This window comes from Chlorocebus sabaeus, chromosome X, assembly GCF_047675955.1.
Source record: "Chlorocebus sabaeus isolate Y175 chromosome X, mChlSab1.0.hap1, whole genome shotgun sequence".
Classification (NCBI taxonomy): domain Eukaryota; kingdom Metazoa; phylum Chordata; class Mammalia; order Primates; family Cercopithecidae; genus Chlorocebus; species Chlorocebus sabaeus.
Genome location: NC_132933.1, coordinates 128,892,463 through 129,027,531, shown reverse-complemented (window position 1 = coordinate 129,027,531; position 135,069 = coordinate 128,892,463). Strand labels below are relative to the sequence as shown.

The following is a 135,069-nucleotide window of genomic DNA, read 5'->3' as shown; positions in this document are numbered from 1 at the left end:
CTCAACATACATCTCCTACGTGTTCTGTTTCTCTAGTTGAACCCTGATTGATATGCTCCGCCCTCCCCCAATCCTTGGAGTCTTAAGCAACTATGAATCTACTTTCTGTCTCTTTGTACTTGTCTATTCCGGACATTCCAAATAAATAGAATCATATACTATGGGTTCTTTTGTGATGGGCTTCTTTCATTTTAGCATAATGTTTTCAAGTGTCATTGATGTGGCATGCATCAGTACTTTTTTTGAGACAGGGTGTTGCTCCGTCACCCAAGCTGGAGGGCAATCATAGCTCACTGTAACCTTGAACTCCTAGGTTCAAGTGATCCTACTGTTTCAACTTCCTGACTGGCTAGGACTGCAGGCATTTGTTACCACATCCAGTTAATCGTAATTTTGTACGGATTAGGTCTCACTATGTTGCCCAGGCTGGTTTTGAACTCCTGGCCTCAAGCGATCCTCCCATCTCAACTCCCAAAGTGTTGGGTACAGGCGTGAGACACCACACTTGACCAGTACTTCATTCTTTTTATGGCTGAATAATATTCCATTGTATGGAAATACATTTTGTTTATACATTTATCAGTTGATGGACATTTGTTTCTGTTGTGACTATGATAAATAATGCTGCTATGGCCGTCTGTGTACAAGCTTTTGTGTGGACATGTGTTTTCATTTCTCTTGGGTATATACTGCAGTATAGAAGAAATGCTGGGTCACATGTTTAGCATTTTGCGGAATTGCCAGACTGTTTTCTCCACACCCTTGTCAACACTTGTTCTTATCTTTTTTATCCTAGTGGGTATGAAATGGCACCTTGTGGTTTTCATGCGCATTTCCCTGATGACTAATGATGCTGAACAGCTTTTCATTGGTTTATTGGCCATTTGTATATCTTTTTTTTTTTTTTTTAGATGGAGTCTTGCTCTGTCGCCCAAGCTGGAGTGCAGTGGCATGATCTCGGCTCACTGCAAGCTCCGCCTCCCGGGTTCACGCCATTCTTCTACCTCAGCCTCCGGAGTAGCTGGGACTACAGGCGCCCGCCACCATGCCCGGCTAATTTTTTGTATTTTTAGTAGAGACAGGTTTCACCGTGTTAGCCAGGATGGTCTCGATCTCCTGACCTCGTGATCCGTCTGCCTTGGCCTCCCAAAGTGCTGGGATTACAGGCGTGAGCCACCACGCTTGGCTGTATATCTTCTTTTTAAAAATGTCTGTTCAGGCTGGGCGGAGTGGCTCACGTCTGTAATCCCAGCACTTTGGGAGGCCGAGATGGATGGATTGCCTGAGCTCAGGAGTTCGCAACCAGCCTGGGCAACATGGTGAAACCCCGTCTCTACTAAAATACCAAAAATTAGCCAGGCATGGCAGCGTGGGCTTGTAGTCCCAGCTACTCAGGAGGCTGAGGCAGAACTGCTTAAACCCGGGAGGCAGAGGGTGCAGTGAGCTGAGATCGTGCCACTGCACTCCAGCCTGGCGACAGAGCAAGATTCTATCTCAAAAAAAAAAAAAGTCTGTTCAAATCCTCTGCTGAGTTTTATTTTTTGAGAGAGAGTCTCACTCTGTTGCCCAGGCTGGAGTACAGTGGCATAATCCCGGCTCACTGCAACCTCCGCCTCCTGGGTTCAAGTTATTCTCCTGCTTCAGCCTCCCGAGTACAGGCGTATGTCACCACACCCGGCTATTTTTTTTTTTTTTTTTTTGAGACAGAGTTTCACTCTGTTGCCCAGGCTGGAGTACAGTGGCACGATCTCAGCTCACTAAAACCTTCACCTCCCAGGGATTCTCCTGCCTCAGCCTCCCCAGTAACTTGAATTACCGGTGCCTGCAACCACACTTGGCTAATTTTTACACTTTTTGTAGAACAGGGTTTCACCATGTTGGTCAGGCTGGTCTTGAACTCCTGACCTCAAATGATCCACCTGCCTTGGCCTCCCAAAGTGCTGGGATTATAGGCATGAACCACCACACCTGGCCAATTTTTGTATTTTTAGTAGAGACGGGGTTTCACCATGTTGGCCAGGCTGGTCTTGAACTCGTGACCTCAGATGATCCACCCGCCTCGGCCTCCCAAAGTGCTGGGATTACAGCTTGAGCCACTGCGCCTGGCCCTCTGCTCCGTTTTAATTGGGTTGTTTTCTTACTGTTGAGTTGTAAAAGTTATTTAAATATTCTGTATGTGCGAGCCTCTTATCAGATATATGTATAAATATTTTCCTATATTCCATAGGGTTTTTCTTTATTACTTTAATAGAAATTAGGTCTTGCTATGTTGCCCAGGTGGTTCTCAAACTCCTGGGCTCAAGAAATCCTCCCACCTCGGCCTCCCAAAGTGCTGGGATTACAGGTGTGAGCCACTGCATTCAGCTTTTTTTTTAAAGACAGAGTTTCATTGTCACCCAGACTCATGGCCCACTGCAGCCTCAACCTCCTGGGCTCAAGCAATCCTCCATCAGCCTCCTGAGTAGCTGGGACTACAGGCATGTGCTACCACGCCTGGCTAATTTTGATATTTTTTTGGTAGAGACAGGGTCTTGCTAAGTTGCCCAGGGTGATTTCAAACTCCTGGGCTCAAGTGATCCACCTGCCTTGGCCTCCCAAAGTGCTGGAATTACAGGCACGAGCCACCATACCCAAGTGTCTTTTTATTTTCTTGATGGTATCATTTATAGCACAAAAGTTTCTAAATTTTGAGGTAGTTCAATTTATCTGTTTTGTCACCCATGCTTTTGGTGTTGATCTAAAAAACCACTGCCTAACCCAAGGTCACAATTTACTCCTTTTCCAAGATTTATTCCTGTGCTGTCTTCTGAAAGTCTAACAGATTTAGTTATGACATTTAGGTGTATGATCCCACACAGACTTCTAAAAGTCTTACCTATTTGGTAGTGCTTTCCCAGGGAAATATTTATGGCACCACTAAGAAACAAACAATTAAACTATTGTGTTTAAAACAAAATGTGCAATGTGTGCTCTTTAGCATTCTGATCTAGGCTGAGAACAATATTTGAAATGAGCCAGTGCTCTCTCTGTAGGACAAATAAATGCTTTCATAAAGACGTCACTTTTGAATGGAGTGCAGTTTATGACCTATTTACTTATGAACCAGCCCAAACCGCTTGCCTCCATAGCGTGAGGAAAGGAAGAAAGACTCTACTGTGAGAATCAGGAAAAAAACCCAATCACTAATTTGGTCTAAACAAGGGAGCTTAGAGTTTTCTGTGGCTTTCAAAAACTACTTTCTCTTTGCTTGAAGAAGATGAATAAAAACAGTTTTTTTAATGTCTTGTGACCTGGAAATATTTAATGTAAATATAATAGTCCTTTTATGTATGTTTTTCTTCTAAAGCTGATGGCAAGATGGCATGACATAAAACAAACACCATCTTAACATGCTGTTTTGGGGGGTGGGTCCTCAAGATTTGCTTAAAATGACTCAAAGGACTCAGCATACAAGTTCTCATGCCTTAGGTTTATCCTAACAAAGGATTCATGACAGGACCAGCAAGGGAAAAAGACACAGCAGAGTCTGGAGAAATCCACACACAGGCTTCCCATGCTTTCTCCCTCCCAACCCGGGAGGGCACACGTTGAGCACGCTCCCTTCTCCAGTAGCAAAACTGAGGCCACACGTGTGCAATGCTTCTGCCCAGGGAAGCCTGTTAGAGATTCACCACCAAAGCCTTTTTTTGTTTTGTTTTTAGACAGAATCTCGCTCTGTCACCCAGGCTGAAGTGCAGTGGCATGATCACGGCTCACTGCAGCCTCAAACTCCTGGGCTCAAGCGATTCTCCTGCCTTGGCCTCCTGAGTAGCTGATACTGCAGGCGTGCGCCACCACCGCCGGCTAATTTTTGTGTTTTTAGTAGAAATGGGGGTTTCACCATGTTGGTCAGGCTGGTCTCGAACTCCTGGCCTCAAGTGATCCGCCCGCCTCGGCCTCCCAAAGTGCTGGGACTACAGGCATGAGCCACCGTGCCCGGCTGGCACCAAAGGGTTTTACTGGAGGCTGGTCATGTAGGCATCTTCTGCCTAGCAATGACCAAAATTCACCAGATTCACAGAAGAAAGTTATGGCATTTGCCATAACTTACATCGTTTGCACAATCTCTGTGACCTGATACAACAGGGCTTGGTGCCCTAGACTTAACGAGCGTAGGGAACTTTTGGGAAGCCCAGTTTCCAAAAGGACAACCCTGCGAGCAGGCCTTTTTGAAGCCAGCAGACTCGGGCTTGCTATGGTAACTCTCTTCTATGTAGAGGTCACATCATTCATGCAAGCTTGAATTTTATGTTTACTTAAAGAAACACTCAAACTTGATGTTTATTAATATTCTGAATTTGTAATTATTTCAGTCAGCTGAAGTTTATTCCTATGTATGAATTTTAAAAAGTAAGTAAGTATATTACTATAGTAAATATTATCTAATGGCATGTTTAAGCTGCTAAGGAGCTAATTAAAGGACAGTGACATAACTTATGAAAATGATTTTTTTTTTTGAGATGGTTTCGCTCTTGTTGCCCAGGCTGGAGTGCAATGGCGCGATCTCGGCTCACTGCAACCTCCCCTCCCGGGTTCAAGTGATTCTCCTGCCGCAGACTCCCAAGTAGCTGGGATTATAAGCATGTGCCACCACACCCAGCTAATTTTGTATTTTTAGTAGAGATGGGGTTTCACCATGTTGGTCAGGCTGGTCTCAAACTCCTGACCTCAGGTGATCCACCTGTCTCAGCCTCCCAAAGCGCTGGAATTACAGGTGTGAGCCACTGCGCCTGGCCTATGAAAATGATAGATTCTATATTAAACACATCTATTAGTTAAAGCAGGACACACAGGATCTCAACTGGCACTACTCTTAGCCAGATGTTCAAATTCCTATTCATGGCTAGGCATGGTGGCTCACACCTGTAATCCCAGCACTTTGGGAGGCTGAGGCGGGCAGATCAACTGAGGTCGGGAGTTCAAGACTGGCCTGGCCAACTTAGTGAAACCCTGTCTCTACTAAAAATACAAAAAATTAGCTGGGTGATGGTACATGCCTGTAATCCCAGCTACTCAGGAGGCTGAGGCAGGAGAACTGCTTGAACCTGGGAGGCGGAGGTTGCAGTGAGCCGAGATTGCGCCACTGCACTCCAGCCTAGGTGACAGAGCGAGACTCCATCTCAAAAAAAAAAAAAAAAATTAAAATTCCTATTTATATGTGAAAGTAATAAGACATTAACTATTTTCCATATACAATAGCATTAATGAGCTAGAGGGATACATCAAGGGTTGCTCAAAAGCCCAACCCTGGGCTAACACTTGCTAAACTTGCTAGGGACAGAAGGTGTTCCAAGCGAAAAACAGTGATCACACAAGGAGAGCATGAGCTAAATTCTAACCCAGTAAAACCATCCATCCAAAGCCCGCGTTCCCTGTTTTACCGGGCTTGTCTCCTCTGATTACTTTTCTTCCTTACCTAAAAGAGTTAATGTACACAAACATTTAAAATTACTCCCTAGGCACATTCATATTTTACTTTTTTTTTTTTTTTTTTTTGAGACAGGGTCTTGCTCTGTCACCCAGGTTGGAATGCAGTGGCACAATCTTGGCTCACTGAAGCCTCAACTTCCCAGGCTGAAGTGATCCTTCCATCTCAGACTCCCTAGTAGCTGAGACAACAGGCGTGCACCACCACACCTAGTTAATTTTTTTTTCTGAGATGGAGTCTCACTCTGTTGCCCAGACTGGAGTGCAGTGGCACGATTTCAGCTCACTGCAACCTCCACCTCCCAGGTTCAAGCGATTCTTCTGCCTTAGCCTCCTGAGTAGCTGGGATCACAGGTGCGTGCCACCATGCCCAGCTAATTTTTGTATTTTTAGTACAGATGGGGTTTCACCATGTTGGTCAGGCTGGTCTCAAACTCCTGACCTTGTTATCTGCCCACCTCAGCCTCCCAAAGTGCTGGGATTACAAGCGTGAGCCATCGCAGCCGGTCATTTTTTTTTTTTTTTTTTTTTTTAAGACAAAGTCTTACTCTGTCGTCCAGGCTAGAGTGCAGTGGCGTGATCTCGGCTCACTGCAACCTCTGCCTCCCAGGTTCAAGTGATTTCTTGCCTCAGCCACCCGAATAGCTGGGATTACAGGCACCCACCACCATGCCCAGCTAATTTTTTGTATTTTTAGTAGAGACAGGGCTTCACCATGTTGGCCAGGCTGGTCTCGAACTCCTGACCTCAAGTGATTTGCCAGCCTCGGCCTCCAAAAGTGCTGGGATTACAGGCATGAGCCACTGCGCCTGGCCAATTGGCTAATTTTGAAATTTGTTTTGTAGAGTCAGGGGTCTCATTTTGTTGCCCAGGCTGGTCTCAAACTCCTAGGCTCAAGCGATCCTCCTGTCTTGGCCTCCCAAAGTATTAAGATTACAGATATGAGCCACCTCTCCTGGCAACATTCATGTTTTGGACAAACATCCTTGGGTGCTTCTTTGCACAAGACCAAAATACAAAATCAGTATCTACCACAGATTGTACGTTATGATAATGCTGCCTGTATCTACTCTGATTGTCTCATGTACTTGCTTTGTCTTTGAATCTGAATTGTAAAAGGTATTTCTCTACCTGCCCATCATAACAGAGTATCTAGACCAGGCATTCAGTGGGCGCTTAATAAATCTAAGGGGGAGAAGTCATAGAGACTGAAGGCCTTTAGAGAGTTCCTCTTTTTTATATTTGGAAGTTAGAAACAGGGACATGTACTCTGAGGGTGAGGACAAACAAATCAAATACCTATGCATATCCTATAGAGGTTTTGATTGAAACAGAATCAATGCAATTTTGAACTTTCAAGAATTCACACATTCACAATGTATATATCACTGCCTTAGGTCAGCACTGTGGGAATGCTAAGAAGGACACTTGTCCCGGCCTCAGAAAGATTATAGCCTACTACGGGAAATCAGGTATGAACAAAAAGGGGTAGAACATGCATGAAGCCATAAGAAACGTAGAATGTGATCTAGGAGTTCAGAGAGAAAAGGTTTTCATGTCTGGAAAGTCAGTTCTTCAGAAAGGTACCAGTGATGGTGAATTCAACAGAAGTACAAGTAAGTTTAAAAGGGTTTGAAAGGGTACAAGCTTTTCCTACATCTCTCATTCTGCACATAAATGAGTAACAAGAACAGAACCTGTCCCAAGGGGAAAACAGCAATCACACAAAGAAGACTGTTAGTAGTAAGTTAAGCATCTTTAGGTCAGCAGGACCACAAAGAGCCAGTAACACAACATGAGGAATGGAAAACAATACCATGTTTGTTTGGTAAGATAGAGAGGAAGTATGGAAAGGAGAGGAGGTACAAACAGGAGACAAGTGGGGTGTATGAAGTAGGGAAGGCTCCCAGGAGCACGATGCTTCCAGTTCTGAAGAGCACCTGCAAGGGGAACAATATACTAAGTGGTCTCTGCTTTTCTTCATAAAATGACACAACTTCCAATCCAGGGAAACAGGTCCACCAACAGGCTACAGCTTCCCTCTTGAGCAATGTTGGTACTGAGGGTTGTATTCCTGACAAAAGATTCAGAAAATGAATCAGAGCTTTTTTTTTCTTTTTTTGAGACAGGGTCTCATTGTCACCCAGGCTGGAGTGCAGTGGTGCAATCACAGCTCACTACAGCCTTGACCTCTGGGGCTCAAGTGATCCTCCCACTTCCGCCTTCTGAGTAGCTGGGAATACAGGAACACATCAGCACAACTGGCTAATTTTGTATTTGTTGTAGAGACAGAGTTTCACCATGTTGCCCAGGAGTTGTCTTGAACTCCTGGCTCAAGCGATCCACTCATCTCAGCCTCCCAAAGTGCTAGAATTACAGGCACGAACCACCACACCTGGCATTTTTTTCTTCCCCTTGGAGACAGGGTCTGTCGCCCAGGCTGGAGTGCAGTGGCACAATCATGGCTCACCGTAGACTCGATCTTCTGGGCTCAAGTGACCCTCCTGAGTAGCTGGTACTATAGGCACATGTCACTAAGCCCGGCTAATTTTTAATTTTTTTATAGAGATGGGGGTCTCACTGTGTTGCCCAGGCTGGTCTCAAACTGCTGGGCTCAAGCAATCTTCCCATCTTGGCCCCCCAAAGTGCTAGGATTACAGGCATGAGTCACTGCAACTGGCTGAATCAGAGCTTTGACAAAGTGCCACAGACACAAAGACACCTATAACCTTCTAAATTTTTTTTTAAATGGGGAGAAATCTATCATATGCCTTCACTACAGGAAGGGTCCCAGTGGACACACAGAATCAAAGTTTACAAAATAAATACTATATATATATATTTTTGAGACAGAGTCTCACTCTGTGGCCCAGGCTGAAGTGCAGTGGCACGATCTCAGCTCACTGCAACCTCCGCCTCCCAGGTTCAAGCAGTTCTCCTGCCTCAGCCTCCTGAGTAGCTGGGATTACAGGCATCCACCACAAATTAGCCCAGCTAATTTTTCTATTTTTTAGTAGAAATGAGTTTTCGCCATGTTGAACTCCTGACTGCGAGATCCGCCTGCCTAGGCCTCCCAAAGTGCTGGGATTACAGGCTTGAACCACCGCACCTGGCCAAATACAGCGTTTTAATACTAACTTCCTTGCCTTTTGTAGAATCCGCTTCTAAATATTTTCATTATTTTTATTTGTGTCAATGTTACATGGGTACAGAGTTTCAAACAATTCTGCTGAGTCTGTTGTGAAAAACAAGTCCCATTGTCTCCCTCTCTCCATCCTTTTTTCTTTCTTTTAGTGATAGAGTCTCCCTCTACGTTGCCCAGAACTCCTCCGCCATCCTTTTCTTACATGCGAAAGCTACATAAAAATCCCTTTCTTCCTGTCTTCCTGGGGTTTCAGGAGTGAGTTATGTATGTATTCACACATACCATTACCTGGAGGCCATTCTCTCATAATTTAGAAGGGATATGGGAGATAAATTAAATAGCTGATATTAAAAAGCTGATGCTTTTTCTGTAGTAAACAAAACATTTAAAATCACCCTCTGACCATACACAAATTGGGGGTTCCTCCTAACAAAATCCCAGTATTATGTCATCTAAGCATTTGAAGGGCTCACTCTGACTTTTGAGTGTGGAGAGCAGTCTTTGAATTCTGTATTTTTCTCCTTCTTTGCCTTTCCCTTGTTCTTCTATGTGTTCTCTACACCTATCAACAAATCAGCATTGAACAGCAAGTCTCACCAGGCATACCTGAGAGGAGAGAATTTACAGACTGATTATAGGGATACTGAGTCTTAAGACTATATATATATTTTTTTTTGAGATGGAGTCTTGCTCTGTCGCCCACGCTGGAGTGCAGTGGCACGATCTCGGCTCACTGCAACCTCCACCTCCCGGGTTCAAGAGATTCTTCTACCTCAGCCTCCCAAGTAGCTGGGAGTACAGGCACGAACTACCACGCCTAATTTTTGTATTTTTAGTAGAGATGGGGATTCACCATATTGGCCAGGCTGATTTGGAACTCCTAACCTTGTGATCCGCCTGCCTCGGCCTCCCTAAGCACTGGGATTACAGGTTTGAGCCATTGCGCCTGGCCTGAGTCTTAAGACTATTTCACAGGTTGCAGGTGGGCAGGAAAAAGAGTTACTTCCTTGGCTATTCTTCTGTCTTCTAGAGTCACAGCTAAAGTCCAGCAACAAAACTCTACAGTCAGTTAAGATAAAGACCCCTACATGTGAAATACAGATGACTTATTCTGCACTGCTAAGTGAATGAAATGTGAAACACCTGCTTATAAAAACAAACTTTTCTTCCACCCAGGCATTTCCTTGGCTATCATTTCATAAACATAATTAAGCCTGAACTTTGGTCACATCTGGAGTTTGACCTAACTGTATACCGTTAGTGTTATGTGTTGGTTAATTACAGGTTGAGCATCCCTACTACAAAAATCTGAAATCCAAAACACTCTGAAATCCAAAGATTTTTGAACACAGACATGATGCCACAAGTGGAAAATTCCGTATCTTACCTTGTGTGACAGGTAACAGTTAAAATATAGTGAAAACTGGCCGGGCACGGTGGCTCACGCCTGTAATCCCAGCACTTAGGGAGGCCGAGACGGGCGGATCACGAGGTCAGGAGATCAAGACCATCCTGGCTAACACAGTGAAACCCGTCTCTAGTAAAAATACAAAAAACTAGCCGGGCGAGGTGGTGGGCGCCTGTAGTCCCAGCTACTCGGGAGGCTGAGGCAGGAGAATGGCGTGAACCCGGGAGGCGGAGCTTGCAGTGAGCCGAGATTGTGCCACTGCACTCCAGTCTGGGTGACAGAGCGAGACTTTGTCTCAAAAAAAAAAAAAAAAAAAAAAAACAGAAAACTGACCAGGCGCGGTAGCTCACGCCTGTAATTCCAGCACTTTGGGTGGCTGAGGTGGGCCATCACTTGAGGCCAGGAGTTTGAGACCAGCCTAGTGAATATACTGAAACTTCGTCTCTACTAAAAATACAAAAAATTAGCCGGGTGTGGTGGCACATGCCTTTAATCCCAGCTACTAGGGAAGCTGAGACACGAGAATTGCTTGAACCCAGGAGGTGGAGGTTGCAGTGAGCCAAGAGCATACCACTTTACTCCAGCCTGGGCAACAGAGTGAGACTGTCTAAAAAACAAAGCAAAAACGATATATATATATATATATGTACACACACACATGCACACTCAAAACTTTAATGTACAAAAGTATTAAAAATATTTTATAAAACTACCTTCACCCTAAGTGTATAAGGTGCAAATGAAACAAATGAATTTCATGGTTTTAGACTTGAGTCCCATCCCCAAGATATCTCATTATGTATATGCAAATATTCCAAAATCTAAAAAAATTCCAAAATCCAAAATATTTCTGGTCCTAAGCATTTTGGATAAGGGATACCCAACCTGTACTGACTTGAAAGTTGAACATATCAGAAGGGAAACAAAACATCAGACAGGAGAAGGTTTACAGGGTGAAAACCAAAACCTGAAGCAAGTTTCTTTCAACCACTGGTGAATGAAAACATGATTTCCAATACTTACTTTAAATGAAAATCAAGCCATAGGAGAGTTTAGTCCTACACATGTACTACCAGTCCTCTGACAGTGGTTTCTGCATTAGACTGGGTTGGTACATTGAATTAAAAAGTGGAAACTTGGGCTGGGCACGGTGGCTCACGCCTGTAATCCCAGAACTTTGGGAGGCTGAGGTGGGTGGATCACCTGAGCTCAGGAATTCCAGACCAGCCTGGGCAACATGGCAATCCTTATCTCTACAAAAAATACAAAAACTAGCGGGGCATGGTGGCATGTGCCTGTGGTCCCAGCTACGCAGCAGGTTAAGGTGGGAGAAGCATCTGAACCCAGGGAGGTCAAGGCTGCAGTGAGCTGTGATCGTGCCACTCCACTCCAGCCTGGGCAAGAAAGTGAGACCTTGCCTCAAATAAAAAACAAAACAAAAGACTTTCCAAAAAGGTGAGTGCAAAGTGCATTCATTAAGATAAGACAAGGTGGAGGCCAGGTGCGGTGGCTCACGCCTGTAATCCCAGCACTTTGGGAGGCCGAGGTGGGAGTTCGGGACCAGCCTGGCCAAGGTGGTGAAACCCTGTCTCTACTAAAAAATACAAAAATTAGCTGGGTGTGGTAGCAGGCACCTGTAATCCCAGCTACTCAGGAGGCTGAGGCAGGAGAACTGCTTGAACCCGGGAGGCGGAGGTTGCAGTGAGCTGAGATCGTGCCACTGCACTCCAGCCTGGGCAACAGAGCGAAACTCTATTTCGAAAAAAAATAAAAAAATAAAAAAAATAAAAAATTAGCTGGGTGAGGGGGTACACACCTATAGTCCCAGCTACTCGGCAGACTAAGGCAGGAGAACTGCTTGAGCCTGGGAGGTCGAGGTTGGAGCAGCTGTGACCGTGCATGCCACTGCACTCCAGCCCAGGTGGAAAAAAAGAAAGAGATAAGAGGAGGAAAATATAACCCCTATCGATTACTTTTTCTGAATTAAAGGATCCTGAATTATATGTTTAGACTAATAAAAATCAGTAATATTCACTGCATGACCTAATTTTACCTGTCATTGATTTGCTATTTAACCTCAAGCAAGTCACATTTTTTCATTTATATATGTGAGCACAGGCATTTTGCCTACATTTTGAATTTTTTTTTTTTCTTGAGACAGGGTCTCGCTCTGTGGTCCAGGCTAGAGTGCAGTGGTGTGCTCTTGGCTCAATGCAACCTCCTCCTCCTGGGTTCAAGCTATTCTTGTGCCTCAGCCTCCTGAGTAGCTGGGATTACAGGCACCCGCTATCATGCCAAGTTTTTGTATTTTTAGTAGAGACAGGGTTTCACTATGTTGGCCAGGCTAGTCTTGAACTCCTGACTTCAAGCAACCCGCCTGCCTTGGTCTCCCAAAGTTACAGGCGTGAGCCATTGCACCTGGCCTTCTTTCTTTCTTTTTTTGAGACAGTCTCACTCTGTTGCCTAGGCTGGAGTGCGTGGATTGATCTTGGCTCACTGCAAACTCTGCCTCCTGGGTTCAGGCAATTTTTCTGCGACAGACACCCGAGTAGCTGGGACTACAGGCGTGCACCACCACGCCTGGCTAATGTTTGTATTTTTAGTAGAGACAGGGTTTCACCATGTTTTCCAGGCTGGTCTCAAACTCCCGGCCTTAAGTGCTTCACCCGCCTCGGGTGATTACAGGTGGGTGATTACAGATGCCACTGTACCTGGCCTAAAATGTTTTAAAGCAATGTTTCAATACTGAGTAAAAAACTAAAAATGGGAGGTAATATCTTAGATAGGAGGCACTCAAATTATTGATTAATGACCTGAGCATGCTGACGTGTAGGCCATTTCTTCCTAATCTTCTCTAGGTCAGGCAATTGCAAGGAAGAAACTCAAGGAATCGCTACTTTCCAAAGGTGACATGGGAGGCCAAGCCAAATGGAGAGAGCCTGGAACAATAGCATATTTATAATGAGATATAGGCATGGCTTTCATATATTTGGGTGATCGGTACAATAACACAAAAGTACTTTGGCCTAAAAGGAAATAAAAGACTTCTGGGTGACTATGGAGATCATTCTAGGGACAAATTTGCTTCAGCTCATTAATCCGGTAACAATGCTGCCACTGTTCCTGCCATTTTGGCTCTCTTCAATATATATAACACGAATATGTGCATGTCCATCTGTGTATTGCTATCTTACTGACTGCTATCAGTTCTGGAAGGTCAACGATTAGGAATTCAATTGATGATACAAGTATACAAGGAAGATTTAAGATAAGTTCCCAAATCTAATTGAAATCTGGAAATTCTAAATTCTCTTTGACATTCTGTTCCCCTGCCATCCTTACTGGCTGGCTGACAAGTCAAAAGAGGCTCCTGCAGTGGGACTACAGACTTCAATGAGCTGTGCATTCAGGCGCCACAGAGGAGGAAAATACAAGCCATACACATACAGAGAATCCAAACACACACCACATCCCCATTCATCCACTGGCAGAGGACAGAGACCTCTTCATTCTGAATCTCCCACTGGCATTCAAGAATTGCAAGTTCTGTACAAACTAGGAGGTGACAGCCACAATAAGGGGTCACTGTTACTGTTTCCTTTTATATGTCTTCTAATCATTGTCAGGGAAACTGTATTACAAGTTTTGGTCCTTGTGCTGGTTATTGAAGCATCTTTAGGACTCCAGAGCTACTCTTCTATACTATGTGTTGTGGAGCCCAGACTCTGCAGGCTGCAAGCTGATACTTCCCTAAGAAGAGTTACCTGTTGTCTCTAACTCACATACACCATCCATACCACACACACACACAAACATGCACCACACACACAAACCATGCATACACACACCATACACACAGGCACCAGATACACTTAGACCGTCACTCAATGATACCGGATTTTTTTTTAACTTGGGTTTTAATTAGGTACATAAATAGCAACATGAGAACGAGGAGTTCTAAGGCTTGTACATTATCTCTAGGTGAAGGGATTCCAGATTAGTTTGCTTGTAGGATGATATCACAGAAGATAACAGAGGTCTGGTCTAGTTTTTCCTGAAGAAGAAAGCCAATTTAATACATTCAATACTGACTTCTCTGCCATTTTTCTGTAGAAATACTGATTTATTCTATGGAGTTTCCAATGTTTACCTATAACTAAAAGAAGGAAAAGAAAAACATAAGTAAACTGTGCCAGAAAAAATTTTGCATTATGAAAATTCTTCAGATTTAAATAGAGAAACCAGGCTGGGCGCGGTGGCCCATGCCTGTAATCCCAGCACTTTGGGAAGCTGAGGCGGGTCGATCACCTGAGGTCAGAAGTTCGAGATCAGCCTGGCCAATGTGGTGAAACCCCATCTCTACTAAAAATACAAAAAAATTAGCTGGGCATGGTGGCAGGTCCTGTAATCCCAGCTACTCAGGAGGCTGAGGCAGGAGAATTGCTTGAACCCAGGAGACAGAGGCTGTAATGAGCTGAGATCATGCCATTGCACTACAGCCTGGGTGACAAGGATGAAACTCTGTCTCAAAATAAATAAATAAATAAATAAATAGAGAAACCATAGACAATATTTACATCACCATTATATAACCATAAGAAACATGAGCCAGAGAAAACTGTAATTATTCCCATTTTACAGATAGTTAAACTAAGAATCAGAAAGAAGGCCGACTGTGGTGGCTCATGTGTGTAATCCCAGCACTTTAGGAGGCCGAGGCAGGTGGATCATCTGTGGTCCAGAGTTCGAGACCAGCCTGGCTAACATGGTGAAACCCCATCTCTACTAAAAATACAAAAAATTAGCCGGGCATGGTGGTGGGCGCCTGTAATCCCAGCTACTCGGAAGGCTGAGGCAGGAGAATTGCTTGAACCCGGGAGGCAGAGGATACAGTGAACTGAGATTGAGCCATTGCACTCCAGCCTGGGCGACAGAGCAAAACTCTGTCTCAAGAAAAAAAAAAAAAAGATTTTGTGTTCCATCAATAGTACATATACTACATTCAGATCCTCAATTGGCTGTGTATCTGAGCGTAATTAACCAAATGGATGGGTGAATAAATAAAAAATAAATGTCTAAATGGCACAGTACACATCACATCTGAAGATTAAACAACTACATTTCCATCTATCTGCTGGAAAGCATGATTACATCACCCTCAGTTTGATGTGTAATTTTCCTCACATCACCCTCATCATACTTTTCTGGAATAAAATATACATATATTCAAAGACAAGTCAAAGACAAACCGAGTCTTCTCCAGATTGCTTTTTTCATAATTTTTTTTTTTTTTTTTTTTTTTTTTGAGATGGAGTCTTGTTCTACCCAAGCTAGAGTGCAGTGGTGCGATCTTGGCTCACTGTAACCTCTGCCTCCCGGGTTCAAATGATTCTCCTGCCTCAGCCTCTTGAGTAGCTGGGATTACAGGTGCCCGCCACCACGCCCAGCTAATTTTTTATATTTTTGGTAGAGACAGGGGTTTACCATGTTGGCCAGGCTGGTCTCAAACTCCTGACCTCAAGTGATCTGCCTGCCTCAGCTTCCCAAAGTGCTGGGATTACAGCCGTGAGGCACCACGTCTGGCTTTTTCATAATTTGTAATGAATATACTCAGCAATTAGAGATTTCTCTTTTTTTTTTTTTTTTTTTGAGACAGAGTTTCGCTCTTGTTGCCCAGGCTGGAGTGCAGTGGTGCGATCTCGGTTCACCGCAACCTCCACCTCCCGGGTTCAAGCGATTCTCCTGCCTCAGTCTCCTGAGTAGCTGGGATTATAGACATGTGCCACCATGTCTGGCTAATGTTTTGTATTTTTAGTAGAGATGTGGTGGGGCAGGCTGGTCTCGAACTCCTGACCTGAGGTGATCCGCCCGCCTCAGCCTCCCAAAGTGCTGGAATTACAGGTGTGAGTCACCGTGCCCGGTGAAATTAGAGATTTCTAAACATTTTAGAGGCCAGTGACTATTCACTTGATTTTTTAATATACAACCAAAAATTCTTAAACATGTAAACTACTAGCTTATTTTTTCTATCTCAGTTTATTAATCTGTTTTTGTCTTTGGTAGGAATTTGATAGATTTATTGCATTGTTAAAAACTAAAAACTGGAAACAACCTATGTTGATAAGGATTAAGTAGATCATGGTAGTCCATACTAGGAAACCATTAAGCAACTAGAGAAGGAATGGGTAGATCTATAAGTACTGACAGGGAAATATTTACACAATATGTTACATAAAACAAGTTCATTCATTCATTCAACATAGCTTAACATAGTACTGTCTATGGCATTCTTAGCAAAAAAAAAAAAAAATTGAACCTAAGTCTAATTAAGCCTTCGAATCCAACTATAAGTTTATGGGAAATATAGAGAAGAAAGGAACCAAGAGATAAACAGAATGATACTAAATGGATACATTCGGCCACAGCCAGAACATGAGAAATTCTTTTTTTCCCCTCCCAGCTCAATCCTTGTAGAACACAGGAAATTCTAAAGGACAAATAAGCCAGGTTTTTCAACAAACAAATAGCAAGGAACAGAGAGGGAGCAGAAACTTTTACAGTTCTAAGAGACCTACCAAACACAACAGGCAGATCTTATTTGGATCCTGGTTCACACGAACCAACTGTAAAAAGTTATTCATGAAACAACCAGGAAAATGTGTACATTGACTGGATATTAGATGATGTTAAGGAATTAGTGCTAATTTCTTTCTTTCTTTCTTTTTTTTTTTTTTTTTTGACGGAGTCTCTCTGTGTTGCCCAGGCTGGGAGTGTGCGGTGGCACGATCTTGGCTCACTGCGACCTCTACCTCCCAGGTTCAAGCAATTCTCCTGCCGCAGCCTCCTGAGTAGTTTGAACTACAGGTATAAGCCACCATGCTCGGCCTTAATTTCTCTTTTTTCTTTTTTTTTTTTTTTTGAGACGGAGTCTCACTCTGTCACCTAGGCTGCAGTGCAGTGGCGTGATCTTGGCTCAATGCAACCTCTGCCTTCCGGGTTCAAGCGATTCCCCTGCCTCAGCCTCCCGAGTAGCTGGGACTACAGGTGCACACCACCATGCCTGGCTAATTTTTGTATTTTTAGTAGAGACAGGGTTTCACCATATTGGCTAGGTGGTCTCAAACTCCTGACCTCATGATCCACCCGCCTCAGCTTCCCAAAGTGCTGGGACCATAGGCATGAGCCACCGCGCCTGGCCCCCGCCTAATTTCTTTATGTATGATAATAAAACTACAATTATATGCCTTCAGAAAGTTTTCTGTGCAGCTACTCAGAAGGGTGAAGTGGGAGGATCACTTAAACCCAGGAGTTGAAGTCCAGCCTGGGTAACACAGCAAGATCCCATCCCACCAGATAAATAACAGTAAAAAGAAAGTTTTCTGTGAACTTGCAGAACAATATGAGGAATATGATCCCATTTTGTCAAAAAAACAAAAACATGCATGTATGCATGAAAATATTATAAATATATAAATTTATTTAATTTATACATTTTAAATATAAATAAATACATATATATTTGTTTTTGAGACAGGGTGTCACTCTGTTGCCCAGGCTGGAGTGCAGTGGAGTGATCATGGCTCACTGCAACCTGTTTCTCCCAGGCTCAGGTGATCCTCCCACCTCAGCCTCCAAGTAACTGGGACTACAGGTGTTCGTCATCACACTCAGCTAATTTTTAAATTTTTCTGTAGAGACAGGGTTTCGCTATATTGCCCAGGCTGTTCTTGAACTGCCAGACTCATGTAATCACCTACCTCGGCCTCCCAAAGCGCTAGGAGTACAGGTATGAGCCACTGCACCTGGCCTATCTATCTATCTATCTATCTATCTATCTATCTTTAAAAGTCTGGAATGATACACCAAACTATTAACAAAAATTACCTCTGGAAACAAGAATAAAGTGGCCAGACATGGTGGCTCATACCAGTAATCCCAGCACTTTGGGAGGCCGAGGCAGGTGGATCACCTGAGGTCAGGAGTTCGAGACCAGCCTGACCAATATGGTAAAACCCTGTCTCTACTACAAATACAAAATTAGTCGGGCATGGTGGTGCATGCCTGTAATCCCAGCTACTTGGGAGGCTGAGGCAGGAGAATCACTAGAACCTGGGAGGCCTCCGAGGCTGCAGTGGGCGAGATTGCACCACTGCACTCCAGCCTGGGCAATAAGAGCGAAACTCCATCTCAAAAAAAAAAAAAAAAAAGAAAAAGAAAAGAAAAGAATAAAGGATAAGACAAGCTTTTAAAATAGTTAGCTAAAAGGCCGGGCGCGGTGGCTCAAGCCTGTAATCCCAGCACTTTGGGAGGCCGAGACGGGCGGATCACGAGGTCAGGAGATCGAGACCATCCTGGCTAACACGGTGAAACCCCGTCTCTACTAAAAATACAAAAAACTAGCCGGGCGAGGCGGCGGGCGCCTGTAGTCCCAGCTACTCGGGAGGCTGAGACAGGAGAATGGCGGGAACCCGGGAGGCGGAGCTTGCAGTGAGCTGAGATCCGGCCACTGTACTCCAGCCTGGGCGGCAGACCGAGACTCCGTCTCAAAAAAAAAAATAAAATAAAATAAAATAAAATAGTTAGCTAAAAACATTTTTTACAACCAACACGAATCACTTTTATAATTAAAAGCTACACCTCCTCCAATGAAGATCTAAAAACAATAAAGAATGAAATCAAGGTTGTGTATTACAGCAAGCTGAACTCTGGTGCAGAGTATCTTTGAAAACTGAAATGGATACTTACCCAATTTCCCTTTATTCTATGTCTTTTTCATTGTCCCTGTACAGAAATATAACCATTCTGGCTGACAAGGATTTAAAAAAATGAGAGAAATATAACCGTGTTAAAAGTCAAGTCCCTAGAGGACATGTGTCACTCTGTGGCTGCTCACCCTCTAGTCATCCTTCTAATGGCACATCCCATGCATAACTGGCAGATATGCATTCCCATGCATTCACCAGAGATACTGATTCTGGGGTGGCCTTTGCCTTTTACCAACTCCCCGGATAATAGTTTGTATCTGAGAACCTACTGATTTTGGGTTACTGTATGAACGGCTATGCAGTGAAAGAGGAACTGGATTTGTTTTCTGTGACCACTACGGAGACATATTTTTGCTTAGCAGAAGAAACAGCTTCCAAAAAATCAGAATTGTCCCAGGATGGCTGCCCCATGGGGTGAGTTTCCCATCAGTGCTGGTGTAAAAGGAGGAACATACAGGGCTCCAGGGGAGTCTGCTTGAGGCTGGGGGTTCACTTTCAAATTCTCAGTTTATGTGACTCTTTGGGTCTCCAAAAATATAAAGAAAGCTTGAAGAAAAAACCCTTCAAACTCAGGGTTTTCCTAAATTTTAAGTAGGGGCCATGATTTACAATAAATGTAACACCAATTTTCAAAAAATTTTCTGATTATAAAACACATATTCATTGCAGAAAATTTTTAAAATACAGAAAGTTATAAAGAAGAAAAAATATAAAAATCATCATACCACTGAACGATATACACTTTCTGTTGTATCTCCTGGCTTCTTCCCCTCTATAAACATATCACACTACCTTTTTTTCATTTAACAATAATTGTGCACATGTTCCCATGCAATTAAATACTGTAGAAACAGAATAATAATATTCCACTTTATGGATATACCATAATTAAGCCATTTTCCTATAGTTGAATATCTAGGTTGTTTCCAATTTCAATTATAGTCTTCTAAGTACCAGGAAATCACAAGTGCTATTATACAATTTTTCAAATATACACAAACAATATAACTACTGTTTTGAGCCTCTGTGTAACTGTCATACATTCCAGTGTACACTGAGTATTAGATAAATACAAGTGTACTTACAATAATAAAGTGTTGTTTGAAAAAAATAAACGTAAGGAATAATGACACTTTCCAATTGTTTGAAATACATTTGTAGACAAATCCCAACTGTCTGCTTCTAGCTTGTCTAAAAAACCCAGGTAACATCAGTGGAACAAACACAAATATATAAGTCACAGCATTTAAGCCCAGAAATTAAAGATGGAAGAAAATATGACCCTTATGTTTTCACATCAAGTTGAAACTGTTACAATTAAATTAAATTAATTAAACACAACTCATTTCAGCTGGCACTACAATGCTGAAAACAATCACAGAGATTTCTTGTTCTTTACCTGATTAAGATGGCAGAGCAAGGAGTTTTCTACTTAGTTCCAGGTGAATTCTTCACATTTCCTGGCTTTTAAAACAAAAGAAAGAGCTTGAATGCAGTTTGAAAAGAAATAGTGCAACTCCTTAGTGTCCTGAGTATTTGGCTGAACATGAACATTAAAAATTATTATGCGGGACAGGGTCAAACTATTTTATTGAGGACCTGGGGGGTTGTTGAAGAAAGGCTGAGGAGGACAATGAGGTCCCACATTCTCGCAGTTGCCGACCATTAAATATTATTATACTGCAAAGTGATCCATCTCTCAGTAAATTGAAGAAGTTACTAGGGCTCTCTGAGGGCCCTGCTGTAGAATGACTTGGGCAGAGAGAGCAGGAAATAAAGCGCCATTAATCCTCATTATGCAGATTCAGCCAAACAGTTGATTCTATTAAAAAAATCAATATATCTTCCTATTTTATTTCCTGAAATAAAGGTTTTACACCTACGGGAAGGCTTCCTGTAGGTATTTACTCCATGCGTTATTCACCATTATCCACCATAGGGGCCAATCCACAAAACATGTTTACTGTGAAAGAAGTTAGACCACACCCATTCTGCCTAGTGGCCATCCGGGAACATATAATTAGGTCATGTAATCCATAAGAAGCAGTGTAAGAAAAGCTTCTAGTGGGAAAAGTTCACGTGCTAAATTTTTAAGGTCTTACTTTCTTTTCTATATGTTTTTTAGACTTTAATTCTCAAAACACATTAATAGAGATCAGATGGCAGTGTGAAAAACAGGAGGCTGCAGCTGGGTGGGCTACAGTGCTATGATTCTGTTGTATAGACTTGGAGCAGTTTCTCCCGGTGCCCCTCTTTCATAGTTATTCATGGTTGAAGGAAGGGGAAAAGGTGAGAAAGCAGGAGCACGTGACTAACCCTGTCATTTCAGAGCACGGTTTCTAGGCAACCTTGGGGCTCCCTGGAGTGGCTGAGAACTGGTCTATAAGTACTGTTTTATATCCATTGTCCCAGCATAATTAATAGTGTCCCCTTTCACTCTCAAGAGTATCCTGGTTTGCCGCGTGTGTTGGCTCACGCCTGTAATCCCAGCACTTTGGGAAGCCGGGGTGGGAGGATCCATTGAGCCTAGGAGTTCAAGACCAGCTTGCGCAACATTAAAAAAAAAAAAAGTTTTAAAAAAATGAATATCCTGGTTTTGATGATAAAGTATATGGTCACCACATCCGCTTGATGATGGAGTTCTGGGAAACAAGGCCATACGAACTGCTTGGTGGACCAATGATCAACAGACAATTCTCAGCTCTACTTGACATTCTGAACAGGAATGCTACAGGACTGAGAATCTGTGCCCTTCTCCTCCAGAGCCACTCCCCACCCCACCTCCTCACATGCATGCACACAAGCGAACACACATACACATACGTGAACACACACCCACCTACACCCCAGAGGCCTTTTTGCTGTTGCTCGAAATTGCCAAACTCCCTATTGGGACAAGACCTTTGCAAAATATACCCCTTGACCAAGACCAGTCAATCCCAATTTTTGCCTAGCTAAATGTTATTCATCCTTTACATCGAGGCTTTCTTTGTACCCTGTCCTTCAATTTTGCAGAATCTTCTATTCCCTTTCACAGCACTCATGTACTTCCTGATTGTGTAATTATTTCTTTCATGTTTGAGTCTTTCATTAATCTGTAAGCTTCATGAGGGCACACTACCCCTAGGGCCTCCTAGCACATACTATTCAAATATTTGTTGCATAAACAAATCGAAAGCCGGGGCAGTGGCTCACATCTGTAATCCCAGCACTTCAGGAGGCCGAGGCAAGTGGATTACTTGAGCCCAGGACTTCAAGATCAGCCTGGGCAATGTGCTGAAATCCTGTCTCTACAAAAAAATACAAAAATTAGCCAGGTGGGATGACACATGCTTGTGGTCCCAGCTACTCAGGAGGCTGAGGTGGGAGGATCATTTAAGTCAGGGAGGTTGAGGCTGCAGCAAGCTGTAACTGCACCACTGCACTACAGCTTGGGCAACAGACTGGGACCCTGTCTCAAAACAAACAAACAAATGGAATGGGGTAAAACTTAGAGATATGATGACTGTAAAAAAGTTTGGGTTTCTATTTTCTTAACACGTTCATGAACAGGAATAACACTTTCTGTTAGCAAAATTAAAACTTTAAAAAAATCAAAACATTGATTTCTAATTAGTATGACTGCCATGTGAAGGCTGATTGCCAGCCAAACCTTTGAGGTACAGCAGCCTGCTGAAATGTCTGGGTCCCTCACCAGATTAATGAAGAACAAGAAGAGAGAAAAAAAGGCTTATGAGGGCCAGCGAGATAATCATGTCCAACAATTGGGTCTGGCATAAAAACAAGGTGGTTCTCGGCAGGGCGCAGTGACTCACACCTGTAATCCCAGCACTCTGGGAGGCCGAGGTGGGCGGATCACCTCAGGTTGGAAGTTCGAGACTAGCCTGAACAACAGGGAGAAACTCCAACTCTACTAAAAATACAAAATTAGCAGGGCATGGTGGCGCATGCCTGTAATCCCAGCTACTCGGGAGGCTGAGGCAGGAGAATCGCTTGAACCCAGGAGGCGGAGGTTGCAGTGAGCCGAGATCGCGCCACTGTACTCCAGCCTGGGCAACAAGAGCGAAACTCCATCTCAAAAACAAACAAAAAAACAAGGTAGTTCTCTACCTAAATAATAATTTAGGTCTGAATTAACATACTGCTTGCCAAATACTTCCAATGATAATCTTATATATTCTACTATCTATACTCGCCAGTACCTCAATCTCAAAAAAAAATAAGATGCTAAATTCACAAGCTTTTTTATCTTTTGGACAATAAGAAAATGAGCAAACAAAAGCATTCTTCTGATTCAGGAAAACAACTTTGTTGCTAGGAAAATTTCCTTGTTTGGTTACATATCACTTAGAGTATAACAAAACATCACAGTCCAATATCTCATTAAAAAAACATTGAGCCCATCCACCACCCTATTACAAATCAGATCTCTCTTGGCAGAGAACTCCAAGATCTCAGACAAAACAACATTCTGACTTCAAAAAACAGTTCGTGATTTAGCACAACCCAGAAATCAATTTTTTTTTTTTTGCATTTTCAGACAGAGAAACAGTTTTATCTAGAATATTTTATAACTTAACCATTTTAATACATATCTGATTTCAGTTATTTTCTTACCACGTCCATGAACACAAATGACAACTTTTTTTCTTTTGAGACAGAGTTTCCCTCTGTCACCCAGGATGGAGTGCAGTGGTGCAATCTCAGCTCATGTAACCTCCACCTCCTGGGTTCAAACGATTCTCCTACCTCAGCCTCCCGAGTAGCTGGGATTACAGGCGCCCACTACCACGCCCAGCTAATTATTATAGTTTTAGTGGAGACAGGGTTTCACCATGTTGGCCAGGCTGGTCTCAAGCTCCTGACCACAGGTGATTCACCTGCCTCGGCCTACAAAGCGCTGGGATTACAAGCGTGAGGCACCGTGCCTGGCCACAAATGACAATTTCTGCTAGCAAAACTGAAACTTTTTAAGAAAATCAAGACACTGATTTCTAATTAGTATGCCTGCCATGTGAAGGCTGATTGCCAGCCAAACCTTTGAGGTACAGCAGCCTGCTGAAATGTCTGACTCCCTCACCAGTTGAATTATTTTCAACAATTACTTAACTTCTCCAAAATGCAGTTTCCTCACTTATAAATGGAGATAATAATAGAACCCACTTCAAAGAGTCTTCCTGAGCAAAGAGCTTAGCGCCAAGGGCCAAGCTCACAGCAAGTAAGTGCTCAATAAACATTATCTATCCTATATGGTAGGCCACTTTATTTTTTGGATGAAGAAAATAAAAGGTAAGGATAAATGACCTGTTAAAGATCCCAACAAAATTCTAGTTTACTGGATGAGTAGGCAGAATAATGGCCCCTCAAAGATGTCTTCTATTTCTGGAACCTGTGACTGTTACCTTACACGGCAAAAGGAAATTAAGGTTGCATTGGAATTAAGTTTACTAATCAGTTGCCCTTAAAATAGTGAGATGATCTTGGATTATCTGGGTGGGCCTGATTCAAGCATATGAGTGCCTGTAGTCTAAGAGGGAGGCAGAAGAAGGGGTCAGAGGGGGGACCTGCAAAGGACTTGCTGTAGGCTTTGACAATAGAGGAAGGAAGCTGGAAACAGCCCTCAGCCAGCAAAACAGACCTTGGTCCTACAACCTTGAGGAACTGAGTTCTGTCAACAATCTAAATGATCAGGAAAGAAATTCTCCCCTAGGGCCTCGAGAAAGGAACGCAACCCTGCTGACACCTTGATTTAGAATTGGACTTCTGACCTACAGAACTAAGATAATCATTTGCATTACTTTCAGCCTGTAAATTTGCAGTCATTTATTTTGGCAGCAATGGAAAAATAAAACAATGACATAAGAACTCCTGACTACAGGGTATGGTTCCATTTTCTATTAGTGGACATTATCTTCTCAGGCAGAAGCGAAAATGTGCAGTATCACATGAGTGGTGGTTAATGACTATCATGTGGCTAGAGTCCATCCATTGCATATGTTCCTCACACAGATAACCTTACTTAATCCTCAAAACAGCTCCAGGAGGGACTATGCCAGTTCCCACAGTGCTGGGGTAACTTCCCAAGGTTTCAGGGCTAGTTAGAGGCAATGGTGGGATAGGAGTCTGGTGCTCCTGCTCCTCAGTCCACTGGACAACGCTGTGTCCTGCCCACTGATACCAATAGTGCATTCCTTTCTAAGGAAGAGATGACAATTATTATTCAGGATTTCTAACTTTTCGTTTTGCTAAATAATGGTGTTTTTTAAAAAGAAAGAAAAAATCATTTCAAAATCATTTCCTAATACCTGTAGTTCTTAGAATTTTAGAGCAAAAAATTACAAAGAACACAAATTCATAACTTTGTGGAAAACCCATCAAGCTGTCATTAAAAAAAAAATACAGTGGTAAGAATACTTAACATGACATCTGCCCTCTTGGCAGATTTTTAAGCGTACAATACAGCACTGTTATCTATAGGCACGATGTTGTGCAAGGGGTCTCTAGAACTTATTCTCCTTGCTTGACTAAAACTTTGTTGATTACCAACTCCCTATTTCTCCCTCCCCCACCCAATCCCTGGCAATTGCCATTCTATTCTCTGCCTCTATGAGTTTGACTATTTTAGATACCTCATACAAGTAGAATCATGCAGCATTTGTCCTTCTGTGACTAGCTTACTTCAAAGATGAACATTTTAAAACCACATGACTTACTTTCAGCCAAACTTTGCTGTGTTTAGAGAGCCGAGGAATTTCTAATGGAGGAAGAAAAAGCAGTGCATGTTTACTCAGGGTGGTGGTTGCTGCTTCCCTTTCATTTTCCTGCTGAGCCAGCAAGGGCCTGAATAAAACTATTAACAGCTCAGCTTTAGAAGTTCTGCTCAGTTTTCATGTTGGTAACAGGTTTATGCTTCTTTTTTAATTTCCTGCCCTTTAAATAATTAGTGTTGGCCTTTAACAGTCATTCTACAATTCTGTGATAGTAATTTGTTGCATTAAAAAAAAAAAGATAGTGAAAAACTAAAATATGATATGTATTGAGACATACTGCTGTGTTTAGCTAATTATAAGACAACTCTAGGCCGGGTGCGGTGGCTCACACCTGTAATCCCCTTCGAGGCCGAGGCAGGGGGATCACCTGAGGCCAGGGGTTTGAGACCAGCCTGGCCAACATGGCAAAACCCTGTCTCCACTAGAAGCACACAAAAAAATTAGCCAAGTGTAGTACTGAATGCCTGTAATCCCAGCAACTGGGGAGGCTGAGGCGGAAGAATCGCTTGAACCCAGAAGGCGGAGGTTGCAGTGAACCAAGATGGTGCCATTGCACTCTAGGCTGGGCGATAGAGCGAGACTCCATCTCAAAAAAAAAAAAAAAAAAAGACAACTCTAGTCTGGTGCAGTGGCTCACGCCTGTAGTCCCAACATTTTGGGAGGCTGAGGTGGGTGGATCATTTGAGGTCAGGAGCCCAGGACCAGCCTGGCCAAGATGGTGAAACCCCGTCTCTACTAAAAATACAAAAATTAGCCGGGCGTGGTGGTGCATGCCTGCAATCCCAGTTACTCGGGAAGCTGAGGTAGGAGAATTGCTTGAACCCAGGAGGTGGAGGGTGCAGTGAATGAGATCGCACCACTGTATCACTGCACTTCACCCTGGGCTATAGAGCAAGACTCCGTCTCAAAAAAAAAAAAAAAAAAAAAGACAACTCTAAAAGAGCCATCTGTGACCCTGAGGACTGACACCCACAACTGGCCTTCATCTCTGATACTGAGACCTTGGGTTAGGACTATTCTGAAAGGGTTTCAGATTAGCAATGGACAATCAATAAGTATTTCATGCTTTTATTAAGCTCCTAGAGTCAAAGAGTGAAAACCATAATGGAAAAGGTCAATAAATCAACATGAAGAACTTCTGATCATCGAGACACCAAAACTGAAAAGACAAGTCATACTGAGAAAAGACATCTGCAAACATCTGGCCGAAACTATTAATATCTAGGAAAAAAAATAAAGAACTCTTATAAATCAATAAGGGACAAATGACCCATATAAAAAGTGGCCAAAAGACATGAACAGGCATTTCAAGAAGAAGTCAATAAACCTGTGAAAAAATGTTCAACCTCATTAGTAATCAGGGCAACGTAAATGAAAACCACGATGTGAAATTCTGGGAACATCTTCACATGCTAGATAGTGAGGTAACTATCCAGACTACTTGGGTCATGTCAAGAGGACTCAGAACCAACTTCCACTAACAAAATGGGACAGTTTGAACTTGAATAAGACCAAGAATTACAAAGCATTCAAAACTATCAAATATGTTTAAATCTATAAACCCATAATGATTTTTAATTTATTATTTTAAGAAACGGTCTCAGCCAGGCGCAGTGGCTCACGCCTGTAATCCCAGCACTTTGGGAGGCCGGGGTGGGCAGATCACGAGGTCAGATCAAGATCATCCTGGCTAACACGGTGAAACCCCGACTCTACTAAAAATACAAAAAAATTAGCCGGGCGTGGTGGCGGGCGCCTGTAGTCCCAGCTACTTGGGAGGCTGAGGCAGGAGAATGGCGTGAATTCTCCTGCCTCAGCCTCCCGAGTAGCTGGAACTACAGGTGCATGCCACCATGCCCAGCTAATGTTTTCATATTTTTTAGTAGAGACGGGGTTTCACCACGTTAGCCAGGATGGTCTTGATCTCCTAACCTTGTGATCCGCCCGCTTCGAACCCTCAAAGTGCTGGGATTACAGGCGTGAGCCACCGTGTCTGGCCCTATTTTTTTGAGACAAAATTTCACTCTGTCACCCAGGCTGGAGTGCAGTGACGTGATCTGGGTTCACTGCAACCTCCACCTCCCAGGTTCAAGTGATTCTCCAGCCTCAGCCTCCCGAGTAGCTGGGACTACAGGTGCGTGCCACCACACCTGGCTAATTTTTTATTTTTAGTAGAGATGGGGTTTTACCATGTTGGCCAGGCTGGTCTCGAATTCCTGACCTCAGGTGATCCACCCGCCTTGGCCTGCCAAAGTGCTGGGATTACAGGCATGAGCCACCACACTTGGCCGATATTTTTAAAGAAAAACTAACAGGTGATCTTCTGAGGAAAGGGAATGAATTCATTATTTTGAAACTGGATAAATAAGAGAAAAAAAATCAAGTAATTATCTTGTTTTTCCTATATAAACTATAACCGGGTAACTAGTAGATAAGGGGTTCTTTATCAAAATATTTCAGCTAATATGAAAAAATAAAACAACAGAAGTAAAACATCACCATTTTCTTTTTTTTTTTTTTTGAGACACAGTCTTGTTCTGTCACCCAGGCTGGAGTGCGGTGGCATGATCTTGGCTCACTGCCACCTCTGCCTCGCAGCTTCAAGCAATTCTCCTGATTCAGTGTCCTGAGTACCTGGGACTACAGGCACGTGCCACCATGCGTGACTAATTTTTTTTTTTTTTTTTTTTTGAGATGGAGTCTTGCTCTGTCCCCTAGCTGGAGTGCAGTGGTACAATCTCAGCTCACTGCAAGCTCTGCCTCCTGGGTTCACACCATTCTCCTGCCTCAGCCTCCCGAGTAGCTGGGACTACAGGCGCCTACCACCACATCTGGCTAATTTTTTGCATTTTTAGTAGAGACAGGGTTTCACTGTGTTAGCCAGAATGGTCTCAATCTCCTGACCTCATGATCCACGTGCGGCTAATTTTTTTGTATTTTTAGTAGAGCTGGGGTTTCACCATGTTGGCCAGACTGGTCTTGAACTCCTGATTTCAAGTGATCTACCCTCCTCGGCCTCCCAAAGTGTTGGGATTACAGGTGTGAGCCACTGCGCCCGGCCAGTATCACCATTTCTATCCCCCAAAGATTCAATGGGTCTAGGCATTGAGCATCCACAGCTGCTAAAACAAACAAAAACAAAGCAAAAACAGGACATATGTGCCTACGTGGATCTAGAGCCTTGCCAAAAGAATCAAACAGGATCTGGATCAAGTAGCCTGTGGATCCAGCTGCCAATATGCAGCAAGTACAGAGAACACGTTAAACTACAGCATAAACGTGTGCAAAACCCAAACTGTTAGAAACTCTATAGGTGAAATGTGCCAGATTGTTTTAACAGATAAACTGTAAGGAAGTCAACTCCAAAATATGGAAGGGGAGCCTGTAGATTAAGAGAGAAAGAAAAGAAAGAAAAGAAAGAAAAGAAAGAAAGGAAGGAAGGAAGGAAGGAAGGAAGGAAGGAAGGAAGGAAGGAAGGAAGGAAGGAAGGAAGGAAGGAAGGGAAAGAAAGAAAAGAAAGAAAGAAAAGAAAGAAAAGAAAGAAAAGAAAGAAAAGAAAGAAAAGAAAGAAAAGAAAGAAAGAAAGAAAGAAAGAAAGAAAGAAAGAAAGAGAAAGAAAGAAAGAGAGAGGGAGGCCGGGCATGGTGGCTCACGCCTGTAATCCCAGCACTTTGAGAAGCCGAGGCAGGTGGATTGCCTGAGGTCAGGAGTTTGAGACCAGCCTGACCAATATGGTGAAACCCTGTCTCTACTAAAAATACAAAAATTAGCCGGGTACGGTGGTGTGCGCCTGTGGTCCCAGCTACTCGCCAGGCTGAGGCAGAATTACTTGAACCCAGGAGGCAGAGGTTGCAGTGAGCCGACATCACGTCACTGCACTCCAGCCTGGGCGACAGAGTGACACTCCATCTCAAAAAAAAAAAAAAAAAAAAAAAAAAAAAAAATCAAAAGTTGTTTAAGGCAAGTACATTACTGGGGCAACTAGGGAAATTTGAACATGGGCCATATATTAGATAACATTTGTGTAAATAATGAAGTGTCAACTTTCCTGAGTACAATAACTGTATTGTGATTATATAAATGAATATCCACGTTCTTTGGAAATACATGCTGAATTAGATACAAATGGAAAATGCAATGATATCTACAATTAATTCTCAAATGGTTCAGGAAAATAAAATATACTCGTGTGTATTAACACCATGCATAGGTGAAAAAATAGATAATGCAAATGTAGCAAATGTTAGTGAATCTAAGTGAAGGGTATATTCATTGTACTAGTCCTGCACCTGATTTGTAGTTTTAAAATTTTCTCAAAATGAAAATTGGGAAATAAAGTAAAGCCACATACACACATACTCCACAATGAAAAACTCTTTTAAAGTCACCAGACTGGCAAAAATGGAAACAATTACTTGGCATCATCTAGTAAAACTGAAGATATGCAGACCCTATGAATCAGGAACCCTGGTCTAGAAAAACTGTTCACAAATTATGAAGCCATGCTGTGTTGTAATAGTAATATACTGAAACCCACCCAAGGAGCCACCAACATGGGTATTTTCCCATAAAGAAAATATGACCAGGCACGGTGGCTCATGCCTGTAATCCCAGCACTTTGGGAGGCCGAGGAAGGCGGATCACCTGAGGTTAGGAGTTTGAGACCAGCCTGACCAACATGGTAAAACCCTGTCTCTACTAAAAATACAAAAATTAGCCAGGGATGGTGGCGCATGCCTGTAGTCCCAGCTACTCAGGAGGCTGAGGTGGGAGAATTGTTTGAACCCAGCAGGCGGAAGTTGCAGTGAGTCATGATTGCACCACCACACTCCAGCCTGAGCAACAGAGTGAGCCTCTGTCTGTTAAAAACAAAAACAAAAACAAAACAAAACAAAACAAAAACACAAAGAAAACAGTCTACAGCAGTGAAAATGAATGCACTGCTGCCATACATAACCCATAAACAAAATGTTAAGGGAACAAAACAAGTTGCAAAACAATATGTAGTAAGACCCACCTAGATAAACTTATATATATATATAATATGTTTATTTAGACTTAAATTTGGTATATTTTTATAAACGCAAAACCAGGCAGGCTCAACTACAGTATTTCAGAATATATACATATATGGTTAAACTGGAAGAAAAGTTTAAAGAAAAACAAGGGGATGAAATAAAATTCCAGATAGTGGTTCCCTCTGGGGAGACTTGGGGGTGAGGGGACCCATGGAAGACTTGAAAGGCACTGTTAATTTCCTTTTTTTTTTTTTTTTTTGAGATGGAGGCTTGTTCTGTTGGCCAGGCTGGAGTGCAGTGGCGCGATCTTGGCTCACTGCAACCTCCACCTCCCGGGTTCAAGCAATTCTCTGCCTCAGCCTCCCAAGTAGCTGGGATTACAGGCACCCGCCACCACGCCTGGATAATTTTTTTGTATTTTTAGTAGAGATGGGTTTTCACCATGTTGTCCAGGCTGGTCTTGAACTCCTGACCTCGTGATCCACCTGCCTCGGCCTCTCAAAGTGCTGGGATTACAGGTGTAAGCCACCGTGCCTGGCAGTCATTTCCTATTTTTTTTTTTTTTTTTTTTTTAATTCTTTTTTTTGAAACGGAGTCTCGCTCTGTCACCCAGGCTGGAGTGCAGTGGCCGGATCTCAGCTCACAGCAAGCTCCGCCTCCCGGGTTCCCGCCATTCTCCTGCCTTCGCCTCCCGAGTAGCTGGGAATACAGGCGCCGCCACCTCGCCCGGCTAGTTTTTTGTATTTTTTAGTAGAGACGGGGTTTCACCGTGTTAGCCAGGATGGTCTCGATCTCCTGACCTCGTGATCCGCCCGTCTCGGCCTCCCAAAGTGCTGGGATTACAGGCTTGAGCCACCGCGCCCGGCCATTTCCTATTTTTAAAGGTAGATGATTGATTGGTACGTACATGGTCATTATAGTGTTGGACTTTAAACTGTATACATACGTTATATATTCTTGTAACTTAAAAGAAAGCCCCAGACTCTACCAAGATGACAATATTTCTGGACACACCTATCTTTGCTTCACAGTTCTGACAAAAAGTTCATTTTAACTGAAGCAGATAAATTCCTCTTAAGTAACCAATGATGACAAACTGAAACACCACTTTATTGGTAGAAGACTCGGCATAAACATTTAGAATGATTTCGTAAGAGGGAAAAGGGATGTGGCAGAACAGCAAAATGCCACAGACTTGTTTGGGGTATTTCAGAGGAATATAGCCCCATGGGAAAAATACCGTTATGAATTGTGCCATCATTCCTAATTTAAAAATATTCAGTGCCCTGTTTTATGTATGTATGTAGGCATGTATTTAGAGACCGAGTCTCGCTCCTTCGCCCAGGCTGGAGTGCAGTGGCACAATCTCAGCTCACTGTAACCTCCGCCTCCCGGGTTCAAGTAGTTCTTGTGCCTCCGCCTCCCAAGTAGGTGGGATTACAGGTGCATGCCACCACGACTGGCTAATTTTTGTGCTTTCAGTAGAGACAGGGTTTTACCATGTTGTCCAGGCTGGTCTCAAACTTCTGGGCTCAAGTGATCCACCTGTCTCCACGTCCCAAAGTGCTGGGATTACAGGCATGAGCCACCACACCTGGCCAGCGCCCTGTTTTAAACACAATGTCCACAATTTCTCTGACTATGTACAACCAAAAGCCAGTACATCTGTTACATGATTACAATACAAACAATTGGCTGGGAGCAGTGGCTCACGCCTGTAATCCCAGCACTTTGGGAGGCTGAGGCAGGAAGATCACGAGGTCAGGAGATCAAGACCATCCTGGACAACATGGTGAAACCCCATCTCTACTAAAAATACTAAACCCCGTCTCTACTAAAAATTAGCCAGGCACGGTGCCATGCACCTGTAATCCCAGCTACTCAGGAGGCTGAGGGAGGAGAATGGCTTGAACCCGGGAGGCAGAGGTTGCAGTGAGTTGACATCATGCCACTGCACCCCAGCCTGGGCCACAGAGCAAGACTCTGTCTCAAAACAAAAACAAAAACAAAAACAAAAACAAGACTCTGTCTCAAAACAAAAACAAAAACAAAAACAAACAAACAAACAAAATATATATATATATGAATTAGATGATACCTAATTGAGACTGGTAATTAAAGCCAGATTTGAAAACCAACTCCCTTGAAACAAGCTAAGAAACAAAAAAGTCTCCTTCATGAAGTGTCCCTTAATTCCCCTCAATGAAAACAAGATATCTTCATCCAAAAATCATACCTTTTTTTCTGTGCCTTTCTTCTGGCATTTATCACATTTTACCTTGTATTTTGGTCATATGCTTTCCTTATCTCCTTTACTAGATTATGAATTATTTGATAGTCTATGAAGAAAATATACTCAGCTCTAGGGTCCCAGAAAGATTCATTTTCCAGGGTAGCTTAAATCTTAGCTCTCATTAAAAAAACAAAAACAAGTCCGGGCCCAATGGCTCACGCCTGTAATCCCAGCACTTTGGGAGGCTGAGGCAGGTGGAGCACCTGAGACCAGCCTGACCAACATGGTGAAACCCCATCTCTACTAAAAATACAAAAATCAGCTGGGTGTTGTGGTGTGGACCTGTAGTCCCAGCTACTCAGGAGGCTGAGACAGGAGAATGGCTTGAACCCGGGAGGTGGAGGTTGCAGTAAGCCGAGATTGAGCCACTGCACTCCAGCCTGGGCAACAGGGTGAGATTCCATCTCAAAAAGAAAGAAATAAACCAAAAAATAAAAAACGAAAACCCCCCTGAAGCCCATGAAATCTAAAGTGGGGGTGAAACAAGATCAACAAAAAACAATGACACTTCATTATATCAAGTAATTCCTGAACTCTAAGAATATTGAATTTTGAATTAATAGGGCCCTCTGCTATTTTTTCCTTTAAAACTTGTAATAGGCCAGGCATGGTGGCTCACACCTCTAATCCCAGCACTTTGGGAGGCCGAGGTGGGCGGATCACGAGGTCAGGAGATCGAGACCACCCTGGCTAACATGGCGAAACCCTGTCTCTACTAAAAATACAAAAAATTAGCCGGGCGTGGTGGCGGGCGCCTGTAGTCCCAGCTACTCGGGAGGCTGAGGCAGGAGAATGGCATGAACCCGGGAGGCAGAGCTTGCAGTGAGCCGAGATCGCACCACTGCACTCCAGCCTGGGCGATAGAGCAACAGTCCATCTCAAAACAAAAAAAACTTGTAATAAAAATTTAATGCAGTCAACATCAATTTTATTACCTTTTATTTTAATTTGATTTTTTTTGAGACAGAGTCTTGCTCTGTCGCCCAGGCTGGAGTGCAGTGGCACGATCTCGGCTCACTGCAAGCTCCGCCTCTCGGGTTCATGCCATTCTCCTGCCTCAGCCTCCTGAGTAGCTGGGACTACAGGCGCCCGCCACCACGGCCGGTTAATTTTTTGTATTTTTAGCAGAGACAGGGTTTCACCGTGTTAGCCAGGATGGTCTCGACCTCCTGACCTCGTGATCTGCCCACCTCGGCCTCCCAAAATTGTGGGATTACAGGCGTGAGCCACTGCGCCCAGCTGTTTTTTTTTCTTTTTGTTTTTTATACAGGGCTTCACTCCCATTCCCCAGGCTGGAGTGCAGTGGGGTGAACACGGCTCACCACAAACTCCATCTCCTGGGCTCATGATATTCTCCTGCCTCAGCCTCCCAAGTAGATGCGACTACAGGTGCATGCCACCACACCTGGCTAATTTTTTTTTTTTTTTTTTTGGTAGTTTTTGTAGAGACGGGGTTTTGCCATATTGCCCAGGCTGGTCTTGAACACCTAGGCTCAAAGCGATTTGCCTGCCTCAGCCTCCCAAAGTGCTGGGATTATAGGTATAAACCACTGTGCCTGGCCCTGATTTTATTACCTTCTACTGAGAACAGACAGCTGTCAGTAAAATTATGCTTGGAGAGTAACAAACGGGAGAAAGTCTTACGTTCTCAATGACTCTGAAGAAGGCAAGGGTATAAAGAGAGAGAGAAACACAAACCAATTAAAAATCTTTATCACCTCACTCCAAAAAGATCTGCATATAAATTTGAGTAGTTTTAATATCTAATGTTTTCAAATTATCAGAAAATGTTGGCCTGCTTAACTGGTATTCTAACCACAGTCCAGTTGCTTCTGCACTGGGCTGAATTCTTAGCGCAGTCAGAGAATGCTGTTTCCAAGCCAGAGGCTCCCGCAGCCCCCACTTGAGCTTTGGTGTGCATGTGTGTATGCACAGACACCACAGTGAGCACTCCAGGGAGCCTACGGGACTCCCTCCAGCTTTGGTGTGCCTCAGTCTGCAGTCACACCACAATGAAGGCTCGCAGTTGAGGCTTTTAGGCTCACTTTCCACATTTCTGTCTAGGGCCGTGTAGAGATTTCTTGATATTTTACTTCCTTTCCCATATAAAATTTAGTGGGCATTTGTTTTTTTGTTTGTTTTTGTTTTTTTGAGATGAAGTCTCGCTCTGTTGCCTAGGCTGGAGTGCAGTGGTGCAATCTTGGCTCACTGTAACCTCCACCTCCCAGGTTCAAGCAATTCTCCTGCCTCAGCCTCCCAAGTAGCTGGGATTACAGACGTGCATCACCATGCCCAGCTAATTTTTGTATTTTTTTTAGTAGAGACAGGGTTTCGCCATGTTGGCCAGGCTGGTCTCAAACTCCCGACCTCAGGTGCTCCACCCGCCTTGGCCTCCCAAAGTCCTGGGATTATAGGCGTGAGTCACCGTGCCCGGCTGCATTTGTTAAGGAATTTTTTAAGAAAGGAAGCTTCCATAGAAAATATCAGAGAAATAAAACAAAAAACAAACAAAAAAACACCTATGAATGTTTACTCTTTAAAAAGGATTGCCAAAAGACACTTGATATTGGTATAATATTTCCTATTCAAGAGCTAGTTTAAATAGGCTCGAGAGGGACTAATTCCTTTAGAAACCACCAGTATAAAAAGTAGTGGGTTTTTTTTCTTTTTCATTTATTTATTTATTTATTTATTTATTTATTTTGAGACAGGGCCTCACTGTGTCGCTCAAGCTGGAGTGCAGTGGCGCAATCATGGCTCACTCTATTTAGCCCCTTACCTTCTGGGCTCAAGCAATCCTCCCACCTCAGCCTCCCAAAGTATGCTACCATGCCTGGCTAATTTTTTTATTTTTTGGAGAGATAGGGTCTCACTATGTTGCCTAGGCTGGTCTCAAACTCCTGGGCTCAAGTGATCCTCCCACCCTGGCCTCCCAACGTGCTGGGCGTGAGTCACTGCACCTGGTCAAAAAATGAGTCTTAAGATTTCACTGGAAGATTACTTATGTAAATAATAAAGGGGGCTTATAATTTATTCTGTTACTTCCAAATCCCAGTTCAAAATTCTGGATTTTAATTCTGAGGTAGTTATTTATATGTATTTTTTAACGTCTCAGTGATTTGAAGCTCATTTATATTTTTTAAAAAAGTATTTTTGGCCGGGCGTGGTGGCTCAAGCCTGTAATCCCAGCACTTTGGGAGGCCGAGACAGGCAGATCAGGAGGTCAGGTCAAGACCATCCTGGCTAACACGGTGAAACCCTGTCTCTACTAAAAAAATACAAAAAATTAGCCGGGCGTGGTGGCGGGCACCTGTAGTCCCAGCTACTCCGGAGGCTGAGCCAGGAGAATGGCGTGAACCTGGGAGCTGGGAGGCGGAGCTTGCAGTGAGCCGAGATCATGCCACTGTACTCCAGCCTGGGCGACAGAACGAGACTCCTTCTCAAAAAAAAAAAAAAGTATTTTCATTGAAAAAGGAATTTTCTTCAATTTGTGATGTAGAAGGTATATTAATATAAGAAGTCCAATTCTTCCTTAGCTGGCTGTGCTTCTGAGTGCTTAGTAGAGACACGATACCTTATTCTCTACTCATTCTTCCTTATCAGTGGGAGGAAGGGAATGTTCCAAGCGAACATAGGCAAGATTTAATCAGCTATGTGGCCACTAAAAGAGATGAAAGGTGACAAGTTCTTGCAATTACACAACTTCTTCCCTCTGTTGCTCATGTACTAGACAGCACAGAGAATGTGACCTTTAGCTGGTAGCTAGTCCTCAACATACCATGGCTCACACCCTCAGCTGAGTTGAGAAGCCTGGGGGATAAACAGAAACGGCAGTGCTAGGGAAAGAACAGAACTTATGATAAGTGAAAAACCAAGAGGAAGAGGCTCTCAATTATGTCTTTTTCCTGGGAGCACAGTACATTCCCTTTGAATTCAGTTTCAATAAAACTTTTAAATAATATGCTATACTTCGAGGAAACTATGAATACACTATAATGGAAAATATGGTCTAAGACTATGGTGGAATGCATTGCATTTTATGGTCACCACTTATTTGGCCCTGCTGATAATAACCAAATGCTCAGAAGTTCTACTGCTCTACCAAGGAAGGTCACCTGAAAAATCTGAGCTGGAGACATAACTAGAAGCAAACAGAAAAAGCAATAAATCAACAGGGTTATCAAATATTTTACAAAACCCTAGAGAAACCACATATTTAAACCAAAAGGAAGAAGATGAAAAAGATGTTTCTCACCTTTTGAAAGTTCTCCTTCCACAAATCTTCTATGACTATATATCCTCGTAAACCCCAGTCATATAATCTCTCCCCACTGACCTTGAAACAAAATAGAAAAGATCTTACCATTTGACCCAGCAATCCCTACTATTGAGAATAATAATGGAATGATGGAATATAAATCATTTTACTATAAAGATATATGCATGCATACGTTCATCATAGCAGTATGCATAATAGCAAAACATGGAATCAACCTAAATGCCCATCAATGGTAGATTTTTTTTTTTTTTGAGATGGAGTTTTCGCTCATTGCCCAGGCTGGAGTGGAATGGCGCGATCTTGGCTCACTGCAACCTCTGCCTCCTGGGTTCAAGCAATTCTCCTGCCTCAGCCTCCCAAGTAGCTGGGATTACAGGCACCCGCCACCACACCCAGCTAATTTTTTGTACTTAGTAGAGACAGGGTTTCACCACATTGGTCAGCATGGTCTCGAACTCCTGGCCTCAGGTGATCCACCTGCCTCAGCCTCCCAAAGTGCTGGGATTACAGGTGTGGGCCACCATGCCCGGCCAATGGTAGACTTGATAAAGAAAATGTGGTACTTATACACCACAAAATACTATGCAGCCAAAAAGAATGAGCTCATGTCCTTTGCAGGGACAGGGATGGAGCTGGGGGCCATTATCTTAAGTGAACTAACATAGGAACAGAAAACGAAATACCACATGTTCTTACTTGTAAGTGGGAACTAAACCTTGACAACAAATGGACACAAAGAAGGGAACAGAGACCAAGGCCTACTTGAGGGTGGAGGGTGAGAAGAGGGCGAGGATCAAAAAACTACCCATCAAGTACTAGTCTAATTACCCAGGTAACAAAATAATCTGTACACCCAACCCTCATGACACACAACTTACAATAACAAACCTGCACATGTACCCCTAAAGCTAAAAGTTAAAATAGAAAGAAATTTAAAAAAAAAAAAAAAAAAGACTCCTACTCTGGGGACAGCCACATAGGCTTCTCAACCAGCAACCAAGTTCACCCTCTCCACTCCAGCCATTTACTGCTTAAACCATAACAGGCTGAAATAATGTTTAATTATTTTTATATCTAGGGCTGGAAGATGTTACTCACTGTTCCTTACCTGGCGCTGGAGCAGGGACAGAAGCATTAACTATCTGCCTCCAGGACTGTTACAAACAATGTTGAGCAAATGCTGGAAAGTATTGGTATTTGTCACCAAAGCCATCAAGCTCCCACATACAACTGTAGCCCACTTTAGGAATCTGGACTCAATTCTGTCATGAACAACCAAGGGAGCGCAGTCTCAGGTCAGTCTGGCTCAGAGTCCAATTCGGGTGACTGCACTGCTGTCTGCTCCTGGAACTGAGTTTCCGTGTGATGTGGTAGTTCGAGCAACTAAAGTCCCTGTGTCCACAATCTGCCCAGGACCTCAAAACCTAGAGCCTGCCTTGCTCTTACCAGTTTCTGAGGGACACCATCTCTAGCGTTCCACTAACTCCAGGTATCACCCTTTTCAGACTACCTACTGGTCTCCATCAGTGGTTCTCAAACAACATAGGCATTAATAACAAACCACTGGAGGGCTTGCTAAAACACAGACTGCTGGCCCTTATTCCCAGAGCTTCTGATTCAGCCAGTCTGGGGTGGGGCCTGAGAGTTTGCATTTCTAACAAGTTCTCAGGTGATGCTGCTGCTTCTGGTCTGGTAATGCACTTTGAGAATCGGTGGTGCAACTTTATCCATGTTGCCTGCCACTGTGATCGACCTGCCTGCCAGGGTACCATAAGACTGAGGCTTCAAGGGTAAGAAAGGAGCAGTCAATTGAAAGCCCCGAAAAGGGCACTCCCAGCAGAGGGGATTACAGTCCCCAAAGTCCCCAGCAAGGGAAGCAAGGGCACCAGTACCAGGGAGTAGAGGAGGTCAGAGCAGTCTGTGTCTACAACACCAACAAGAGCAGGTTGTGACCGGACACGCATAAACTGAGTGACCCATAATTATCAGCTTTGGAATTTGAGTCTGTAGACTTTCATGTAAGTATACAAAAAATTTATCTTAAATTTTTGCTGATGAATATTCAAACAATCATGCAAATTCATGTTCAAATTCTGTGAACACTGGCATTACTGGAAGAAGGACCAGAACTGAGACATATAGTGGAGAAAATAATTTAAATTTGCTGTATTCACCTATATGTACAAACAAATTTTAGTCTGGTGTTATAAGAACTGCAAAATAAAAGAAAATTAAGCGTCAGATTCATGCACACACAAACAAGAATGAGGGACATCAGGGATTACAGAGTTTCTCTTACCTGGGCAAACACGATGGCTTGTTGTGGATAATAGAGGGAGGCAGCTAATCCCATGAAACCAGGCGGATACACTAGCTTCTTTATTTTTGAACCTAATAAATAAAAGGTTGTACACGCCATCAGATGATTCATTATCCTCACCATCACAATTTACCTTATCCATTTAACACGGAACGAGGCCAGGCACAGTGGCTCACGCCTGTAATCCAAAAGCTTTGGGAGGCCAAGGCGGGAGGATCACTTGAGGCCAGGAGTTTGACACCAGCCTGGGCAACATAGTCAGATCCTATATCTACAAAAGTTAAAATAAAAAAATTAGCCAGGCGTGGTAGTGTGCGCCTATAGTCCTAACTACTTGGGAGGCTGAGGTGGGAGGATTCCTTGAGCCCAGGAGTTCGAAGTTACAATGAGCTATGATCACACTCTGCACTCCAGCCTGGGTGACAGAGCAAGACCGTGTCTCTTAAGAAACCCAAACAACAAAACCAAAATAACCCCACCAATGAATAAGATTTCTTTGGTCCTAAACTGAAAGAATGTGCCAAATAAAGTCGTGTGCACCAAAACGCTTTTGCACAGCTTTATTGAGATAAAATTCACATTCATCCATTTAAAGTACAGTTCAATGGCTTTTAGTATATTGACAGAGGTTTGTAACCATCATTACAATTAATTTTAGAGCTTTTTCATAAATCACCAAAAGAAACCCATTAGCAGTCACTCCTCAACTCCCCTGTACTGTCCAGCCCTAGGCAACCACTGATCTACTTTCTATCTCTTTATGTTTGCCTACTCTGGATATTTCTTTCTTTCTTTCTTTCTTTTTTTTGAGAGTTTTGCTCTTGTCACCCAGGCTGTAGTGCAATGGTGCAATCTTGGCTCACTGCAACCTCTGCCTCTCGGGTTCAGGCAATTCTCCTACCTCAGCCTCTCGAGTAGCTGGGGCTACAGGCACACACCACCACGCCCTGCTAATTTTGTATTTTTAGTAGAGATGGGGTTTCGCCATGTTGGCCAGGCTGGTCTTGAACTCCTGACCTCAGGTGATCCACCCACCACAGCCTCCCAAAGTGCTGAGATTACAGGTATAAGCCACTGCACCCGGCCCTCTGGATATTTCATATAAATGGAATCATGCAGTAAATATATGGTCCTTTGTGACTGGCTTCTTTCACTCAGCACCAAGTATTCTCAAGAGAACACCTTTTTTTCCCTAAGAGAGCAGAAAAAAAGATCGTTTTAAAAACAAATGAGTATTTTGGTTTCTAGGGTTTATGTTCTTTTACAGCAATCTGGCTTCCTATTTAAATATTAAACACAAGCATTCCTCTTCTCCCCTTTCTGCAACCCTGTTAAAAAAACAGTAAGAAAAAACATTAATAAGCCGGGCGTGGTGGCTCACGCCTGTAATCCCAGCACTTTGGGAGGCTGAGGTGGGCGGATCACAAGGTCAGGAGATCGAGACCATCCTGGCTAACATGGTGAAACGCTGTCTCTACTAAAAAAAATACAGAAAAAATTAGCTGGGCGTGGTGGTGGGCACCTGTAGTCCCAGCTACTTGGGAGGCTGAGGCAGGAGAATGGCGTGAACCCAGGAGGCGGAGCGTGCAGTGACCAGAGACCGTGGGCCACTGCACTCCAGCCTAGGCGGCAGAGCGAGACTCCATCTAAAAAAAAAAAAAAAAAAAAAAAGGAAAAAACATTAATAAATCCACTATGAAGAGAAAATGTGTGGAGGGGCCACTGGCAGACAGGAAGTGTCAATCAATTTTCAGAAAATGGAGAGTGAATGGAAATAAGAGGACACACTGCCTTGAAATCTTGAAATTTTGAGGAGGAGTGCGGCCTCAGAGGGAGCGGATCTGTCCCAGGCAGCCCCAGGGAGATTCCAGATCCAGAGACGGCAGGTACTGTGGGGAGTGGAGATGGCAACCAGGGGGCAAGACAGGGGGACAGGATAAACGCAAGTCCGATGCAGGGACCAGCACGGCCCTTGCTTCCCCTATGCCATCCCAGTACAAAACTACCCCTGGCCAGGAAGTCACACCAGGTCAAAATGTTAAAAAGGGGCAGGATTACTGGACACGGTGGCTCACATCTGTAATCCTAGCACTTTGGGAGGTCAAGGCAAAGGATTGCTTGAGGCCAGGAATTGAGACCAGCTGGAGTAACACAGCGAGACTCCGTCTCCATTTCTTTTTTTTCTGTTGAGAGAGGGTCTCACTTGGTCTCCCAGGCTGGAGTGCAATGACACAATCATGGCTCACTGCAGCCTCGACCTCCCAGGTTCAAACTATCTTCCTGCCTCAGTCCCTCAAGTAGGTGGGACTAGAGGTGCAAGCCATCATGCCTGGCTAATTTTTTTTTGTGTGTGTAGTTTTTGTAGATACGGGGTTTCCTCACATTGCCCAGGCTGGTCTTAAACTCCTGAGCTCAAGCAATCCACCTGCCTCAGCCTCCCAAAGTGCTGGGATTACAGGCATGAGCCAGTATGCCTAGCCCCCTATCTATTTCTTAAAAAAAAAAAAAAAAAAAAAAAAGTGAGCCAGATGCAGTGGCTCACACCTGCAATCCCAGCACTTTGGGAGGCTGAGATGGGAGGACTGACTGAGCCTAAGAGTTTGAGACGAGCCTGGGCAACTTAGGGAGACCACATCTCTACAAAAATTAAAAAATTATCATGTGTGGTGGCATGGACCTGTGGTCCTAGTTTCTCAGGAGATTGAGGCAGGAGGATTGCTTGAGACCAGGAGTTCAAGGCTGCTGTGAGCAGTGTCTATGCCACTGCACTCTAGACTGGGTAATAATTTGGATGTTGTTCCTTCTGAATCTCATATTAAACTGTAATCCCCAATGTTGGAGGTGGGGCCTGGTGGGACCTGACTGGATCATGAAGGTGGATTTCTCACAGATGGTTTAATGCCATTCCCTTGGTGCTGTCCTTGTGCAACAGTGAGTTCTCTTGAGATCTGGTTGTTTAAAAATGTGTGACACCTCCCCCACCTCTTTCTCTTGGTTGCACTCTTGCCATGTGAGACACCAGCTCCCCCTTTGCCTTCCACCATGATTGTAAGCAGCGCAAGGCCTCACCAAAAGCCGAGGAGATGCTGGTGCCAGGCTTCCTGTACAGCCTGCAGAACTGTGAGCCAAATAAACCTCTTTTCTTTATAAATTACCCAGTGTTAGGTTATAGCAATGCAAGAATGGCTTAACACACTGGGTGGCAAAGCAAGATCCTGTCTCAAAAAAAAAAAAAGAGTTAAAACAGTGGGGGCAGGGTATCACTAAAGAAACACCACGGATTTCCTGCTGAGAACCAAGAGAGCTGGAAGGGGTGAGTATGTCAGTGCCTGAGAGTAAAGCCCTCCTCACACTGGCACCCTCGTATATGGTCACTTCCTGTCCAGCTCCCCTGAGGTAGAACCTGCCTGTCAGTGGGTCCCATGTATGGACAGGGAGTTCTTTTTTTTTTTTTTTTTGAGATGAAGTCTCACTCTGTTGCCCAGGCAGGAGTGCAGTGGCGCCATCTCAGCTCACTGCAACCTCCACCTCCTGGGTTCAAGCGATTCTCCAGCCTCAGCCTCCTGAGTAGCTGGGATTACAGACACCCTCCACCACACCTGGCTATTTTTTGTATTTTTAGTAGAGATGGGGTTTTGCCATGTTGGCCAGGCTGGTCTTGAACTCCTGACCTCAGGTGATACTCCCACCTCAACCTCCCAAAGTGCTGGGATTACAGGTGAGAGTTCTTATTAGCATTTCAGCTGCCTCACTTTGAAACATGACTGGATAACCCAGAATCACCAGTCATTTGTGGAAAGCCTGAAGCATAAAGGAGAAAGACCAAGACAAGCCCAAAGAAAAAAAAAAAAAAGACCCCACAGGAAACAGAATTTCAAAACAAAAATAAACCTATTACTAAGTATCATCAAATAAATTTTCAAAGCCACTACATTAAAATAAAAAAGAATTCTATGAAAAACAGAACATTCAAAGAACAGGAAGGAGCTCTTGGAAATGACCAAAGGAAAAAAAATTCAAAAGGAACAAAATAAAGTAATCAAGAAAATATAAGAGATGCATAGGGTCCTTTTAAATAACCCAATTGCTAATTAATGAGTTGAGGAAGGAAAAAGAATGAGAGTAAATTTTCAAAGATACACAAGATAGGCTGGGTGTAGTGGCTCATGCCTGTAATCCTAGCACTTTGGGAGGCTGAGGAAGGAAGACTACTTGAGCTCAGGAGTTTGAGACCAGCCTGGGCAACATGGTGACACCTGGTCTCCACAAAAAATACAAAAATTAGTCAGGCATGGTGGTGCACACCTATAGTCACAGCTACACAGGAGGCTGACATGGGAGGATTGCTTGAGCCTGGGGAGGTCAAGACTGCAGTGATCCTTGATCATGCCACTGCACTACAACCTGGGTGACAGAGTGAGACCATCTCTCGGGAAGGGGAAGGGAAAAGGAAAGGGAAGGGAAGGATAGAAAGAAGGAGGGAGGGAGGGAGGAAAATAAGATACTTTCCTTCAGCTGGATGCTGCAAGCCACCATATTGTTTAAGCAAGAATGAAAACACCTATATCCAAGGCCGGGCATGGTGGCTCATGCCTGTAATCCCAGCACTTTGGGAGGCTGACGCGGGTGGATCACTGGAGGTCAGGAGTTCAAGACCAGCCTGGCCAACATGGTGAAACCCCGTGTCTACTAAAAACACAAAAATTAGCCAGGCGTGGTGGTGCATGCCTGTAATCCCAGCTAATCGGGAGGCTGAGGCACGAGAATCACTTGAACCCAGAGGTGGAGGAGGTTGCAGTGAGTGGAGATTGTGACAGTGCACTCCAGCCTGGGCGACAGAGTGAGACTCTGTCTCAAAAAAAAAAAGAAAAGACCTCTATCTAGTCACAACACCACAGAAATCCAGAACACTAAAGATTCACAGAAGATCTTCAAAGCTTCCAGGAAGAAAAAAAAAATGTATCACCTGTTCAGAAGCAGCAAATATCCAGACTGGCTATTGACTTACATCTACAATGCCAGATGCTAGAATACATGGCTTTGAAAGTTTCGATGGCAAACAAATTCAGTGTCCAACCAAACTATCACATGGTATGAGGGCAGAAAGTGATTTTCAGACATGGAAGGTCTTGGGAAGTTTACCTCCAACTTGGTATGCTTGGGAAGTATACCTCCACATGCTTTTTTGAAAGTGACTTAAGCATGTAGTTCGATAGCATGGCAGAGTAAACCAAGGAGAAGATGACATGGAACCCAGGAAAAGGGGGCTTAAACCCAAGAAAGTGTGAAGAAGACCCGTCCCAAAACAAGAACTGTGTTGAAGTCTCAGGCCAGATTGTAGGAGGATATAGAGCTGTGGAGCAAGGGGAATGGACAGAAGAGATAGCAGGACACAGAACTTGGAGAAACCTGAGAATGAGGTTAAAAAAACCAGTAGAGGATGAAACTAGAGAATACACATGGCCTTGACTCCACTGAGAGGCACAGTGTTTTTGTCATGGGACCCATATAGATGTTAGCAGAATGTGTGTGTTATTGATTTTTTTTTTTTTTTTTTTTTGATAGAGTTTTGCTATTGCTGCCCAGGCTGGAGTGCAATGGTGCGATCTCGGCTCACTGCAATCTCCACCTCCTGGGTTCAAGTGATTCTCCTGCCTCAGCCTCCCAAGAATCTGGGATAACAGGCATGCGCCACCATGCCCAACTAATTTTGTATTTTTAGTAGAGACAGGATTTCACTATGTTGGTCAGTCTGGTCTCAAACTCCTGACCTCAGGTGATCCACGTGCCTCGGCCTCCCAAAGTGCTGGGATTACAGGTGTTAGCCACCATACCTGGCCGATTTTTTTTTTTTTTTGAAATGGGGTCTCGCTCTGTTGCTCAGGCTGGAGTGCAATGGTGCGATCTCGGCTTGCTGCAACCTCTGCCTCCCGGGTTCAAGTGATTCTCCTGCTTTCGCCTCCCAAGTAGCCAGGATTACAGGCGCCAGTCACTATGCCTGGCTAATGTTTATATTTTTAGTAGAGGTGAGGTTTCACCATGTTGGCCAGGTTGGTTTTCAACTCCTGACCTCAGGTGATTCATCCGCCTTGACCCTCCGAAGTGCCGGGATTACAGGTGTGAGCCACTGTGCCCCGCCAGAATGTGTATGTTAATCCTTAAACAGTTCTAATCATGTAAGTGCTGCTTATTGGCTTTAAAACTTTAAACAGACAAATCCCCAAAGATGGAACTGGGGTTGCTGAAGAGAATACAAATATTATCAACCTAGACTATTAATGATTTACTGTTTCTCTCCTGATCCTGTTGTGTGAATTGAAAGGGTTTAATTCTCCTGGAAGAGAAAAGCCTGTCATAACCCTGCATAGTGCTCCTCCCCTGCTCCCATCCACTTGAAGCAGCTCACCCAAGTGAGGACCAGGGAAAGAGCAGCCAACCTGCCACCCAGTCATTTCTCACTCCTCCAGGGAGAGCCAAGAAGTGGCAGCTCTCGGGCCTCCAGCTCCTGCTGGTTCACACAATGAGCTGGGGACCCCACAACTTCAGGAAGGAGGTGTAATCATATTCCCCAGCCCCTACTTCCATGCCCACATCTCCCAAGAGGCCAGTGGTATGGGTTGTCACTATCAGCACTGCCAGGGGCAGGGGGAACCACTGGTGCCAATGCTGGGGAGAGCCACCAGAAAGCAACAATAGTGTCAACAACCATGTGTCATCTTGGAGTGGTCCGGCTGGGCCCACCTCCTCTGAATGAACATCCATTCACCTCTCTGAGAGCCTCTTGTCACCATCACAGTCGTGGCAATCCTCATCAACTGAAGCAGACTACCTTAGCAGATATGCTCAAGAAACCCTAGCAGGCCGGGCATGGTGGCTCGCAACTATGATCCCAGCACTTTGGGAGGCTGAGGCGGGAGGATCACTTGAGATCAGGAGTTCAAGACCAGCCTGGTCAACATGGTGAAACCTCGTGTCTACTAAAAATACAAAAATTAGCCAGGCATGGTGGTGCATGCCTGTAGTCCCAGCTACTTGGGAGGCTGAGGCAGGAGAATCACCTGAACCCAGGAGGCGGGGTTGTGGTGAGCCTGAGATCATACCATTGCACTCCAGCCTGGATGACAGAGCAAGACTCTGTCTCAAAAAAAAAAAAAAGGAACCCCATCAGGAGGGACCTTCTGCACCCACCCATCCTGCTGCTGCCCTCAAAGGGGGCCATCCACCTGGAGGGGCCTGCAAACCACTCTGGCTACCCACAGACATCCCTACCACCCCACTCATCCTGCTTGGTGAACCCCTCTGATGCTACTCACCTCAGGCCTTTCTATACCCAGAGCTCAGGGGAAAAGACCTGCTATTGCACATGTGTATGTGCGTGCCTGCATGAAATATTTGTGAAAAAGAACTAAGGTGTCAAATTATTTTAATACTACCAAGCTCTCCCCAGGAAAAGGAAGAAGAGAGATAGAAACAAACAAAATCAGAGAACTAGGACCCACTGTAGCAGATATCCTCACGCTGCTGCTCTGGCCAGGAGAGCACGGTCTCCAATCCTCCTTAGGATGGTCACCCTAGTGGGTGTGCTGGGGACAAACTCTCGGCACTGTAGGAACGTACCCACAGCACAGAAAAAGTTTTCTTTGGACCTGGAAGACTTCCCTAGGGCCACGCTCTAACCACGGAGAGGGAGGGGGAAGCTCCTCTCACTCACTTCTACATTCCTGTCTCCCTAACAATAGCTGAAATTCCAACAACCTGGCCTTGGGATGTTCATCAATCTCAAACACTATCTAAATAAGACCGAATGCTCTTTTGAACAACTTTGCAAGAAATGAGGTGAAAGAAGTTTAGGGGAAAATGTTGGTTCATACGTTTATTACAAAAAATAAGCTGGAAATTTAATTCTGACATATTCTGCATGAGACGGGAGGAGGGCATGAAGACTGTGACATGAGCTGCTTTCACACGTGAGCTGGTAGCGCCACCAGGGCAGTGTCTACCCTCCAGATTAAAAAATAACAGCCATTAGCAGGGCACGGCAGCTCATGCCTATAATCCCAGCACTTTGGGGGGCACCAAGGGAGGTGGATGGCTTGAGTTCAGGAGTTCAAGACCAGCCTGGGCAACATAGTGAAACCCCGTCTCTACTAAAAATACAAAAATTACCTGGGCATGGTGGCAGGCGCCTGTAATCCCAGCTACTTGAAAGGCTGAGGTGAGAGGATCACTTGAGCCCAGGAGGTCCAGGCTGCAGTGAGCTATGATCACACCACTGCACTCCAGCCTGGGTGACAGAGTGAGACCCTGTCTCAAAAAAGAAATCAATTTTAAAAAATAAAATAAGGCTGGGCGTGGTAGCTCACACCTGTAATCCCAGCACTTTGGGACATTGAGGCAAGCCAATCACTTGAGGTCAGGGGTTGGAGACCAGCCTGGCCAACACGATGAAACCCCATTTCTACTAAAAATACAAAAATTAGTTGGGCGTGGTGGTGCACATCTATAATCCCAGCTACTTGGGAGGCTGAGGCAGGAGAATCATTTGAATCTAGGAGGCGGAGCGTGTAGTGAGCTGAGATTGTGCCACTGCACTCCAGCCTGGGTGACAGAGCAAGATTCTATCTCAAACTAAACTAAACTAAAATAACAACTATTGCATGTAGAGGGAAGATTTTTTTAATTGGAGGAATAGGACCGATACAGTTTTAATGATTCTACCCTCCAAATCTCATGTTGAAATGTGAATTCCCATGCTGGGAGGTGTTTGGGTCATGGGGGTGGATCCCACATGAATGGCTTGGTGCCCTCCCTGTGGTAATGAGTAATTTCTCACTCTGTTAGTTCACACGAGGGCTGCTTGTTCAAAAGAGGCTGGCATCTCTCTAGCTCCCTCCCTCACCATGTGACGCACCTGCTCCCCCTTTGCCTTCCACCACGATTGGAAGCTTTCTGAAGCCCTCAACAGAAATAGATGCTGATGCCATGCTTCTTGTACAGCTTGCAGAACTGTGAGTCAAATAAACCGCTTTTCTTTTCTTTTCTTTTTTGAGATGGAGTCTCGCACTGTCACCCAGGCTGGAGTGCAGTGGCTCGATCTCAGTTCACTGAAAGCCCCGCCCCCCAGGTTCACGCCATTCTCCTGCCTCAGCATCCCAAGTAGCTGGGACTACAGGCGCCCGCCACCACGCCCGGCTAATTTTTTTGTATTTTTAGTAGAGACAGGGTTTCACCGTGTTAGCCAGGATGGTCTCAATCTCCTGACCTTGTGATCCGCCTGCCTCGGCCTCCCAAAGTGCTGGAATTACAGGCATGAGTCGCCATGCCCAGCACCTCTTTTCTTTATAATTACCCAGCCTCAGATATTCCTTTAGAGCAATGCAAAACAAACTAATACAGGGACCAAACTAGTCTCTATGGTTCTTTTACTGCGGTCTGATTACAGGGTTCATAAACTTTCTTCATTAGGAACGATGGTAACGTCAGAATTTTATATCATAAACATTAAGTTTCCAACCAGTGAAACTTCAAGTAGTTCATAACAAACTCATCTCATCATAGCAAAGTATTTTATCAGCCTTTATTTCCTATATTTTATAATTTAGCAGTATAGTAATACTTTTAAGTTGGCATTTGTTAGCATTTAATTTTAAGCATTTTTAAAGTTTTTGTCATCACTGACTGAAGTCATGACAAATCAAGAAGGTAATAAAATCTCTATTAAATCACTGCCCTATTTACTGTGATTAATATAGCCTGATCTTAATAGTGAAATGTTTAGGAACAGTTTCTCCGGTGTGAAAGACTTTAAAATTTTGCTCTTTCTGGACCGAAGAACAATAGAGATTTGATCAAGTAAATGTGCCTATAAAGGATAACTTCTTTTTTTTACCAAGATTATACAATTTATATTTATGTTTAAAATCAAATATGATAACCGTATCAATTATACATTAAGAAAGCCATGTTTAGGAACCAACTCATTATTCTGAAACCTGGTAAATGAAGGGAAAGAATGAAACATATATTCTATCTCTGCTTTATGAGCTGACTGTTAAACCCACAAAATTGCACCTACCTCTAGCCAAAAGGAGTCCAATAAGGCCAGCAAAACCAATAACACCAAGTCTCGGAAAAAATCCAGGAGGTGCATTTTGGAGATAATCATAGCTGTCTACAATAAAATTAGACCAGGAAGCAGTTCCATAAATTTATCATTAAAAAACAAAACAAAAAGTCTTATACAGTATATAATATGTATATATAATATCAAGGGCTTTTCAAATCACATATTCTCTGCATTCTGCTACTGTACTTCTTTTCAACACATTCTTTTTATGTAACATATAAACAAGATTTACTATTCACATAACAAGTGTCCAATTTTCTTTTCTTTTTTTTTTTTTTTTGAGATGCAGTTTTGCTGTTGTTGCCCAGGCTGGAGTGCAATGGTGTGATCTCAGCTCACAGCAACCTCTGCCTCCCGAGTTCAAGCGATTCTCCTGCCTCAGCCTCAAGTAGCTGGGATTCCAGGCGCCCACCACCTCACCCGGCTAACTTTTGTATTTTTAGTAGAGATGTGCTTTCACCATGTTGGCTAGGCTGGTCTCAAACTCCTGACCTCAGGTGATCCACCCGCCTCAGCTTCCCAAAGTGCTGGGATTACAGGTGTGAGCCACTGCGCCTGCCTGCAAGTGTCCAATTTTCAACGACCTTTGGTCCAACAACTTACTGACAATGAAGTAATGTTAAATTACTTTCATATTCCTGAAAGCAACAGATCTGAATCAGCAATTTGCACAGGGAGGAATACAAACACAGGGATCCTATGCTATTCAAATTCTTGTTATGTACACACAAAAACAGAATAGATTTGGATAAATCTTTGGATAGATCTATTGCTATCTGAAGCTTTGCTACTTGCTCTCTGAAACTCAGGAACCAAAAACAAGCTGTGAGTGGTGGCTCATCCCTATAAGCTCAACACTTTTCAAGGGTAAGGCAGAAGAATCACTTGAGTCCAGGAGTTCAAGGCTGCAGTGAGCTAGGTCCGTGCCACTGCACTCCAGCCTGACAGCCTGAGCCACAGAGCAAGACACAGCCTCTTAAAAAAAAAAAAAAGTCCAGGCGTGGAGGCTCACTCCTGTAATCCCAGCACTTTGGGAGGCCAAGAGGGGAGGATCACAAGGTCAGGAGTTCGAGACCAGCCTGATCAACATGGTAAAACTCCATCTCTACTAAAAATACAAAAAAATTAGCTGGGCGTGGTGGCACATGCCTGTAATCCCAGCTACTGAGGAGGCTGAGGCAGGAGAATTACTTGAACCTGAGAGGTGGAGGCTGCAGTGAGCCAAGATCATGCCACTGCACTCCAGCCTGGGTGACAGAGTGAGACTCCTCAAAAGAAAAAAAAAAAGAAATCAAATACCTTAGACTCAGAAAAATAAGTATCCTTTGCCATCTGAATTCATTATTCAAACTCAAGAACAGAATAAATTTGGATAATAAAGGAAACTTGTAAGTTCACTCAGGAAATAGCCACTGTTGACCACCGCTGATGGTGATAGAATCAATAAAAATAAGTACAACATGTGAACCTATTCATCATGCCTGAACATGCCTTCTGACTTCATTCACATAATGCCTCCTCTCCTTTCCACTGAGCCAATCCCACCTCATAAAAGCCAGCTTGAGTCCTACCTCTACACAAAAGCCTTTCCTAAGCTCATCAGTCCATACCTCTCTCCCTCCTCTAAAGTCCCATCATATTTATTCTCTGTACCATCACTTGGTACCTAATCCTATAGTACCCTGTGTTTAATTATTCAGGTGTGTATCTGGTGTCTCCCCAAGGAGAATGTAAGCTCCATAATGATGGATTGCTTATACTCCTGTGTTATCTTCCTTCAGTGGTAATAACGGATGTTCATTCAATAGATATTTATTAAGAATGATGGCCGGGTGTGGTGGTTCACACCTGTAATCCCAGCACTTTGGGAGGCCAAGGTAGGAGGACTGCTTGAGTCCAGGAGTTCAAGAACAGCCTGGGCAACATGGCAAAGCCCTGTCTCTCCAAAAAGTTTTTAAAAAATTAGCCAGGGGTGGTGATGCATGTCTGTGGTCCCAGCTACTTGGGAGGCTGAGGTGGGAGGATTGCTTTAGTCCAGGAGGTCAAGGCTGCAGTGAGCTATGATCATGCCACTACACTACAGCCTAGGTGACTGAGACCCTGTCTCCAAACAAAAACAGGCCAGGCGTGGTGGCTCACGCCTGTAATCCCAGCACTTTAGGAGGCTGGTGAGGGCAGATCACAAAGTCAGGAGTTCGAGACCAGCCTGACTAACATGGTGAAACCCCATCTCTACTGAAAATACAAAAATTAGCCAGGCGTAGTGGCGTGTGCCTGTAATCCCAGCTACCCAGGAGGCTGGCGCAGGAGAATCACTTGAACCTGGGAGGCAGAGGTTGCAGTGAGCCGAGATCATGCCATTGCACTCCAGCCTGAGCAACAGAGCAAGACTCCGTCTCAAAAAAAAAAAAAAAAAAATCACACTGCCAGGAGTTGATAAATACTGGATGAATTAACAAATGATTTTTAGCTAGGTCATGACTTAAACAAAGCCCTCATGTCTCCTTCTCAATCTCATCTTCAGCACTCCCTATCTGCTTAGGGTTCCTCAAACATCCAATACCAACTCACGCCTCTAAGCCTGATCATGCTGTGACCAGTGCGCAATGCCTGCTTCCAGCAGTCCCATCCCCACCTTTTGGTGTGGCTAACACTGCTCCTTCAAGATTCACTTCAGAAATCCTTCCCTGACTGCTCCCACCTCCTCAATTTCGATTAAACTAATTTCCTTCCTCTGAACCTTCAATAACGGTCTGTGATTATCTCTGTATTTGCACTAGTACTGAATAATGTGTTACATGCATCTCAGTGGTTGTGACCACTGTCTTAATCAATCTCAATTTTCAAGGTCTGGCAGAATGGTGACTTAGAAAATATATGCAGAACTGAAGTAATAAACTGGAAAATTCAGTAATTCTGTCACCTAAGTAATACCAGATACATGCCAGTTTTCCTTTTCCTGGGTTCTTTGGGAAATGTGATCATTTTAAATACGACTATAGGACTTGTATTATGTTTGCATTAATTACTGTCTGGCCTGTTACTTATTTTGCCTTTAGCCTAGTTTTTACTTTCCATCCTCTAGTCTGGGTCATTTGAGGCAATTTTTTACTTCCCTTTATTTCTGCCTACTAGCCCAGTGTTGCTCAATTCTAGATGTGTACACAGAGCAGTTGACAGAGGGACACCCAGATGGCTGTGGTGAGCTGGGCCAAAGTGGGTAAATCACAAAGAAAGGGGAAAGAAGATATGTTTTAAGACTGTACAGAGTCTGGGCAACAAAGTGAGACCCTGTCTCTACAAAAAAATGGAAAAAATTAGCTGGGTGTGATGGCACATGCCTGTAATCCTAGTTACTCGGGAGGATGAGCTGGGAGGATTGCTTGAGCCTAGGAAGTCGAGGCTGCAGTGAGCTATGATCACGTCACTGCATTCCAGCCTAGATGACAGAGTAAGATCCTGTCTCAGAAAAATTTAAACAAGAGACCTCTCAGCCACACACGTACAGATAAAAGACTATATCAGGAGTTCTCTAGTTTCCTCAGATAAAAATGAAGATAATAAGGTATCTATCAGGTTGTTATGAGGATTAATATATATATATATTTCAAATTTTTGTGGGTACATAGTAGGTATATATATTTACGGAGTAAACGAGGTATTTTGGTTCAGCCATACAATGCATAATAATCACATCAGGGTAAATGAGGTATCCTTTACCTCAAGTATTTATCATTTTTCTTTGTGTTACAAGCATCCCAATTCTACTCTTTTAGTTTAATTACAGTAACTAAAAGAGTATAGCTTTTTTAGTTAAATAAAATGTACAATAAGCCAGGCACGGTGGCTCACACCTGTAATTCCAGCACTTTGGGAGGCCGAGGTGGGTGGATCGCCTGAGGTCAGGAGTTCGATACCAGCCTGACCAATATGGTGAAACCCGTCTCTACCAAAAATACAAAAAATAGGCTGGGCGTGGTGGTGTGCGCCTGTAGTCTCAGCTATTCAGGAGGCTGAGACAGAATTGCTTGAACCTGGGAGGTGGAGGTTGCAGTGAGCCAAGACAGTGCCACTGCACTCCAGCCTGGGCAACAGAGTGAGAATCTGTCTCACAGAAATAAAAAATAATAAAATAATAAAAAATAAAATGTACAATAAAGTCTTGTTGACTGCAGTCACCCTTCTGTGCTATCAAATACTAAGTATTATTCATTCTAACTATATTTTTGTACTCATTAACCATCCTTACTCCTCCCCCAATAAACTGGAATTTTTAAAGCACTTAGAATAGTACCTGACATATAAGTCTTAAATAAGTGTTTATGAAATTAATAAAATTAAGATGTTACTTATTAACATGCCTTAATAATTTAAAGAACCAGTAGGGGGCCGGGTACAGTGGCTCACACCTATAGTCCCAATACTTTGGGCCAAGGTGGGCAGATCACTTGAGGTCAGGAATTTGAGACCAGCCCGGCTAACAAGGTAAAACCCTGTCTCTACTAAAAATACAAAAATTAGCTGGACATGGGGCGCACGCTTGTAATCCCAGCTACTCGGGAAGCTGAGGTGGGAGAATCGCTTGAACCTGAGAGACAAAGGTATTAGTGAGCTGAGATTGTGTCACTGCACTCTAGCCTGAGTGACAGTGAGATTTTGTCTCAAAAAAAAAAAAAAAGAACCAGTAGGCAGCTATTACTATGTCTGTCTTCTAATGATAAATTTATCTGACAGTCTCAGAAATATCAGGACATCAATACACTATGATGATCTTAGCAAAGAAATAAACTGTATTCATGTTTATTTTGTTCTATCATGGAAACAAACCCTTGTAAAAACAAGATTTTGTTTCCGAGATACCGAATAAGGGGAATGAAATACGATCGGCAGCTTTACTAATTCACCAGTCTCTGATGAACATTAGTCAGAACATGGACTGTGAATCCAGTTTGTGAGTATATGTGATAAGTGGCCCACAACTGAAAAACAATCAAGGGAAATAAAACCAAATGAAAAAAAAAAAAATGTAAGAACACTATCAATTATGCAATAAGACCTTTCACAGGAGTACCAGCTCAGCTCCTTCCTGCTTCAAAACTTCTAGAGCATGTAATTGCAATGCAAATGAGCTATTCCGATTCAGAAAATCTATTGATGAATTAGTATGGTGTATTACACTGCACCTGGAAATGAGATTTTTTTTTTTTTTTTTTAAGCAGTGTATCTGTACTTGCTAGCCCAAGAATCCTAATGATCTGGAAGAGACTTACCTGACTATTTGGGGACACTAGTTGCCTGAAATCTGATGAAAACAACAGTTCCTCTTCCCAGAAAAATCCACATAGCTCTGAAATTCTGCATATACTTTTAAGGAATCCACAGATTTCTTGGAGCTCATTCATGGAACTCCGATTAAAGAGTTCAATGTTAATGAAGTAGCTGATTATGCCTAATTTAAAATCAACTTACCTAACCCCCATTGAACCAAATTTTGCATCTTGGGCTTAGTTTGGGAGTACGTTTCCTAAAAAGGTAAAAAGAAACTGAATGAAACTATTCACAGGATCTGCTGATTAGAAAGTTAACAGAATAAATATACTTGTCTTTACTGAATAAATTATCATGTTATTAACACTTTTTGAACAAAGGGATACACTGTCTATCTGGGTCTTTTTGTTTGTTTTTCCTATTATAATCTTCCCTTCACTGCAAATAACTCAGCAGAATGGCTTACTACTGCCACAGGAAGCAGATTCCAAGCAGAGTGGTTTCAACAATCCAGCCGTTTCACTCTTCCATTAAAATGGAAAAAACAGACTAAAAACCAATCTCCTTGATACTTAACTGGCAAGCTTTTCTCCATGAGATTAAATCTGTCTTTCATATTAACTACTTCCTGATCTGCCATTAATTAGAGCCTACATCTGGAAACTGCCCATTTGAAGCAAGAATGACCAGCTTTAATGAGACAAAGAAGGCCGGGCGCGGTGGCTCAAGCCTGTAATCCCAGCACTTTGGGAGGCCGAGACGGGCGGATCACGAGGTCAGGAGATAGAGACCATCCTGGCTAACACGGTGAAACCCCGTCTCTACTAAAAAGTACAAAAAACTAGCCGGGCGAGGTGGCGGGCGCCTGTAGTCCCAGCTACTCCGGAGGCTGAGGCAGGAGAATGGCGTAAACCCGGGAGGAGGAGCTTGCGGTGAGCAGAGATCTGGCCACTGCACTCCAGCCTGGGTGACAGAGCCAGACTCCGTCTCAAAAAAAAAAAAAAAAAAAAGAGACAAAGAAGCCTATAGCCCAAAGCACATGAGGTGTCAACATTCTCTTAAAAACAATAAAAAGGCTTTGTGGCCAGGAATGATGGCTCCCTCCTGTAATCCCAGCACTTTGGGAAGCCAAGTTGGGCAGATCACCTGAGGTCAGGAGTTGGAGACCAGCCTGAAACCCTGTCTCTACTAAAAATACAAAAATTAGCCGGGTGTGGTGGCACGCGCCTCTAGTCCTAGCTACTCAGGAGGCTGAAGCAGGAGAGTCACTTGAATCCAGGAAGCGGAGGTTGCAGTGAGCCGAGATGGTGCCACTGCACTCCAGCCTGGGTGACAGAGCGAGACTCTGTCTCCAAAAAAAAAAAAAAGGCTTTGTACATGAACATCACATGATCCTAAAGAAAACAAGGGGACCGCTAGAAGGTACCCACCTTCAAGAAGTCTACAGTGAAGACAAGAAGAAATACATGGGTATCAGAAGGTATCAAAAGTAGTTGCCATTTGGAAAAGGATTTTTTTTTTAATTTTTATTTTTATTAATTTTTTTTTTTTTTTTTTTTGAGATAGAGTTTCGCTCTTGTCACCCAGGCTGGAGTGCAGTGGCGCGATCTCTGCTCACTGCAACCTCCGCCTCCTGGGTTCAAGTGATTGTCCTGCCTCAGCCTCCTGAGTAGCTGCGATTACAGGCACTCACCACCACACCCAGCTAATTTTTGTATTTTTGGTAGAGACAGGGTTGCACTATGTTGGCCAGGCTGGTCTCCAACTCCTGACCTCAGGTGATCCGCCTGCCTCAGCCTCCCAAAGTGCTGGGATTATAGGCGTGAACCACTGCGCCCCGCCTGGAAAAGGATTTGTTTTGTGTACTTCAGTTCAAGTCAGGACAAGCTATCCTCATTCTTTTAAATGACCTGAAACAATAAATGCCGAATTAGGCAGAAGATCTAAAGAACTGAGTATCACTTCATTAGAATCCATTATTTCACACCTGTAATCCCAGTACTTTGGGAGGCTAAGGCAGGAGTATCTCGTGAGGTCAGGAATTTGAGACCAGCTTGGGCAACAGCAGAGACCCCATCTCTACAAAAAAATAAAAATATTAGCTGGGCATGGTGGTATGTGTCTGTAGTCCGAGCTACTTGGGAGGCTGAGGTGGGCAGATCTCTTGAGCCCAGGAGTTCGAGATCAGCCTGGGCAACACGGTGAAACCTTGTCTCTACTAAAAAAAAAAGAAAAAGAAAAAAGAAAAGAAAGGAAAGGAAAGGAAAAGAAAAGAAAGGAAAGGAAAGGAAAAGAAAAGAAACGAAACCTTCAGATCAATATCTAGAATGATTGCCCACTTCTTTTGATAGCTTGATATTTTTACTATTAAAAAAAATTAAGGCTGGGCACAGTGGGTCATGCCTGTAATCTCAGCACTTTGGGAGGCCGAGGTGGGTGGATCACAAGGTCAAGAGATCAAGACCATCCTGGCCAACATGGTGAAATCCCGTCTCTACTAAAAATACAAAAATTAGCTGGGTGTAGTGGCACATGCCTGTAGTCCCAGCTACTTTGCAGGCTGAGGCAGGAGAATCACTTGAACCCGGGAGGTGGAGGTTGCAGTGAGCTGAGACTGTGCCACTGCACTCCAGTCTGGCGACAGAGCGAGACTCCGTCCCAAAAAAAAAACAAAAAACAAAAACAAACTTAAATTGGTTCTTCAAGAAAAGGGCCAGAAATTCCTGGTCTGAAAAAGGAACCAGGAATTAGAAATATTTCTATTCACGAAGACTTTGTTCTACCCAGGAAAATAAAACCATTATAATTACAAAAGCTATTATAATTACAAGAAAGTTTTTATATTTAGTAGTAGTCGAAATAAACATGTAGATAGCTAATCTATCATCCAGAGAGCTATTTTGCTGCACTGAGTATCACACATGGAAGAAAAGGTAAAAAACAAAAAGCAACCTTAGGCTAAAAGGTACAAAGTACTTTTATTGCCAAAAAAAAAAAAGACAGACTACAAATAACAGTAGTCATGCCTACATGATACAAAAATATCCACACAAATTTGCTGACTTTATCTTAACTACCAGAAGTTTAAAAATCTTTTAGAACAAGAGAATACAGTCTAGTCATTTTACAACACATTATGTATAAAGTCTTTAGGTATAACTTAACTCAATAATATGGTTATGATACTTAAGTATAATGGCCTAATTTATATTGTTGATAGAGCCCATGCTTACTATTTTCTTTCTAAATTGGTGAACAAAAGTTCAACAGCAGCATAGGCAAAGGAAATTAAAAATTTTTAAACAAGCTCTGGATGAAAATTGAATTTAGGCCAGGCATGGTGGCTCACGCCTGTAATCCCAGCACTTGAGGAGGACAAGGTGGGCAGATCACTTGAGGTCAGGAGTTCGAGATCAGCCTGGCCAACATGGCAAAACCCCATCTCTACTAAAAATACAAAAATTAGCCAGGCATGGTGGCTCGTGCCTATAATCCCAGCTACTCGGGAGGCTGAGGTGGGAGAATTGCTTGAACCCGGGAGGTGGAGGTTGCAGTGAGTCGAGAGCACACTACTGCACTCCAGCCCGGGCAACAGAGCGAGAATCCGTCTCAAAAAACAAACAAAATAAAAACACAAAAACCAAAAAACCAAAAAGACTAAATTTATAAATCTCAAGCAAGGTAAATCTAGACAATTTCCCACACATCTACATCTATTAGTTTTTATTAAATTTGTCCTCAATTTTCAAAATCAGGATCAAGTATAGCAAATATATGTATCAAAGCCTACAAAAGCATTCTATAGATTGTAAACATTGGTTACTTATGTTAAAAATCACATAAATACTTTTCATTTAAGTAATGACAAATGCCTGACCTAAAACCCAGGCAGGGACAGACACCCATCTGTATACGTAGTTCTTTGGTCACTAGGACAAATAGTTCAGTAATCTAGTATGGAATTCTACCCTGTTTTAGTATCTACCCTCCTATTATGGCATTCAAAATGCCATATCCACTCCTGGTTTAAGTGGCACTGATTTGTATACTGGGGGAGAAAAACTTCGCAATTTTTATGTAAGTGTTTACACTGCATCTTTTTCCTTTGTTTAGAGTTCCAGGCCACAAGCCTCCCCTGGTAGACAACAATGTTTTCATAACTGCAAGCAACAAGGTAGTTCCTAGCCCCTCTGCTCTCTAGTCAAGGTGTTACGCACTGTCCAGGGAGTGGGAAATTCTCTCTGCAGCTGTGGCAACAGCTGTCACCAGGAAGCTAGAGCATCTCTACACCCCCTCCTCAGATGGCACTGAAGAACATCTGTAAGTCAGGCACTTTTAACTTGGAGCCTGTTATTTAAAATTTTTTTGTGGGTATGCAGTAGGTACACACATTTATGGGGTACATGAGATGTGTTGACATAGGCATGCAATGTGAAATAAGCACAATATGGAGAATGGGGAATTCATCCCCTCAAGCATTTATCCTTAGTGTTACAAACAATCCAATTACACTCTTTATTTTAAAATGTACAATTAAATTATTGACTGTAGTCACCCTGTTGTGCTATCAAATAGTAGGTTTTATTCATTCTTGCTATTTTTTTTTGCACCCAGTAGCCATCCCCACCTTTCCCCCAGACCCCCACTACCCTTCCCAGCCTCTGTCAGCCATCTCAGGGCCCTTTATCATGCCTTTTTCCAAAAACATGCAGCCAATACAGACTTTTCTCTATTGACTCTAAACAGAAATGCGTTCACTCCATTTTCAGAACAGTTGTACCTGACACCAGGTTGTGTATGGCTCACAATAGTGTCGGAGCTGTGAGATGCTTTCTTCAAGCTGGCTCCTTGCCTCCTCCACATACTTCGATTGACCCTCGGGAACTGAATAGAGTGAAAGCTGCACACATTAAAACAAAACAAATATTTAAAAGACGTATTGTCTACAGGATAAATTTACCAAATTTGTAAGTATTTAATATAATATTTCTAATAATTCATGAATTACAGTGACTCTCTGGTCGGGCGTGGTGGTTCACGCTTGTAATCCCAGCACTTTGAGAAGCCAAGGCAGGCGGATCACTTAAGGTCAGGAGTTTGAGACCAGCCTGGCCAACATGGCGAAACCCCATCTCTACTAAAAATACAAAACTTAGCCAGGTGTTGCGGTAGGCGCCTGTAATCCCAGCTACTCGAGAGGCTGAGGCAGGATAATCGCTTGAACCTGGGAAGTGGAGGGAGCGGTAAGCCAAGATCGTGCCACTACACTCCAGCCTGGGCAAGAGCGAGACTCTATCTCAAAAATAGTAATAATAATGCTTCATGAATTCCAGTGACTCTTAAGGGTTACGAGCAACCTGAACTTTACCTAGAAACATCTCTGCACCTTATTTCCTTAATCAACAAGGCCAAGGCCAAAAGGGCAGGGCTATGAGGTGTCCTACCTTCTCCCCATCCACTGACTGCAAACAAAGCAGCTCCTCTTTATCCATTTTATATACTGGTATTTGGTATTCCACCTTAGATTGAGTTTGGAAAAAGGATTTTATTACTCTAAAGGGTGGGTAAAGGGGTTAAAAAAGCTTGAGAGTAACCAAAGGGTATGTCATTCAGTTCAAATGATTGGTCTGATGTTAATAAAAGCAGGAGAGCAGGTTTATTCCCCACCCAGAGAACTTCTCACAGCCATGGCTGACTGCCTTCTTCACCCTCAAAAAATGCCACTGTGCCAAGGCCTGAGAAGATAGTAAAGGGCAAAAGATAAGCTAATTAGCTTTATGTAAACACCAATCATGTAACCCTACCCAGGACTGAAGGTAGATCCTTACCTCACTTTATTCAAAGGCAACAGAAACTGAATATCCAAAATAGTTAGTGGGAAGTACAGACCAAAAAGGAATGTAAACAGTAGAGAGAAGATTTCTTGTTTTTTAAATTTAGTATTTATTAAGTGTATACTTATGAGCGTCTCCTCCAGCCAAGAAACAGAAAGGATCCAGAACTCTAATTTCTTAGAGAAGAAAAAATGTGAGTATCTTCCTGGCTTGATAAGAATCAAGATAAGCCAAGAATCAGAGAGATCACTTAGAAAAGTGAGTTGTGCTTATAACCTATCTGGACACAGTGGATTCCCCAGTAAACATTTATAAAGTATTCCTTAATTGTGCCCTTAGCTAAGTATCATTAAAGTTTACCTGTTGAAAAAGCCATAGTTTAATAATTTCCCACAAATTAAACAAACTATAAGGAAATATATTTTCTCCGTTTAAATGTCTTCCACCTGGGCACGGTGGCTCACGCTTGTAATCCCAGAACTTTGGGAGGCTGAGGCGGGTGGTGGATCACCTGAGGTCGGAAGTTTGAGACTAGCCTGGCCAACATGGTGAAACCTTGTCTCTACTAAAAATACAAAATTAGCCAGGCGTGGTGGCACATGCCTGTAATCCCAGCTACTTGGGAGGCTGAGGCAGGAAAATGGCTTGAACCCAGGAGAAGGAGGTTGCAGTGAGCTGAGATCGCACCATTACACTCCAGCCTGGGCAACAAGAGCGAAACTCTGTCTCTAAATAAATAAATAAATAAATGTCTTTTAAACAGTCACATCTTCCTGATATACAATTTGAAAAAAATTATCCTACAGTAACTAAATCAGACACTCAAAATATATCACAACATGAACAACATGTTACCTCATCAACCTTCACGGAATTTTTGGGAGGTGAGTCCTTTTTTGGTGCTGCATAGACTTTGAAGGTGAGCAAGCTCAGGCTGGCTGGCCCCACGGACCTCTGAATTACCTGAAATGCAGAAGCAATCTTAAACCTTCTATCTTACAAACCGAATGTGAAGAACGTGAGCATATTTATAACCTCAGCCACTCCACACCCTGAAAAGCTTACTGTGCTTTATTTTAATTTATTTTTATATTTTCGAGATGGAGTCTTGCTCTGTTGCCCAGGCTGGTCTGTAGTGGCGTGATCTCAGCTCACTGCAACCTCCACCTCCCAGGTTCAAGCGATTCTCCTACCTTAGCCTCCCAAGTAGCTGGGATTACAGGCATCTGCCACCACACCCAGCTAATTTTTGTATTTTTAGTAGAGATGGGGTTTCGCCATGTTGGCCAGGCTGGTCTTGAACTCCCGACCTCGGGTAATCCGCCTGCCTCGGTCTCCCAAAGTGCTGGGATTACAGGCGTGAGCCACTGCATCTGGCCTACAAAATATATTTTTTAAAAATCAGCCAGGCAGGGTGGTATGTGCCTGTAGTCCCAGCTACTCAGGAGACTGAGGTGGGAGAACTCTTGAGTTTGAGACTGCAGTAAGCCATGATTATGCCACTACACTACAGCCTGGGCAACAGAGTGAAACTCTGTATCACACACACAAAATAACTATTCCAAAAAAAAAAAAAAAAATGATGGGCTGAGAGGAGGGGAGAGTTATGGGTTTATTAATTTAAACTGTAAATATAAAAAATCTGCTCACGCCTGTAATCCCAGCACTTTGGAAGGCAGAGGCAGGTGGATCACCAGGTCAGGCGTTCGAGACCAGCTTGACCAACATAGTGAAATCCCGTCTCTACTAAAAATACAAAAAAAAAAAAAAGAAAGAAAAAAAAATTTAGCGGGGCATGGTGGCAGGTGCCCATAATCCCAGCTACTCAGAAGGCTGAGGCAGGAGAATCACTTGAACCTGGGAGGTGGAGGTTGCAGTGAACCGAGATTGTGCCACTGCACTCCAGCCTGGGTGACAGTGCCAGACTCCATCTCAAAAAAAAAAAAAAAAAAAAAATCGGACCCCTCCTGTGAAGGTCGTGGCAGTTTTCTAGGAGGGATATTGCTCTCCTTAGGTTGTATCCTGGTGCTGCTGGTTCTGCCTAATAACTGTGATGGGCACAAACCACACGAACAAATGTAGCTGGCTAACATGTATTGCAGAAGCAAAAGAAATCTATAGCAAAACTGCCTTGAAATTAAGACCTCAAGATGCATACTTAATACTTCAAGATGTATCAATTATTTTTAAACCAGTTAAAGTAATAACCACTCTATTTTTTTCTTAATGGCTTTCAGCTCTTTATTTGCTTCTGAAATATGGGAATTTGCAGGCATACATTTCAACAGACATCTTTGTTATATTTTAGCTGGTATTATGCTTTGCATTACAGAACAGCCTCGTCTTTCACATTATAGGCACTGCAAATCTCAGTAATATGATTTCCAAGATACTAAATCATGCCTAAATAGTTAGACAGAAATCAATCGCTCATTTATTTTTCACCTCTCCTCCATCCATTTCCTTTGTCTCATTTGAGCAGGAAATAAACAATTATTGAGCATGCCTTGTGTGTTAGGTACAGCCATAGAAATAGGAATATGGAGTAAGACATATCCTCACCCTGAAAGGGCTTCCATTCTGGTAGGAAGAACTTGATAGATGTAAAAAAATGGACAAACTTTTTTTTTTTTTTTTTACACAGGGTCTCACACTGTTGCCTAGGCTAGAGTGCAGCGGCAGGATGTCTGCTCACTGCAACCTCCCCATCCCAGGTTCAAGCACTCCTCCTATCTCAGTCTCCCGAGTAGCTGGGACTACAGGAGTGCACCACCATGCCCAGCTAATGTTTGTATTTTTTGTAGAGACAGGGTTTTGCCATGTTGCCCAGGCTGGTCTCAAACTCCTGGATTCAAACGATCCACCCACCTTGGCCTCCCAAAGTGCTGACATTACAGGCATGAGCCACTGCACTTGGCCTGGGACGAATTAAAAAATAAAATAAGGGAGGCTGAGGCACAAGAATCACTTGAACCCGGGAGGTGGGGATTGCAGTGAGCCAAGATACTGCCACTGCACTCCAGCCTGGGCGACAGAGTGAGACTCTGTCTCAAAAAAATAAATAAATAAAATAAAAGTGATAGGGGAGGGGCAGGCAGGGAAATGCTAGGTAGAGAAGGGCATGGTCCCTGGCTAGGGCTCCACCCCAGGCCTGTGCCCACAGACCTAGGTGAGGACAGGCATTTCTGTTTTTGTGCCCAAATGCTGCATTTCCCAAGACCACCCTGGCCCACCACACCCCCATCTTGTGCCTATAAAAACCCCGAGACCCTAGCGCGCAGGCACACAAGCGGCTGGACGTCGAGAGGAACACGCCGGCAGAAGAGCACACAAGCAGCTGGACGTCAAGAGAAGCAGAGGCGAGGAAGAACACACCAGCAGAAGAACACACTGACAGACGCTGGCAGGCCACCAACAGCAGAATGGCAGGACAACGCAGAGTTTGGCTGAGGGCGGTCGGAGGAGAGCCCGGCTGCTAAGCAGTCTGACTCCAGGGGAAAACCACCTTCCCACTCCATATCCCTTCTGGCTCTGTTTCCATCTCCTGAGTGCTACTCCCACCATTCAATAAAACCTTGCACTCATTCTCCAAGCCCACGTGTGATCCTATTTTTCTGGTATACTCAGGCAAGAACCCCAGGATACAGAAAGCCCTCTGTCCTTGCGATAAGGCAGAGGGTCTAATTGAGCTGATGAACACAAGCTGCCTACTGACAGCAAAACTAAAAGAGCACATGGTAACACATGCCCACTGGGGCTTCAGAAGCTGTAAACATCCACCCCTAGATGCTACCATGGGGTTGGAGCCCACACTCCCCACGACCTGCCCGTCTGCCTGCTTCCCCTAGGGGTTTTCGGCAGTGGGGCACCTAAGAAGTGAGCCACACCCCCATCACATACCCTGTAAGAGGGACAAGGGAAATTTCTTCGTTTCCAAAAGCATGAATTCTCCCTGCTCTTAGGCAGTTCTACAGAAAGACAAAACAAGCATAGGACATTAGACAGAGGAATCAGCATGTGTGAAGCCATGAAGCTGGGAAACAGCATGGGAGAAACATAGGGAGTTGGAGTTTTGTGGGAGGGGACAGAGTGACAGAGACTCAGAGAAGCTGGTTGTAGCCAGATCACAATGCGACTCGTGTGGCTCACATAAAAGTCCTCGGTAATAAATACTAAAAGATCTCAAATAAGGATACAATATAGAATCGAGTTTGCCGTTTAGAAAGACACATTTCTCAGTGTGGTGGTTTAAGTCATTAAAGGGCCAGATGACCAGTTATGGTGCTGCTAAAACAATGCAGGAAAGAAATGAGGGCCCAAGGAAAGACTGCACAGGAGATGAGAAAGAGGGGAAAGTAGAATTGAGATAGTTTAATAGCCAGAATTAGCAGGACTTAGTGACCAAGGGGAAAGGAGGAGTGACAATGACCTTGGTTTCTTTTTCATTTTTCATTTATTTTTAAATTAATTTTTAAACTGACAAGAATTGTATATATTTATTGTGTACAACATGCTGTTTTGAAATATGTATACATTGTGGAATAGCTAAATTGAGCTAATTAACATATGCATTACCTCACAATTTTTGTGGAATTTAAAAATGTTGAACTAATGGAAGTAGACAGCACAGTGGTAGCTACCAGGGGCAGGGGCTGGGGGGAGTTGGGGAGATACTGGTCAAAAGTACAAAGTTTCAGTTAGACAGGATGAGTAGTTCAAGAGATCTGTTGTACAACGTGGTGACTACAGTTAATAACAACGTATTATATTCTTGAAAATCAGGAAAAGAGTAGATTTTAAGTGACCTTGGAGTTTCTGATGAGTTTTTCTAGTTGGGTGGTGAGACAGCATTCCTGAGAGAGGAAGTAGAAAAAGAGGGGCAAGTCTGAGGGAAAAATGATGAGTTGGTTTTGGACATGTTGCAGAGACAGAGAGACAGCTAGAGGTCTAGTCATCTATCTATGTATCTTTTATTTTACTTGAAAAGCTAAAGTAGACAAACTTAGAAACTGTTGTATTTTGGAAATTAAGAAAAAGTTGACCTGAAATTTTAAGTCCATGAGAACATGTTTTTTGGGTCTGGACTTCCCCAGCACTTCAGGGGTGCATTTATTTCTCACAAAGCACAGTAAGGCTGGATGCAGTGGCTCACGCCTGTAATCCCAGCACTTTAGGAGGCCAAGGTGCGCGGATTACCTGAGGTCGGAGTTCGAGACCAGCCTGGCCAACATGATGAAATCCAGTCTCTACTAAAAATACAAAAATTAGCCAGGCATGGTGGCAGACGCCTGTAATCCCAGCTACTCGGGAGGCTGAGGCAGAAGAATTGCTTGAAACTGGGAGGCGGGGGTTGCAGTGAGCTGAGATTGCGCCTCTGCACTCCAGCATGGGCAAATATATACATATATATTACATATATTTCTCTATATATATATGTATATAACTATACATGTAACTATATATATATTACACTCTCTCTATATATTACTATATATATATAGTACAGACAGGGTCTCATCATGTTACTCAAGCTGGTCTCAAACTCCTGATCTCAAGCAATCCTCCCGCCTTGGCCTCCCAAAGTGCTGGGATTACAGGTGTGAGCCAACATGCTCAGCCTATCTTTGATTTTTAAATCTCAGCTCATTTACTTTAACATTTTATTGGATTCTTAATTATTAATTTCTACTTTACCTTTCCCTCTTATCTTACTCGTTTTTCTAGTTTTAATATTATTCTAGGCCTGCCTCCCTTTACTGCCTAAACTGTTTTCTTCTTCCTCTTCTCCTATTAGTTTTCCTCCCTAAGCCCACCCTGATACCCATTGCGCAGCAAGAACTGTGGCCACAAGGATGGTAGCACCAAAGAAAGCTGGCTCCTGCAGTGGCCTTCTCAGCTTCCAGCAGGCTCTCAACAGACAAGCAAACAAAACAAAGAAAAAGCAAACCTCACCCCAGGAGACCTGGGAGATCCACAAATGAACACTCCCCAGGGCCATAATTCCTAGGTTGCAGGGAACACATGATTTACTCGAGGATTTCTCAAACTCAGCACTACTGACATTTGGGCTGGGTCCTTCTTCATCGTGGGGCTGTCCTGTGCACTGCAGGAAGTTTGGCAGCATCCCTAGTCTCTACCCACTAGATGCCAGTAGCACCTCCTCCCAGTCGCAACAGTCAAAAACATCTCCAGACACTGCCAAATGTCTCCTGGGGAGCAACTCTCCCACTGAGAACTTCTGATTTACTTGAGTAAGTATTACTTTCTGACATCTCTCACCATCCAGACTTGAAGAAAATCTGTATGTTTTAAAACCCATGGCTTCAAACATAGCGAAAGAAACCAGAACAATCACTACTAGGCAGGGGAGGTGGGAGTTGGAAGTGGACTTACTGAGAAGGGGCACAAGTGAACTTTCTGGGGTGAAATCATCTGTATCTTGATTGGGGTGTGGGTTATTCAAGGTGTATACATTTGTCAAAGCTCAAATTGTACAACTAAGATTGTACAACTTAAAAATCTATGTATTTCACTCTATGTAAATCAGACTTTTAAAAAAATCCATCAGCTCTAGCATACCTAATCCATGCCAAGCTCATTCCTAAGAAGGAGCCAGCCACACACCTGACCATGGTAAGGAACTGGTATAGATCTGTGTGATGGAAACCCATGGGAGGAGCCTTGGTAAAAGGTCCCCAGGCAGACAAGGTTGAAGGTGATGCACTCAACATCTTGGCTGATTCATCTTCCTTTCTGGCATGAAAGGGGGCTCCTCCTGGTGCGAGATGACCCCAGCCTGCCTCAGCATGCTCACCACCTTTCCCTCTAACAGTAAAAAGGAAGCTGGCCAGACCAGATGTCATCACAAATGGCCATCTTCGACACTGTGTGCCTGCCAGGTGGTTATCATAATTTGTTAGGGCTCATATTGAGTATTCAGGCCAACCTATTCAAAATCAGGATTTAAGAAGGGAAAGGCTAAGATGCGTAGAGATCACCCCAGGACAGTGTAAGGGCACAAAGAGGAGATGAAGAACCTTCTTCAATATTTTGTCTCCCCAAGGAAGAACAATCCAGTTCTTTGAAAAAACACAATCAACTTCCAGGGTCTGGAACATAATAAAAAAAATCTCTAGCTTTATCAGCTTTCCTCCTGTTCACACTCTGGATGGGTTGCTTTCTAAGACATGAACACAAAGGTATTCTCTCTCCATGAGGAGTCCTGACCCATTATGGTATAATGGGACTGAATATACCTCCCAAGAAGTGAAATCTCCCCCAGACTTTTTCTTTTTCCCTTTTTTTTTTTTTTTTTTTTTGAGGCGGAGTCTCCCTCTGTTGCCAGGCTGGAGTGCAGTGGTGTGATCTTGGCTCACTGCAACCTCCGCCTCCCAGGTTCAAGCCATTCTCCTGCCTCAGCCTCCCAAGTAGCTGGGACCACAGGCGTGCACCAGCACACGCGGCTAATCTTTGTATTTTTAGCAGAGACAGGGTTTCACCATGTTGGCCAGGATGGTCTCAATCTCTTGACCTCGTGATCCGTCTGCCTCGGCCTCCCAAAGTGCTGGGATTACAGGCGTGAGCCACCGTGCCCGGCCTCCCCCAGACTTTTTCTGATGCAGGGCTGGAATCTCTAAACTGCAAGTACCCATGCCCTGAGCACTCCCTGTCCCAAGTGATAGTCCTTGAGAAGCCTGTTGCCAGGTACACTCCCCGGTCAGGGCAGAAGACTTGGCTCAGAAAATGAGCACATATGCACCTGCCAAGAACTGATTAGATATGGTCTACTTTGCATTGTATGAGTTAGGCTTGCTCAAAGTCAAGCAAGCTCTGTTAAGAGCTGAATCTCCAATTAGTGCGAAGTTATAGGCTAGATCAAAGGTGGCATTTCTTTAGATCCAGCCCCTCAGGAGTGTACCCTTCAGTTACTAAATGCCTTTCTTGGAATTCAGCTAGTTGGGAGTCTCAAAGTAAGGGCTCTAATGTGTTGGCTTCTCTGAGGTTTTGAAGCTGTAAGACCCATAGTCACAGAGAAAATGAAAATTTGGCTTAGATAAAGGTAAACTGGTGGCCTTTAGCTCTGCAAACCTCAGAGGGAGTGTCATTGAGTTTTCTCACTCTTGTGGCTAACTCTCCTTTCTTTCTGGTCTGATCCTACTCCCCAGCAAAGTATCAAGGTACACTCTATCTTGGACCTTGGACTCTCTGCATCTCAAAACTTTTGTTTCACACAGCCCGCAAGGTGCTTGTCAATGGAAACAGAGCTACCAGGATTGGTGCTGGGTTAGATGAGGCGCTAACAAGAAATGTAAAGGGGTAGGCTGTCATTATCTTAAAGACATTTATTTGGTTCTTACTCTCTCTCCACTGAAGTTTGCCAAGGACTGATGTCGGCAAAACAAATCTGGTCAGGCAAGCGAGGTCATATGTAACAATTAGAAGAGGTCAACCAGGGTTTTATTTCGAAAACAAATATTTACTGCACACCCACAACATGTCAGGCATGGTGCTAAACAGATACAACACATAAGCAGACATGGTCCCTGCTCTTACAGAGCTTCCAGGAAGCTTATGAATGTAAACAAAGAGTCAGGCCACAATTTAAAAAATAAATTAACATTCAAAAAAAGATTCAGGGCCCAGCACGGTGGCTCACACCTGTAATCCCAGCACTTTGGGAGGCTGAGGTGGGTGGTTCACAAGGTCAGGAGTTCAAGACCAGCCTGGCCAACATAGTGAAACCCCATCTCTACTAAAAATACAAAAATTAGCCGGGCATGGTGGTATGTGCCTGTAGTCCTAGCTATTCGGGAGGCTGAGGCAAGAGAATCACTTGAACCCAGGAGGTGTAGGTTGCAGTGAGCCAAAATCACACTACTGCACTCCAGCTTGGGCAACAGAGTGAGACTTCATCTCAGGAAAGAAAAAAAAAAAAAGATTCAGGCTTAAGATTGACTTTATTAGGAGGCTGAGGTGGGAGGATCACTTGAGGCCAGGAGTTTGAGACCAGCCTGGGCAACATAACAAGACTCCATCTCTACAAAAAAAAAAAAAAAATTAGCTGGGTGTGGTGGGGCATGCGTATGGTCTCAGCTACTTGGGAGGCTGAGGTGGGAGCATTACTTGAGCCCAGGAGGTCAAGGATGCAGTGAGCTATAATCGCATCACTGCATTCCAGCCTGAGTGACAGAGCAAGACTCTGCCTCAAAAAAAAAAAAAAAGAAAGAAAAAGATTGAGTTTATCAGTCAGCTCCCTCAGCTTTAAAGGTAGATTCTTAGACACAGATTACCAAGACATGAATCTGGTGAGGCTGTTAACAAACAAATCATAATGGGTACCTAGAAGGCTAAACTGTTTCTTGCTTTGCAAATAAAAGTACACTGCCCAGGATTCCATAGCTCTGGGATCGCATTGTGATCTGTAAAAAAAAAAAATACAGGCTGGGTGTGGTGGCCTGTATTTTTCCAGTAAAACTGCCTTAAAGACAAATAAAAACCTTAAGCTAAATAAGACATCCTCAGAATTATTCAGACTCTCATGAATGGTGGGGCTCAAATCCCTAACAACTAGTTTTCTTTTTCAAGTCTATAGAGAATCTAGTGTATAGTCTCTCCCATTTAAAAAAAAGGTGATTCTTTTCTCCCACAATTACAGAACTATTATCTTATTAAACTTCCATTTATAATATATGCCAGCTTCATGATAGAAGGCCTTTGCAGGCCTGTGTACACAAGAGGTTTCAGAATTACCTGGGGATTTTTTTTTTTTCTTTGAGACGGAGTCTCACTCTCTCGCCCAGGCTGGAGTGCAGTGGCACGATCTCGGCTCACTGCAAGCTCCACCTCTTGGGTTCCCGCCATTCTCCTGCCTCAGCCTCCCCAGTAGCTGGGACTACAGGCGCCCGTCACCACACCGGTTTTCACCGTGTTAGCCAGGATGGTCTTGATCTCCTGACCTCGTGATCCACCCACCTTGGCCTCCCAAAGTGCTGGGATTACAGGCGTGAGCCACCGCGCCCGGCCCACCTAGGGCGTTTTTTAAAAGCATAGACTCTAACACCTTCCCCCAGAGTGTCTGACTCAGCGAATCTAAGAGGAGCCCAAGAATCTATTCCCAAGATAAGCAAAGTTTTGAAAACCACTATTCCACAAACATATGCTTAAAGAACAGTTATTCAACTTAAGTTTGTGTAAGCACTCAAACATACTTTTAAAAACATTTGAAAGTATAAAATGAAAACTGTCTTAAACATAAAAAGAAACAGAGTGACTGGTCACCCAATAGAGAAATTATGACATTTATTTACATTCAAGAAAATCTCTCCCATCTAAACAAAACACAACAAATACCTTCCACCTCTAATTCCCTCTCTAACTACTACCTTACCCTTCTACCAACCTCCATTGACAAATTTATTTTAAAAGTAGACTATGGTTAGAAGGCAGAATAGTAGATACCCTTAGCAAGCCGGGGAGTGACTAGAAGGGCCATGAGAAGAACTTCTAGAGTGCTAGTATGTTTAGTTTGTAAAAATTCACTTATGACCCGTTTACTTTCCTTTACGTATGTTATACAAATGGTCTCCGATTTACAAATGGTTCGACCTTATGATGGTGCAGAAGCGATACGCATTCCGTAGAAATCGCACTTTGAGTACCCATGCAACCATTCTGCTTTTCACTTTCAGTACAGTATTCAATAATGTACATGAAACATTCAATAGTTTATTATAAAATAGGCTTTGTGTTAGATGATTCTGCCCAACTGTGGGCTACTGGAAGTGTTCTGAGTCATTTAAGGGAGGGTAGGCTAAATTATGATGTTTGGTAGGTTAGGTGTGTTAAATGCATTTCTGACTTAATGATATTTTCAACTTATGATAGGTTTATCAGATGCAACCCCACCACAAGCTGAGGAGCATACACATTTAAGCACAAAGTCAAAAAGACAGACTCTGTTTTCTCAATTTTTATCTCCTCCTCCCTTTACTACTCAATGCACCTAAAACCTTTCTTCCCAAGGCCACCAATGGCCTCCCAGTTGCTAAACCCCAATGGACATCTGGTATCCTGGTTGCACCCTGAAACTGGTGACTACTCTACATCTTCAAACCCTTTCTTTGGCTTACAGGATTCTACCCTACCCCTATTCTAGAAGCTTTCTAGGTACTCTCCTCCCCTTTTGGGCCTTCTCTTCCTCTGCATAGCTCTTCAAGGTTGATGAGTCATGGAGTAGTCTTTAACTCTCTCCTCTTCTCACTCCAGGGCAATTTCATTGAAATCTAATTCTTTTTTTTTTTTTTTCTTTCAGACAGAGTCTCCGCTCTGTCACCCAGATGGGAGTCCAGTGGCACGATCTCAGCTCACTACAATCTCCACCTCCCGGGTTCAAGGTATCCTCATGCTTCAGCCTCCCAAGTAGCTGGGATTACAGGCACCTGCCACCACGCCCAGTTAATTTTTGTGTTTTTAGTAGAGACGGGGTTTCGCTATGTTGGCCAGGATGGTCTCAGACTCCTGGACTCAAGTGATCCACCGTGCCTCGGCCTCCCAAAGTGCTGGGATCATAGGCATTAGCCACCGCGCCTGGCCAAAATCTAAGTCTTTAACTCCCACCCATATGCTACTATCAGTATCCCTAGCCTGGACCTCTCCCTAAGCCTCAGGCTTGTGTGTTTCTTGTGTTTTTAACTCCCTGATGGACATGTTACCAGGCTTTTCAACTGCTACTTCAAACAGACTATATCCAAAGGTGACCTTTTTTTTTTGAAGTGATGGAATATATTATTTCTTTTATATTTTCCATATATATAATTTAAATTCTCTCTCTATATATAAGTATATACTTACACTACCTTACCCTTCTACCAAGTTTATATATGTATATAAACGATGTGTCTATACATACTTATATATACATATATACTTAAAAATAGTTTAAATATATATATACTTTAAGTATATATAATATAGTTTATATATTTCTATATATAGTTTAAATTTATATATTTAAAATGTATGACATTATGTTTTCAACTATCTTTCTCCAAAACCTGTTTTCCTGAGATTGTCTACCTTATTTAATGATCCTACAAGACACACAAAGGACAACATAAAAGCAACTCTTCAATGATAAAGAATGAAAAAAAAAAAAATTTTGTTGAGACAGAGTTTTGCTCTTTCGCCCAGGCTGGAGTGAAGTGGCGTGATCTCAGCTCACTGCAACCTCTGCCCCCCTGGGATTCAAGCAATTCTCCTGCCTCAGCCTCCCAAGTAGCTAGGATTACAGGTGGCCACCACCACACCAATTTTTTTTTTTTTTTTTTGAGATGGAGTCTCGCACTGTCACCCAGCCAGGAGTGCAGTGGCATGATTTCTGCTCACTGCAACCTCCATCTCCCGGGTTCAAGCAATTCTCCTGCCTCAGCCTCCCAAGTAGCTGGCATTACAGGTGCCCGCCACCATGCCCGGCTAGTTTTTTTGTATTTTTAGTAGAGACAGGGTTTCACCATGTTGGCTAGGCTGGTGGTCTCAAACTCCTGACCTCAGGTGATCTGCCTGCCTTGGCCTCCCAAAGTGCTGGGATTTGCCGAGGTGGGCGGATTACAAGGTCAGGAGATCAAGACCATCCTAACACGGTGAAACCCCGTCTCTACTAAAAATACAAAAAATTAGCAGGGCATGGTGGCAGGTGCCTGTAGTCCCAGCTACTCGGGAGGCTGAGGCAGGAGAATGGCGTGAACCTGGGAGGCGGAGCTTGCAGTGAGCTGAGATCATGCCACTGCACTCCAGCCTGGGTGACAGAGTGAGACTCCATCTCAAAATAAATAAATAAAAATAAATAAAAATCAGGAGAAATAAAATGAGTCCATAATTCTTGAAACATCAAAAGAATACAGAATACTCTCCTCCATAAGGAGCATTCAGGACAGTACCTACATTTTATACAGCAATCTCTTATTTTATTTTTATATTTTTTATTTTTTGAGACAGAGTTTCACTCTTGCTACCCAGGCTGGAGTGCAGTGCCGCAATCTCGGCTCACTGCAACCTCCACCTCCTGGGTTCAAGTGATTCTCCAGCCTCCTGAGTAGCAGGAATAACAGGTGCCCGCCACCACGCCCAGCTAATTTTTTTGGGTATTTTCAGTAGAGACAGGGTTTCTCCATGTTGGCCAGCCTGCTCTCGAACTCCTGACCTCTGGTGATCTGCCCGCCTCAGCTTTCCAAAGTGCTAGGATTATAGGCATGAGCCACCAGGCCCGGCCAGCAATCCTTTCTAATCTGGAGGGTCACACACCAAACAGAACAGAGGCTTTCTCTGGGAAGGGGCCTGGCAGGAGGCGGACAATAGCAACCTGATCAACTGCACTATTTTGACTTTTTACAAGGAAAAGGTATTTCAGTATTACTTATAACATTTAAAAAAAAAATAGACGTTTTCTTTTCAAAGTAGTTACCTTGATAAATCATATGTGGAGTCGGAATTTATTGCAACTATTTATATAAATTTCATAAGTGAAATTTATTTTTTAAAATTATTATTATTATTATTTTTTGAGACAGAGTCTCACCCTGTCACCCAGGCTGGAGTGCAGTGGTGTGATCTCGTCTCACTGCCACCTCCGCCTCCCGGGTTTAAGTGATTCTCCTACCTCAGCCTCCCAAGTAGCTGGGATGACAGGCACATGTCACCATGCCTAATTTTTATATTTTTAGTAGAGATGGGGTTTTGCCACGTTGGTCGGGCTGGTCTTGAACTCCTGACCTCAGGTGATCCACCCACCTTGGCTTCCCAAAGTGCTGGGATTACAGACATGAGCCACCACACTCAACCAAAATTTACTTTTAATATGTAATCATATGGCTTCCATTCAGATCACATTTTAAGCCTAAAAGACAATCAGTCTCGGCCAGGCGCAGTGGCTCACACCTGTAATCCCAGCACTTTGGGAAGCCAAGGTGGGTAGATCACCTGAGGTCAGGAGTTTGAGAGAAGCCGGGCTAACATGGTGAAACCCCGTTTCTACTCAAAATAGAAAAAATTAGCCAGGCATGGTGGCGTGTGCCTGTAATCCCAGCTACTCAGGAAGCTGAAGCAGGAGAATTGCTTGAACCCTGGAGGCGGAGGTTGCAGTGAGCCAAGATCACGCCACTGCACTCCAGCTTGGCAACAAGAGTGAAACTCCATCTTAAAAAAAAAAAAAAAAAGAAAACCAGTCTCAATATATTTTAAAGAAGAGTGGTAAAGAATAGAAAATGGGCCGGATGCAGTGGCTCAGGCCTGTAATCCCAGCACTTTGGGAGGCCGACGCAGCCAGATCACCTGAGGTCAGGAGTTTGAGACAAGCCTGGCCAACATAGTGAAACCCTGTCTCTACTAAAAATACAAAAATTAGCCGGGCATGGTGGTGGGCTCCTGTAGCCCCAGCTACTCAGGAGGCTGAGGCAGGAGAATCGCTTGAACCCAGGAGGCAAAAGGCTGCAGTGAGCCAAGATTGTGTCACTGCATTCCTGCCTGGGCAATGAAGTGAGACTCTGCCTCAAAAAAAAAAAAAAAAAAGAAAAAAAGATTCACTATCTCCACACACACACACAAAGATTAGAAAATGGCATCTGTACACGTATGTTTATTGCAGCACTATTTACAATAGCAAAAACTTGGAAGCAACCCAAATGCCTATCAATGATAGACTGGATAAAGAAAATGTGGCACATATACACCATGGAATACTATGCAGCCATAAAAGAGAGTGAGTTCTTTGCAGGGACATGGATGAAGCTGGAAGCCATCATTCTCAGCAAACTGACACAGGAACAGAAAACCAAACACATGTTCTCACTCATAAGTGGGAGTTGAACAGTGATAACACATGGAAGGGAACATCACACACCGAGGCCTATCGGGGGTGGAGGGCAAGAGGAGGGAGACCATTGGGACAATTACCTAATGCATGCAGGGCTTAAAACCTAGATGACAGGTTGATAGGTGCAGCAAACCAACATGGCACATGTATACCTATGTAACAAACCTGCACGTTCTGCACATGTATCCCAGGACTTAAAGTAAAATAGCAAAAAAAAATTACAGTATTAGTCATCATTAAAACAATCTCTACTTGAATCTTTTCTACATCTCCCAATTAAACATAGTGTCCAACATAAGCTTTTCTTTCTGTAGTGGTGGTGGTAAAGAATCAAGCTTTATGTAAACTTGATCAATAATAAGATTATCTCATTCTACAAAAAAAAAGAAAAAAAAATGGCATTTGTTTTTTAAAAAAAAAAGGGGGGGGAAGGGGACTTGTAGTATGATTCCACTGAGTTTTTTGAAAATGTCATACCAAGGGTATATTTGAATATGTCCAGAATGGAGTCTAAAAAGATGTTAGGGTCGGGTGCGGTGGCTCACGCCTGTAATCCCAGCACTTTGGGAGGCTGAGGTGGGCAGACCACGAGGTCAGGAGTTCGAGACCAGCATGACCAACACGGTGAAACCCTGTCTCTACTAAAAACACAAAAATTAGCTGGACATGGTGGCGCACGCCTGTAATCCCAGCTACTCAGGAGGCTGAGGCAAGAGAATCACTTGAACCCGGGAGGTGAAGGTTGCAGTGAGCCAAGATCATGCCACTGCACTCCAGCCTGGGCAACAGAGTGAGACTCCGTCTCAACAACAACAACAAAAAGATGTTAACAGTGGCTGTCTATAGGTGGTGATATTAAAGGTAATTCTTAATATTATCTGTATTTCCTAAAGTTTTTACAAAAAAACATTGATTTGTTTTGTAACATGCAAAGAACAAAAATGGCTTGCTCCTGAGAATATTCTAAAGAGCTTGCCACAAAGTTTGAAGATAATTCCAAACGAGGAAGAGTAAAAATGCTTTGATCAGTGATAGAATTTTTGGAATAAATATATTGACAGTATAATTAAATCTATCCTCTCAAAACAACTGTTTTGATGCATTCATTTGAATGTAAAGTTTGGGAGCACTCATACTTAACAATAACAATAAAAGCCATAATCATTTTGATCTGTTTCACAGCAAAGGAGGTTATAAAGCCAAGAATTTATTGCCCTTTGTCACTCAGGCTGGAGTGCAGTGGTACAATCACAGCTCACCGTGGCCTTGAACTCCTGGGCTCACCTAATCCTTCTGCTTCAGCCTCTCAAATACCTAGGACTATGGGTGCAATGGAGCACACTCAGCTATTTTTTTCTTTTCTTTTTTTTTGGTAGAGATGGGGGTCTCACTACGTTTCCCAGGCTGGTCTCGAACTCCTAGCCTCAAGCAATCCTCCTGCCTTGGCCTCCCAAAGCGTTGGGATTACAGGTGTGAACCACCATGCCCAGTAAAGTTCAGACTTTAAACAATATAAAAAAAACTCTTCCTGCTGTGGCAAACGTAGAACTATTTTATGAGAAATTTTTAATTCTTTAGTTCTGTACTACAGTAATTGGTATTTCCTAGTTCTTTCTCACCCACTATAAACAGACTACAATCTAAAGAGATAAGCAAAGAAAAAAATGAGACTGTTTTCAAGACTAATATTATCTTTTTCTCACAGAAAATCGAGTTTTATCTTATCTTTGGAGGGTAGAATTCACCACAAAATTAGGTCAGCAAAGCAAACAAAATGTCTCATCTGCAATTGTTTCATTTTCTGGTCTTTAAAAATAGCGATTAGACTGTATAAAATTCATGTAGAAAAATAATAAACTTGTGTGATAAATGGGAAGAAAACCTCAGGGCCAAAGAGTGAGATAATTGTTCATTTAGGCAGGTTTTGAGTCATCCAGTTGGGCTATACTGGTTTCAAAGACTTGGAACACAGACAACATGTAATTTATCAGGTTCAGAATTTATTTTGAACTTCTTCATCCAGACAGAAATTTACTGCTACTTAAGACTCCTACATATATATGCTTTTTTCTCTATTAGAATGGCATCCTGGGATCCACTCAATCTTTTCTGAATTAAGGGAACATAGGGAGGAAAAAATCATAAGGGAACATTTGCTTCAAGTTTAGCTTTTCTAACGCATCTATGTTTTCAAGCAACTAATAAAATGTACATCATTTAATAGGAGAGCTATTCTGTCAAAGTAAAATCTATCTGGACTGGGTATGCTGGCTCACACCTGTAATCCCAGCACTTTGGGAGGCTGAGGCAGGCAGATCCTTTGAGCCCAGGAGTTCAAGACCAGCCTGGGCAAGAGGCTGAAGGTGAAACTCCTTCTCTACAAAAGATACAAAAAATTATCTGGGCATGGTGGCACGTGCCTATAGTCCCAGCTACCCAAGAGGTTGAGGTAGGATTGCTTGAGCCTGGGAGGTGGACGTTGCAGTGAGCTAAGATTGCACCACTGCACTCCAGCCTGGGCGACAGAGCATGACACTGTCTCAAAAAAAAAAAAAAAAAATCTATCTAGACACATGGCTCTGTCTCAAAAAACAAAAAACATCTATCTAGACACAGGTTTCTATCTAGACATACGACTCTCAAAACAAAACTCTATCTAGACACAGGTTTCGTATCTCTTTTTTTGGGGGGGGGGATAGGGTCTCGTTCTGTCACTCAGGCTGGAATGCAGTGGCACGATCACAGCTCACTGCAGCCTCAACCTCCTGGGCTCAAGTGATCCTCCCATCTCAGCCTCTTGAGTAGCTGGGACTACAGGCAGGCGCCACCACACCCGGCTAATTTCTGCATTGTTTGTAGAGAAGGGGTTTCACCAAGTTGCCCAGGCTGGCCTCGAACTCCTAGGCTCAAGGAATTCTCCTGCCTCAGCCTCCCAAAGTGCTGGGATTACAGGTGTGAGCCACCACGTCGGGCCTCGACCCAGGTTTCATATCTTAACAGCCCACCATGTGCACAGAGAACTCTGAACTCACTAATGAAAACTGCCTTCGACTTCATCTCAGTTACTCATGTGCGTGCTTCTTCTTTAAGGAAAACTGTCAGCCTTTTTTGAAAAAAAAAAAAAAAAAAATCACATACAAGACTCAATTTGGCTGATGACCATCTGACCTCATAATGAAAATCTGCAAAAATAAGGAAAAAAACAAGGAAAGTAAATGTTTGGACTATACCCAGCAACTTCAACAGGACTCCCAGATGGTGTGACTCCACAAACAGGCTAAGTTCTATCTGCCAAGTGAGGTAAACCATTAACAGACAGTTTAGGAAACTTCTTGGAGCCCTCATAATCACTTTTTGCTTACTTACTCACTCACCAGTCTAACCCATGTCACATGAATCAGCACCTCTAATAGGAGAGGAGACTCATTTCAGCAAGCACAAAGAAAAACAGGCTAGTTCACAAGGACTGAAGTTTGTGGAATGGGGGAAGAGAAAAAAGAACCTTTATTAGTTAGTTTCATATATCCTATTTTAAAAGACTGTTCAGAAGAAGGAATAGACATATCTGAAAAAAAAACTACTGGGAATTCCTCCACACTAAGGCAATGAACATGCACTTGTGGATCTATCTCTAGCTACCACAGAGGGGGCTCCTCATCCTCATGGAACCAAACAAAGAAGTCCTTAAGCGGGAGCCAGTGTGGGCTTTGAATAAAACACTCTGCATTGCTTCAAACAGCCAGAAATAGGAAGACAAAGGGTAACTGTACTTAAAGTGCCTTTAAAACAATATTCACTCAAAATTCAACTATACTATCCATAATGCATAAAGCTGTATCAGGAAAATATAGCTCAACAATCAAAGTTATAGGCTTTCAGCATACTGAAAACTCTACGACCCTTGCCCTACATTTCTGCTTCTCCAAGTTTTAGTGAACACCAAAAATAAGTTTAAAAACCTACCACATTAAGAAATTGGCACTGATTAAATTTTCTAACAAAACTGGCACGAGGCCATACAAAAATTAGGAAAAACTCAGCAAAAGTGAAAAATAAATAACTTCCAAATTCTAAAATATATCTTCAGACTAGGATTTTTTTGCCCCTGAAAATATATAAAGTTTCATGCTATATGAAGTAACTGTAAAATTCCACTTAAGCATTAGTGGGGAAAATCAACTGATACACTCTAAAAATTCCTTTATTTTAAAGATCTTTTAGTACTTTCTTGTCGTATTAAAAATAAGTCTAAACTTTTCGAAACAGATATCTTTGCTATTGAGATTATATACCTAATAACTTGCATTTATATATCTAATTTTAAATGTACAATACAAACAAACATGAAAGTTCATTTCCTAGCCTCTAAGAAGTCCCAGTCTAGCCTAGAAAGGACATGGGTGTAGAACACATATACATGTAGATTATAAATTAAACCTTTATGTCATAAAAGTCTATAAACATCAACATGCCTCATGGGGTAATCAATTCATTTATCATAAATGTCTGGGACATTATCTACTTTTTTCCTCCACTGTGTCTCTAATCTCCCCATTCTTTTAATGTATCGTTTTACCTCTTCTTTCTCCTCTTCCACTGTTAGTTACAACTGTGAGGCTATCTGCATTTTAGAAGTAGATAGAAGAATGCTACAGTGTCCTGAGCAGAATTCATTTCCAAATGAGAAGTGAAATAACCCAAGTTAATTCACTTTTTAGAGTTGTTAAGTCCAGAGTGTTAACCTGCAAGCATAGATCACTTCAGTGGACAAATGTGATACAAGAGGAACAGAAAACACCTTACACTGATATAGTACTTTGTAGTTCACAGTTCTTTTCACGTATCATCTCATTTGAATCTCCCAACAGCCCTGTGAGATACAGAGGGACATATCACTATCCCCACAGGATCATGATCAGAGGACGCTGAGAGATTAAGAAATCTCAACGGGCCGGGCGTGGTGGCTCATGCCTGTAATCCCAGCACTCTGGGAGGCCGAGGAGGACAGATCACTTAAGGTCAGGAGTTCGAGACCAGTCTGGCCAACATGGTGAAACCCCATCTCTAATAAAAATACAAAAACTAGCCAGGCGTGGTGGTGCATGCCTGTAGTCCCAGCTACCTGGGAGGCTGAGGCAGGAGAACAGCTTGAACCCAGGAGTCGGAGGGTGCGGTGAGCCAAGACTGCACCACTGCACTCCAGCCTGGGTGACAGGGCAAGACTCTGGTGCAAAAAAAAAAAAAAAAAAAAAGAAAAAAAGAAATCTCAACAAGGGCGCTCAGCCAGAAACACAACTAGAACCTGAGGCTGAAAAGATCGCATCCAGAGCTACAGAGCAGTTTTTTCTTTGTCTCTGTGATCTACTGTCTAACTTCTTTGAAAGGTAAGAAAGGAAAAAGAAACAACCAATTAATTCTGTACATAAAAAATGTATTTGTGTGAGTAAAAATGTAGTTACTATAATTCCTCAAGAATTCCCTCGAAGATGCTTAAACTGTTAGGGAAAAAAACCTTTATTATCTTTCCAAATATGTGGCTTTTAAAATAATGTTCAAGTATAAAAGTTACATTACTCTTCCAATTTACAGATGATTTTCCTTTTCCATTTAGTATTGTAATTCTCCCTCAGTTTGTACTAGTAACATACTAGTAACATGGTAAGAAAATTAATTTCAGGAAGACAGGCATGTAAGTATTACACTAAGCCACAAAGAATGTGTGAGGTAATAACGCCTTATAGCCATGGACATGTTCACTCAGGCTCCTCAGTGTGGTGAGCTCTGAGTACTGGTCACATTACTTGTCCTTGAGGAAGGAAGTGACATAGACCAGTTTTCACTAGGCCACCTTCTTGCCCTGGAGGCTTCAGTTAGCAGCTGACGATTTCCCAATTTCCAGTCCACGCCTGAGGCAGGAAAAGTCCATACCCTTGGGTTCTACGTCAACTGATTTCCCCCTCCCAATGCCCAGATATTTCAACAAGCCCAACCCGCTCAAAACCAAACCGTCACCTCCCCTTCAAACCAAACTCAACCTTCTTCCACTTTCCCACCTCAATGAATAGTTCCCACAGTCAAAAGTCAAAAGCCTGGGCAGAATCCTCAATTTATCCTTCTCCCTCATCTGCCACATCCAACGGACTACCAGTTTTGAAATAAAAAATACTTTTGGAGAGCCCCAAGACTGTGCACTACCGTAACACTATCTTAGCAGCCTCTTACAAGATGCCAACTAAAAGTAACAGCTCATATTTCCTGAGCCCTTACTTTGAGTCAAGCATTGTTCTAAGCTTTGGGTAGGAATGAATTTAATCCACGCAATAATTTGAGGTTGGTAAGCATCTCATCCTTGTTTTACAAATGAGGAAGCAGCTACAGAAAACTTTAGTATCTCTCACAAGGAACACAATGAAGCCCAAGGTCTTAACATTGTTCTGAACTCTCTCACACTTCTGTGTCCTTGCATGTGCTTTTCTTCTCTGTTTGGAAGGCCCTTTCAACCTTGTCTGCCTAGCTCCAAAGGTCAGCATAGGCATGTTCTTCTCTATAAAGCCTTCTGATGCCCCCTGCTGTTGCTCTTCCCTTTCTCTAAGCCAGTAGTTCTCAAGGCTGGCTGCTTGCTCCAAAAACTAGATGCCTAATCCTACCCCTAGAGATTTCTGATGTCATTGGTATAGGTTCTAGACTGGGCATTGGGACTTTTAAAAGCTCCCCAGGTGGCTCTAACATGCAGTCAAGGTTGAGACCCACTGCATCGTAATGGACCTTTAAAGTCTGTGCTGGTAACTGCATTGTAAGCTTCTGAAATGAAAGTTTCATAATCACCTTGGGTGGCTTTTTCAAAACTAGTGGTTCCTGGACTCCACCTAAAAAGTCAGTCAGAACCATGGGCAGGGGCTTGGAAACTGTCTCCTTGAATAATTCTGATGTGTGGCCAGATTTGGGACCTCTCTCCTAGATAAGAACTGGGTCTTTTCACTTGTACCCACCAGAGTCCAGCATGATGCCCAGCCCATAGTTGGACTAGGATAAAATCTGTATAATGAAGGAAATCTAATAACGTGAATCTGGGTATATGTATCCAATATTCAAACTTCCTGCAGCAGCACAAGGATAAGCTGCTTCCTACAATGGAATGCGAATACTGGGCAGCTTTTCAAATGTGTTTTTTAATCCACCAATGCCCCCTAGTGACCTGAAGATGAATAACTATATCAAAACATTGCAGTATATATTTTAAGTACAGTGTGTACTTAATATGCACATAACTAGTCAGACACATTGTACTTGTACCACCATTGTACTTTTACTACCAACACCTATACTATTAACTCCTTTGCCCTCCAGTTATAGTTGACCCAAGCTGTTAACTCCCAAATCCCGATCAATCCTACCGTTAACTCCACCCCCAGTCTGCACAAACATGCAGGAGGAGCGCTCTCAGTAGAGCCCTCAAAGGGTCTGCCTATCTTTTTGTTCCTTGGTCAGTGCCAGTCCCAAATCCCACCACGTTTATAAAACCATCCATCTTGAAAACACAAGAACCATTCATCTACTGATTTGCCTCCATTCTTGCTATTCAAAGGGGACCAACGAAAACTACAGAACCCGGAGCTAGTCAAAAAATGGAGAATCTGGCCTGGTGCGGTGGCTCACGTCTGTAATCCCAGCATGGTGGGAGGCCGAGGCAGGCAGATCACGAGGTCAGGAGTTTGAGACCAGCCTGGCCAGCATGGTGAAACCTCGTCTCTACTAAAAATACAAAAAATTAGCCAGACATGATGGCGTGTGCCTGTCAATCCCAGCTACTCAGGAGGTTGAGGCAGGAGAATTGCTTGAACCGGGAGGCAGAGGTTGCAGTGAGCAGAAACTGCACCACTGCACTCCTGCCTGGGTGATAGAGTGAGATTCCATCTCGGAAAAAAAAAAAAAAAATGGAGAATCTGAGGCCGCATCCCAGACCTACTGAATTGGAATTCATTTTAACAAGAGTCACATGCCCGTTAAAGTTTGACAAGCACTGGTTCTCAACTACTAGACCTAACATCACCATTTTATGACAAATATTTTGTGACACTCTTTTGGTATCCTGAAATAAAATTCATCACTAAGTTACATGCATAAGTCCAAAATGTAAATCAGTATAGTATGATGGTAGCATAAAGGTGAACAAAAAGGAAAGATTTATGTGAATTATATTTCAGTATGTAAATGTTCAACACAACTAAAGACATAAAGAACAACCCCATTTTCAGCTATAATTTTTGTAAAGTTTAAAAAAAAAAAAAAAAAAAGACGGCTGGGCACAGTGGCTCACGCCTGTAATCCCAGCACTTTGGGAGGTTGAGGCGGGCGGATCATGAGGTCAGGAGATCGAGACCATCCTGGCTAACACGGTGAAACCCCGTCTCTACTAAAAATACAAAAAATTAGCCGGGCGTGGTGGCGGACGCCTATAGTCCCAACTACTCGGGAAGCTGAGGCAGGAGAATGGCGTGAACCCAGGATGTGGAGGTTACAGTGAGCCAAGATCGCACCACTGCACTCCAGCCTAGGCAACAGAGCGAGACTCCGTCTCAAAAAAAAAAAAAGAACAATCCCACAAGTTTCCAAAATGTACCATTCTGTATAGTCGTACCATTCTATAGAGAACCACAGGTCTACAATCCCTCGCATCTTTCTTTTCCTTCCATCTGTCGGGTAGGAATCTCTCTTCCTTGCAAAGCTGAGGTATTCTCTCTAGAATCTTGACTGAACATATCCTTCTAATTACCAAATTCTCTCTCCTTCCCTTGACAGTCAAGCTTATCAACCACTATAGTGTCCATTTACTCAGCCCTCAGTCACCAACCCAGGTTAATCTACCCTTCACTTCAATCAATAAACCTAAAGTTTAAGGATCATGAAAGCTTTCCAAAGTGCCCAAACGAACACACCTCATGATATCTAACTAACTCATATCTCATCTAGCTTATATCTCCATCATGGACATTGTTGGTTGCATATCCAATCTCTATTCTCCCTCTTCCTTCCTAAAAGAACTCCATTGTGTTCATGAATGCATTCCTCTCCCCTGTGATTAAGTGATGCCACCCTGGGTTGATCCTGTTCAGTCTAAGCCAATAAGATCACGTCATTCCTCTGACAACTGTTATAGGGTCAGACAACTGACCTAAGTTGGTCCAATCAGACTGAAGGACCAATTGTGGGAGTTTTTTCTCTCTCCTCCTCTTGCTCTAGAGAATGAGAAAGTGTGTATGCTACTGATAGTCATTTTGCAACCCTAAAGGAAACCAACCTGACTGTGGAAAGCCAAGAAGAGATAGGTCCTTGATGACACTGTTGACCAACCGAATCAGAGCCTGGAATCCATTCTTCCTCTGGACTTTGTGAGAGAATTTTCCTTACTATTTAAGCAATTGGGTTTTCCCAGCTGAAAGTATCCTAATATAGCCATTTCTCCTTGAAACTTTTCTCTCTCGATTTTCTAAACATCACTCTTTTCTGCTCCTACTGCTACTTCTCAAGTCTGGCCTCCCCCTTTCCTCTGCCTACTCCTTATATTTTGGTGTCCTCCAAGGTTTGTTGTGATCTTTCTACTTTTCTACCCAAAGTGCACGTTCACCTGAAATAATCTCAGTTCAGTCAGGCACAGTGGGTCACACCTGTAATCCCAACACTTTGGGAGGCTGAGGCGGGCGAATCACGAGATCAGGAGTTTGGAGATCGAGACCAGCCTGGCCAACATGGTGAAACCCCATCTTTACTAAAAATGCAAAAAAAATTAGCTGGGTGTGGTGGCAGGCGCCTGTAATCCTAGCTACTGGGGAGGCTGAGACAGGAGAATCACTTGAACCCGGGAGGCGGAGGTTGCAGTGAGCCGAGATCGTACCACTGCACTCCAGCCCGGGCAACAGGGCCAGACTCTGTTTGAAAAAAATAATGATAACAATAATCATCATCTCAGCTCACTGTATCTTTCCCTTGACACATCAAAACTGAGTTTCCAGCACTTCCCCCAATGGAATCCACTGATGTTCCCCCGCTCATTTACCTGAAGAACTCCTACCTGTCTCAAAACTAAATTTAAGTGTCCCGTCTGCGAAGCCTTCTCTGAAGTCCTCAGGGGTTCTTTACCTTTTTTTGTGCCATGGACCTCTTTGGCCACCAGTGAGACCTATAGACCCCTTCTCAAAATGATGCCTCTAATTGCATACAAAAAAGTGCCAACTATATTGAAATAATCTTATTTTTTAAACACAAATATCTGATATAAACAGTATGTGCTTCTTTACTAGCCCACTAAACAAAAAGATCTAGCAGTGAGTCTTATTAACTACCATAGTTCTGAAGTAGTAATGAGCATAAATGATATTTTGAGATCTGCAACAACTGTAATGTGATATGAAAATGTCTGTGACTTGTGCTGATACTGTGACTTCCACTGGTAACAGGTACTGCTAATACTACTGTGGTTTGTTAAGGTAAGAGCTTGTAAAATGAATGGCCCCAGTGAAGTGCACCAACTCATGTCTATGACCTTGTGTAGTTCCCCACCGTATCAACTCTGGACTTGGCTGCGTGACTTGTTTTGACATCAGCAAACATGATGCTGTGTTTGTGCCTTGGGACTTGCCCTCTTGGAAGTCAGTAACCAAGTGAGGAAGTCCAAGCTAGGCACACGGAGGGGCACCAAGCCCCCAGACATGCGAGTGAGGCCAACTTTCAGTCAAGCCACCAGCAGAACTACCCAGCCACCCATAGATTTTGAGAAACAATTCTTGTTTTAAGGCACTGGTTTGCAGTGATTTGTTACCCAACAATAGATAATTGAAACATTACCCATAACTAAAGGAAGTGCTCAATTCCAACTGGAGATTGCTAAAAATAGCTATATTTTTTCCCCATCAGAGTTCAGGGACTCCCTGAAATTTATGTGCAGGTCCTTTGAGGAGCTGAGGGCCCCAGGTTAGGAACCCCTGGTTAAGCCAAGTGGATCCTGCTCTCCTTTTCACTACCTTACTACAGTGTTGGTACACATATAGTTAAACTGGCCACAGCATATCTTTCCTTGTTGTAACCCTGAAATGGAGCTGAGCTCCTAGCACATAACAGGTGTTTAATATACAAATTTATCAAATGAATGTTGATTATAGGATCTGTCTTCCTGACTAAACTGTGAGCTGCCTGAAAACAGAGTAAGAGAAAATACTAGGCCTTTTCCAAGTGCTTTACACATACCAACTTACTTACTCCTTATAACAACCCTATGAGGTAGATGTTATTACACCAATTTCACCAAAAAAGAAGATAGGCACAGAAAAGGTAAGTGACTTGCCCAAGGTCACACAGCTAGAAAGTGGCAACGCCAGGACTAGAAGGCAGAATGCATGTTCTGATTTTACAGCCTTTATTAACGTACCCAAAGCACATTGCAGAGCTCAACAAAACTTTTAAATGAATACTACGATTCTGAGATTTCATTAGCACTATTTTATGGGTACTATGCTTCTTGAAGACTCAATTTTGTAGATTAATTTCTGGTAGCCTGTGATTTTTTATAACAAAATACATATAATTTACTTTTTAAAAAGTAGAATAATGGCTTTATACTACAGTGCAGATTTTCGAAATTAAGTCTTCATTGTAAAAGTCTATTTTTTTCCCAAAGGACACGAGTTCACAAAACGCAGGGAAGGGGGTCCACTGGTCCGTATTAAATAATGTTCCCTGGGGAGTGGAGCAAAGCTCCAGCTTTCGTCGTCACCCAGCCATCCCACTCCAGCCTCCCCCATACCCTGCACAGCTTCTCCTAAAATGACCCTCCCCCATCCACACATCAGGTTCTGAAACCTGAGCCTGCCAGGCAACTAAAGCCGCGAACCCCGCAGTGCCCTGAGCTGGCCTCCCCCTACCCACGATCCCAAGAGGGCACCAGCCGAGGGGATGGGTACTTTGGGGGAAGGCACTTCACATTTTCAAAGTGTTTAATTCACGAAAGCACAACCCAAAGGGCCGCCCCCACCCACCCGGGGGTCTCTCGCCTCCTCCCGGCAGCCGCTCATCCCCAGTAGACCAGTGAATGAACCGCGGGGCCGGGACGCAGCCGGCCCAGTGGCGGGAAAAGCCTCGGGCCTGGCCTGCGGAGAGGCCCCAAGAGAGCGCGGGGAGGGCTCGGGCAGCCGGGAGGGGGCGGTGACAGCTGTGACCCGGCTCCACGCTCTCACCTTGAACATGTCGCTAGCAGCGGTGGCTCCGGCAGGGTCACCCCGGCCTCGGCCACGCCCACTATAGAGAGGTGACTACGGAGGCCCGGTAGGGCCTTGATTTCTCCAACCGCAAGCAGGCCACGATGCGGGTAACGGCCGTACTGCAAACTCGGTGCGGCGAAGGCTTAGTTCAATCACCCCGTTCTAGAAGCCGCGTCGCTGAGCTGCAGCGCGTCGCGCCCGGGCGGTGGATGAACGCAAACCCCGCCCTCCAAGAGGCTCCGCCCCTGCGCCGGCGGTTGCTAGGCGGCAAGAAAGCGCCGGCTCTGTGTGGGTGGTACGCGGAGGCGCGAGGAGGGAGGTGCCTGGCGTCGCGCGGCGCTGGGAAACTGCCTTTGCCGCGGCGACCGGGCGCCCAGCGGCGTGGACTGGGATTTCTGTGAGCAGAGGCTGCCGGGAGGGGGCGCTTGGAGGGTCTCGGGCGACTTCGAAAGCCTCGCAGCCGGAAGCCGCCGGTTGGCGGCCTGGATTTATTTTACGAAAGATTTTAACCGTGGACTGGAGGTTTCTCAGGTTTTAGATTTAAACTAATATGCTGTGTCCTTTAATCGGAAAAGGCTCTGACCTTATTTTTTCCCTTTAAGAAACAAGCGGTAAGCCTCCTCTCTGGGAATCAAATGTTTGTCCCTTAATACTTGTAGAAGTAAATGATAATGGCAATAATTATCTTATTAACAAGAGTAACAAGCACTGATACAGCACTTTGATATGCGCAGTCATGATCTAAGTTCTTTATTCACATTTATCTAATCTTTCCAACGACGGAAGTAGGTGGGCATGATTATTATTCCCAATACATAGATGAAGAAACTGAGGCACATAGAAGTAATTTGTACGAGACCACACAGAAAGTGGGAAGCTAGGATCCAAACCCATTAGTCTGCCTTTGAAACCTGTGTTCTAGCCAAAACAATTGTTTCACTGTCTCATAATAAGGATGTATTTCCTATTTCATTCTGTATTTCTGCCCTAATCCTATAAAAAGTGTAAGCCCTATCCGGGCGGGCATCTGGAAAAATTTGGAATTTGTGCAGTGACGTGCCACTGCCCTCCAGCCAAAGACCACTAGGGGCACACCTGTAGTTGAAGAAATTGGGTTTCTCATTGCTCCAAGGAGAACGCACATGTAGGAACACAGTGGCATATTTCAGTAAAAGAGTTAGATTTATTACAGGATTTGGGCTTTGGTTCGGTGATTTTGGGGTAAGTTCAAGGAAGCAGGAGCTTTGCTCTGGATCGGGTGTTGTTAGGAAGCAGTGATAACACCAAGGCCCAGCTGTGACTGCCAGCCAACTCCCAGATGTTAAGGGCTACTTTTCTCTTTCTTAAGAGGATTGTATATTCCAAGGCATCCCCAAGGAGAAATATTGAATAGACTCAGAAGGCTCTCTGCATCAGCAGTGTAACATCACACATACGTAAAAGTGTGAAACATATTGATAAATTAGGGCAGAAGGTCTTAATTCATGGGGTGTGCGAACTTGTGTGGGGGAAAAATGACAACTTCATTTTCACTAACCTCTAACTGAACGTTGTTTCTTTCAATTATAGTGTAGACAACAAGCCACAGTAGTATTAGCATTGATGACTTTGTCATCAATGGAAAGCACAGATATTTTCATGTTACATTGCAGTCATGTCAGAGATCTTGAAATATTTACGCTCATTACTACTTCAAAAATACAGTAGTCATTGGAGCTCATTTAATGCATTAAGACACATTTACTATAATTTTGTTTTAAAAAAATATTTTAATGATTTCAGTATAATTGGAACACTTTGTAATCCTATGTATGTTATGCGTTTTTTTGTTTTTTGTTTTTTTGAGACGGAGTCTCGCTCTGTCGCCCAGGCTGGAGTGCAGTGGCGCCATCTCCACTCACTGCAAGCTCCGCCTCCCGGGTTCACGGCATTCTCCTGCCTCAGCCTCCCATGTAGCTGAGACTACAGGCGCCCGCCACCGTGCCCAGCTAGTTTTTGTATTTTTAGTAGAGACGGGGTTTCACCGTGTTAGCCAGGGTGGTCTCGATCTCCTGACCTCGTGATCCGCCCGTCTCGGCCTCCCAAAGTGCTGGGATTACAGGAGTGAGCCACCGCGCCCGGCCGTGTTACCCATGTTACGCGTTTTAAAGAGCTCTGTCCCTAAGGGGTCCATGGCACCAAAAGAAATGATAACGAGCCCCTGGTTTAGTAACAAAGACCAAGCAGTGACTAAGAATTTGGGAGCTGCATCCAAATTGGAGTATTACTGCATCCAGATTGGATGCTTTAAAGAATAGAAAGTTGGAGGTGGAATCAGAAATTTAGTGTATACCCTCTCACTTTACCAAGGAGGGAACTGAACCACTGAGAGGTTAAGTGACTTGCTCAAAGTCTCACTGCTATTTGATGATAAAACTGGGACAAAACGTTTTTAGACAAACATGTAAAAACTCTCCGCTGTGCTAGGCACTGAGGACTCCATAGTCAACAAGATGCCTCCTGCCCTCAATGAGCTTGTTGGTAGACAGCTGGGGAGTGATGAGATTGAATTATTGAGTTAAAAAGTTAACTCCGCGTGTAGTGTGGAAGATGAATAAGAGGAGAAAAAGACTGGAGACAGACCAGTTATAAGGCTGTGGATAGATTTATTTGTCTTTTCCATATACCATATAATATTTTTAGTACACAATGTAAACTGTAAGCAACTTTAAGAGATCCACAATGCCTTCTTTTTTAAAGGATTGAGAATTAGTACAACAATCATATGGCACTTGAGTCTTGTCCAAACAGTGTAATAGTATAAATTATGACCTCAAAGGCCTCATTTATGTACTTTCAGATTACTTCATTGGAGGGAAAATGAACCGTTCCTCAAATGTACCAGGTAAAGGTATTCTGAAATCAGGTACAAAATCCTTAGGAAAAGTTCGCAGAGTACATTTCGCAAATGCACCAAATTCAAGATCATTACTATCGTAAGTACCCGTATTTTGCCTTGTGTTATTTTCCACAACTGTACAGTTTCCAAACAGTACTTATCCAGATAATTTCAAATGCTTCTTGTTTTGTAAATCAGAGATTTTGTGTTTTAAAATTACTTTCAAATTGAATAATTATAATTGCATTTTCTAATTTACAAAGCATATTAACACACATCTACTTGATCCTGATACAACCTTGTGAAACAATTTTTATATTTTATACATGAAGTAGTAGCAACCGGGAGAAGGTAAGTGGCTTGAAGAAAGTTAACAGCTAATAAATGGCATCAGATAGGATTCAAAGGTTTGTCTCCATACTTCAGGCTTTTTCCTTTTTTTTGAGATGGAGTCTCGCTGTGTCGCCCAGGCTGGAGTGCAGTGGTGCAATCTCGGCTCGCTGCAACCTCCATCTGCCAGATTCAAGCAATTCTCCTGCCTCAGCCTCCCGAGTAGCTGAGATTACAGGCGTGCACCACCATGCATGTCTAATTTTTATATTTTTAGTAGAGACGGGGTTTCACCGTGTTGGCCAGGCTGGTCTCGATCTCCTGGCCTCAGGTGATCCCTCCCGCCTCGGCCTCCCAAAGTGCTGAGATTACAGGCGTGAGCCACTGCGCCTGGCCTAGCCTTTTCTTCTTTATATCTTGTAGCTTGCATTTTGCCAGCCAATGGGTAGCATTATGCAGGAGTACCTGTCTTTGTACATAGCACTGTAAGGGGTAATGACGGAGTGAGAATGTATGAAGGAGGAGACCCCTACAACCTGCCAGTGCTGGGATATGACCAAAAGTAGAATAATTCTGACTTGACCTGGATGAGCCTGGTTCAAGCAAAGATCAGAGAAGGAAGTTTCTTTTTCTAGGGCGTAGTTGTCCACCCCCAGAAGAGAACTGGGCCTCCTGTAACTTTGACTATTCCCCATTCCATTTTCATAGCACTTGAACTAGTTGTACATTTCATTTCAGGTCGTGAATGTTTTTGGGAAGTGAGCTTGTCGCCTCACACTTTTTATTTATAATATATATGCCTCTTAATGATACATTTATATTTTATATGCCTTTTGATGATAAAGTTTTAGCCAGGACTTTTTTTTTAATCTCAGGGGAAATCTCCTCAAGTATTTCATATCCTCATTCTGAGTAGGTTCTGCAAATGACCACTTCCAATTACCACATCCAAATGTTCCTCATTAGGTCAGTCTTAGAGTGGAGGATGGGGAGGTACAGGAGGAGGAAGCATAAATTGATAGTTCTCTAAGGTTTTAGGAAAATGAAAACTACTTTATAAATATTAACCTCTTTTTTTCTCTCAGAATGCTTAAAGACATTTCAGCTCAAATAATACAGAGGGCTTGGTTATCTCATACAAACAAAATGATATTTCGACTCCTGAAACACGCAATTTGTGCAGCGGTAAGTAGTTTGCTTTTTTTTTTTTCTCTGATGGATTTAATTATCAAGCCAAAAGATCTATTAATTAAAGATCGAATAGATAACCTTCTTTATCTCTCTTTTTTTTTTTTTTTTTTTTTTTGAGACAGAGTCTTGCTCTTTCACCCAGGCTGGAGTGCAGTGGCACAATCTTGGTTCACTGCAACCTCTGCCTCCCGGGTTCAAGTGATTCTCCTGCCTCAGCCTCCTGAGTAGCTGGGATTACAGGCACCTGCCACCACACCCGGCTAATTTTTTGTATTTTTAGTGGAGATGGGATATCACCATGTTAGCCACAATGATCTCGCTCTCCTGACCTTGTGATCTGCCCACCTCAGCCTCCCAAAATGCTGGGATTACAGGCTTGAGCCACCACACCTGGCCCTTTCTGTATCTCCTATTTGGATCTAACAATATTGCATGGAGTTCTGGAATTGTTTTTTCTGTTATCCCTAAATGAATATTTCTGGATTTTTTGAAATGTGGATGACTATTATTTTTTCTGAAGTTAATATACTGCTTGTTTTGTTTTGTTTTTAAATTTGATTCCTTATTTGAAAATGTGAAACAGTTCTCTTCCAACAATAAAAAGCTCCGAATCTGTAAGGTGCAGTGTCTCACGCCTGTAATCCCAGCACTTTGGGAGGCCGAGGCAGGGAGGGCCAGGAGTTCAAGACCAGTCTGGCCAACATTGAGAAATGCTGTCTTTACTAAAATACAAAAAAATAGCCAGGCGTGGTGGCATACACCTATAGTCACAGCTACTTGGGAGGCTGAGGCAGGAGAATTGCTTCAACCCAGGAGGCACAGGTTATGGTAAGCTGAGATCATGCCACTACACTCCAGCCTGGGCAGCAGAGTGAGACTCTGTCCCCCCTCAAAAAGCTCTGAATTAAAAGTTCCCTTACCTTTCATCCAGCAATTTTACCTCTTAGAATCTATTCTACAATACATATACAATTTGATTGCACCATTGTTTGTAACAGCAAAGGAAGTAAACTGTGTAATATCTAGTGATAGGATGCTGGTTAAATAAATGTTGCTGCTTTTATAGTGTTAAACTTTGCAGCTTTAACATGATTATGCAATAGAAAGAAAAAGGAAGATAGCTCATCAGTTAAAAAAGCAAGTACCAGACAGTATGAAGAATATGATCCTACTTGAATGAAAAACAAAACCAAAAAAAAAATGCATATCCCCCCTCCTCCAGAAAGCAACTCTGGCAACCTTAGCAGAGCCTTCCTTGGTATAGTACCAAATATTCTAATAAAACAACCTATAAATCCAGTAGTCTATTACTAGTGATACTCTTTTTTTTTTCCTTTTTTTTTTTTTTTTTTTGAGATGAAGTCTCACTCTGTCGCCCAGGCTGGAGTGCAGTGGCATGATCTTGGCTCACTGCAACCTCCACCGCCCAGGTTCAAACGATTATCCTGCCTCAGCCTCCCTAATAGCTGGGACTACAGGTGCGTGCCACCATGCCCAGCTAATTTTTTCTTTTTTTGTATTTTTAGTAGAGACAGGGTTTCACCATGTTAGCCAGGCTGGTCTCGAACTCCTGACCTCAGGTGATCCGCCCGCCTTGGCCTCCCAAAGTGCTGGGATTACAGGCATGAACCACCACACCTGCCCAATTAGTGATACTCTTAAGGGAATTTTAGCAGCTCTGAAAAAAATAATAAAGTCTGAGCAATGTATACACCGTTCATCTGACCCACAAACCTATTTCTGATGTCAGTAAAAGCAGAATACGGCCGGGCACAGTGGCTCACGCGCTGGGATCTTTAGGAGGCCGAGGCGGGTGGATTGCCTGAGGTCAGGAGTTTGAGACCAGTCTGGCCAACATGGTGGAAACCTATCTCTATTAAAAATACAAAAAAATTAGCTGAGCGTGGTGGGGTGTGCCTGTAATCTCAGCTACTCAGGAGGCTGAGGCAGGGGAATTCCTTGAACCAAGGAGGTGGAGGTTGTAGTGAGCCAAGATTGCGCCACTGCACTCCAGCCTGGGTGACAGAACGAGTCTCCATCTGAATACTTCAGAGAAAACCCACCCAGGTAAACTCCTGACATTTCAGGTCTATTATCCGTTGTCTTCGAATATGGAACTTGTATTTAATTTTATAATGCTGGTTTCATAGTATTTTTAGACTCTTCTGTAACAGAAGGAAATTCTTTTTTATCTATTATAGTAATGCTTTAAGTTAATACCTTAAATTAATAATGTTTTGTCCTTTTAAAAGCTATTTATTTATTTATTTTGAGATAGAGTCTCACTCTGTCACCCAGGCTGGAGTGCAGTGGCATGATCTCGGCTCACTGCAACCTCTACCTCCCAAGTTCAAGCGATTCTCCTGCTTCAGCCTCCAAAGTAGCTTGGACTACAGGCACCCGCCATCACGCCCAGCTAATTTTTGTATTTTTAGTAGAGACGGAGTTTCACCATGTTGGCCAGGTTGGTCTCGAACTCCTGACCTCAGGTGATCCTCCTGCTTTGGCTCTCAAAGTGCCAGGATTATAGGTGTGAGCCACAGCACCCAGCCTAAAAGCCTTTAGTGTACATTTTTATGTGATTATCTTAGGCATAAAGGGGTTGTTTGGGGTTGCTTGGGGGAAAGAGTTGGGGCTTTAGAGTCAAACAGAACTAAATGAATCCTGGCTTCCCAATTTACTACCTGTATGCCTTTTTATAAATTACAAAAATTCCCTGAGCCTCAACCTTCTCTTCTGTAAAACAGGCATGATAATAGTCTCATAATGGGCCAGGTGCGGTGGCTCACACCTGTAATCCCAGCACTTTGGGAGGCTGAGGTGGGTGGATCACCTGAGGTCAGGAGCTGGAGACCAGCCTGACCAACATGAAGAAACCCCATCTCCATTAAAAATACAAAATTAGCCGGGCACGGTGACACATGCCTGTAATCCCAGCTACTCAGGAGGCTGAGGCAGGAGAATCTCTTGAACCCAGGAGGTGGAGGTTGCAGTGAGCCGAGATCGTGCCATTGCACTCCAGCCTGCTTGGTGGCTCACACCTGTAATTCCAGCACTTTGGGAGGCCAAGGCAGGTGGATCACAAGGTCAGGAGTTTGAGGCCAGCCTGGCCAATATGGTGAAACCCTGTCTCTACTAAAAAAATACAAAATTAGCCGGGTGTGGTGGCAGGTGCCTGTAGTCCCAGCTACTCAGGAGGCTGAGGCAGGAGAATTGCTTGAACTTGGGAGGTGGAGGTTGCAGTGGGCAGAGGTTGCAGTGAGCTGAGATCGCGCCACTGCACTCCAGCCTGGGCGACAGAGTGAGACTCCGTCTGAAAACAAACAATTATCATAGTGTTGCTGGTGTAAGGATTAAATGAGCTGATGTATATAAGGCACCTAACATAGTATATGGTGCATAAAAGGTACTTAAAAGCTAGTAACTTATTACTATTGTCATCCTCATCTCACAGTGATTCATTCAACAAATACTTGTTAAGCATCTGCTGTGTTCCAGGCACTGTATTAGATGCTAGGAATATAGTGGTAAAGAGAAAAGCCACCATGCCTACCTTCATGAAGCTTACAGTCTAGTAGGAGGCACAAACAAGTTAATAAGTAATTATAATATATTGTGAAAAGTGCTGTCATAGGGAAATAATAGTACCTTTGATCTCAAAGAGGGACAGATACCCAAACTTGGAGGCAAAAATGATTAAGTAACTGGCTTAAGGCTACACAGATGGTAAGTGGAGGTGCGAAAACAAAAACCCACCCCTTCAGAACTCCAAGGCTAGTGTACTGTTCACTTTACCACGTTGCCTCTGTTATAGTCCATAAATTATGTCTGGGTGGGATACTGCTTTCCCTTTACAGCTCTGTCCTCTATTTCAGGAATTCTATGTGACACATGAAATACTGAAGAAAGTGTCCCCCTTAGAGGCTAAGCTTATTAAGGATCCTACCATGCAGTGTAAAATTAGATTCAGGTAATGTATCTATGCTGATTTATTTCAAGAAGTACTTAGTTAATATGAGGAAATCTTAGATATGGATTTTTTTAATCCTCATAACTTCTCAGAACTTAATTACAAAGTAAATGTGTTATCTTTATTTACATTTGTTATATGAAGAAACTGAGGCATGACTCTGTGGCTAAAAGTTGCGATGAGAGTAGCTCTCATCTCCCATTTGGTATTCAGTCTTACACAGGTGTGAGAACAGTTGTGAGCACACCAAAGTGTGGGTCTTACATCCTACGTGATCCATTTAATTACCAGTTCTTTATATGCTCTGACATAGCTTTTGCCCTGTACGCAAGAAACTATACGAACTATCTTAAGTATAAGGGGGAAAAGCAACTGAGCCCAAAACCTGATGCCAAATAACTAATTTTTTATCTTTATTTCAGATTTAGAGGTGAAACGTTTCCACCTTTCATCGTTTTTAAAATTTTTCTTCATACTGATGGCCATGGTTACAAGTATTTTAGCGGAAAAAATGTATTAATGCCGTCAAGTGAGGTGACGTTTCATGATGTACATTTTATGTTAATTTAGCTTCTTAACATTTATGTAGTATCTGAATTGCATTCAAATTATACAGAATTAGTTATTTCACCATGAAACAGCCCACCAGGTAGGTTGTGTGTGTGTGTGTGTGTGTGTGTGTGTGTGTGTGTTTTTAAGCACCATGTTTCAAAGTGTCTCCACTTATTACCTAAAAATAAATTTGGAGTGAATTACTTAATTAAGACTCTAGAAAATATCCATCCATTTTTTGTATTAAAATTTTGATTTGTTAATAATAGACTAGGCCAGGTACAGTGACTGATGCCTGTAATGCCAGCACTTTGGGAGGCCGAGGCGGGCAGATCACCTGAGGTCAAGAGTTTGAGACCAGCCTGGCCAACGTGGTGAAATCCTGTCTCTACTAAAGATATAAAAATTAGCCAGGTATAGTGGCACATTCCTGTGATCCCAGCTACTCGGGAGGCTGAGGCAAGAGAATCGCTTGAACCCAGGAGGCAGAGGCTGCAGTGAGCCAAGATCGTACCACTGCACTCCAACCTGGGTGACATAGTGAGATTCCATCTCAAAATTTAAAAAAGACTAAAATTGGTGAGGGCTCTTAAATTATGCAGAACATTTAATGCCGTTTTATTTGTTTTAATGGAATGTTATTGTTTCTTTGATTCTGGTAGCACATTTAGAAACAAAATGTGCTGGACTATGCTTTTGAAAATGAACTTTCAGCCGGGCGCAGTGGCTCATGCCTGTAATCCCAGCACTTTGGGAGGCCAAGGCGGGCAAATCACATGAGATCAGGAGTTCGAGACCAGCCTGGCCAACGTGGTGAAACCCCGTCTCTACTAAAAATACAAAAATTAGCCGAGTGTGGTGGTGCATGCCTGTAATCCCAGATACTCGGGAGGCTGAGGCAGGAGAACTGCTTGAACCCAGGAGGCAGAGGTTGTGGTGAGCTGAGATCGTACTACTGCACCCCAGCCTAGGCAACACAGTGAGACTCTATCTCAAAAAAAAAAAAAAAAAAAGAAAGAAAAAGAAAAAAAGAAAATGAACTTTCAAAATATTTATCCTTTTTTCACACGAATTATCATCATACTTATTTATTTATTTCTTTATTTTGAGACAGAGTTTCGCTCTTGTTGCCCAGGCTAGAGTGCAATGGTGCGATCTCAGCTCACCACAACCTCTGCCTCCCAGGTTCAAGCGATTCTCCTGCCTCAGTCTCCCGGGTAGCTGGGATTACGGGCATGCGCCACCACACCTGGATAATTTTTGTATTTTTAGTAAAGATGGGGTTTCACCATGTTGGCCAGGCTGGTCTCAAACTCCTGACCTCAGGTGATTTGCCCGCCTCAGCCTCCCAAAGTGCTGGGATTACAGGCATGAGCCACCACGCCTGGCACTCTCCCCATACTTTTAAGTTTCATGAATATTCACCACAAATTGTGTCTACAGTACAGGAATCACCTGGGAATCTTGTTAAAATGCTGCCGCTGCTGCTGGTCCATAAACCACACTTTTTAAAAAATTCATTCAGCCACTCTGTATCTTTTGATTGGAGAGTTTAGTTCATTTACATGAATGTTATTACTGATAAGTACAGACTTAGTTTTGCCATTTTCTTATTTTTTCTGGTTGTTTTGTGGTCTTCTCTTCCTTCTTTCCTTCCTTCCTGCCTTCCTTTTAGTGAAGGTGATTTTCTCTGGTGGTATGTTTTAATTTCTTGCTTTTTATTTTTTGTGTATCTGTTGTATATTTTTGGATTTGAGGTTACCATGAGGCTTGCAAACAATATCTTCTAACCCATTGTTTTAAACTGATGACAGATTAACACAGATTGCATCAACAAACAAACTCCGTCTCAAAAAAATAAAAAAAAACAAAAAACAAAAAAAACAAAAAAAAAAATCACAAAGAGAAACCAAAACTCTGCACTTTAACTTCATCTCCCCACTTTTTAACCTTTTGTTGTTTCTGTTAATATCTTATTGTATTATGTCTTGAAAAGTTATCGTAGTTATTATTTTTGATCAGTTCATCTTTTAGTCTTTCTATTCAATATATGAGTAGCTTACACACTACAATTGCAATGTTGTAATACTGTTTTTCTGTGTACTTACTATTACCAGTGAATTTTGTAGTTTCAGATGATTTCTTATTGTTTATTAATGACCTTTTCTTTCAGATTGAAGAATTCCCTTTAGCATTTCTTGTAGGACAAGTATGTTATTGACAAAATTCCTAAGCTTTTGTCTGAGAAAGTCTTTCTCCTTCATGTTTGAAGGATATTTTCACTGCATATACTATTCTAGGATAAAAGTTTTTTTTTCCTTCAGCACTTTAAATATGTTACATCACTCTCTCAGCCTGTAAGGTTTCCAATGAGAAGTCTGCTGCCAGAAGTATTGGAACTCCTTTGCATGTTGTTTGTTTCTTTTCTCTTGCTGATTTCAGGATTCTTTCTTTATCCTTGACCTTTGGGAGTTTGATTATTAAATACCTTGAGGTAGTCTTTGGGTTAAATCTGCTTGGTGTTCTGTAACCTTCTTTACTTGAATATTGATATCGTTCTCTGAATTTGGGAAGTTCTCTGCTATTATCCCTTTGAATAAACTTTCTACCCTGATCTATCTCTACCTCCTTTTTAGGGCCAATACTTCTTAGATTCACCCTTTTGAGGCTATTTTCTAGATCTTGTAGGCATGCATCATCATCCTTTTTAAATTTTTTTTCTTTTGTCTGCTCTGATTGTGTATTTTCAAATAGCCTGTCTTCAAGCTCACTAATTCTTCTGCGTGATCAGTTTCTCTGTTAGGAGACTCTGATGCATTCTTCAGTGTGTCCATTGCATTTTTCAGCTCCAGAATTTCTGCTTGATTTTTAATTATTTCAGTCTCTTTGTTAAATTTATCTGATAGGTTTCTGAATTCCTTCTCTGTGTTATCTTGAATTTTGTTGAGCTTTCTCAAAACAACTATTTTGTTTGTTTGTTTTTTGTTTTTTTACGTCAGAACATGAACACAAAAACAGCTATTTTGAATTCTCTATCTGAAAGGTTACATACCTCTGTCTCTCTAGGATTGATCACTGGTGCCTTATTTAGTTTCTTTGGTGAGGTCATGTTTTCCCGAATGGTCTTGATGCTTATGGATGTTTGCCAATGTCTGGGCATCGAAGAGTTAGGTATTGTAGTATTTATTGTAGTCTTTACAGTCTGGGCTTGTTTGTAACCTGTCCTTCGTGAAAAGGCTTTCCAAGTATTCAAAGGGACTCAGGTGTCGTGATCTAAATCTTTGGTCACTGCAGCCATATCTGCATTAGGGGGCACCCCAAGCCCAGTAATGCTGTGGCTCTTACAGACTTGTAGAGGTACTGCCTTGTTGTTCTTGGCTAAGATCTGAAAGAATTCCCTGGATTACCAGGCAGAGACCTGTTCTCTTTCCTTACTTTTTCTCCAATAAATGGAATCTCTCTCTTTCTGTACTGAGCAGCCTGGAGCTGGGGGAGGGGTAAAACAAGCACCCTTGTGGCCACCACCACCACTGGGACTGCATTGGGTCGGACCTGAAGCAGGCACAGCACTGGGTCTCTCCCAAAGGCCCACAGTGACCACTGCCTGGCTACCATTTATGTTCACTCAAGGCCCATGGGCTCTACAGTCAGCAGGTGGCGAATCTGGACAGGCTTGTGATATAAACCACACTTTTAATAGCAAGGCTCTACAGTACAGGTTTTACTCCTTGGACCCTTATATGTGACTATAATTAAGTTTAAAAAAGATGGACATTCTCATATTTAGCCATTTATAAACCACACATCAAAGGTTATTTTTCTGTAACCCCGGCAAGATTCTGCTTCTGGAAATGTTGTACACAAAAACTATGGCCCATCTTAAATCATGAGTTCTAGCACGTATGCAGGAGGGAAGACCACACAGCCTGGCAGTTTCTGATCAGATCCTGCATGTGCGGCATTGACTCTGAAGAGTTTTAGAAAAGGAAAAGGGACTACTTTTCTCTGTGTTCTCAGGTAGTATCAGATAAAATTTAACTTTATTTCAGAAATATATCAAATGAGGCCAGGCACGGTAGCTCACACCTATAATCCCAGCACTTTGAGAGGCCGAGGCGGGAAGATCACCTGAGGTCAGGAGTTCGAGACCAGCCTGACCAACATGGTGAAACCCTATCTCTACTTAAAATACAAAATTAGCCAGATGTGGTGGTGGGCGCCTGTAATCCCTACTACTTGGGAGGCTGAGGCAAGAGAATCGCTTGAACCCGGGAGGCAGAGGTTGCAGTAAGCCAAGATTACACCATGCACTCCAGCCTGGGCCACAAGAGCAAAACTCTGTCAAAGAAAGAAAGAAAAGAAAGAAAGAAAGAAAGAAAGAAAGAAAGAAAGAAAGAGAGAGAGAGAGAGAGAGAGAGAGAGAGAGAGAGAGAGAGAGAGAGAAAGGAAGGAAGGAAGGAAGGAAGGAAGGAAGGAAGGAAGGAAGGAAGGAAGGGGAAAGGAAGGGGAGAGAAAGAGAGAGAGAAAGAGAGAGAGAGAGAGAGAAAGAAAGAAAGAAAGAAAGAAAGAAAGAAAGAAAGAAAGAGAAAGAAAGAAAGAAAGAAAGAAAGAAGAAAGAAAGAAAGAACGAACAAAATGAGCTACATGTTTTCATTATGGAATATGGTATTTCAAGAACATTAATATTTATATAGATTGACTTCAAATGTGGAAGTATATGTTTATCCTATTTGAAGGATAAATTTATGCCACATTTATGTATAGAGTAAGCTTGTAGTTACCCCTATAACACATCATCAATTGTTTCTTTCCTAAGATTATATAATGAGGCTTTTTCAAGAACTGAGATCCTCCTGGGTCTCCTCCTGCCAGCCCCCATGCTGTACATGGGTTTGAGCAAATGAGAAACTTAGAGGCAGTAATCGGAAATCACTGCTTTATGCATTAAAACTCATCATAATGCTGTATAATAACTTAAATGTTTGTTTAAATTAGCCCACAGATAGAAAAATATGCCTCTGTGCCTTTATCTTCTGTGCTACAACTTTCACTCTCCTGGGGTAGTCATTGTTAATGGTTTGCTGTGTATCTTTCATGTTTCCCATGAAAATATACACACAGAGATTTTTAAATTTTGTTCTTATTATAAAAATGTGGTCATACTATTGACCTTGAATTTTTCACTAACCATCATAATGGGTTTCAAATGATCAGAATATACCCAACTTGAAGAGAACAGTTTAAGGTTCCTTTTTCCCTTTAGTTCGGCTTCAAAACAAACTCTGGTAACACTTGGATTTGTGGTTGATACAAAACTTATGGAATTTTTCTCACTCTAAGCTTACTCAACTCTATTGTTCTTTGTCTCTTTGTTTTTGGTGTTTGTTTGTTTGTTTTTTAAGACAAGGTCTTAATCTGTTGCCAAGGCTGGAGTGCAGTGGGGCAATCTCGGCTCACTACAACCTCCCACTCCCAAGCTCAAGCAATTCTTATGTCTCAGCCAGCTGAGTAGCTGGGATTACAAACATGTGCCACCACGTCTGGCTAATTTTTGTATATTTTTTAGTAGAGACAAGGTTTTGCTATGCTGGCCAGGCTGATCTCAAACTCCTGGCCTCAAGCGATCTGTCCACTTCAGCCTCCCAAAGTGTTGTGCCTATTGAGCACTTTCTGTTAAATATGATCTTAAACATTTTATGCACATTACTATATTTAATTATCATAAACACTACAGTGTATTTTCTGTTATTATCCTCATTTTAAAAAAGACTGAGGGCCGGGTGCTGTGGCTCACGCCTGTAATCGTAACACTTTGGGAGGCCAAGACAGGTGGATCACTTGAGGTCAGGAGTTCGAGACCAGCCTGTCCAACATGGTGAAACCCCGTCTCTACTAAAAATACAAAAATTAGCCAAGCGTGGTGGCACATGCCTGTAATCCCAGCTACTTGGGAGGCTAAGGCAGGAGGATCACTTGAACCCAGGAGGTGGAGGTTGCAGTGAGCCGAGATTGCACCACTGCACTCCAGCCTGAGTGACAGACTGAGATTCTGTCTCAAAACAAAACAAAACAAAACAAAACAAAACAAAACAAACAAACAAAAAAACACTAAGTAACTTGCCTGAAGTCTCATACCTAGAAAGTGAAGGAACTGAGATCAAGACCTAGTTAGCCTGCCTCCAAAGTCCAATTTCTTAACCACTCCTGAGAGTTAGGAACTATGCTAAACAGCAGCATACACATTCTCTTCGATGGCCCTGCAATAACTCTGGTTAGGGACACATTGTTCCCATTTTCCCTGTTAGGAAGCTAGAGGTTAGAAAGACTTGCCAGGAGCATAACTGAGACTTGAACACTTCTCTGTGTTTCCACTGTACTATGTACATTTTGAGGTTAAAACAACCATGCAGTTATGGTGGTTTTGTTTATTCTGAGCCTGTATATAATTGAACTGTTCCAAACCAAGAAACTGTTCCAATGCAGGGATACCAGTTATTACCTCCTCCATGAATGACAGTTCCCAGTAGGAACGGAAAGTGTCTTGAGATACTAGAGTAGCTTTACAAGCCTAAGTGTGGAGCTAGGCCAGCAAATAGCCACAGAGCTGTGGGGGCTTCTGGCCACAGAGATGCTGAGTATCAGGATAAGTGCCAGATTTAGAGATGGCTCCCTTTGACCCTTTGAGTCACCCACCAAGAACAGAACCTGCATCTTGAATCATACCCTGATTGGCTGGTATCCTGGCATCTTTGCCTAGTTTTTGCCCTTGCTTTTCTCCTGGCTCTGGGCTCTTCTTTCCCATTGCTTCCTATGGAGAAGGACTTTCTTGAATTTGGCCATACACTGCAGATGTCTGAGAAAGAATATCTTGGCCATTGGATGGCAAACATTTTTCAAACCCCTCGCATAGGTGGCCAGAGAGCTTGCCCTATGCTGCCAGGTGTGTTTTTCTTTGGCTGAGGGACCAGAATGGGCCAGACACAGATGAGGCACACAGCTGAGACACTGCACACATAAGGAAACTGGGTCTTGGAGAGATTGGTGGTGGTGACTGAGTAGGGCAGTGTAGGGAGGACCTGTCAATAAATACCTTTTTGGGAGGCTAAGGTGGGCGGATCACTTGAGGTCATTTCAGGACCAGCGTGGCCAAAATGGCAAAACTGTCTCCACTAAAAATACAAAAAAAAAAAAAAAAAAAAAAAATTAGCCAGGCATGGTGGCACACACCTGTAGTCCCAGCTACTCAGGAGGCTGAAGCAGAAGTATTGTTTGAACCCAGGAGGCAGAGGTTGCAGTGAGTCAAGATGGCACTACTGCACTCCAGCCCGGGCGATAGAGGGAGACTCTGTAAAAAAAAACCTAAATAAATACCTTTTGTACTGTGGCTCACGCCTGTAGTCCCAACACTTTGGGAGGCCAAGGTGGGTGGAACAGAAGGTCAGGAGTTCGACACCAGCCTGGCCAACATGGTGAAACCCCGTCTCTACTGAAGATACAAAAATTAGCTGGGCGTAATCCCAACACTTTGAGAGGCTGAGGTGGGCGGAACAGAAGATCAGGAGTTCGAGACCAGCCTGGCCAACATGATGAAACCCCATCTCTACTGAAAATACAAAAATTAGCTGAGCATAATCCTAACACTTTGGGAGGCTGAGGCGGGTGGAATAGAACGTCAAGAGTTCGAGACCACCCTGGCCAACATGGTGAAACCCCGTCTCTACTGAAAATACAAAAATTAGCTGGGCGTGGTGGCATGCGCCTGTAATCCCAGCTACTGAGGAGGGGCAGGAGAATCGCTTGAGCCCGGGAGGCGGAGGTTGCGGTAAGCCGAGATGGCACCACTGCACTCCAGCCTGGGTGACAGAGCAAGACTCTGTCTAAAAAAAAATAATAAAAATTTTAAAAACCCTCTTTTAGTAACGAGCTAAAGTAAATTATAGTTATGCCTACAGAAATTCCTAAAGCAGAAATTATATGGTCTTCATACCTGTTCAGTGTACAATTACTTGTTTTTACCTTTAGTGTCACTGTGGGGTTGGTTAATTAGAACCATAAAATGTTGGAAATTAATTGCAAGAAAACATAATGGAGAGATTCGCCAATACCATAATTAATTAATTAATTAATTTTTGAGATGGAGTCTCACTCTGTCGCCCAGGCTGGAGTGCAGTGGCACGATCTTGGCTCAGTGCAACCTCCGCCTCCCGGGTTCAAGCGATTCTCCTGCCTCAGCCTCCCAAGTAGCTGGGATTACAGGTGCTCACCAGCTCGCCCTACTAGTTTTGGTATTTTTTAGTAGAGACAGGGTTTCACCATGTTGGCCAGGCTGGAATCAAACTCCTGACCTCAGGTGATCCACCCGCTTCGGCCTCCCAGAGTGCTGGGATTACAAGCGTGAGCTACTACACCCGGCCTATGTTTTCTTTAGTTGTGTAATGTATAAAGAAATTAATGAAATATAAAGCAAAAATGATCTACCTAAAGGAAAGCTCCATGTCACATTTTCACTAAACTGTTTGTCTCTTCAGTTCTATACATTAGGAATAAAACTTCAACCATTCAACCATTTGAATGTTTTCTTCCTTTTTCGTTTTCTGCATGTGTCTGTGATATTCTAAGCTCTGGAATTTAAAAAAATAAATAAAGGAATAGTCTGAATAACAAAAGTGAGAATTGGAATAGAAAATGCATTATAGCTTGCTGTTGTGTGTTAAGTAAAAAGAACAATGATTCTCAGTTTTGATCCTGTCTCAACCACTCTTTCTTCTTTTTCTTTTCTTTTTTCCTTTTTTTTTTTTTTTTTTTTTTGAGACAGCATCTCACCCTGTCACCCAGGCTGGAGTGCAGTGGCATGATCTCAGCTCACTGCAACCTCCGCCTCTCAGGTTTAAGGGATTCTTCTGCCTCAGCCTCCCGAGTAGCTGGGTTTACAGGCACACGCCACCACGCTAGGCTAATTTTTGTATTTTTAGTTGAAACAGGGTTTTGCCGTGTTTGCCAGGCTGATCTCGAACTCCTGACCTCAGGTGATCCACCTGCCTCGGCCTTCCAAAGTGCTGGGATTACAGGTGTGAGCCACCGTGCCCGGCCTCAACCACTCTTTTAGGCCTTGTATCAACATTATAACACAGAGTTCCCATACTTTCACAAATACCACATTCTGACATACAAAGGAAAAAAGAAACTTATCTGGAATCAAAAGATATTTGAATTTTCTTTTCTTTTCTTTTTCTTTTTCTTTTCTTTTTTTTTTTTTTTGAGACGGAGTCTTGCTGTGTCCCCTAGGCTGGAGTACAGTGGTGCGATCTCTGCTCACTGCAACCTCCACCTCCCGGATTCAAGCGATTCTCCTGCCTCAGCCTCCCGAGTAGCTGAGATTATAAGTGCCTGCCACCACGCCCGGCTAAGTTTTGTATTTTTAGTAGAGACGGGGTTTCACCATGTTGGCCAGGTTGGTCTCGAACCCCTGACCTCAGGTGATCCACCTGCCTCGGCCTCCCAAAGTGCTGGAATTATAGGTGTGAGCCACCATGCCCACCCTGAATTTTCTTTTGTGCTATCCTTCCTCCATGTAAACATACCCTTTGTGGCCAGAAGTACAGATCTGTAATATAAATATATGTTAGAAGAGTCAGCATATACTTATGGTGGGGGTGCAAAGTACTTAAGTCTCTACTCACAGTCTATGTATAGCTCTTAGCACAGGATACTTATATGTGGAAGGGTATGGTGTAAGTAGGGCCCAACAGGATTTGAGCTTCCATGTATTCTGTGATTCTTCTGTCTCTGACCTCTCAGGTGCTTTCCTTGGGCATAAAATGTTGACATTTGGAAGAGAAAAGAAAACCCCTTTATTTGCTACTTTTTAGCTGCTGAGAATGAAGTCTGAAGGGAGGGAGGCTTAAACAATCTGAAACATACATGTTTCCACTTACTGGCAGTGTATAAATACAAAAAAGAGAGGTGGTACCAGTGACACCTTTCATTGCAGTTCCTACGATAACTCATTGAATCACCAGATAAGTTTTCTCTGCATTGACAGCACAAATGATGTTATAGGTTTGTTTTGCTTTTTAAAATAAAAGAATTAAAAGTCTTTTAATGGGAAAAACCAGCTGTTTTAAAACTATGTTCTCTGAGGATTCTGGACTCAGTAATTCCTCTAGCTGCATTTGAAAACTATGTAGATGGCCTGGTGTGGTGGCTCACACCTGTAATCCCAGCACTTTGGGAGGTGGAGGCAAGTGGATCACGAGGTCAGGAGATGGATACCATCCTGGCTAACACGGTGAAACCCTGTCTCTACTAAAAGTACAAAAAATTAGCCAGGTGTGGTGGCGGGCGACTGTAGTCCCAGCTACTCCGGAGGTGGAGGCAGGAGAATCTCTTGAACCCCAGGAGGCGGAGGTTGCAGTGAGCCGAGATGGCGCCACTGTTCTCCAGCCTAGGTGACAAAGCAACACTCCATTTCAAAAAAAAAAAAAGCTATGTAGATAAGGCTATGGAAATAATTTTAAGTGGTTTAATAATCCCTATATGATCTATTTGCAAATGCAACCTTTCTATTGAATAGCAAGCTGCTAGAAGAAAGGAACAATATTTGATGTATTTGTCAGAAGAAATATGTAAAGGGTGTGCTGATAATTAATGCTGTTCTACTATTTTTAAAGCCTGTTTTCTATTCTCTTTACAGGCAGTGGTTGATGCTTGCAAACTAATGGGGGAAAGGAAATTTCACCGCATAATTGTGGAAGATGAGCGTATTTTCCCAAAGTCCAAAGTAACTGATATAATGGATGTTGTCACCATGCAAGATTATATACAAGTAAGGAATTTAGATTTAGATGTTGAAAAACAAACCAAGCAAGTGTTCCTAACTCTGTCCTCCAAGAAGAAAGAATCATACTTTTTTATTATGGTAAAATATAACACAATATAAAATTTACTATTTTATTATGTTTTATTTTATTTTTCAAATATATTCTATAGAATGAAACTTATTTTTGGATACCCAAGCACTAGAACTTTCTTTTTAAAGTTTTTTTAATTCAACTTTTAAGTTCAGGGGTACATGTGCAAGTTTGTTATTGTATATAGGTAAACTTGTGTCAAGGGAGTTTGTTGTTCAGATTATTTTGTCACCCAAGTATTAGGCCTAGTACCCATTAGTTATTTTTCCTGATCCTCTCCCTCCTCCCACCCTCCACCCTCTGATAAGCCCCAGTGTGTGTTTTTCCCCTCTATGTGTCCATGTGTTGTCATCATAAAATTGACCATTTTAAAGTGTACAATTCAGGGGCATTAAGTACATTCACAGGGTTGTGCAAGCATCACCACCATCTAGTTCCAGAACCTTTTCATTATCCCAAAAGGAAACCCTGCATCCAGTAAGCAGTCACTCTCCATTCCTGCATCATTCCAGCCCCGTAAACCACCACTCTGCCTTCTGTCTCTATGGATTTGCCTAATCCAAATATTTCATATAAAGGAAATCATGTGATATATGGCTTTTTGTATGTAGGGAGGGTGATAGCTAAGGAATTTGGGGGTTCTTTTGGGGTGATGGAAATATTCTGAAATATTCATAGGACGTGGTAATAGTTGCACAACATTGTGAATATACCAAAAACCATTGAGTTGAGTTGCAGACTTTTTTTTTTTTTTTTTTTTTTTGAGACGGAGTTTCGCTCTTTTCGTCCAGGCTGGAGTGCAGTGGCGCAATCTCAGCTCACTGCAACCTCTGCCTCCCAGGTTCAAGCGATTCTCCTGCCTCAGCCTCCCAAGTAGCTGGGATTACAAGCATGCACCACCATGCCCAGCTAATTTTTTTGTATTTTTAGTAGAAACGGGATTTCACCATATTGGCCAGGCTGGTCTTGAACTCCTGACCTCAGGTGATCCGCCCGTCATAGCCTCCCAAAGTGCTGGGATTACAGGCGTGAGCCACTGCACCTAGCCGATATTGTGTTTTCACAAATGGAAGGTTTGTGGCAAACCTGCATCAAGCAAAACTATCGGTGCCTTTTTTCCAATAGCATGTGCTTGCTTTGTGTCTCTGTGTCACATTTTGGTCACTCTTGCAATATTTCAAATGTTTTCATTATTATTATATCTGTTATGGTGATCTGTGATCAGTGATCTTTGATGTCACTATTGTAATTGTTTTGGGGTACCACAAACTGAACCCATATAAGATGGCAAACTTAACCAATAAATGTGTGTGTTCTGACTGCTCTACCAACCAGCCACTCCATTATCTCTCTCTCTCTCTCCCCTCTTGTCTATTTTCTGAGACACAACAATATTGAAATTAGGCCAATTAATAATCCTACAATGGCCTCTAAGTGTTCAAGTGAAAGAGTCACGCGCCTCTCACTTTAAATCAAAAGCTAGAAATGACGAAACTTAGTGAGGAAGGCATGTCAAAAGCTGAGATAGGCCAAAAGCTACACCTTTGCACCAAAGAGTTAAACGTGTTGTGAATGCAAAGGAAAAATTTATGAAGGAAATTAAAAGTGCTACTCCAGCAAATACATAAATGATAAGAAAGCAATACAGCCTTATTGCTGATATGGAGAAAGTGTTAGTGGTCTGGATAGAAGATTAAACCAGCCACAACATTCTCTTAAACCAAAGCCTAATCCAGAGCAAGGCCTTTGCTCTCTTCAGTTCTGTGAAGGATCAGAGAGGTGAGGAAGCTGCAGAAGAAACTTTGGAAGCTAGCAGAGGTTGGTTCATGAAGTTTAGGGAAAGAAGCCATCTTTATAACATAAAAGTGCATGGTGAAGCAGCAAGTGCGGAGGGAGAAGCTGCAGCAAGTTATCCAGGAGATCTCGCTAAGATAATTGTTGAAGGTGGCTGCACTAAACAACAGATTTTCAATGTAGACAAAACAGCCTTATACTGTTGGAAGGTGCCCTCTTGGGCTTTCATAGCTAGAGAGGAGAAGTCAATGGCTTCAAAGGACAGGAGAAGCCTGGCTTCAAAGGACAGGCTGAGTCTCTTGTTAGGGGCTGATGCAGATGGTAACTTTAACTTAAAGTCAGTTCTCATTTACCATTCTGAAAATTTTAGGGCCCTTAAGAATTATGCTAAATCTGGCCGGGCGCAGTGGCTCAGGCCTATAATCCCAGAACTTTGGGAGGCCAAGGCAGGCAGATGACTTGAGGTCAGGAGCTCAAGACCAGCCTGGCCAATATGGTGAAACCCCGTCTCTACTAAAAATACAAAAATTAGCCAGGCATGGCGGCACATGCCTGTAGTCCCAGCTACTCAGGAGGCTGAGACAGGAGAATTGCTTGAGCCTGGGAGGTGGAGGTTGCAGTGAGCCAAGATTGCACCACTGCACTCCAGGCTGGGCAACAGACAGAACAAGACTCTGTCTCAAAAAAAAAAAAAGAAAAGAAAAGAAAAGAAAAGAAAAGGAATTATGCTAAATCTACTCTGTATAGAGTAATTATATAGCCTGTGCTCTATAAATGGAAAAACAAAGCCTGGACGACAGCACATATATTTACAGCATGGTTTACTGAATATTTTAAGCCCCCTGTTGAAACCTACTGCTCAGATAGGAAAAAAAAAAAAAAAAAAAAAAAAGATTCCTTTCAAAGTATTACAGCTCATTGACAAGGCACCTGGTCACCCAGGAGCTCTGATGGAGCTGTACAAGGAGATGAATATCTTCATGCCTGCTAATACAACATCCATTCTACAGCCCATGGATCAAGGAGTAATTTCAACTTTCAAGTCTTACTATTTAAGAAATACATTTCATAAGGCTATAGCTGCCATAGACAATGATTCCTCTGATGGATCTAGGTAAAGTAAATTTTAAAAATCCAGAAAAGATTCACCATTCTAGATGCTATTGAGAGCATTCATGAGCTGGGCACGGTGGCTCATGGCTGTAATCCCAGTACTTTGGAAGGCTGAGATGGGAGGATCTCTTGAAGACAGTTTGAGACCAGCCTGGGCAATATAGGGAGACCCTGTCTCTACAAAAATTACCCCCCCAAAATTAGCCAGGTATGGTAGTATGCCCCTATGGTCCCAGCTACTCAGGAGGCTGATGTGGGAGGATTGCTTTAGCCATGATTGCACCACTGCACTCCAGCCTGGGCGACAGAGTGAGACCCTGTCTCAAAAAAAAAAAAAAAAAAAAAAAAGCCACATCCACCCCAACCTTCAGTAACCAGTACCCTGATCAGTCAGCAGCCATCCACATCAAGGCAAGGCTCTCCACCAGCAAAAAGAATAGGACTCACTGAAGGCTCAGATGATCATTAGCATTTTTTAGCAATAAAGTATTTTTTTTTCTTGTTGTGGAGATGGGGCCTTGCTATGTTTGCCAGGCTGGTCTCAAACTTCTGGACACAAGTGATCCTGTCAGCTCTTCCTCTGTAAGTTCTGGCATTACAGGCATCAGCCATTGTGCCCAGCCACAACAAAGTATTTTTGAATTAAAGTATGTACATTTTTTTGAAATAATGCTGTTACACACTTAACAAACTACAGTATAATGTAGACATAACTTTTATACACACTGGGAAACCAAAAAATTAGCATGACTCTATTTGCAATATTCACTTTATTACTGTGGTCTGCAACTGGACCCGCAGTATCTCTGAGGTATGTCTGTATACAGTCTTAACTATTCACTCATTTGTTTCAGTGTGAAACATGAAATTAATGCAATGCCTTAGAGACTCCCAATTATGTTTTTCTTTTAGAGTCTTAGCCTATGAGTTTAGGGAAGTGAACCAGGAAATAAATAGAGCCAGGGATGGCAACTATCTTTGCTAAGGACAAAGACCACATACTTTCAGATTGTGAACATGTCAAGGATTAGTGTCAGAGAGAGGAGTCCCCAGATAGACATATTGGAAGAGAGAGATAAGATCATTGTTGACGTTTGTTGAGTCCTTATACGGGTGTGGCACTGTCTTTATCTCTTTACATGCATATTATCTTCTTTCATCTTCAAGTTTGTAAATTATGTGACCTTTTTTTACAAAAGAGAAAAATGAAGTTTAACAAGCCTCAAAAAAACTTGCCTGAGGTCACAGACAGATCTGCTAAGTGACTGCGCAGATGATTGACAGAGCTATGATATTTACCCATTTTGCAACTTCACTGAGGAAAAAAAAAAAAATACAGTCTTACTTTGCATGTCATTGCAGGACCATAAAAATGACCAGCAAATTGAAACCATGCAAAACAAACTTAATATCTGGGGGGAAAATTGTGATTGTCCTGTGACTTTTCAAAATGTTTGTCTGTAGTCCCAGCTACTCGGGAGGCTAAGGCAAGAGGATCACTTAGGTCTAGGAGTTTGAGGGTAGCCTGGGCAACACAGTGAGACCCCATCTCTAAAAAAAAAAAAATCTTCTTTATCAAAACATTAAAAACTCTTTTGCTGTCTCTTATAAATACGTAGGAAAATGGAAGGAAAAAACCCAACACATTTAGTACACTTTTAGTACACTATAATTTAAAACATTAGAAACACAGACAAAGTGTTTTGTTTCTTCATAAAATATCTTACCAACTGTGAATATACTGGAAACCATTGAATTGTACACTTTAAATGGTGGATTGTATGGTATGTGAACCTCAATAAAGCTGTGAAAAAAAAAAAAACTTACCAAGAGTACTTTAAATAGTGCTTGCCTTCTTGTTCTTCTAGTACCGCTTATAAGCATCTTTTCTATGTCTTGGTGTATTGTCATATTCCTTTTAAAATTTGGATCAGCTGCCAACATTTTATTCTTTGCGCTTTAAATGTTGCAAAATATCTCAGAGTTCCTTCAGTATGAAGTTTTTTTTTGGCCAGCATCACTTCCACTGGGAAAGCTTCATCCTTTTATCACAGCCACTTTCCTCATTTATGTTGATAAGTTCATCCTCACCTAGTTCCTATAGCTGTAGATCTGCAACGTCTTGAATGATGGCAGTGTCAGCATCCCCACAGTCACCTATTTCTTCTAGAACTCCATGTACGGTTGATTCCAATTTCACTTCAAGTGGTATCACTTTTTGTTTCTTTGATGGCCAATTCCCTCTTTTGATTTTCCATTTTTGTAAAATGTCACATGGGTTTATCACTGGGAGACAAAAAGGCAACACAACTGTATACTTTGCTGTTTGTGTGTGAAATGAATAATAGATTCACAGTGACCCGTCACTGATTGACTTTGGAAGCTATGACATGATTTGTCACTAATCATGATGAACATCTGTCATTTATATTGTGATCTTTGAGCTGAAGAGCTAGCAACAGGAGGCCGGGCATGGTGGCTTATGCCTGTAATCCCAGCACTTTGAGAGGCTGAGGTGGGTGGATCACCTGAGGTCAGGAGTTCGAGACCAGCCTGGCCAACGTGGCGAAACCCCGTCTCTACTAAAAATACAAAAAAATAGCTGTGTGTGGTGGCATGCACCTGTAATCCCAGCTACTCGGGAAGCTGAGGCAGGAGAATCACTTGAACCTGGGAGGCGGAGGTTGCTGTGAGCCGAGATCGAGTCACTGCTCTCTAGCCTGGGCAACAGGAGCGAAACTCCGTCTCAGTAAAAAAAAAAAGCCAGACATGGTGGCATGTACCTGTAGTCCCAGCTACTCAGGAGGATCACTGGAACCCGGGAGGTTGAGGCTGCTAGCCATGATCATGTCACTGCACTCCAGCCTGGATGACAGAATGAGACCCTGTCTCAAAAAAAAAAAAGTCCTCTCAACCCAAGCATGTCATGAACAAGCTCTACCAGGTATGCAGAACACATAGCTATTATCATTAATTTTTAGGCCCATCTGAGTTTAACTTATCTGAGTTACATTTGCCATAAAAATTTTGATGCATTAAATAAATATTTAGCGAGTATGGTACTATGTGCATGATAATGTGTAGCATAGCTCCTGCCTTCCAATAAGGGAGCTAAGTCATACACAGATGACTAAAACATTGAGTAGTCAGTAATAAGAGTCATAGAAGAGAGATCCCAATAAAGTTCAGAGATGGGATCAAAGAACGCCTTTTGGATGAAGTGACATTTGAATGGAACCATGAGAAATGTGTCTAAAAACATTTAGAGTGCCCACAACCAATTTTTTTTTTTTTTTTTTTGAGACAGGGTCTTACTCTGTCACCCCAGCTGGAGTGCAGTGGTGCAGTCTCGGCTCACTGCAACCTCTGCCTCCTGGGCTCAGGTGATCCTCCTGCCTCAGTCTCCCAAGTAGCTGGGACTACAGATATGCGCCACCATGCCTGGCTAATTTTTGGATTTTTTTATTATTATACTTTAAGTTCTAGGGTACATGTGCACAACATGCAGGTTTGTTACGTATGTATACATGTGCCATGTTGGTGTGCTGCACTCATTGACTCGTCATTTACATTAGGTATATCTCTTGATGCTATCGGGTTTCACCATGTTGGCCAGGCTGGTCTCGAACTCCCAACCTCAAGTGACCCAACGGCCTCAGCCTGCCAAAGTCCTGGGCTTACAGGTGTGAGCCACCGCACCTGGCCAACTATTCATTCTTGTTTCTCTTTTTCTTTTTCTTTCTTTCTTTTTTTTTAAATTGAGATGGAGTCACTCTGTCACCCAGGCTGGAGTGCAGTGGCGTGATCTTGGCTCACCACAACCTCTACCTCCCGGGTTCAAGCAATTCTGCTGCCTCAGCCTCCCAAGTAGCTGGAACTACAGGCGCACGCCACCATGCCTGGCTAACTTTTGTATTTTTAGTAGAGATGGGTTTTCACCATGTTGGCCAGGCTGGTCTGGAACTCCTAACTTCAGGTGATCCACCCACCTCAGCCTCCCAAAGTTGTGGGATTACAGGTGTGAGCCACCACACCTGGCCAACTAATCGTTCTTAATTGTTTTTTCCTCACAGTATCGCAGTTTTTTTGATGAGGCCCCTGCATTTTCTGGCGGCAGAAATAACAGCTGGCGCAAATTAAATCTTGAAAGTATTCCCAGGACAATGCTAATGTATGACATAGTTCATTATTCAGAGTCTGGAGTAATCTCAAACCGTCTACGAAATGAAATGAAGTTTCTATTACAGAGACCAGTAACACAAGAGATCCATAAGCACCAGCTACGAATTGTTTCTGAAAACAGGTAAAACAGATTCTTCACTGGGGTTACAATACTAGGGGTATATCTGAAAATGTTCACATTCTGCCAGATAGCTCACTAAAGATAATAGGATATATGGGAAAAATAGAGTTGGGGCAGATTGCTCAAAACATATGCAACTTTGTAAACACAGCACCAACAAAAAGGACAATTTGTACTTGGGGAGATGACTTGTACCACCAGACAGGCAACCCAGTGTAGCTGGAGGCTGCCACAGAAAATATAAAAAATGAACAACCATAGAGTGGAGATGCTGGCAACTCTTTCATTAGAGCAGTTAGTGGGCATGGAGACAGTGCACATGGAAGTGGGACCCTGGGCCAGCGTGGTTGCCTTTTTTTTTTTTTTTTTTTTTTGAGATGGAGTCTCACTCTGTTCCCCAGGCAAGAGTGCAATGGTGCAATCTCGGCTCACTGCAACCTCCGCCTCCCGGGTTCAAGCAATTCTCCTGCCTCAGCCTCCCGAGTAGCTGGTATTACAGCTGCCCGCCAGCATGCCCGGCTAATTTTTGTATTTTTAGTAGAGACTGATTTTCACCATATTGGCCAGGCTGGTCTCGAACTCCTGATCTTGTGATCCGCCCGCCTCAGCCTCCCACAGTGCTGGGATTACAAGTGTGAGCCACAGTGCCCGGCTGCATGGTTGCCTTTTAAGTGGACATGAGAGGCAGTGCGATCTGCCAAGAACCAGGAGCCATCCAAGGCCGGAGTGGGGGTAGGGGAGGAGTAGGGTGAAGGGCAGTGAGGGTGAGTTGGGGGTAGGGTGTGCCTCTCTGGGAAGGCAGCACTTGATGCGGGTGCTCATTTTTGTTTTCATGAATACAGCCAAAAGGGCTACCCTTGCCCATGCAGCACAGAACTAAGGGCTTTTTCCTTTTTTGCTGAAGGTTATAATTCTATTCTTGCTACTCTGGCTCCCCTTGCCTAAGATAAATTGCATATAAATTAGAGTGACGTCATTCCCCTTTTTACCAATAGCATGTGAGCCAGTTCACATTGTAGAAATGGATGTTGTAGCAAAATAGATGTATTATGATCTGAAACAACATGGACAGAATATAACCGCTCCCATTATATTCCTTTTCTCTTTCCATTACTAAGCCTCACTTAGCCCATCTTATTTACAAATTAGCTGCTTTCTTAAAAGAAGAAAGAGATAATAATATGTAAGAGGACCTACTGGTAATCTATTTTCACACTCTTATAATTAAAATGAAAAATACTCCCTTTGTGCCTGAAGAAGACACTGATGACCCACTGTCAAGAAAACACGCTGGGTTTTTTTTTTCAGGAGTAGAGATGAGTGATTCTGACCCAATAACATAATTTAACCCATATATTTTATGATCAAGGCTATACCTTTGCCAGACAGATGGCCTGGTTTAGGGCACAGTCTGTCATGAAATAGATTTTCTCTAACTCATCCATATGAGCACTGAGTATAGAATTTAACCCTATTACCACCAAGGTCAAATAAATGATGTAATTTTCTCTGCCACCATATATAACTCCGATTTCCCTGCTATTTGGATTTATCCTACTGAGTATCCAAGAATAAGTCATTTCAGAGCCAAATAAGTAGCCGAATTATTAATCAATTGAATAGAAAAAATACTTTCATAAAGCCATCTTTGAATGCAGTTGTAGTTTAGCATCTCCCAGAAGCAAACCCTGAGACAGAGATTTGGGAGGTGATCTCAGGAACAACTGAAGGGAGAGGGTAGAAAAGTGGAAGGCAGCCAAAACAGTGTGTGTTAGCAAGCAAGTTACCACTGTGGGTAACTGGAGCTTAATCCCCCCTGGGAATGTGAGATTCAATGTAGAACATGCAACTTAGAATTATCCCACAAGGGACAAGGGAATTACGGTATTGATACATCAACACCCATCAGTCATTGGTTAAGGGTTGCTTAGGAAGGGACATATTAATTCTCAGGCACTTTTGACCTTCCCTGCACATGGGCTTTTTTCTTTTCTTTCTTTTTTTTTTAAGACCGAGTTTCGCTCTTGTTGCCCAGGCTGGAGTGCAGTGGCACGATCTTGGCTCACCGCAACCTGCGCCTCCTGGGTTCAAGCGATTCTCCTGCCTCAGCCTTCCTGAGTAGCTGGGATTACAGGCATGCGCCACCACGCCTGGCTAATTTTGTATTTTTAGTAGAGACAGGGTTTCTCCATGCTGGTCAGGTTGGTCTCTAACTCCTGACCTCAGATGATCCGCCCGCCTGGGCCTCCCAAAGTGCTGGGATTACAGACGTGAGCCACCGCGCCGGCGGGCTTTTCTTTTCAAAGAAAGTTTTCAGACTGAGTGATGCAGATGCTGGCAGTTGAAAGTTGAGTCTATGTGCCTTATAATAGTAAGGACAGGGGGCATAGCATCTGATCCCAGCACTGACAAAAACAGCTTGTCTATCCAACCATTATGAAATGTAATACTTTTTTTTTTTTTTTGAGACGGAGTCTCGCTCTGTCGCCCAGGCTGGAGTGCAGTGGCATGATCTCTGCTCACTGCAAGCTCTGCCTCCCGGGTTCACGCCATTCTCCTGCCTCAGCCTCCCAAGTAGCTGGGACTACAGGCGCCCGCCTCCACGCCTGGCTAATTTTTTGTATTTTCGGTAGAGACGGGGTTTCACCGTGTTAGCCAGGATGGTCTCGATCTCCTGACCTCGTGATCCACCCGCCTCGGCCTCCCAAGTAGCTGGGATTAAAGGCACCCGCCACCACACCCAGCTAATTTTTGTATTTTTTTTTTTTTTTAGTAGAGACAGGGTTTCACCATGTTGGCCAGGCTGGTCTCGAACTCCTGACGTCAGGTGATCTGCTTGCCTCGGCCTCCCAAAGTGCTGGGATTACAGGCATGGGCCACCACGCCTGGCCGAAATGTAATACTTTTTTGTGTTAGTATATGGTGTAAAAAAATAAGATTCAAATGGCTACTACACAGTATTTTCTAGGAAAGCTAATTTTAAATTGATAACAGGTTTTATAATTTTTATCATCATTGCTGTCAATATCATCATCTGTACACCTTCATAAGTGCCAGATAAAGAACTATGCTATGTAAACTCAAGCAGAAATGATAGCTTTAACCTAAAAGCTTACATGAAATGCTGCTCCAATGTTGCTGAGGTTTGTGATATATTTGCTAGAGAAAGCTTTAATAAAATTTGGAATTTGCTTTGCATTTAAATTTTATTCTGTGTGATTTTTCTGTTTTTAATACAAACGTTTTCTAGGGGTCCATCCTTAACTGTCCAACCTCTGTATCGGCCCTACAGACAGCAAAATCAAGTTAAATTTCTGGGTCGCCGGTCCAAGCAAGCTCAAATGAAAGTTGAAAAAATGAGAAAGGTGTATTTGGCAAAAGAAAAAAATATTTCTGAGGTGACTGTAAGTTTAACTTGTACTGAATTCATTGTTTTGGACAATATTCAAACTGTCTGTAAAGTAGCAGTACTTACGTAAATGAAATTTTCCTAATCTAAAGTTCAAGGCTGAAACACATTTGACACATTTATCATGGATAGTATAAAGCGAATTTCATCTTGGTAATATTTTTTAAAAATTCTTAATGTTGGTAGCAATTCTGATAAAAACCAGCTGTTTTGACTCCATATCAGCATGAGTTGGCAAAAAAAATTATTTTCTCTGTATGTTCACACTGTTGATTCAGCACATCTCTGATAGTGGTTTTCTCAAAATGGAAGTCATTTCTATCTAAATTTATTAAGAACTATGCTATATAAAGTCTGCCTCAGTATACTTTTACATCATAGGAATTTACAACAGACATGTATTCATGTATTACTTTGTAATTTTAAAAATCGCTGTAAATATTTTGAGATGAGGATAAATATAGTCAAATATTAAAATATAAAGTAGTAAAAACCAAATATATAACACTTCCTACTTTTATTGATAATTCTGCCTAGGAACCAAAAACGGACCCATCAGGTACAAAGGATAACTGTCATCTCCACTCCATCTTTTGACATTGTGAAAACTAAGGAATCTATGTCAGAGCATCAGCTGGAAAAAGAAAAAAGAGGACTCATTTTCCTGGTATCAAAACTTGGCAATTGGTGATTCTCCGTCATGATAATGCACAGTTAATTGACAGAAAACCAAAGTTGTTTAACAATCTGCTTGTCTGTCTGTAAATGATGAGTATGAGTAATAAAGGAAAATAACATAGAATAAGTCCTGAGTATGCTCTCTTAACTAAATGTGTGACATATTTTAAGCCTTTTTGAATTGCCATAGGAACAAATTCTTTTTGTTTTTTGTTTTGTTTTGTTTTGTTTTTGAGACAGAGTCTCGCTCTGTCGCCCAGGCTGGAGTGCAGTGGCGCAATCTCGGCTCACTGCAAGCTCTGCCTCCCGGGTTCACGCCATTCTCCTGCCTCAGCCTCCCGAGTAGCTGGGACTACAGGCGCCCGCCACCTCGCCTGGCTAGTTTTTTTTTGTATTTTTTAGTGGAGACAGGGTTTCACCGGGTTAGCCAGGGTGGTCTCAATCTCCTGACCTCGTGATCCGCCCGTCTCGGCCTCCCAAAGTGCTGGGATTACAGGTTTGAGCCATCGCGCCCGGCCAGGAACAAATTCTTTTACTGACAGAATTTTAATCTAAACAAATTATTTCTATTAGATGCCCTTGAACTAGCAGTATACAGTTTTGTTCAAGAGATTAGTCCGTGGGACTTTTATTCGATTTTGATTTTCCTTCATTTAAACAAATATCTGAACAGGCCATGCTTAGCATAAATATTAGAATTCATAGAATGAAAGGCTCCTTTTGAGTCAGCTTCTAGTATATTTTTTTAAGTTGAAATTCATTTTTACAGAACAGCTTGTGAATGACCTATTCTGAATTATAATAAAAGTAATAATGGATTTATTGCTACGGGAGGCATGACATGGCATAACTAATCATTATTGAGCATTGAAGCACCGAGACAGAATGCTGCATCTGCTTTAATCTACTTTGGATATTTTTCAATTATCAAGTCTGTTTGGAGTAATATTTATCAATTTCATTTTTAATTGATAAATTGTCATTCCTAATATAGTATAAATTATTGATTTCTTTTGTGATCCAGGCTGTTGGATTATATCAAACTTTACACAGAGGCTATGATAATTAAAGTGCAATAATTTATTGAACTTCAAAGATTCAATTTTTAATTTTACTTAACATTTAAAACGTGTAGGTTGATTGCTGATCTAATTCAGGCACAGCAGCCTATAAAAAGGATCTCATTCTCTGCTAAAATATTCTCTTACATGATAAAGAATATTGGAGTAAATGTGTATGATTCTCACTGGAATATATTTAACATAAATATTCTCTCTTTGATATTAATGCATTGTCATTTGATGTTCACAAATGAAGTGATAATCCCCTTGTTTTCAGAGCTTGTACTGGACACTGGTTGAATAGAAAAACAGCTATTTGTCCTCATGAGTCACACATGTTTTCATTCATTAATTTGGGATGTAGTCTCTCATCTGATCAAATGCATATCAGATTCCATCTATAGTGTGTGTAATAACAAATGAAGATTTTAGGTAGCAAGATGGAGGGAAAAGACAAAGGAAGGACATACTCTTTATGTTTCAGGATTCCCATTTCTCATATTTCGTTAGCTATAACTTTGTCTCATCGCAACATCTAGCTCCAGGAGAGGCTGGGAAATGTATTTTTGTTTGGGGCATGTATGTACCCAACTAAAATTCTGTTGTCATAAAAGAAATGGTAGTGGATATTAAGCCATAACTAGCTTCTGCTCCCAGAGATCATGCCTTCTATCAATTCTTTTAACTCACATTAAACAATATAACCACATCACAGAAAATCCTTTTGAAAGTAGAATTACACATAATCCCACCACCATAATATAACAACTGTTTTAATTTGCTTATACCTTTCTAATCTGTCTAGATGCACACATATTTTTCACATAGGTGTAATAATAGCTAACATATAGATTTAAACTTTTCACTTATACCTTTTTTTTTTTTTTTTTTTGAGATGGAGCTATGCTCTTGTTGCCCAGGCTGGAGTGCAACGGCATGATCTTGGCTCACTGCAACCTCTGCCTACCAGGTTCAAGCAATTCTCCTGCCTCAGCCTCCTAAGCAGCTGGGATTACAGGCATGCACCACCCGCCTGGCTAATTTTGTATTTTTAGTAGAGACAGGGTTTCTCCATGTTGGTCAGGCTGGTCTTGAACTCCTGACCTCAGGTGATCGCCCGCCTTGGCTTCCCAAAGTGCTGGGATTGCAGGTGTGAGTCACCATGCCCGGTTACTTTTCACTTATATCTTAAACATAATCCACTTAAAAATAATTTAATGGGTATACAATAGCCCATTGAATTGATAAAGCATAATTTATCTAGCCATACTCATATCATTGGATATTTCAGTTGTTTCTATTTTTTTTACTACTACAGGTAATTAACATTAGAATGAACATTTTCATACACAGTCTTCTTTTGTTTTTTTTTTGTTATTTATTTTTAGCATAATTGCACTATAATCGGAGAGTATGATTTGTATGATACTGATTCTGGGAAGCTTGTTGAGACTTGCTTTACAGCCAAGTACATTGTCCATTTTCATAAATGTTTCCTGTACTCTTAAGAAAAAATGTGCATTCGGCCGGACACAGTGGCTCAAGTGATCCTCCCGCCTCAGCTTCCCTCAGCTTCCCAAAGTACTGGAATTATAGGCATGAGCCACCACTCCTGGTCCCTTTATTCCTAATAATGCATTTTGCTTGGAAGACTTTTTTGTTTGTTTGTTTGTTGTTTTTTTTTGTTTGTTTTTGTTTTTTTGTTTTGAGACGGAGTCTTGCCCTGTCGCCCAGGCTGGAGTACAGTGGTTCAATCATAGCTCACCACAACCTCTACCTCCTGGGTTCGAGTGATTCTCCTTGCTAGCCTCCCGAGTAGCTGGGATCACAGGCATGCACCACCATGCCCAGCTAATTTTAAAAAATATTTTTAGTAGAGGCAGGGTTTCACCATTTTGGCCAGGCTAGTCTTGAACTCCTGACCCCAGGTGATCCACATGCATCAGCCTCCCAGAGTGCTGGGATTACAGGCGTGAACCACCGCGCCCGGCTGGAAGACTATTTTGTCTCATGTGAACAGAGCTACTCTAGCGTTCTTCTGGTTAGTGTCTGCCTGGCATATCCCTTTCCATCTTTTTAAATTTTCAACCTTTTCATGTGTCAGAAACTGGCTAGATGCTCACTGACTTCATTTTCTCTTCCTGAGAACACATTTCCCAACATTTTTTGCAGCTATGTTGGGACCCTGTGAGCTGACTTCTGGCTAGAGGAATGTGAGCAGAAGTGATGTATACCACTTCTAGCCTTGGCCCCTAAAATAAATGTGGTCTTCTATTCTCCCTCTCCCCTTCCTCTCGTTCCTGTGGCTGGAGGCAAAGAACTCCATGGTGGTAGAAGCAGGATTGAAGGATTCCAGATTCCTATTCTCCTTCAATCCTATGACTGATTGAAGAAGAGACAGCCAGAGCAGCAGCCTGACTTGATGAACTGTAATGTGAGCAAGAAATAAACTTCGTTGTGTTAAGTCCCAATAATCTTAGGAGTTGTTTGCTACAACAGATAACATCAGTCATTCTGATATAATGTCAAATACACTGTCTTTGTGTTTTAGGTTTTCTCTAGGATACTGCAAATATCTAGATTGTTTTTGTTTTAATTCAATCCCAGGACATCTTTAACTGGTGAGTTTAATTCATTTATACTTTATTGCAATTTTAATTAATTGCTAACATATTTGTTTTTTTTTTTTTTTTTTTTTTGAGACAGAGTCTCGCTGTGTCACCCAGGCTGGAGTGCAGTGGCGCGATCTCGGCTCACTGCAAGCTCCGCCTCCCGGGTTTTACGCCATTCTCCTGCCTCAGCCTCCGAGTAGCTGGGACTACAGGCGCCCGCCACCACGCCCGGCTAGTTTTTTGTATTTTTAGTAGAGACGGGGTTTCACGGTGTTAGCCAGGATGGTCTCGATCTCCTGACCTCGTGATCCACCCGCCTCGGCCTCCCAAAGTGCTGGGATTACAGGCTTGAGCCACCGCGCCCGGCTAATTGCTAACATATTTGGAATTATTTTTACCATTTTATTTTGTGCTATCTCTCCTGCATTTTCTTTTTCTTTCCCCTGCCGTTCCTGTTTTCTTTCAGATTTCAATTCTACATTTTTCCCCCTACTATTTTGGAAGTTATACACTCTGGGTTTGTTGTTGTTGTTTTTGAGACGGTGTCTTGCTTTGTCACTCAGGCTGGAGTGCGGTGACTCGATCTCAGCTCACTGCAACCTCCGCCTCCTGGGGTTGAGCGATTCTCCTTCCTAGCCTCCCAAGTAGCTGGGATCACATGCATGCGCCACCATGCACAGCTAATTTAAAAAAATATTTTTAGTAGAGGCAGGGTTTCACCATGTTGGCTAGGCTGGTCTCAAACTCCTGGCCTCAAGCAATCCTCCTGCCTCAGCCTCCCAAAGTGGTGTGATTACAGGCATGAGCCACCGCGCCTGGCCGACTCTGTTTTTATTCTTAGTGATTATGTGTAAATTTTGGCACGTGTACTTACAATCTAAAGTTAATCAATAGCTCCACTCTCCTCCCAAACTAAGAATGCTAATCACCATCCTTTTGTCTTACAGGTTATTGCTATATCTAATATTTTAGCACTATCTTGTTTTTAACTTCCAGCTTAGATATTATTATTGTTAATCTCAGACTTTCCTTCTGAGATCATTTTTCTTTATCCTGATGTGTATTCTTAAAAGCTCCTTTAAGGAGCATCTTTTGGTAATAATTACTCTTTCAGTTTTTGGTTTTCTGAAAATGTCCTCATTTTGCCCCTATTCTTAAATATGTAATTTAGGTAGGTGTCAAATTCTACATTGGCTATGGTTTTCTCTCTGCAATGCGAAGTCTTGTTCCACTGTCTTCTGGCTGCTGCCTCCAGTCTAATTGTTATTCCTTTTAAATGATCTCTTTTTTTTCTCTGACAACTTTGAAGATGTTCTCTTCATATTTTGTGTTTCTCAGTTATACTGAAGAAGACTATCTCTTCCATGTTCTTTCTCTATTTACATTTCTTTTTACCTTACTGTCCTTTGAGAGTCTGACTTTATGTAGAGGTCTCATTTTCAACCCCCTACTTTCCCTGAGCACAAGAGCTTGTCTTCTACACACCTGAGATCATTAAAATCAAAACTCGGCCGGGCACAGTGGTGGCTCATGCCTGTAATCCCAGCACTTTGGGAGACCGAGGCGGGTGGATCACCTGAGGTAAGGAGTTCAAGACCAGCCTGACCAACATGGTGAAACCCCATCTCTACTAAAATACAAAAATTAGCCAGGTGTGGTGGTGGGGGCCTGTAATCCCAGCTACTCAGGAGGCTGAGGCAGGAGAATCGCTTGAACCCAGGAGGCAGAATTTGCAGTGAGCCGAGATTGTGCTATTGCACTCCAGCCTGGGCAATAGGAGAGAAACTGCATCTAAATTAAAAAAAAAAAAAAAAAAACCCGAAACTTTAGGTCCCTGGTGTTGACACAAGTGCCCAGGGTTTCAGTCATTTACCTTGCTAGTGTGTAGCTTTCTCTTTATTTTTCACTCCTGAGGACTTTTCCTTCTTACAAGCTCAATTATGCCTTTTAAAAGATGTTTTTGCATTTTATCTAGAATTTCTATGGTTTTTACAATGGGTTGGTTTTTTTCAGGATATTTGGTCTACTGATTTCTCCTAAGCCAGAGTCCATGTTGTCACTTCATTATGTTTAATTATAGGCTTAGGCTAAAATCTTGAGAGTGGTACTACTTACATCAGAGATTTTAAACATTTTTATAGCTGTTTATATGCATTGTCATATTGCTTTTTAGCCGTTTGCTCTTTGAGTGGTGTGATATTGATGTTTGTTTATACTTCATGGAGGCAGAGTGCTATGATAGAGTATGGGCTTTGAATCTGCCAAATTTGGTTCTCTCTCTCCCTATCGTCATCTCTCCCTCAACCCCTCCATTATTTACATATATAGAGATTAGAGAACATTTTTTCCTTAAATGTTTTGTTGTGGTTTGAAATGTGAGAGAATTAAGAGAAAAGGTGCCATTTGAGAGGGAGAGAAGGAAGATACATGTAGGAGAACTTCTGGCTAAAAATGCTGGCTTGAGCATCGAAGTCTCTTTCCCTCTTCAAACCCCACTTCAGTAACAGTAAGGAGATTTTTTTAGAGCCTAAACCTTGATGAAGAAGAGAAATCAGAGAAAACAGTAGCAACATCTTGTCAGCCAGAAAGCTTTTAAATGAGTGCTGGTTGAATAGCAGATCTGAGAAAACTGAGTTTTAAACTGGTGTTGAAAAACAACTAAGAAGCAAATCAGTTTACACTGAGGGAACCCCCTAGAAGACTCAGGAATTGGCAACAGCAGGTAACCTTTGGAAGTGAGGGGTGAAGTAGAAGGAGTTGGTTGAAAATCTTTTTAACAAGCAGTTACAGCACCAAATCCCTTCCCCACTGTTAGGGGTTGAATTGTGACTACCCCGCCACCTCTCATCCCTCCAACCCTCCTCTGAAAAAATATGTTGAAGTCCTAACCCCCAGTACTTTAGAATGCGACCTTATTTGGAGATAGGGTTGTTGCAGATGTAATTCATTAAGATGAGGTCATACAGAGTACGTTGGGCCCCTAATCCAATATGACTGTTGTCCTTATAAGAAGACAGCCATGTAAAAACAAAGACCCATGGGGAGAACACCACGTAATGATAAAGAGACTGGAGTTATGCACTTTCAAGCCAAGGGATGTCAAAGATTGCCAGCAAACCACCACAAACTACACAGAGGCAGGGAAAGAGTCTCCTCTGCAGGTTTCAGGGGGAACATGGCCCTGCAGACACCTTGATCGTGGACTTCTAGCCTCCAGAACTGTGAGACAATAAATTTCTGTTGTGTTAAGTCATCCACTTTGGAGCATTTTGTTACTGCAAATACCTAGGAGACTAATATAACCACCTTGCAGTCAGGCAACTGCTTCTCCTTCACTTGGGCACAAAACTGGACACTTTTTTGTCTAGAGAGAGCAAAGCAAAAGTTCTCTGAACTGGAAAACATAAGGGACAGCTAGGAGCCAAGGTACTGTCCTGAGGACAGCGGTTAAGCAAAAGTTGACATATTGAATGTTGAGACTCCTGCCTTCTTCTCCCACCAAGCACTCAAAATGCTGGCCGTTAGGGTTACACCCTCCATGAAATTTAGAAGAGACTTCTCTGGAGAGTCTGGCCAACAAGGGAAAAGACTTCAAAATACTGGTATGAAGGGAGTCTTACAACTCATGGCCCAACTAGGCAGGGAAGCTTATAGCTTCTGTGTAGCCAACTACACAGAGCCTCCAATCTTGTTTTTTTGGCTCCCCACTTATAAATAAGCACAGATGGCTGGGCGCAGTGGCTCACACCAGTAATCCCAGCGCTTTGGGAGGCTGAGGTGGGTGGATCACCTGAGGTCAGGAGTTCAAGACCAGCCTGGCCAACATGGCAAAACCCTGTCTCTACCAAAAATTCAAAAAATTAGCTGGGTGTGGTGGCATGCGCCTGTAGTCCCAGCTACTCGGGAGGCTGAGGCACGAGAATCACTTGAACCCAGAAGATAGAGGTTGCAGTGAGCTGAGATCATGCCACTGCATTCAGCCTGGGAGACAGAGTGAGACTCCGTCTCAAAAAAACAAATAAAATAATAAGAAACAGGCCGGGTGTGGTGGCTCAAGCCTGTAATCCCAGCACTTTGGGAGGCTGAGACGGGCGGATCACTAGGTCAGGAGATCGAGACCATCCTGGCTAACACAGTGAAACCCCGTCTCTACTAAAAAATACAAAAAACTAGCCGGGCGAGGTGGCGGGCGCCTGTAGTCCCAGCTACTCGGGAGGCTGAGGCAGGAGAATGGCGTGAACCCGGGAGGCGGAGCTTGCAGTGAGCTGAGATCCGGCCACTGCACTCCAGCCTGGGCGACAGAGCCAGACGAAGAAGAAGAAAGAAGAAGAAAGAAGAAAGAAGAAGAAGAAGAAGAAGGAGGAGGAGGAGGAGGAGGAAGGGGAAGAGGAGGAAGAAGAGGAAGAGGAGGAGGAGGAGGAGGAAGAGGAAGGGGAAGGGGAAGGGGAAGGGGAAGGGAAAGGGAAAGAGGAAGAAACAAATAAGCACAATCAGCCATCACTGTACATCTGAGGAAAGCTTGTGGCATGAAAGACAGAGAAGCAAACAGAGGAGAAAACTTGAAGGAAATAAATGATCCAAATATAGAAACCTCAAAAAACAAACAAACAAACAAAAAAACAGACCACTAATAAGATACAAGAAAAGATACTGCCTTCATGAAATAAGAACAGCATGGTTGGCTGGGCGCAGTGGCTCACACTTGTAATCCCAGCACTTTGGGAGGCCAAGGTGGGTGGATCACCTGAGGTTGAGAGTTCGAGACCAGCCTGACGAACATGGAGAAACCCCGTCTCTACTAAAAATACAAAATTAGCTGGGCGTGGTGGTGCATGCCTGTAATCCCAGCTACTCGGGAGGCTGAGGCAAGAGAATCGCTTGAACCTGGGAGGCAGTGGTTGCGGTGAGCCGAAATCACGCCATTGCATTCCAGCCTGGGCAACCAATGAAACTCTGCCTCAAAAAAGAAAAGAAAAGAAAAAAGAACAGCATGGCTATATGTATGTGTGTGTATGAAAATTCTAATCGTTTTGGATTTTAAAGCCTCAAAGGTTTGAATTTAAAGTTAAGGAAGTCAAGGCCAGGCACAGTGGCTCACACTCGTCATCCCAGCACTTTGGGAGGCCGAAGCAGGTGGATCACTTGAGCCTGGGTTCGAGACCAGCCTGGACAATATGGCAAAACCATGTTTAATTTAATTTTGTATTTAATTTTTAATTATGAAAATTAGCCAGATGTGGTGGCACACACCTGTGGTCCCAGCAACTCAGAAAGCTGAGGTGAGAGGATTGCTTCAGCTCAGGAGGCGGAGGTTGTAGTGAGCTGAGATTGCCCCACTTCACTCCAGCCTGGGCAAAAGAGCAAGACCCTATCTCAAAAAAATATATAAAATAAAGTTAACAAACTTTTCCAGTAGTAAATCAGAACCACAAGGTTTCATTGTAAAATTTTAAAATACTGGGGACAAAGACAAAGAAATGGTCCCATAAATTTCCAGAGAGGAGAAACTGATTTTACATATAGAATCAAGATCAGACTTCTCAACAGCAACACTGAAGCAATCAATGTCTTTATAATTCTGAGGAAAATAATTTCCTACCTAGAATTCTAAAATCAGGCAAACTCTAAATGAGTTTGAGGGCAGAATAAGGACATTTTCAGACATGCAAGAGTACAGGAATTTTTACCTCCCATATGCATTTCTCAAGAAACTTTAGAGGATGTTGTTTCACCAATACAAAAGTATAAACAAGGAAAGAAGGTGAATATGGGATCCAAGAAACAGGGGATGCAGCGTAAGAGAGGTAAAGGGAATCCCTGATGAGAAAGTCTCCAAATAGCAGACATTGAGCAGACTTAGAGAAACAAATCCAGATTGGAGCAGACCAGATGGTTCCAGAAGAGACTTTTTAGGTAGATGAACTCATAAACTTAATATGTTTGAATATGAAAGATTTATGCAAGTGAGAGAAAGTCTGAGGATATGGATTTAGGAAACCAAACAAAAGGGAAAAAATGAGAAAAAAGGAAACCCAGAACAGTTATTAGCTTCAGGAAAAAACCAAAAAGTTGGAAAGGAAGAATAATCATAGTATATTACACATTTGAGCAGTAAATAACATTTTCCTTTACTGATCTAACTAAAATTAGAATATAACCATATGTGAAACCTGGAGGGATAGGAAATGTGTATGTGTGTAGCTGGATAGGGAATGAGAGAGAATTTAATCCTTACGTCCCATAATGGAAAGTCAATAAATGATGTCTGTCTTAGTCTGTTCAGGCTACTATAACAGAGTACCATAAACAGGGCGGTTTATAAACAGTAGAAATTTCTCACAGTTCTGGAGGCTGAGAAGTCCAAAATCAAGGCACTGGCAGATTCAGAGTCTGGTGAGGCCTTGCTTCCTGGCTTGTAGGTGGCTGTCTTTTCCCATGACAGAAACGGGCAAGTAAGCTCTCTTACCTCATTAGATTATGAGGGCACTAATCCCATTCATGAGAGCTCTACCCTAGTGACCTAAATCACTTCCCAAAGGCCCCATCTCTACCATCACACTGGAGGTTAGAATTTCAACATATGAATTAGAGTGGAGGTGGGAACACAATCATTCAGTCTATAGCCATGTCCAAAACTGAAAAATCAAGAGGTATCTAATTTTGAGAGGTGGAGGTCAATACCAAAAGAATCAGATAAAATACTTGAAACTGCTGTCTCTGAGGATCAGAAAATGGAGAACTATTTGATTTTTAAAACTGCAAGTATGCATTTGCTTTTAAAAACTAAATTTAAAAAGCACAAGAAAGTCGGGGAATTGTTAGGATGAATACAAGAGTGTGCTAAAGTGGCTCACACTTAGCTTGCTGTTGTTAAATGTTTAACATTCATTGTTAAATTTTCAGGAATTTTGTGAGCTGGTTGTTAAGTATAGCCATTATTAAAAATTAAATTGTAGTCAGGCACAGTGGCTCATGCCTGTAATCCCAGTGCTTTGGGAGGCTGAGACAGGTGGATCACTTGAGCACAGGAGTTTGAGACCAGCCTGGGCAACATGGCAAAACCCCATCTCTAGAAAAAAAATTTTTTTAATTAGCTGAGCATTGTGGCATACTCCTGTAGTCCCAGCTACTTGGGAGGCTGAAGTGGGAGGATCGCTTGAGTCTGGGAGGCAGAGGCTGCAGTAAGCTGAGATCATACCACTGCACTCCAGCTTGAGCGACAGAGCCAGACACTGTCTCAAAAAGAAAATAAAATTGAATTGTATAAACTTGCAATTGTATAGTTTACTTAGGTAAGCTATATTAAAATTACAGGTAAAACTACTCAAAAAGCATCACTTCTAATTATTTTAATTATTATTTAAGGAGAATCATTCTAATGATTCTCTGCATATGTGTATATTTATTGTTGTGTATTTCTTAAACTTTTAAAAGTATAACACATCTGTAGAAAATCATATAAAATGATTTTACAGTTGAATGCATTATTGTAAGGCAAGACACCTTTGTAACTACCATCCATGTCAGAAGAAAGAATCATACCTGACCACCCTAGAAACCTTCTACCCGGCCCTGCACCCTGTCTCTTAAGAGTAACCATTCTCCTGGCTTTTATGGTAATCACCTCATTCTTTTATAGTTTCCTCACCTAAGCACGCACCCATACACACTGTAGTTTAATTTTGCCTCTTTTTTTTTATATGGTTTTTATTTCTTTTTAATCTGTAGGTTCCCTATCTGCCTCTTTTGTTCTCCCCCTTTACAATTTGTTAATGAAACTGGATCATTCATTCTGTAACATTTCCCATGATCTAGACTTTGCTGATTGAATTCCTTGGTGTAGCTAACGCGTAAGTCTGTCCTCTGTATTTCCTGTAAATTGGATCTAGAGAATCATTCTTTTTCTTCTTCTTTTTTTTTTTTTTTTGAGACAAGTTTTCACTCTGTGGCTCAGGCTGGAGTGCAATGGCATGATCTCGGCTCACTGCAACCTCCACCTCCCAGGCTCAAGCAATCCTCCCACCTCAGCCCTCCAAGTAGCTGGGACTACAGGCTGTGCCACCACGCCCAGCTAATGTTTGTGTTTTTTGTAGAGGCAGGGTTTCACCATGTTGCCCAGGCTGGTCTTGAACTCCTGAGCTCAAGCGATCGGGCCACCTCAGCTTCCCAAGGTATTGGGTGACCCACCATTCCTGGCCTTAAGAGACTAATTCTTTATTATTAAAAACAGTGACAACAACAAAAATACGAATTCAGCAAATATATGTTGAATATCTACTACATGCCTGAATACGATAAAAATATGAAGTAATTATTAAGGATGTTTATCATTTTAGGCAACTTGGCAGGATCTTCTCGGGGGACAAATTGTTGTGGTTTACTCTGTGCCCTTAGGTTGGTCATCAGCTCAGGAGATAGCTCCAAGAACGTGAGGCCTTATGGGTGAAATACATATTAACTGACAAAGGGACTCCTCAGAATAGCATAGAAATAGTGTAGCAGTGCCTTTCTGAAGAAATTATTAACTGCATGACCACTTGTATAGAAACAGTTGTCTATTTTTCAAGGCTGGTTTTAACAATGGTACATTGACCAAGCACCACTGACAATGATTACAACTTTTGTAGGAACAATTTGCAGGAATTCAGCAATCAAGGATTTTTAAAAAGAAGAGGAATAAATTTACTACATATTTCTATTATTAGAACCTATAATTAGAAATTATCAGAACCTTAAGTTTAAAAAGGACACAGAAGGCTGGGTGCAGTGTCTCACGCCTGTAATGCCAACACTTTGGGGGGCCGAGGCGGACAGATCACCTGAGGTCACGGGTTCGAGACCAGCCTGGCCAACATGGTAAAACCCCGTCTCTACTAAAAATACCAAAAAAAAAAATAAAAAAATTAGCTAGGCGTGGTGGCGGGTGCCTCTAATCCCAGCTACTTGGGAGGCTGAGGCAGGAAAATTGGTTGAACCCAGGAAGCAGAGGTTGCAGTGAGCCAGGATTGTGCCACTGCACTCCAGCCTGGGTGACAAGAGTGAGACTCTCTCTCAAAATAAATAAATAAATAAATAAATAAAATGAAAAGGACACAGAATAATAAGATTCTATAACCTGATGCTCTCTATCACTTTTTCCTATAGTGAACCAATAACACAGTCTCCCTAACCAATGCTAATTATTTGTAGAATAATATTGACAACTTGAAGAAATGTTGATTTGCTTGAAAGCAAACAGCAAGCCTTCCTTTTCATTAACAGTATTTGGCTAAATTATTTTAAGTGTGGCTTAAGTTAAAATTGTTTTGTAGCTTATTTTCATAATGTACTGGTGAATGTGTATACTGTTTATACAATTAATGAAGTTTTAGAAACATGAAAACTTACTTCACCTCTCCTATTAAATCTTTGTAAGTAAGGTGAGTTGCTCAGATTTCTGGGCCAGGAAGATGTGAAAGAGTGAAGATTGTCCAAAGTCCAAAAATTTTCAACCCTAATCTATAAATTTACAGTATTATATTGGCTATGATTCATAGAAATCACATTAAGTTTAAAATATTCATGCATATTATTTTTTAAAGTTCTCCAAGAGTAAGTCATTTCCTTCTGTATTTTTGGAAAAGTGAATATTCATTTCTCCCTGGTAATATTAAATTATGACAATCTTTAGCATTCAAATTAACCTGTCAAATTATATTCTTCAAAATTCTCCAACATTTGCAGAGCTATGAGAAACTTCTGAAAGTGAAAAATATCAAGATTTGGTGGCTATGGACCAGAGTGAAAAAAATAAATACCAAAAATTATACAATTCCATCATAGACTATTAAGAAAGAATCAGATACAACCTAAGCATATTTTGGATCAATAATTATTACAGATTTCTATGAATAAAAAAACCTCCAGTGTTAAAAGACGTTGGATTAGCCTTTCCAGAAATCTATGACTAATGCCATTATACTCACTGTCCCAGGGATTTTATTATTACATCATCTCTTAAGAAACTTTAAATATTAATCCATAGGTTATTCTCAGCATGCAATCCATTACCTTTTTTTCTCATTCAGGGTCCCTTCTCATTTAGCACAAATAAATTAATGTAATTCTTTTAACATGCTAAAGTAAAGAGAACAAGATGATGATATTTAAGTTTGCATTAATTTAAAGTGAATAGAAATACTCTATGCAAAGACTGTACCTTGCCAGTCTCTTTTTGTCTTCACAGATTATTTGTGAAGGCACAACCTCAAAGGAATATTACTTTTGACAAATAAACCCCCAGAAATATTCTATAATTTAAGTAATCTTGAAATAAATCACAACATTCACATTTTCCTCCTAAAATCATACAAATCCTTCTTCGGAAGATAATTTCTCTCACGTGTTAACAAGGTAAGTCTCCTACCCTGCTGTGACACACGCAGGTGTAGGTGGGCTGCCTTTATCCTCTCACCTTTACCACTTCTGAGCACACAGCTTGACTTCAAACTTACCAGCTCAAGGACTTCTTTGTTTAGGGCATTCTCCGTTGCTGGAACCCACTGCTACTGGTGCTTATGCAAGCAGGCCAGAAGTGCCAGGGAATGAATGCCCCTCTGGTTGCTCTCACTCAATGCCTGAGAGAAGTTGGTGTATAAATATCTCAGCTCTGGCCGGGCGCGGTGGCTCAAGCCTGTAATCCCAGCACTTTGGGAGGCCGAGACGGGCGGATCACGAGGTCAGGAGATGGAGACCATCCTGGCTAACCCGGTGAAACCCCGTCTCTACTAAAAAAATACAAAAAACTAGCCAGGCGAGGTGGCGGGCGCCTGTAGTCCCAGCTACTCGGGAGGCTGAGGCAGGAGAATGGCGTGAACCCGGGAGGCGGAGCTTGCTGTGAGCTGAGATCCGGCCGCTGCACTCCAGCCTGGGCGACAGAGCGAGACTCCGTCTCAAAAAAAAAAAAAAAAAAAAAAAAAAAAATCTCAGCTCTTTCTGCCCTGGGTGGAATAACCGAGGTGTATGTGTGTGTTTTCTACTGGTTCTCAGAATGTCCCCAGGACCAGTAAGTTCCAGGAACCCACGGTGGTAACTGACTTAGTAATACATCATTTATTGGCTGCCTTGCCTTTCTTACTTCCCCAGTAACTTCCCCATTCTACTGTGGTGGTTTCTTTTTGGTTTGTTTTGGTTTTGCACCTTCTAAATAATTATTATACTTGCACTGGAAAGCTTGCCTCAGGATAGGCTTCTGGGGAAAACCAGAAGACCCTGTTTCTGGTTCATTCTTTCCTCAACATTTGAATTCATTTGTCATTTCTTGTTTTTATAGTGCAGTGAAGACAGAAAATGTCAAATTTGTTAGGAAATGGCTTTTCAGCTATTTCTGAACAGACTGTCTTCTTTGTACACTGTGTTAAGAATAGTCATTTTATTCCTTTTTTAATCCTCCAAGGTATAGAAATCTACCGTTGATTTTGGCTACCTGGAGAGAAAAAATGGGGTCTCTGGTGTCTTTATAGTCAAATCAATGTTCCAGTCAGTACTGGTTGATTTCGAGGTTGTCTTTCAGTTTTAAAATTCTATGAGTTTTAGCACCAATTCTACAGAAACTATTCCAGAAAACTGAAGAGAAGGGAATATTTCCCAACTTGTATGATGAGAAGGTTAAGAAAGGTGAAATGGTGAAGACTGAATGTCTATAGTATAGTTAACAGTAATTTACCAATATCAGTTTCCTGGTTTTGATATACTATGTCTTCATAAGATCTCACCACTGGGGAAAACTCGGGGAAGGGCACATGGGGCACTTTGTACTATTTTTGCAACTTCCTATAAGTCTATAGTTATTTCAAAGTAAATTTTTTTTTTTTTTGAGATGGAGTCTCTCCCAGGCTGGAGTGTAATGGCATGATCTAGGCTCACTGAAAGCTCCACCTCCCAGGTTCAAGCAATCCTCCTGCCTCAGCCTCCCGAGTAGCTGCGACTACAGGCACACGCCACCACACCCGGCTAATTTTTTGTATTTTAGTAGAGACGAGGTTTCACCATGTTGCCCAGGCTGGTCTCGAACTCCTGAGCTCAGGCAATCCACCTGCCTTGGCCTCCCAAAGTACTAGGATTACAGGCGTGAGCCACCGCGCCTGGCCTCAAAGTAAATTTTTTAAAAATTCTGAGTTTATGTGATCATAACAGGAGAGGGAAAAGGCACGATAGGTACTGGTTTTAGATTCTTGCCTGCTGTCACTTTGCAGGTGATAAAAGTATATAGACTGATAAGAGGTGCCCAAAGGCGATAAAAACTATTAAGGCCTGCCTGGGGCTAGAATAGTTACTTCTAGTCTACTGGTTTTTTTCACCGCATCACAGTGCCTCATTATCATTCCTGCAAAGGAATGGGAGTGGGATGGGGAGGAAAAGAGGCCTGGCCCACGTACTTTGCTATCCTTTTTGATCTCGCCTCACTTGGCACACTAATAA

At 42.7% G+C, this 135,069-nt stretch overlaps 2 protein-coding genes across 4 annotated transcripts; one reads left to right on the top strand and one right to left on the bottom strand.

The window, feature by feature from the left end:
* Positions 1 to 13,917: 13,917 nt before the first annotated feature.
* On the bottom strand, positions 13,918 to 88,040 carry APOO (apolipoprotein O). 3 transcript variants are annotated; one of them, XM_007991306.3, is made up of 9 exons: positions 87,786 to 88,040; positions 61,548 to 61,655; positions 59,639 to 59,758; positions 55,060 to 55,114; positions 49,540 to 49,635; positions 39,444 to 39,535; positions 37,121 to 37,201; positions 20,184 to 20,248; positions 13,918 to 14,175 (listed from the first exon to the last, which is right to left on the bottom strand). In XM_007991306.3, exons 1-8 carry the CDS (start codon positions 87,792 to 87,794, stop codon positions 20,213 to 20,215), a joined length of 597 nt encoding a protein of 198 aa, XP_007989497.1. In that variant the 5' UTR covers positions 87,795 to 88,040; the 3' UTR covers positions 13,918 to 14,175; positions 20,184 to 20,212. The 3 variants fall into 3 exon arrangements, with proteins under 3 accessions (XP_007989497.1, XP_007989498.1, XP_072869938.1); XM_007991307.3 differs by having other exon boundaries at positions 13,918 to 14,073; XM_073013837.1 differs by lacking the exon at positions 61,548 to 61,655 and having other exon boundaries at positions 13,918 to 14,073.
* Positions 88,041 to 88,058: 18 nt separating this feature from the next.
* On the top strand, positions 88,059 to 119,064 carry CXHXorf58 (chromosome X CXorf58 homolog). Its single transcript, XM_007991303.3, has 9 exons — positions 88,059 to 88,420; positions 90,649 to 90,784; positions 92,103 to 92,202; positions 96,084 to 96,178; positions 96,601 to 96,712; positions 107,424 to 107,555; positions 114,621 to 114,850; positions 118,101 to 118,254; positions 118,797 to 119,064. Exons 2-9 carry the CDS (start codon positions 90,669 to 90,671, stop codon positions 118,854 to 118,856), a joined length of 999 nt encoding a protein of 332 aa, XP_007989494.1. The 5' UTR covers positions 88,059 to 88,420; positions 90,649 to 90,668; the 3' UTR covers positions 118,857 to 119,064.
* The last annotated feature ends 16,005 nt before the right edge of the window (positions 119,065 to 135,069 follow it).

What these genes read in the sequence shown, in the direction of transcription:
- APOO (XM_007991306.3), bottom strand. An exon ending in ATTCCGTGAAGGTTGATGAG is followed by an intron (nt 59,759 to 61,547) that starts GTAACATGTTGT and finishes TAATGTGTGCAG; the next exon opens with CTTTCACTCTATTCAGTTCC. An exon ending in AAGCCATCGTGTTTGCCCAG is followed by an intron (nt 37,202 to 39,443) that starts GTAAGAGAAACT and finishes TTTTGTTTCAAG; the next exon opens with GTCAGTGGGGAGAGATTATA.
- CXHXorf58 (XM_007991303.3), top strand. Translation starts at nt 90,669, where the DNA reads ATGAACCGTTCCTCAAATGTACCAGGTAAAGGTATTCTGAAATCAGGT. An exon ending in TATTAATGCCGTCAAGTGAG is followed by an intron (nt 96,713 to 107,423) that starts GTGACGTTTCAT and finishes TTCTCTTTACAG; the next exon opens with GCAGTGGTTGATGCTTGCAA. An exon ending in AAAATATTTCTGAGGTGACT is followed by an intron (nt 118,255 to 118,796) that starts GTAAGTTTAACT and finishes AATTCTGCCTAG; the next exon opens with GAACCAAAAACGGACCCATC.